At 40.0% G+C, this 144,179-nt stretch overlaps 1 protein-coding gene across 2 annotated transcripts; it reads left to right on the top strand.

Moving 5' to 3' along the window:
- Positions 1-48,406: 48,406 nt before the first annotated feature.
- PLA2G3 (phospholipase A2 group III) lies at positions 48,407-110,898 on the top strand. Of its 2 annotated transcripts, none has more exons than XM_044068469.1 (7): positions 48,407-49,413; positions 69,945-70,077; positions 72,913-73,038; positions 86,824-87,929; positions 91,053-91,182; positions 92,733-92,852; positions 109,017-110,898. In XM_044068469.1, the coding sequence occupies exons 1-7, from the start codon at positions 48,798-48,800 to the stop codon at positions 109,219-109,221; spliced, it is 2,436 nt and encodes an 811-aa protein (XP_043924404.1). In that variant the 5' UTR covers positions 48,407-48,797; the 3' UTR covers positions 109,222-110,898. The 2 variants fall into 2 exon arrangements, with proteins under 2 accessions (XP_043924404.1, XP_043924405.1); XM_044068470.1 differs by lacking the exon at positions 48,407-49,413 and adding an exon at positions 50,080-50,202.
- The last annotated feature ends 33,281 nt before the right edge of the window (positions 110,899-144,179 follow it).

Here is a 144,179-nt window from a genome sequence, read left to right as displayed (position 1 = left end):
TTTTTTTTTTTTTTTGGGGGGGGCAATTTAAGGAATAAATACAGGTATATAATTTCTCTTTTATGGAATGGGAAATCTGAGAAATTATGTACTGTTACTTTATGTTCTAACAGAGCAAGTGACCATGCAAAAAAAAAGGAGCATTTTTGGATCATATTGTTTCATTGTTATTAGCTGTATATTTCCGTGTGTGTGTGTGTGTGTGTGTGTGTGTGTGTGTGTGTGTGTGTGTGTGTGTGTATTCACATATCATATGATTAGTCAGCTGATTACTGAGTCAGTCATGAATTTTAGCAAAGGGTTTTTTGCTAAGACACAGTCCAGGTTACTGAGTCAGTCATGAATTTTAGCAAAGGGTTTTTTGCTAAGACACAGTCCAACATGTTCTGTCTTCCATATGTGCTGTTTGTCCTGGCAGAAGATTTATTAATTGAGAAAGGCTGTGAAGTAATATATTAGGATGGCTATAATCATCATGTGCTTATTTCCAGTCTATATTTAAGCCCCTAAATTCATCTCAAATTTCTTGCTCAAGAATTCTCAACAAAACCTGAAACAACAGGAGGGAAAGGCCCCAAAAGGGTCCTTTTGTAAATATTACTCTAATTAGCTGTATTTATTTATGTATTTATTTATTTCACATGTATTAACTGGGAAAGTTCAACTGGATGCATGCCCATTTTCAGCAGAGGCCCAGCGACAAAAGCTCCACAGTTAATTTTTAAGCAAAATATAAGGTGTATACAGAAGCATTCAAATTTACATAGATAGTACCAAACTTAACATTGACTAGTAACATCACATTCAAGCTTAATGCAAACTTACATAGATAGCACCAAACTTAACATTGACTTGTAACATGGCATCGAAGCTTAAGATTTAATATGTTTACATAAAGTGAGAATCTTTTACAGTTTTAGGTTGAGGCATTACATAATGGTGAACATTGTTAGTAGGGGTTGCATTTTTTGCTTTATACAATTGAGTTGTGAGCAAGTTTAGCAACAAAGAGAGCAAAGATTAGACATAGTAGGGAGTATAGTAGCAGAAGAGATAGAGATGGGAAATTGGATAACAGGTTAAGTAACCAAAGCAGGAGGCGTAAGCTTAAGTATAAAGTAAGAGTAGAGGTGTAAAGAGAAAAGTAAAGTTTTAAAAGTTAACAGAATAGTTATTTTATCAAAATGCATTTACTGAATAATAGGAAGTAGGAAATTCTAATGTATGACATCATTAACTGATTAATCCTCAGTGATTTACTGGGAAAATCAAAAATGTTACAAGAGACAAGGCAAAAGTATGACTGTGGAAGTAGAGCAGGCTTTATTTAAAACAATGCAGTAGACAAGAGTGTGGAAGTTAAAAATAACAAGTGGGAAATATTAGAGCAAATAGACCATACTGAAAATAGATTCTTATTTCAAAGTAAAAATGTTGACAATTACATAACTAGAATGTTTAGGAGAAAGTAGAGATTAGTTGGAGGCATATTTAATGCAAAAGAGGGCTAATACTCTCAGTGGCCTTGTAGGGAAACAAATAAGCTGGGAGATATATTGAGCAGAAAGAGACTTAAATGTAAGGAAAAGTGCTGGAAACTAACAACGGGATAACCAACACTTTAAATGCAGGCCAAAAAGTAGATTATGACATTGTGGTAATTAGTAGAGTTGTATTACAGAAAATGCATCTGGTACCATGCAGCAGTAATATAACTAGGGTTGTCAAAGCATGACACTGATATCATTTGCAATGTGATTCTTTAGTGATTTTCTAGTCTTTAAGTGACTGATAGATCTGATATCTTGAGGTATCTTATTCTAGTATCTGGTCCTATTTTAGAATACGATCTTTCTGCAGTTGCTACAGTGAATGATGGCCTACTGAGGGGGGTCATTGTCAGCATTTCTGAGGGAGTGGGATGTGTTTCTAATGTGGAATCAAAGCTTAAGGGTGGATAGTAATAGTCAATTTAAAGGTCACCATATTGAATTGTAAGTGCACTCTACCATCCACTGAGAGCCAATTGCATTTTCTCAGAGTTATATAGTGGTGTTCCTGATAGATTCTATGATGAATGAATTGTAATAGTTTATTTTCTGTCCTCTGGACAAACTGTATGTTTTGAATGGATTGTAAGGTCATGAGTGGTAGGAAATATTCTAACCTACTGAACAGAACATTGATGGTTATGGCCTATCTTGATTCCTTTGTTAACAAGTGGGAAACAACATTTGTGGGCTACTCTGATCTATGCAAATACATTTTGTATCGAGGTATATATATATATATATATATATATATATATATATATATATATATATATATATATATATATATATATATATATATATATATATATATATATATATCAAATAGAATAAAAAGAATTTGGTCCAGCAGAAGGCCGAGACATTTTTAGTCAGTGACAAAATATAGTGAGATATGGGAAATGGACAAAGATGTAAAGGAGTTGTGGTAAATTAGCCTTCTGTTTGTCCCAGAAACAAACATTTATATTTATTTGTATGTGGAGTTAGCTTATTGGAGCAGATCCATTTTCATAGCTTATTGGAGCTCATCTGTTTTCAAAGTAGCATGAAGTTATTTTGTAATAAGTTGGTGATTCATTTTGTAGTGCTGATGCCTTAGTGATGACAATGTCATCAGTATATAAAATAATATTTAAGTTTTAATAAATAATAAAAATGGCAGAGATCTCACCACTGACCCCTGGGACACAGAGCTATCATCAGTAGTGTCAGTACACATTTTAGATGTTGTGTCTAGTAGATGTTTTTTAAACCAGGTGCAGACTTCATCAGAAAAATGGCACTTTTCAAGCTTTTTTTCAGTATGTTATATTCAACATACCCAACAGTTCTTTTGATGTCTATGAACATAGCTCTTGTAAGATTCTGATCTTTAAAATTGCTGATGATGGTATTGATTAGCAGGAATATGGCAGTCGAAGTGCTGTACTTTGATAGGAAGCCATGTTATTTATCAGGGAGGATGTCATACGGAGAGATATAGTTCAAGATTTGTTTCTATATTATTTTCTCAAACAGCTTAGCTAAAGGCTTCATGTTCATGTGTATTAGACTGCATATTTCTTAAGCATTTTTACAGATGTTGAACAACAAATCATGATAACTATAATAAAATGAAATGTTATCTAACAAACAATCAGCACTCTAAAGCATGAGATATTTGCAACAAATAAAAATTAAAAGATTTGACTGTAAAGTCAAAACTACACAAAATGAAGTCAAAATAAATGAAAATCCAGTGACAAAACAGTAAAAAAATTCCAAGTAATTAGCCATCAGTTTCCACAAGCTACAGTCCCCACCGAACACTTCAGCTGCAAAAATGAGTAGTCATTGACGAAGTCTATACAGACAATGGCAGAAAAAAATGGAGCCATCAACTCATAGACTTCCATTCAGCCAACTTCAGCATGTTAAGACCCCACCAAAATCCCAAGCAACAGGTGTTGTTAGCAAGAACAAAGCTATTGACTGCTAACAGTCTAACAAAAAGACAAGATTGCTGGTTTCCTAACAATCCCATCTTATTCCTTCCATTCAGCTTTGGAACAAATTGATATGTAGTGCCTCCTCACAACTATGGATGCTTCATCTATGGCAAGCATGACAAAATGTTGGCTGCTGGCAATTCCTCATAGTTCTAGGTTTTAGTTTGGCAAAGGGCCTATAGGCTTTGGTTGTTTTTTGAGCCATACTTTTTTGGAAATGTACTAATGAAGGCTCCCTGAAAGAGTTTAGAAACCAACTTCCAACATAGTGAGAGATTCAAAATTCAAGTTAATGATCCTGCTATTTGATTTATTCCTAATGTAAGTAGAAGAGGGTGTTATGCATAAAACTGCATTGCTAAGTTACAGAAAATTTTGCCAAGATCATTCTTAACTTCTTTTCTTGTAATAGCTCTGAAGTAAAAGTAGGGATAGTCAAGGTATCTATGCAGTGGTTCCATAGGAGTATGAATGGTGACCTGGTTGAATGGTAATTGGTTATGCTGTGTTGTGCCACTTATATTGTGCTTTAATTCTTGGATGATCTGAAGTGTAATGTTGTGTATGTTCTTAATGTGAAAGATGTTGGGCCTAGATAAAGATTAACAAGAACACTGATGGAGCTACTCCCAGTTTAATTCACAAATCCTGAGCTATTGACTCCTCAAATAAATAGGCCCAGTATAATTTTCGGTTCCAGGCCCACAAGGCTCATAATCCAACACAAGGAGGAATCACTTGAATCTATGCAATGTGGCTGTTTAAATGACAAGGAAATTCAGTGTGAGAGTTTTAAGAACTGTAGTAAGAAGCTTTGTGGTACAGTTTAGCAGTCTTCCTTGCTGCAGGTTTGAAATACAGTTTTGCTAAGGTGGTGAAAACAGTTCCTTGCAGTAGTTCATACAATTAATGTTTTGGTCCTCAACTTGATTTGAGGACTTTTTTATTTGTTAAGCCTGGGGGAGGGGGCAGCAAATAGGGGGTTTCCGAGGATGCCAGACAACCTAACTACAACAGTAGAAATAAAACAAGTATTAATAAGTTATGATATCCAAATGTTTTATTTTGTAATATACTCTTCTTGAGATGAAAAATGATTTTCTGTGTTTTTATGTAATTAAACTGTCCCAGTAAGACATTTTCTTTTTTTTTTTTTTTTTTTTTTTTTTTGGGGGGGGGGGGGCGGCTATTTAAGGAATAAATACAGGTATATAATTTCTCTTTTATGGAATGGGAAATCTGAGAAATTATGTACTGTTACTTTATGTTCCAACAGAGCAAGTGACTATGCAAAAGAGAAGGAGCATTTTTGGATCATATTGTTTCATTGTTATTAGCTGTGTATTTCCTAGTGTGTGTGTGTGTGTATTCCCATATCATATGATTAGTCAGCTGATTACTGAGTCAGTCATGAATTTTAGCAAAGGGTTTTTTGCTAAGACACAGTCCAGGTTACTGAGTCAGTCATGAATTTTAGCAAAGGGTTTTTTGCTAAGACACAGTCCAACATGTTCTGTCTTCCATATGTGCTGTTTGTCCTGGCAGAAGATTTATTAATTTGAAAGACTGTGAAGTAATATATTAGGATGGCTATAATCATCATGTGCTTATTTCCAGTCTATATTTAAGCCCCTAAATTCATCTCAAATTTCTTGCTCAAGAATTCTCAACAAAACCTGAAACAACAGGAGGGAAAGGCCCCAAAAGGGTCCTTTTGTAAATATTACTCTAATTAGCTGTATTTATTTATGTATTTATTTATTTCACATGTATTAACTGGGAAAGTTCAACTGGATGCATGCCCATTTTCAGCAGAGGCCCAGCAACAAAAGCTCCACAGTTAATTTTTAAGCAAAATATAAGGTGTATACAGAAGCATTCAAATTTACATAGATAGTACCAAACTTAACATTGACTAGTAACATCACATTCAAGCTTAATGCAAACTTGCATAGATAGTACCAAACTTAACATTGACTTGTAACATGGCATTGAAGCTTAAGATTTAATATGTTTACATAAAGTGAGAATCTTTTACAGTTTTAGGTTGAGGCATTACATAATGGTGAACATTGTTAGTAGGGGTTGCATTTTTTGCTTTATACAGTTGAGTTGTGAGCAAGTTTAGCAACAAAGAGAGTAAAGATTAGACATAGTAGGGAGTATAGTAGCAGAAGAGATAGAGATGGGAAATTGGATAACAGGTTAAGTAACAAAAGCAGGAGGCGTAAGCTTAAGTATAAAGTAAGAGTAGAGGTGTAAAGAGAAAAGTAAAGTTTTAAAAGTTAACAGAATAGTTATTTTATCAAAATGCATTTACTGAATAATAGGAAGTAGGAAATTCTAATGTATGACATCATTAACTGATTAATCCTCGGTGATTTACTGGGAAAATCAAAAATGTTACAAGAGACAAGGCAAAAGTATGACTGTGGAAGTAGAGCAGGCTTTATTTAAAACAGTGCAGTAGACAAGAGTGTGGAAGTTAAAAATAACAAGTGGGAAATATTAGAGCAAATAGACCATACTGAAAATAGATTCTTATTTCAAAGTAAAAATGTTGACAATTACATAACTAGAATGTTTAGGAGAAAGTAGAGATTAGTTGGAGGCATATTTAATGCAAAAGAGGGCTAATACTCTCAGTGGCCTTGTAGGGAAACAAATAAGCTGGGAGATATATTGAGCAGAAAGAGAGACTTAAATGCAAGGAAAAGTGCTGGAAACTAACAACGGGATAACCAACACTTTAAATGCAGGCCAAAAAGTAGATTATGACATTGTGGTAATTAGTAGAGTTGTATTACAGAAAATGCATCTGGTACCATGCAGCAGTAATATAACTAGGGTTGTCAAAGCATGACACTGATATCATTTGCAATGTGATTCTTTAGTGATTTTCTAGTCTTTAAGTGACTGATAGATCTGATATCTTGAGGTATCTTATTCTAGTATCTGGCCCTATTTTAGAATACGATCTTTCTGCAGTTGCTACAGTGAATGATGGCCTACTGAGGGGGGTCATTGTCAGAATTTCTGAGGGAGTGGGATGTGTTTCTAATGTGGAATCAAAGCTTAAGGGTGGATAGTAATAGTCAATTTAAAGGTCACCGTATTGAATTGTAAGTGCACTCTACCATCCACTGAGAGCCAATTGCATTTTCTCAGAGTTATATAGTGGTGTTCCTGATAGATTCTATGATGAATGAATTGTAATAGTTTATTTTCTGTCCTCTGGACAAACTATGTTTTGAATGGATTCTAAGGTCATGAGTGGTAGGAAATATTCTAACCTACTGAACAGAACATTGATGGTTATGGCCTATCTTGATTCCTTTGTTAACAAGTGGGAAACAACATTTGTGGGCTACTCTGATCTATGCATATACATTTTGTATCGAGGTATATATATATATATATATATATATATATATATATATATATATATATATATATATATATCAAATAGAATAAAAGAATTTGGTCCAGCAGAAGGCGAGACATTTTAGTCAGTGACAAAATATAGTGAGATATGGGAAATGGACAAAGATGTAAAGGAGTTGTGGTAAATTAGCCTTCTGTTTGTCCCAGAAACAAACATTTATATTTCTTTGTATGTGGAGTTAGCTTATTGGAGCAGATCCATTTTCATAGCTTATTGGAGCTCATCTGTTTTCAAAGTAGCATGAAGTTATTTTGTAATAAGTTGGTGATTCATTTTGTAGTGCTGATGCCTTAGTGATGACAATGTCATCAGTATATAAAATAATATTTAAGTTTTAATAAATAATATGGCAGAGATCTCACCACTGACCCCTGGGACACAGAGCTATCATCAGTAGTGTCAGTACACATTTTAGATGTTGTGTCTAGTAGATGTTTTTTAAACCAGGTGCAGACTTCATCAGAAAAATGGCACTTTTCAAGCTTTTTTTCAGTATGTTATATTCAACATACCCAACAGTTCTTTTGATGTCTATGAACATAGCTCTTGTAAGATTCTGATCTTTAAAATTGCTGATGATGGTATTGATTAGCAGGAATATGGCAATCGAAGTGCTGTACTTTGATAGGAAGCCATGTTATTGATCAGGGAGGATGTCATACGGAGAGATATAGTTCAAGATTTGTTTCTATAATATTTTCTCAAACAGCTTAGCTAAAGGCTTCATGTTCATGTGTATTAGACTGCATATTTCTTAAGCATTTTTACAGATGTTGAACAACAAATCATGATAACTATAATAAAATGAAATGTTATCTAACAAACAATCAGCACTCTAAAGCATGAGATATTTGCAACAAATAAAAATTAAAAGATTTGACTGTAAAGTCAAAACTACACAAAATGAAGTCAAAATAAATGAAAATCCAGTGACAAAACAGTAAAAAAAATTCCAAGTAATTAGCCATCACTTTCCACAAGCTACAGTCCCCACCGAACACTTCAGCTGCAAAAATGAGTAGTCATTGTGAAGTCTATACAGACAATGGCAGAAAAAAATGGAGCCATCAACTCATAGACTTCCATTCAGCCAACTTCAGCATGTTAAGACCCCACCAAAATCCCAAGCAACAGGTGTTGTTAGCAAGAACAAAGCTATTGACTGCTAACAGTCTAACAAAAAGGCAAGATTGCTGGTTTCCTAACAATCCCATCTTATTCCTCCCATTCAGCTTTGGAACAAATTGATATGTAGTGCCTCCTCACAACTATGGATGCTTCATCTATGGCAAGCATGACAAAATGTTGGCTGCTGGCAATTCCTCATAGTTCTAGGTTTTAGTTTGGCAAAGGGCCTATAGGCTTTGGTTGTTTTTCGAGCCATACTTTTTTGGAAATGTACTAATGAAGGCTCCCTGAAAGAGTTTATAAACCAACTTCCAACATAGTGAGAGATTCAAAATTCAAGTTAATGATCCTGCTATTTGATTTATTCCTAATGTAAGTAGAAGAGGGTGTTATGCATAAAACTGCATTGCTAAGTTACAGAAAATTTTGCCAAGATCATTCTTAACCTCTTTTCTTGTAATAGCTCTGAAGTAAAAGTAGGGATAGTCAAGGTATCTATGCAGTGGTTCCATAGGAGTATGAATGGTGACCTGGTTGAATGGTAATTGGTTATGCTGTGTTGTGCCACTTATATTGTGCTTTAATTCTTGGATGATCTGAAGTGTAATGTTGTGAATGTTCTTAATGTGAAAGATGTTGGGCCTAGATAAAGATTAACAAGAACACTGATGGAGCTACTCCCAGTTTAATTCACAAATCCTGAGCTATTGACTCCTCAAATAAATAGGCCCAGTATAATTTTCGGTTCCAGGCCCACAAGGCTCATAATCCAACACAAGGAGGAATCACTTGAATCTATGCAATGTGGCTGTTTAAATGACAAGGAAATTCAGTGTGAGAGTTTTAAGAACTGTAGTAAGAAGCTTTGTGGTACAGTTTAGTAGTCTTTCTTGCTGCAGGTTTGAAATACAGTTTTGCTAAGGTGGTGAAAACAGTTCCTTGCAGTAGTTCATACAATTAATGTTTTGGTCCTCAACTTGATTTAAGGGCTTTTTTATTTGTTAAGCCTGGGGGAGGGGGCAGCAAATAGGGGGTTTCTGAGGATGCCAGACAACCTAACTACAACAGTGGAAATAAAACAAGTATTAAGTTATGATATCCAAATGCTTTATTTTGTAATATACTCTTCTTGAGATGAAAAATGATTTTCTGTGTTTTTGTGTAATTAAACTGTCCCAGTACGACATTTTCTTTTTTTTTTTTTTTTTGGGGGGGGGTGCTATTTAAGGAATAAATACAGGTATATAATTTCTCTTTTATGAAATGGGAAATCTGAGAAATTATGTACTGTTACTTTATGTTCCAAAAGAGAAGGAGCATTTTTGGATCATATTGTTTCATTGTTATTAGCTGTGTATTTCCTAGTGTGTGTGTGTGTGTGTGTGTGTGTGTGTGTGTGTGTGTGTGTGTGTGTGTGTGTGTGTATTTGGACAAATCAGTGACAAGTGTGGCCTATAAAGATATATAAAGCAACCTAGATTAGTAGCATACCTCTCAACTGTTCAGATTTTCATAGAATGTCTACATTTTTGCTTCATATTTTCAGTCGGTTCTTCATCACATTTGTGGTTTTCTGGCAAATTACTGAGAATTGAAGTTACTAAATAATGACACACATTTGAGTTTCAGACTTTATATCCTTCATAAAACACATGCGAATATAACATCTGTTATTCTATTAACTTAAATTTAATTAACTTATTAATTTATAATAGCGATATTTAAAACCTGTCCCTATTTTTGAGCCTTTGTTCCTTGTTTATTTTAAGCTTTGTCCAAATTTCTTGCGCTAAGAGGTTGGGAGGTATGGTTAGGAAGTAGGGTGGCTGTTTGGGAGAAATTCCAGACAACCTTGGATTCCCCATTTTTTTTCTAAGCTCTTAGAGATCACGTTTTTAATCACAAAAGCTGACTAATGAAATGTAGTTAAATATGGGGTGTTAAACAGCAAGTAGTAACAGAAGTGTCCTGTTAGCTACAAGGGTCCAGAGATTACAGTGAGCCAGATAGATTATACGCAAGTTCATAAGTCTATACTAGACTAATGACCACTAGGCCTTTGTAAGCCTAGATGAGAACTCAAATGTGTCCCACAAATTATATGTTTTAGATGTATATATATAGGCAGACATTGTTGGTCACGACATGATTGACTGACTACCTCTGTCCATCAGATACATGGACGCCAGACCAGGGGTGAATTTTTGATTTCCCATCCAATGGTCCATGTTACAATTAAATAGATTTAGGGAGGGACTTTGTTTCACGTGGATGGGGAGCCTGTTCCAGGGAAAGGGAATACTCTGAGATACATATCTGTCTCTCCAACATGTCTTATTTATGTTGCAAGCAAAAATTAGGTCTTTAGACCCAGTAGTTCTGATTATGTTTGTTATGCATATGTGCAAAAGGTTTATCAGAGTGGAGTCCAGGGAAGCCTTGTATGCCAGGTATAAATCACCTTTCAGTAGTCTGTAGGAGACAGAGTAAAGGGATACGCCCTTGAGGCAACCCACATAGGTCATTGTGGTTATGACCTGTATTCTTTTTATATGTAATCTTTGCAGACATTCCAATTGCTGCATGTGTCTGGTCAGGTACATACCCAAGAGGGTATTATACTCAATGATGGGTCTGATGAGGGACAAGTATAGGGTTACAATGACTTGCCTGGACCTAGATGCCATGCACTTACTTATACGTTGAGCAACATAGAAAGATTTCTTTATCATCTTGGGTACATGTTTGTCGATGGTCAAGTTACGGTCAACATGTGTTCCCAGATCCCTGACTAGTGGGTCAGTTCTTAGGACTGTTGTTGATGACATAGTTTACTGAGATGGCTGACTTCCCAAAGGGTACTATAATACATTTCTTTGTATTAAGTTTTAAGCCATGGATTTGGCACCGGTCATTTGCCTATAGCAGAAGTGAAACAGGTCTGTAAAAAACTGACTTTTGAAATAGTTGAATTTCATATGATTGAACTCATATGAGCAACTATTTAAAATGTCAAACGCATCCCTATTCGTTTAAACAGCAAATTGCCCTGAGATTGCGGTACAGTGTGGATCTGGAAATATGCCCATTCCCCCACTGTAGTGCAGTTTTGAAATTGGTATATACAAGGGGAAGATCCCCTGCTGATAATGCTGTTTTTGAGTTTTTACATATGTTCAGGTTTTAAATAGTCTATTATGAGTTTGATCATATGAAATTCAGCTATTTAAAAAGTTGATCATATGACATATATCTGAGGTGAAACATCCTGTAGATTGAAGGATGTTAATCAGATACTGTAATGGTCTAGTGATGGGGCACAGATAACCCGTGTAACAGACTTTAGTGAATTTCTGGGGAATTACATTTTTTTCAGGAAGTTATGTCCTACCCTGTAGTTACCTTCAGGGATACTGTATTATATAGCTCACTTCTACTAAAGAAAACAGACAGTTAACAAATAATGCAAGTAGTGCTCATGATCTATAAAATTAAGACACATAAGACTGCATTTATTCTATGCTTTTCATCACTATATGTCAGCAAGTACCTCTGTGGTTAGCTGAAGTATATTGAAAAATAAGGAATATAAAATTAGATACTAAAGATATGTGCTTTTCTGTTAAAGGTGCAAATACACTGATAAGTTTCAGAAAAAAATATCAACACAATTCAGACATATAAATCAACAGTTTACAGTAATATTTCTTTTTAGTTTTTATTTACGTATTTGCTAAATGTATACGTGGACTGATTGACTGACCCTTTTCAGTGATGACTTGGTCTCTGATGTAACAAAATGAAAACATATAGTCAATTATGATAGTGGTTTAAATCAAATAATACATTAGAAAATTATAGCATTGTTAAAGTAAGTTATAAAGTAGCAACACAAAAGAACTATACAAAACATTTAATGTAAAAAAGCATGCACTTATGTATTTCATATAACTGCAGCTTGTATTGAAATATTTAGATATTGCTTGCTCAAGATCAGAATGCAAGCATCCTATAATCAAATAATAACCACTGTGTCTATAAAACAAAGAATGCAGATTAGTTTTCCCACATGGACAAATAATTTAAGTAGATATCCATGGTATGTCCATGTACAGGTGCAAGACAGAGAGATGTATGCCATCATTGTGGTGATGCAGAAATCACCACAAGGGTAGGGTTAGGGTTATACCAGAAATGCCACATAACTTGCACCACAAATGCTTGGTACGTGATTCATGTAGTTCCTAGCACAAGTACGTACAGAAATGATGCCATAAAGCTCCATTTTGGGGAGGGGGAGATAAAGTTGGCTGGACTGGAGATGATATCTCTTAGAGCTAATGACTTGGTTTTGGACAGAAAAACAAGAAACCTTTTTCACTGTCTGGATGATATCTACACTGGATGGTTCACCTCTGTACTATAGTAGGTGCAGACCTAGTAAAGTGGGACATGGACTGTGTCTGATATGGGGAAAATGTAATAGTTAGGAGGCACATGGGTAAAAAGCACCTTTTGGTAAAAGACATTAGTCCTGGATTCATGAATGCCTACATTTTGCTCTAAACCCATTTGTCCAATGAGCAGAAATGAGAAAAGCTGATCATGATTCAGCAAACAACAGTACACATAATGTCTGACTGCAAAACAAAGGTTAGCAGCTGAATATACTAATGAGTGAATTGAGAACTGAATTACATGCTAATGAAGCAAATAATAATTATGGAACAATTCAGGAATGTATAAAGCAAGCTCCTACATGCCATGCCCTTTTAGCGGTGTATTCCAAGACATGTTGGAATACAGTGACAGAGACACTAAAATTTTTAGGGGATGATCCAGCTATCATAAATCTGTATAAGCAACAGGCTCCAGTACAAGTGGCTGCAACTGCCAGACCTTGGCTCAGAAGGCATAGGGTGTTTAGACCACATATGATCTACCATGTACTTCATGAGATAAAAATAATAGACCTTACAGGTTGGACAGGGATATCATACAGCAAACAGTGAACATTTATTGCCCTCACATGACGGCCTGTAAGAACCATGAAGAACTCATCCTAGTGGAAAACATGGTATGTGCTGCATTACATATATGAACTACAAAAGGACATATCAAAGAAACACAGGGGGCACAGTGGGGGTGACACAGGCCTCTGCCTCAAGAGTACTACACCAGTTTCTCAATGCAATACTGCAACACGTGGGATTATTATTATGTGGGATGCAGGATATGCACTGGAACCTTGGCTCATGACTCCCATTTGAAACCCACACAACCCTGTTGAGCAAGGTTACAATAATGCACATGTTCAAACTAGAAATGCCATAGGGCATGATTTGGCCTGCTCAAGTCACATTTCTAATGTTTAGATACATCTGGAGGTGACCAGCAGTATGACCCCACCACAACTTCCAAAATATTGACAGTCTGTACCATATTACATGACATCATTCTCAGGAAACATTTTCAGCAGGGAAAGCCAGGACAAGGACCTCAGTTTCCAGTACCATAGGCAGTGCTAACAGACACAGATGAGGAGCCAGATGAAGAACCACCAGATAAGGGTGTGTACAATATGCTATAGTCCTGGCTAAGAGGAAGCGAAAAGCTCACACATTCACCACTTAAGTAAACAAGAAAATTAGATAAGCACATGCAAACAGTAACAGTGATGCATGCAAACTTACCAGCCTTTACTCACACATGTACTGGCTGACTACTGTGAGCATCAGACATAGGTAACTCCAGACTACAAAATATTACCAGCAGCATTAACAAAGGCAAGTGATTAAGCTGATATGAAAAGATAGATGCCTGCCCTATTATGTACATTCTGTACTTCAGTAAAACAAACTGCTGATCAACTATATAAGAATATCAGTATTAACCTACAAGTGACATAGGCATCATATACAAAACAAAGCAAAAAAACTATGAAGCTATTAAAGGTATAAAATGACTTGTACTGCATATGTATACATCCTATGTGTCAAGCCAAAGCATACCCATGTCAATCAAACCCACAGGGGGTGGGATAATTTCAGTATCATGTATATAGGTAGATAATCAAGCATAGTTATGGAACCTTATAACTAAAAAAAGAAAAGCAGTTAAAACACAAGTGACAAGTCATAATCCAAAAGAGGAAAGAAAAAAGCTAACACCCCAAAAACATGCTCAGCATGTGTGCATCAGGCATTAACCAAGTCAGACACCCCAAAAGTGACCAGGGCAATCTCAGCATCATCTGCACAAGGGGCAGAGCAAGCAGTAATTCATAAATGATAGTACTGCACTACTACTACAAGTATAAGCACTACAAATACTAACACTGTTGCACTTAAGCAGAATAAAACCAAAAATGAAATTCAGTACATATCTTGATGAAAACAGCCACCTAACTATGCAACCATTAGGTATCTACTCTGTGCATCATTTGTAGGCAACCTTAGATCACAAAGAAATATGTAAAGGCAAGGTCACAGTCATCATCACCTGCACAGGGTGGGAGGTTTATAGGAGGGCAAGCTTACACAAAAGAAGTATGTGTATGAAATGAGGTTAAGAGTATGCACTATTATGGCCAGTAGCTTCAGATGTAAAGAAGTCAATATTGAACAATAAGTATGTGTGTATGACAGGCGGCATGAGCAGTGTGAGGTGTACTGTGTGTGGGTCTACAGAAACATAGCCAAAGCATTTATGCTAGCATTACACCCTAGCATGCTGGACAGGTGTAAGCCATGCATGATAGAGGAATCAGTGAACCATTACCACCTCAGACCATATGAAATACCTCTGCCAGGAGTTGCAATGGTAGTTCCATTACCATAACTAGAAGATGAGGTGCTACCTGAATGTGAATGATGTTTGCTGGACGAGTTCTCATCATGACTCTGTCCATGAATGTGGTCTACCACATTTGAGTGCGGACACCTCAACCACTGATAGAGCAGTGGAAGTAGTTATTACTATGAGTGGGATCTGCCAAGGCCGCAACCACATCAGCTAACATCTGATGGTGTAATGGCTCTTTAGTCATGTGGATGCTAACCCTCCCACAGCAGACATTCTATAACAGACACTGCATGATCCAGTGTGCCATTCATCCAGTTCAAGGAGTCACACAAATGGTTCATGCAATCTCATACATCTGAATGCATGAACTGTGGCATGGAGGAACTTGCATGTGCCTCCATGATGGCCCTGCACCTACACTGGGTGACATCATTTGGAGGTCAGTAAGCATACCTTTCTCTGTGCACCTCTACTAACAGCCCTGTGTGGTATTTCACTCTCACAATTTCTGAGGTGAGTCTACCAGCTCTGCAACTGAAATTACCACACTATCCTGATTAATGGTGTCTCCTTCAACTTGTCCAATCTCAGATGGTTCTATGTCATCAGTATACATAGACATACTGACTGCATCTAGACTTTGGGGAACAAGATGTGTGTGGCACATCCTCCATGTCAGGCATGCCCTTTACAACCTCATACTGTGCCTGTTCATCAAGACCATCATCATCAAAGGCTGCACATTCTCCAACATCAGGTGGTAGAAGCACCACAGTGCTGGTGTCAGCCTCACTTGCTACACAATAAAGCAAAAAAAAAAGAAGTGCAAAAAGAAATTACCAGAATATGCCACCTAAACCAGAATAAAGAAGCAATAGATGCAAATGGAAATAAACTTTCTAGTAAGCTATATTTACAGATCCATATATAAATGAAGACAATTAAATTATGCCCATACCATGTGCAGGTGGTCAGAGAACCTCAATGCCAGGTGTCCCTAGGCACACACAGAACTGAAACTGATACAGATATAAGCACTGAATAGAGGGCGGTCACAAACAAAAGTATTATATCTATCCATTACTTTTATATCTATATATGCATATAAATGGCATACCTGGAGCATCACTAGTTGACATCCTGTGGTTGTCTTCAACCTTTGCCCCAATGTCCATTACAGTACTGGGTAACTCTTCTTAGCCACCTGCTTCCCTTGCAGTCAGGGGACTCTTTTCCATCTTAAAGAATGGTGGCTCAGTAGTAGACCATTTCCAATGCCACAGCCCTGGCTCTTCTCAAAGCATTCTTTATAATATCACTGGCCCTATGTCTGATAGCCTTGTAGTCATGGCCATGGTCACCCACAGAATTTACTTTATTGACCAACTGCTGTCATACATGATCACATAAAGGCTTGTTAGTTTAGTGTTTTTTCTAACATCTGTGCCCCATGGAGGCTGACGGCCTGCACAATTATCTCATTCTCAGCATCTGCAAATTCGGGTTTTTGTGGGATGACTGCTTTAGGTGCCATACCCTTGTAGTAAAGTTTAAAACAAATATATCAGAAACAGCACAACAGTGGCTGTCTGGTTACAAGCTGATCTGACATTGGGCAAATAGAAAAATGCATTTTGCAAGCATCACCATTTACAATTGTTAGCAATGATATATCTAAATAAAAAGATCTAAGCAATACCTGTAACCTTCCCCATAACCCCACCCCAATGACAATAACAATGTCAGAATGTAAAACAACAATTTTAGGGATATAGAACAGCAATAGCACATTTCTTAAATGTCACTTTAACCTACATAAGCTTCTCAAGTCAGACATATGCCTACATGCTCAGAAAATATTGCTATAAACCCAAGAAACAGAAGTAAAAGATCACTGCAACAGCAGCTGTTATACCTTCATTGCAAACACAACTTTGCAGAAGTTTAGATGACACTCATTTTGCTAAGAAAAACAACATAGTAAAATAATTCTGTAAGCAGTGGTTATATAAATGATAACATACCTTAACAGAAATTGTAAGACAGATCTCCCAAAAGAACATAAATGTATCAGTTCTAAAAGTCAGCAACAGTAGTTTTGTTTGGCAGCACTTGGAGAATCCAGGCAGTCTTCCCTAGTACATTGGAAGTTCCATAGCCCCAGGTTCTGCTTATGTGATGAATATTAAACCCTCTGGCCATATCAAATATATAAATGAGGTGCCAGATCATTATCATTCCTGAATCATGCAATCTGCTGCTAGAGGTGCTGGGCAGGTAAATATGGTTTTAGCACCTATACATGCCATGCACATACCTGAGCAGTACAAGGGTGAGTATTCAGAAGTGTGGCTGGGTAAGGCCTTGCCACTGTGACTCATTAGCAATAGTGCACATCTAATTAAGTCTTTATCACTCCTGATAATGGGAAGTACACTTATACAGGTTGTCAGTGAGAAAAGGATTACTAACAAAGGTTTCATGTACATTGACTGAGTTAGGAGATGACCTTTAAACTTACTTTAGAAAATCTTGTTAGAAGATAATGTGTCCCTGAATACAAAATGTCTGCAAGTCATATCAATTACATACATTGCACACACATACACACACACACACACACACACACACACACACACACACACACACACACACACAAAACGTCAAATTTGTTGCAAAATGGAATGCAATCATGTTACAAAAAGATTGAAATTGAGTAATGCACAGGAAACAAAGGGAAGAACACACTCATGTCTTGTAGAAATTTGTATGTACTTTCACATACTTCACTTTCATAACTTCTGCAAGGATCACATTCAGAAGACTTCTACTGTGAAACTACAAATGACAGGTGTGATAACATGGATATATTGCTCTCTAAATGTAAAACGTTAAAAGTACAAAGCGAGTATAGGTGCTCTACTTTACCACAGTACATAAGTGTTGATGTGGCAACCACCATCAATCTCGTCAATGTTTTCATGGTAATGCCATGCTTTCATGGTTAAAATATAGAGAGGGTGAGGTCTGTGTGAAAGCAGGAATCTTTAATGGCAATGTTTTAATGGTATAAGACCACAATGTTGAAAAAGCATCACACTGATTCATATTTTCTTTTGGTTTCATCCTGTGCACATCACTTGGCAAAACTCATTATTGACTACCAAAGGTAACTATCAGTGACTGACAGTTCTTTTTCCAAGGCAAAAACTCAAAATTGCATTTTGTATGCGCAAACACTTGGCTGTAGATTGCACAGAGTGAGTGCAGAAAAAATATCTGTTGTGTAATCTTTTCATTGGTTCAACATGTTACTGAAGTATGCTTTGAAGAACAGCACAAGCAGAGCAGGGTTTGAATCCACATTTCTCATATTTTGATTTTAGAGGGCCAGAAGAAAATACTTTTGATGTACTTCAGCTTGAAGTATGCTTGCAATTTTTAATGTGAGTGTTACAACACAAGTGTGTATAATGGATGACAAGATAACTGTGATTTGTATCACCTACAGTTATCACAGGAGTGATTATAGTAAAAGCATACTTTTATGTGCATGATGTTACAAATAGATCTTAGATAAAATTATGAGGCAGTAAATTAACAACGTAATGATTTGGAAAATATGGATAGTTCATCAACACAGCTGTAAAAAGATATCTGCACATTTTTTTCTGAGAAGTAGTATGTTTCATTACCACAGGTGTACATTGTACTAATATACGTTGTGTACAACATACCTCGTGTAAACTTCTGTATGGCCCCTTCCTCAGTAAGTCTTATAATGTGAAAGTATGATAAGGTCCATGAAAAATACAAGTTTTCATGTGGCAAATGATGATAAAAATGTCACTGTTTCAGGTTAATACCATAGGTGTTGGGCTCAAACCTGGATATGTTTATATGCCTGTGAAAGTGGAGATCCTTATTGTCAGCATTTTACTTTTATACTGCCACCAAATTTATAAATCACACATTGCTTTAGGATACATTTTTTCTAGGGTGTCATCCTCTGTGCAAAGCTTGGCATTGTGTGTCAGTGACTGTCCACAGTGACAATCAATGAAAGAGAGTTCACATCCCTGTGTAAAAATTCAGAACTTTATTTTGCATGCACAAATACTTAGCTAGCAGTCATGCAAATAAGACTGGTGGTGGTGCACTTTATTCAGCATTCTGGACAGCACTGAGCGCAGAAAGTATGCCTGTTATGTAACTTTCTCAGTGGTTCATTGTATTAATGCAGTTGTTGTGTCCTTCGGCTTTTCCCGGTTAGGGGTCGCCACAGCGGAACTCCGGTCGCTAATGATTGGCAGTAGATTTTTACGTGCTGAGTTGCCAGCCCTGACGCACAACCTTCAACAAAGGTATGCCCATTCATGCATGTCTTCACACAGAAGACGCTCTAGCTGAGAATCGAACAGGACAATGTCTTACTGTGAGGCGACAATGCTACCGCAGAACCACCACCGCAGTAATGCAGTACATTCTGTAAAACAGCACAAGCAGTCTAGGGGTTTGAATCCACATTAATGATATTTTAATACAGGAAAGTGTTGTTTATATATACCTGAACTTGAAGAACTCTTGGCAAGCTAAATGATGACAGTTATATGTATGATGTTACCAGTACTTGTTGGTCAAAGGTATGAGGAATTACTGAAATATTAAGAGATCAGCAACACAGATTTCAACATATATCTGAACAGCGCTTAAGTAATAGAAGATACATAATTAGTCCGAGTGTATATTGTATTGCTATATGTTGTGCAAAAAAATATGTATTCTAAAGTCTTTTTGGCACCTTCCTCAATATGTGTTATAACAGAAATGCATCAGGTGTTGAATGAACCCAAAATGTCATCTCACAAGGTCAGCATTATAAAAGATTTTTATATCTTCTCTGTGCTAGAGCTGGCATAGAGCACTGGTTAGTAAAGAAGACAGACTGTAAAGCAATCTCACTTTACCTACCATTACACATGTGATAAGACATTACCATCTGACATGGAAATGCTTAGCTTCATCAACCATCACACAGTGTTGCATACATTACGCATATCATTGTAATGCAAAACTTTCCACAGGAATACATATGTGCCTCAAAATATTAATCCAACAGAGGAACATCTCAAATTGTAACAATTACAGGGTTGTCAGAATTAGGTCTATCTCCAGTCATGTTCAGAATTCTACACCTCAGTAAGCATGCTAAGGATTAGTTCTCCTTTGAAATTAACAGTTAATACACAGATGAAAAATGGCATGTTCCTTTTTGTTATGGGTTTGAATCACAGTTGCTATTACTTACAGTTTGTAGAATATATGTGGCCACTGAGGCAATATGCAATGCATATTCATGTTCAGAATTCTATTCTACACCTCAGTAAACACTCTGAAGATTAGTTCTCCTTTAGAATTAGCAACTAATACACAGCATAAAAAATGTATGTTCCTTTTTGCTATGGGTTCGACTCACAGGTGCTATTATTTTCAGTTTGCAAAATATATGTGGCCATGAAGACAATATGCAATACAATGTTGTCGCCTCACAGCAAGAGGTTCTCTGGTTCGATTCTTGGCTGGCGTGCCTTCTGTGTGGAGTTTGCATGTTCTCCCTGTGTTCGCATGGGTTTCTTCCAGGTACTCCAGTTTCCTCCCACAATCCAAAGACATGCGTCTGGAGCATTTCTCCCCAGACCACCACTGAAAATAGGCCCTGTCCTAGTCAGAATTTCTCGGTCAGCAAAATGATAAATAAAAATAAAAATAAACTAAGGACAACGCCAAATGACAAAAAAAATCATTCAGAATGTAATGTCATATGTGTTTTTACCAATGCTCAGCTTATGATTGCCATCTAACATCCCAGACAACATGTCCACAGGTGCCAATATATCATCTGAAGTGCATAAATGTTAACCAGCAGTTGATGGACTCACAGCTGAACATTTGGAAATACACAGATGAGTACATATGGCCAATTCTTATTGCCATGTATCACACCTAAAGTGTACTCTGAAGAAGGTGTACCCACATTTCATTCCCTTCCATTTATGTGCTTTGTATCACACAAATGCAGCTGACTAGTTTGTCTGTCATTGAGCACAAGCTACTCAACATGAAATCTCAACTGGGTACCAATTCCCTGCCATGTTTCCTGATATACTTGATAAGATATGGCAGGAGATGTGATGGTAGTGCTCCATTTAGAGACAAGAGGTGCCATCAGGAGGAGTACAAAAATCTTTGGTGGACTCCTTGTAAAGTATTGCAGCCAAAGGGTTGTTGCAAGGAGACTATACCAGATCCCAGTAGAAGGCTAATGCTTTGAAGAGCATGGCCAAGTCTGTCACTGGTGTCACTGGCATTCCACACACTGGCGAACAATGTCATCAACATTATAGTGACATGAAAAGATGCAAGCAGGGCTTACATCGCCAACAGGAGGAATTTTTTCAAAGTAATGAACTGTTATGCAAGTATAATGGCCATTGTCAGCCAATATAATACCATGGCTTGCCATCACATTAAAGCGTTCATATATTTTGTTATATTCTGTACAGCATCTGAAAAAAAAACAGAAGGGAGGCACATCAGGAGAGACTACAACACCTCAGAGAGGCACAGCTTAAGTAAATCTTGAGTATGAATGATAGCCACTTCATAACAGCTCAGACATCAGTGTCACTTTATCAATACTAAGAGCATCAGTCTGTAATCACCTGACACAGTCAAAAATAAGCAGGCATACTCTATATAGGACAAACATGCAAGCCTGTTTCAAGAGCTCTTGCAACATCGCATTAGCCAGTGTTTCATTCAGCCTAGGTGTATGAGGTTTGAACCTAAGCAGCAGCAATTACTGTACATTACTTAAAACTGTATTATTCTGCAATTATTAAGTTATTATAACACTATGCATACCAACTCATAAAAATGATTACAAAGTATATATACAGTAGTCATACAAATCTTGGTCAAATGTATATAATACAAATGTAAATAATAATGAAGAAATTACTGGGTATTTTAACAGACATGTATGACTTCACATTCATATGTGGATGTGACTATTTGGCAGAGGATTTGCTGGCTCAGCCAATGCCTTGTGTCGGCCCAATGAACCAGTGACCAACTCCTTCAGTTTTTGAAGTGAAGACTCAAACAAAAAAAGAAAAAAAGGTTTTCAATCAGGCAATCAGTTACCTGGCCAGGAACCAATTAGGTTGGATGTCTGTGCCCTGGTCCCAGCCCTCCTTCCTCTTGTTTGTTTTTTTTTTTGAAAAAAGAAAGAAAAATATATTTTTTTAACTGTAGCAAACTGCTTGCTACAAATAGTTGCTACAGTTTATACTCTGCATGAAGCACTACAGCACTCAGGTTTTAATTTAAAAAAGAAATGCTTCATACTGTAGCAAACTGCTTGCTACAGTTTAGACCACATAGCGAACAATACAGCACTCAGGTTTGAATGCAAATGCAAATACCAGCTCTTAAAAGCTCATACATTGAAGAGCAATCAGGATCGGCCTATCATGCCCCCCCTCAACATTTTCTATCCAGGGTAGTTACCTCTCTCGATCTACCCTAGCTATGCTACTCTTATTTGGCAATGTAAATGGAATGTGACGTATTAAAATTACATGATATTTATGATTTTTTTTTATGTTCCTCCACCCTATTTATCTCTCTGTTTTTCTCTTTATTTTTTTATTAAATTGGCATTTGCACCATAATTTCTGTTGCAACACAAATGACTGGCATCATGAGCAGTTAGACCATGAACAGGGGATCGGGCCACCATCCTTCCATGGGTGGCAGGGTGGGCCCACCACAGGCAGCACAGAGACCCAGCACTTGTGAGTTACAAACTGTCAGTGTTGCCTCCACAACCCCTGCAATACCTGTTCAACTATGTCAGGTAACTCTGCCTTGGGGGCTGGTACACGGGTACCCATTGGGAGAAGTGCCAGTCGAGGTAGCAATTATGTCACCCATCAAGAGCCAACAGAGCTAGTGGAGGACATAATAGACAGGGGCCTCAGTCCCTGCATTGGCAGAATAGAAAAAGTTATGTATTGAATAGCTAAATTGATGCCCTGTCCAGCACTGCTGCAGGTGTCTGACAGGAAACAGCGACGACAGTTCTGATGGTGAGGATTAGATATGCACTGTATTGATGGATGAGGAAACACTTCCCAAGTCCCCTACCTAACCCCCATTCCTGTATGTCTTGTATATCTGCCCCTACTACCCAACATTCTCTGCTTTCCTAGCAATCCCTTTTGTCCCTAATAATATTCCCAGAGTCTCTTCTCTTAAAAAAAAAAAAAAAAAAAATTAAAAAGGGCGCCTATCCCACAAAAAATGTACTCCATACATAGTAAATGTATGACACACCAGATCTGGTCTGGTTAGCCATACAACATTATTGAGTTGTCAACTACCCTGATGTGGTGACTATCCAAATTCCTCAAATCATTTCTATAAATACACAGTAACCTTGTGAATATATGCATAGATGTGGTGTCCTTCCACCTCTACTCTTGCACATTCCGCTACTCTTTCTTCTGTGTCCTACCCACTGCTTGCCCCCCATTTTCACCATTTTTATATCAACCCCTGTTCACACATTTAATGTGGTCAAAAACAGAGTTACACAACACACACATATGGCCAGAAATAGCCCATAAGCCATACTATCTGTTTTTGTCTTCAGCATTTGCATGACACTGGGCATTGAGCACCAATGCTAAGTGATGGGAAATGACAGGTCACATCCTGCGGTGAAAACTGAAGATTTTACTTTCATGTGCATTAACATTGTGGGGCTCACACAACTGTGCTTAGCTCTACTATGAGAGAAACCAAGAGTGATAGCAGTCTGAGGAGACAGTTATTCTCTGATGTTTCATAGGCTTCAGGGCTTAATGTGCCACATATGGACTGTTTCAATTTTCATTACTGTCATAGCATCTGAATACCAAATGCTCCCTTGTTCATAATGTTTTAATTGTCCCTTCAAATATGTGAGCTTGACTGCCTATACTGTGACTTGCTTTGTGGTGTGATCAGATAATTCTCCAGCCTAGAGAATGTTTAAGTTGGTTGTTTGGGGTTTGATTCCAGCACTATACCAGGCATTAGGTAAGGTCTTCTTTCTTATAACATTTCTCTTAGGAACTACTGCATAGGTATGTTATTCCACTACCAGTATCCCACTACTTCCTTTATGTGGTGTACCATTATCCCACACCTGCTCATACTTTTCCACCTGTAAGTGCAAAAGATCTGGACAAATATAAAAAGTAATGGCCGAACAAATGCTCAAAATTGGACATATTACAATTATTTCTCCTATATCCGTAGGAAATTGTCATAATACAAGATGTAGCATTAGCATTTATTTTCTAAAGGATATAAAAGTGAGACACATGCATTTATGTTAGTATATATCAACTTCAGTCTTCGATTTCTAGAACAACAAATATTGTATGAGGAACACATCCAGCGGCGGCTCGTGGCATCGGACTGCCGGACTGCAGCCCCCTCAGCTAAAAAAAAGAAAAAGTACCTTTTTGTGTGACAGACTACAGTAGCACAGTATTATTTTAAAATTATTTTGTTCTTGTCTCCGAGTCCGCGACTCGGCAAGTACGCGTATGCGCACTTTAACCGCCTCGGGTTGCGGCAGTTTTAAATAAAGATTTTTTTTTGTTTTTATTGCAACCCAGTGGGCTAATTAAGGCATCATTGTGATGCCCAGCAGTCTGTGTGGTTCCAAACCGCATAGAATTGGACGGGGCTTGGACTGCAACGTCCGCAGGCACGTACATGACGTGCTTGCTGAGCTAAATGCTGCTGATTGCTTGTCACTCTCTTCCCGGGCTTTATGTGCTGGGAAAAGAGCGAGAATCAAACAGTAAGTCAGTTGTGGATTCGTGACTGAGTCAGTCACACGGGAAGGACCGATACTTATTTATTAATAAATTTGCCATTGGATTTTGATTTTTTTTTTTTTGGGTGGCCTAAATATTTTGTCAGCTGTGCAGCCTGTGCTGAAGAACAGAAGAAGAAAGAACTGAAGAAAGAAGAAGAAGAAAGAAGTTAGAAGAAGAACAGAGTGAAGGTGCAGAAGTAATTGTTTGCATGCTGATGTTAGCATTTATCTGTAACCTTGAGACCATGCTTACTATAACAGAAGGTAGGAATGCCTAGAGTTGTTTAGACTGGAATGGAGGGTACTAAATCTCAGTATAAAGGTCATTAATTTTGTTATGAAATGGAAACTCGGGCTTTATCTAATGGCAGCATTGTTATAATCAGTTGGCAGCTGTAGAACTAATTTTATTTACGTGTCCATAAACCTTTTCTGGTTGATGGGGAGAGTCCATGCTTAAACTTGTCCTGGTTGAAGAAAGTCCAACCTTAGTTGCAGTTTAAATCAAGCTGCGTATTTCTCTACAGTGCAGCTTTCAATAGAGTTGCTAGTGCAACATGGTCATCAGGTGTTACCCTGTGTGCATTGTAATTCTTATTTTCTTGATTTGGATTTAAAGGAGAGGGAAGCTTGCATATCTTTTCTAAACCTAATCTATTGCATGCATCGGTAGAGAAATTTGTCTCCACCTGGATGAAATGAAGACTTAGTGTCTTGTGCTTATTTTTGGTATAAGGGATTAATGTTACAATTAGGGGTTATAGTTTAGTGTTTTACATTATCCCCAATTAAGGGGATGGCAGCACAAATGATGTAATCCTTAGTGTATGTAGTACATCTAAGTGGCCTTTTTGCAGATTTTTTTAGCCTTGCAGTATAGAGAATTAGTGATTTGTTGTGCTTGGGGGATTGTGCTTTAGATGAAGTGCTAGCATGATAGTGTAATACATCAAAGGGCAGATTGTAACTTCAGAAGTGGGGAATGTGGTATATGAAGACCTTTTCTGTAGAAAAAGCAAACACAGAGAAGAGTCAGTCAGACAGAGAAAAGAAAGAGCTCCAATCCTTCCTAACTTCAGTTCATGATGGAAACGGGCACAATCACTCTTTTTTTAACACTTCTTAAACTGAGGTAGATGTCCGACTCCTAATACCTGTGCAGTAATCTTTTAAGCAATTTATTTTGAGCTTGTTTCTTGCAGCAGATCTTTTTTGGATAAGAAACGTAGTCGTATATTGCTCTGACTGTTTTGCACAGGGATCTTGGCAGTAAACTGTATGGTAGTAACACAGCATTTTATTCTAGCAACTTTACAAGATTATACAAGCAATGTTTAATGTGTCCCTGTTTTTTGGCCTTTTGACCCCCTCAATAAATTTGGCTTTTTCCAGATTTCTTGTGCTGCGAAAGTTGAGATGCAGTTGAGTATTGAATTGATTTTACAAGGAGCTGAGAGCTGCAGGGGAAGAGAAGTTTAGTGCTGCTTATGCTAAGTCAACTTATATTGTTAATAGCACAACAGGTTGTGTACTTGCTCTTGATGCAGAAGGTTGTTGGTTCTACTCCCACATGGGGTGAATGCTGCTGTACTGAAAGTTAAGATACTAACTATGAGCCTGTTATCAGTTTGCCATCCATTTCCTATTGCAATATTACTAGCTTATCATTTTTAATGTAATATAGGCAATTTATTCCTCAGGGGCATCAGACGCTTTATTTTTCGATGAAACCATGAAATATAAAGGTGTTTGCTAGCAGCAACCTCTTCATTAGTTACAGATTTATTTAATGTGGAATTATTTAATGACTTTTTACTTCAGCGATTGTGAATATTTACTGATAATGGTGGACTGTAGAATTGTGCATATTTACTGATAATGGTGGACTGTAGAATTGTGCATATTTACTGATAATGGTGGACTGTAGAAGTTTGAGTAGACTTTTATGATGGAAATGTTCTGAATTGGGAAGTTTTGTCATTATTGGTACATGTGTTTTGTTTAATGAAACAAAACACAGTAAATTGTTTACTGGAAAATGTTCAAAGCAGTAGGAAGGTGTATCAAAGAGCACATGTATGTTTCATATGCAAGGGGCCTATGATTTGAAAACAGCCCAGAATTAATCTTTATCTGCCACTGGCAAAATGTATTTTCTTTGAATGTGGGTTTCAATGCTGTTTCAATGAATGTGAGTTTCAAGGGTAGAGAAGTTTTAAAAATTGTCCTTATTTTTGGGCCTTTGTCCCACTTCTATGTATGGCTTTGTCCAGATTTCTTGCTCTTAGATTGAGAGGTATGACAAATGTGTCAGGGCCATCACAGTCAGCCAGAGACATTTCAAATTGTGACATATTTGTTGGACCCCACTCCCCCATGTAGTGACTCTGGATGTGTCGAAGCAAGGCAAGGAGTAGTTATGCAGTGTAAATGTGCAGAGTACCCCCCCCCCATCCAAGGTAGACACAAGTAATAGAGTAGCTTTTCATCTGTCCTTGATTTTTTCAGAATGGTTTGGTTTCTGTCATATTTTATGTACTGTTGATTTATGTTTATTACTCAAAGTGCCTGTTGCTCTGTGTTTAAGTAGCAATACTTTAATGACCATCAGGTAAGCTTGGCTGAGATTGTAAGATGCAAGTAAACTTTAATAAGCATACTGTTAAAGAATTGCCAACATTGAAAGCCTTTCTGTTGTTGCCATGTAGAGAATACATAACTAGATAATGTATAAGCCTTGGGTATTGAAATGCATATGACAGTGTTTGTAATAAATGACAGGATTACATTATTTTAAGACATGTGTTTTGTTTTTTAATGAAACAAAACACAGTAAATTGTTTACTGGAAAATGTTCAAAGCAGTAGGAAGGTGTATCAAAGAGCACATGTATGTTTCATATGCAAGGGGCCTATGATTTGAAAACAGCCCAGAATTAATCTTTATCTGCCACTGGCAAAATGTATTTTCTTTGAATGTGGGTTTCAATGCTGTTTCAATGAATGTGAGTTTCAAGGATAGAGAAGTTTTAAAAATTGTCCTTATTTTTGGGCCTTTGTCCCACTTCTATGTATGGCTTTGTCCAGATTTCTTGCTCTGAGATTGAGAGGTATGACAAATGTGTCAGGGCCATCACAGTCAGCCAGAGACATTTCAAATTGTGACATATTTGTTGGACCCCCACTCCCCCATGTAGTGACTCTGGATGTGTCGAAGCAAGGCAAGGAGTAGTTATGCAGTGTAAATCTGCAGAGTACCCCCCCCCCCATCCAAGGTAGACACAAGTAATAGAGTGGCTTTTCATCTGTCCTTGATTTTTTCAGAATGGTTTGGTTTCTGTCATATTTTATGTACTGTTGATTTATGTTTATTACTCAAAGTGCCTGTTGCTCTGTGTTTAAGTAGCAATACTTTAATGACCATCAGGTAAGCTTGGCTGAGATCGTAAGATGCAAGTAAACTTTAATAAGCATACTGTTAAAGAATTGCCAACATTGAAAGCCTTTCTGTTGTTGCCATGTAGAGAATACATAACTAGATAATGTATAAGCCTTGGGTATTGAAATGCATATGACAGTGTTTGTAATAAATGACAGGATTACATTATTTTAAGAAGCTCATTACACTTGGAGACTTCAGTCATCTCTGCAGGCTTTACCCGTAAACTAAACAGAATGCCAATCATGTGGTCCATAACCTGTACAGTAATCCTTTTAAGCAATGTATCTTGAGCTTATTTCTTGTTTGTTTTTCATTTTTTACTTTGATCATGTTTTCCCCATGAAACAAGTAGATAGTTGTCAGGCAGCAGGTCTTTTTTTGGGTAAGAAACATTGTTACAAGTAGGGGCATCAGAGATTTCTACTTTCAGCATGTTACTTGGTACTTTAATAAAGCTGAATATAAATTATAATTAGAACTGCAGTGCAAGAAGTGGTTTGAGTTGAGTGCTGCTTGTTTTTCTTATACTTGATTTTGACTGGCATTCCATTAATGTATTTAAAAAGTAATTTATTTGTTCATGCCTCACAACCTTTTTGTTACCATCTAGATATTATGTAAGCTGTCATGCAGCCAATGCATTGAAATATTTTTATTCTTCTACATTTCATTTTGTCTTGATTGGACGCTCATAATGACGGTTTGGCACCCAGGGCAGTGTATTTGGTTAGTTTTTGTGGTTTTGAGCATAGCTCCTCCTCTTTCTAGTTGGCCACACCCCTTCCCATTGATCCCACCCATTCAGCTGTCTCCTGCAGCCCCCCTTTGATTTGAAGTCACCAGCCGCCACTGAACACATCATCATGAGTTAAACATCTGGGCAGCCTCCATCTATGTGGATAGTGGAGAGTTATGCTTGTGTGTTATCCACATTATGAAATCTTTACTGCAATGCTCAAGCCAGATGTTAAATGATGACACAAAACACATTACCTCATCACACACAAGTTATGAAATGGCTCAGAATCAATAATGTCTATATGCCTGTACCCTTTTTGGTGTTATGCTTGGCATGGAGCAAAATAAGCCACTGGCATTTTAAGTTCTAAATTGTGAACACTGATAAATCTAAAGGATTTTGATCCCTCAGCAGACAGCTAAAGTAATTATTTCAAGTGTGTGCTTTATGAGAAATCTGATACATTTCTGCTTGTGGCATTATTGGTTGATATACAGCTATATGAAGCATGAAATCAGGTAAGCAGGTGTTCAAATCTATCAAGATCTAGGATAGCATGCAGGATTGGCTTATCAAAAGAAATTGATAATTAAAACTTTATGCAATTTTAATACTTACAATTGAGGAAAGACTGGTGAACTTTTGTAATCCCTTTAATAGGAGCCATATGCATTCAAACACAAATTCAAATATTTCCTTCAAGTGCATGTTGTCTGACAAGAGTAATCCGAAGTCTTATGTGGTATGTTCATCCAGTCCACTGGTCCAGAGCAGCTTGACTTACATTGCAGATGCTCTTCTCCAGTGGTGTATGCCTTCTATTATTTTGTTTACATTACAGTGTTTACACACCAGAATGGCTTATTCAACAGATCTCAATGTATTTCATGCTATGTAGTGGTCACAAAGTACAACAGGACCTTTATTGTGATAGTTTGTGATGACTGTGGAATGGGTAGGTGGTGGCTCACCAATAATTGTTCTTTGTCCTTCTGACCATTCCCAGTATAATGATGTATTCCATTATGCTATGCTTAGCAAAAAACACATTAAGTAATCCATGGTGTGGAAGAGTTATTGTCAGTTGTTGTTTTGTGGCAAAAACATCTGAGAATTTGCCTCCAACAGTATGGCACAGAGGGCACAACAGTGTTATAGGTCACTGTATGATACAGGTCACAATCCACAGGTGTTTTTATAGCTCATTTACTAGCAGATGATAATATTTCACCTCTCTCTGAGGTATGTTATAAGTTGTGATCCCAATATTATGGATTTGTTGCACAATGCTCAGTTGGGGATATATTTTGATTTAGGACATGATAATGCACTGCTTTTAGAAGTGTACTTTATCAGACTGCATTAACTTGTGTATCTGTACCAGCAGTAAAAACTACACACTTAAGCCACAACTTCTTTACACTCCCATCACATATATAACAAAGTGAAACAGTGTGTCATTGGTCGATATACAGATCTATGAACTTTGAATCCAGGTAGGCAGGTGCATAAGTCTGTTAAGATGTAACTACTGAGTATGTAACAGACTAGTAACTTACAAGATTGACATCAAAAGAATTTGATAATTAAAACTTTATGTAATGTTAACATTTATAATTGGGGACAGACAAGCAAACTTTTGTAATTCCCTTTAATGGAGTCATAATCATTCAAACAAAATGCTCGGGTTATTCCTTCAAGGGTGTGTTGTCTGACAAATGTGATATGAAGTCTTATGTGGCGTGTTCAGTTGGTACATGGGTCAAGAGGAGCTTGACCTACATTGCAGAGGTTCTACTCAAGTGGTGTATGCCATGTATTATGTTGTTCACATTACAGTTATTACACAGTTGTGACATCACGCACATTTTTTTGGGATTAGTTCTTCTAGATGCCATCATGAATGATTTTCCTGTCACAAATATCAATTCATGTCCATAGGCATACACAGACACTGGGCAGCCACGGTGTTGCAGAGGTCAGCGTTGCTGCCTCACAGCAAGAGATTCTCTGGTTTGATCCTCGGTCGGGGTGCCTTCTGTGCGGAGTCTGCATGTCCTCCCTGTGGTCGCGTGGGTTTCCTCCGGGTGCTTCGGTTTCCTCCCACAACCCAAAGACATGCTGTAGATGGATTGGACATTCTAAGTTGGCCCTAGGTGTGAGTGTGTGCCTTCTGTAGAAGGGTGGGCGCTGAGCTGGCAACTTGACACTGTAATACTCCACTGCCAATCATGAGCGGACAGGTGATCTGCTGTGGTGACCCCTAACCTGGAAAAGACGAAAGAAGAAGGCATACACAGACACTCTTCCACACACAACTCTAATGTTACTTTACTGCCTCCAAATGGCTTGTGTCTTCCAGGACTTCCATCTTAGTATATTTTGTACTTCTTATGACATGCCCCATGTCTCATGTCTCCCATATAATTACATCTCATCTGTTGTAGCTGTGTATATATACCAATGCACTATGGCATAATCTTCAAGTCTTATGCTGTTCAAAGTGACAGCTCTATTTCTGTGACATGCCCTTGTAGAGGCATCACATAATGATTTAAGAAAGAGTAACTTTCACAATTCCTACTCTTCCCAACATGCATGTTGCTTCCACAACTGTTATTACTGTGTCCATTGTGTAATTTTATGGGAATTATGCCCAGTGGTGCTCCTTATTTTTCTCAGTTGTTCCACAGTTTTATTTATTGTTGTTCCCCATTACTTCTCCATTGTTACTTCAATACGTATAAAGGCATGGGAATGTGTGCACTTGAGTTACCTGCATGTCTGTTCACATAACCCAAGTGAATAATTTGGAACAGTTATACTACCTGTGTTTTATGTCCCACTTACTTTATCTGACAATGATAATGGACCTCCTATATGTCCACTAACTATACTAAATGCAATGTCCTAGTGTATCGGATTTCCTTGTCCAGTGCTATCATACCTCTCTGTCACTGAATTTCAGGGGCATCCCCAAGTTTGACTCCAATTTTATTTCTGTCTCTTAATCCCATGTAAGAATGGGAGACCTTTGGAGAAAGGTGGTGAATTTTACTTAAGTAAATCATGACACTGATTAGAGGTACACACTTCTCTCTCATCTGAGAATGTCTACCACTTCACAGTCTTATTCTGTCAACATCAAAAAGTGTCCCTGATTATTTCTAGATTTGTCCCTCATTCATATTAGGTTTGACCAAGATTCAGTTTAGAGCACTGACTGATAATCTATTTGCTAGACTTCCCTTACCTTTTATTTATTCTATGTTGCCCTTGCTAGTATTATGCATTTTGCCCATACCCTGCTACTGAGGTGAAGCTCATCTATCATACTGTGTTTACATTGTGTGCTTGAGCCCTTCTGTACCTCAATGTGACCATTAAAATGTGTTCTAGCCAGCAGCAAGTACTCCTTGTTGTGTAGCATTGCTTAGAGTCTTGCATATTTGATTAGCACTACTGCTCATTGCACACAGCCATCTGATCATGTTAGGTTCAGCGAGATGTGTATTTGCTTGTTAATAAATCTCCATGATAACAGTTAGACTTTTTATTCTTTAGAAAGTGAGAGTATGTTCAAATCCTGTTATTCTCTCATTTGTATAACAAACCTACACTGCAGCATTGATGGTTAAAATGTGCAATCAAAACAGACTGCAAAGAAGGAACATACAACACTTTCTTGATTTTAACAAACACTGTTAATATTAGGAAATCAATATGCAGATTTTTGTCAATGAATTAAGCAAGCATCACTTATCCATGCAATATTAATTGTAGTGAATACACAACATTTTGACATTGTTAAAAATACATTGCTTTTACAAGTGTTGCTAACTATGATGAAGTAATATAAAGAAAATAATTTCTAAGCTAATATATAAATGAATAAGTGCATGCTACAGCTGAAGAAGTAAAAAAATTAGACCTGACAATAAAGCCACATGAAATACCAATTTTAAAATAAAACATTCTACTGTATTTAACAGATGCAACATATAAAGATTTGTAATGATAAAGAACTATAGCTGAGATGTGGAAACAAATTCACTGTGAACATTGTGACAGGACGGATACTAAGGATTAAACTGGGGTTTTAATCATTAAAGATATGTTGCTTCTTCACAATCATTTTATAGGTTCGTAGGTGTTTACTAGGCTAATGACCACAAGAGTCTTTTTAAGCTTAGCCATGCATCCCAAATCTCTGACAAGTTCTGATACCCTTGATAAGTGCAAGCATGGGCCTGGGAGATTAACCATTTACCTCCATTTTGGTCACACAAGCACTGTAATGTAGATACAATTTACTTAGTCTTAGCAAATGCTGTTAAATGTGGATACGCAACAAACAGCATTTTGCTGTTAATGTAATAATACATTTTACTCCTTAGCATTATTAATAGGTGTGAAGCAATACACAGCATTTTATTGTTAATTAAAATTATATTCCTTACCAAAATCCTACTGCTCATGAGGAAGCAACTTACTGCATTTTACTATTGAGTAAAAATAATTATTTTGTTTTCAGAAGTGTTATTTTATGCAGGGGAAGCAATATACATGGAAGAATTGTCAAATAAATGAGCAATATTATGCTGAAGAAAATGAAGTTAAAAATGTGCCCGATAACACACTCACAGGGATCAGCAAATTTTAATAATTAAAAAGTTGATTATATTGTAAAGAGTCTCATAAGTGATAATGAATTGCTACTGAATTCCTGAAATATAACTCAACAAACAGATAAATGGAAAAGTCATTTTAGTTCTGTGTCATGTCATAGGTTCATAGGTTGGTACTAGGTTATCGGCCCTAGGCCTACACAAGTCTAGCCATAACAATTCCCTGTCTATTTTTTCCCATACTGTTTATAGGTTCATAGGTTTAGTTCATGTGACAAGTGTATTTCTCTGACCTAATGAAAACCAGTTATGACCTGTTAGATAATAATCATGCTAATTCTGCAAATACTTTTGGGCTGCAACTTGAAATGCTTATAACCAGCAGTAAATCAGTCTGGAAAAATGTCTAATTTCCATTTCAGCGGCTCTACTGAACCAGTGCACCAAATTTGGGCATAAGCAGACCAAGACGAAAGGTGTTCCTGAATTAGGGAATTTATATGAGGTTATTTAATGGCTTTGCACCTGATTTGTGAGGGACAAAGCTGAAGGCCTATACCTCCCCCACTGCTCCAGTGGAATATGATTAATAAAAGGCTCATACAGACTCAATAAATAATACTTAATGACAGACATATCCTGGTATTTTGATTTTAGATACGTGCAGCCTAATTTTAGTACACTTGCTCAGACTATAAATATATACACTTATCTGTAAATATATTTAATGTATTCCCATTAGATTGTTTCTACAACTACCATTTAATAGAAAATAAAATACAAGAGATTCCTTTTTAGTAAAAATAATGCAAATACCAAGAGATGCAGACCACTTATCATAGTAATTCCCAAAGTGTTTACACAGCCAGAAGCTTCAGTCTAGGTCTGCCATTTTGTTAAATTGCACTATGCAGGTGGAGGCAGAAGAAACCAAACATCAGATCATATGCTGATAGCTGCTCTTGACAACCTATATTGCCAATTAACAGCCAACTGTTTGTAGCTGCGCTCGACTGGTCCACTTTCCACTGATAAGAACACAGTGGCATAGTAGTAGTTGTTGCTGCTTCACAGCACTTGGTTTTCTAATTTCTTTCTTGGTTGGGTCCCTTTCATGTGAAGTCTACAACCCCCTCCCCCATTTGGGATTTTGCTGGGTGCTCTACTTTCCTTTTACATGTCAAAGATAAGCTGTGGATTAAATGGTGATCCTCCAAATTGCCAGGAAGTGTGTATACCACATGTAACAGAGCTTGTATGTGTGCCCACTTGATACTCTATGTGAAGACTGGTAGAGAAGGGTGAAGGCTGACAGCCTAGTCAAATAGAATTTGGTACATAATTCTATCATTTGTAAATACTGTGAAATGTTGAACTTAAAACAATGTGGCAACATTGCCATCTGCTGTAAAGAAAGCTGAGTCAAGCATTTCTTGTTGGTCCTTTGAAATTAAAATTATTTACAATTTGGCTCTGGCCGAACTAGATGAAGGCTTCCTGCCTATTGTTTTAAGGCTAAAGTTAATGACCAGAATTTACATGTGGAATGTCCTTTATTGCTCTAAGTGTAAAAGAATGCAAATGCAGTTTCTGTCAGTCTGGCAACACAAGGAAAGTGTAAAAAGATGATGTAATGTTTATCAGAACTGCAATAGCAATTTAAACAGTGAGAACCAGAGATTAGTAAGCATTTTTGTCTTGATATCCAACTTACAGCACTCTGCCTTGCTCTATAAGCAAGTTATTTTAGAAGTGTGCTTTCTTGTAGCAATAGCTAGGAATTAGAAAGTTTAGACTAAGTGTTTTTCTGCGATGTCAGAACTGTACTACTGATTTACTTTAAGTATTTCTGTGTGATCTCTGAACTCTCTTGACTAGCACTGACTGTGCAGTAGAAAGTATTGTCTTGTGGTTTTAATTATTTATTATTAAATATTTTAAAACATTTTAACTGTGGCTGGTTTGTGTAGAGATAAGTTAAGCTCTAGAGTACATTGCATATTTATAGAGTTTATTGTACAAAGTCACTCTAATAAGCCTTGACTGATTAATCACACTTACTAATTGGATAATAATATTTCACAGTAATAATTGGACACCCTTTTAAGGGCCGTTGGGCAGCTGATAATATTAGCTGGGTGGTGGCAGTAATTTCTACTGTATAGTCTGGGTAAAAAGGGCACAGCTAGAGAACCTGTGCCAGCCTACCCCGGAAGTATATGTGTGGTTATATAACCTCTTATCTTTAAAATGCGTGTGTATCAGCTACTTGGGCAGGGACACAAAGCATTGGTTGGACAGAGAGGGTGCTGGAGATTTTAGCTTGCCCAGCTGGCTGAGATCTGGATCCTATAGCTGTGCCAGTAGGGAATCTTATTGGGGACCTAGGGAGCGACCAGCCCCGGACTGACTGTGATCTCTGTGTGCTCTTAAGGGAAATTGCACTTTACTGTGTGTATTTATTATCCTTTCCTCATATATGAGACACCCTCTCTGGTATTAGTGGTGAGAATCGAGGCTCCTTATTTGCTGGGCCAAGGCACGGGTGTCACACCCTAAAAGGATTAAAATGTTTATCTAAACCCCACTATCCTAAAGCCCTAATTTGGGGGGGGGTGTGTGTGTGTGTGTGTGTGTGTGTGTGTGTGTGTGTGTGTGTGTGTGTGTGTGTACCCTGTAATGGGCTGATGTCTCCCCCTGGATGACTTTCTATGCCTTGCTGCCACTGATTGCAAGGAGACACACTGGCTTTTGCACAACCCAAAAATGGATAACGAATATTGATAGAATGTGTGACTGTTCTACTGTTGTTAAGTTAAATCTAATTGAGCCACATTTTGATATTGCAAACATCATTGTTTGAATTCCATAGAAGCAAGTGTACTTATTTACCAGTGCATATGGATATATCTGGGTATTTCTAGCTGCTGGATTATATATATTTCCTGTCTTAGGAATGGAAAGGCTACACTGTATTTCGATACTACAGTACATGTAGTCCTCAGCCATGAGTATGGAAAAGTGTCTCGATGCCAGGAAGGTAAGCATTGCAAACTGAAAAACAAATAAATTAGTTATAAACATAGGGCTTCAAAAGTTCTACTGTAACTATGCTTGCCAGAAAAATGTAACAAGCAGCTGAAGGAAACCATCACATCAAATTGTTCACACCCATCATAAGAAAACCTACACTACTCTATGAACAGCATAGTTTAAGTTCATAACAACCACATTGGCAAGGTGTATTTCCATTAAAGGAGCAGCAGGTCCCTCAAAAGTGGAATTAAATTCCACCACTATGAACTAACCTAATTGGGGTTTAGGGAGACACTAGCCCCTTATAAATTAACAAAAATATACATTCTACTGTCATTGATTGAGGACATATAACCCTATGCAGGAGCACTTCATTCTGATAGGAACACAACTGGGGTGACCATCCCCTTAAAGTATTTTACAGTGGAGGGTATGTATTGTAAAGTTATTCCTATTGGTTTCCACTCCAGGTTTCCACTCCAGGTACCATCAACCAAAAGAAGTTTATTTCAATTATTTCTTTAAATGAGGAAGGGGTTGTTCCTGAAATTTACACATACACACACATACGCACACATACACAGCTCTCAGCTTTCAGTTTCTGAAATATGGAACATTTAGCAACAGTTTTACCTAGGATACATACTGCAAACTTAAAATCATAAGTTGAAAATGTTTTGATAACAGAGCAATACAATTACTTGATACTAAACACAAAGACACGTCTGCTTAAAAATCTTTATAAATGAATCTGCAACAAAATATTTAATGTTGAAACATGAAATTTTTGTAACTCAAAATGAAGCAAATTTCAGGGGTACAGTGAGTGAAATGGCTCTCAACCTCATCCAGTGTCAGGTACAAGGGCCCAAAATCAGGGACAGTTTTTGAATGTTGCTTATATTAATTTGCCAAGTTAACAGAATAAGATATCTTTAAGTAAGGTGCTTTTACTAATGTAAAATAAGTCTGTAACTATGCTAATTGCTATTATCAGTTGGTTATAGACCATCAGCCTTGCACTTTCTCAAATAATTAACAATTTACAAGAGCCAGAGCAAAACTGAGCCAAAATCGGAGGGGGGGGGGGAGATGTGTGGTGGTGAGGTGACTGATGCCTTTAGTTGTTTTGACGAGTATAACAAATGGCTAGAAAGGTGGCAGCAAGCCGTCAATTTGTCCAAGCAGGTCTACTCAGACTCAGGTTTCAGTGGGGTGGAGGGGGGAGTTGGAGGAACAGGTAGGGCCATGATAGGGCATAGATGTGAGGACAGGTCAAGCTATCCAGGGTTGGGGTTGATAAGGCAAGGAACAAAGGAACCCTGTATTTTTGATCTCAGCCTTGGCAGCTTCAGCTTCAACTTCCAGCTTCTGATCAGTGAGGGTGTTCTTTGCGAAGACGTAGGCATGCCCCTTATCTTGGTATGCGGTGCAGGGAATTTGGAAGATCACAGCAAGTCTAATTGTGAAGTAAAGGTAAACCATTTAGGCAGTTTAATATAGTAATGCTCACAGCCACCTCAAACTTACTTGTTTAAAGTGTCCGTCTGGGTTAGCACTGTGACATACTTTAACATTAATGCAACAGTTTACAGGTATATTGCAGTAAATTTGATGGGCTGCATTCTTCGTAGTTTTAACAGTCAACTATTATGCACATAAAAGCAATATTTTACAGTAAAAGGGAAGGTAGAGAGTTTAAGCAGCAACTGCTCATAATCAGCAGGTGGATGCTTTTTTCATTGCAGTTTAGTAAGTATGGGTGCAGAGATATGGTTTAGTGGGCCAGCACACACACACAAAAAAAAAAAAAAAGAGAGAGAGAGCAGGAGTGCATTTTCGATGTAGGAAGGACTAGCAGTGTTTTCAATTGCAAAGTAGTCAAGCAAATTTGTCGAGATTTATTTATTTTACATTTGTTGACCAGGATTGTCCGACTGAACTGAAGAGCCCTTTTTTCAGCAGAGGCCCGGGGAGAAAAGCTCCAACATATTAAACAGTGTTCATTATAAATTAGCATTAAACAGCAATGTTACAGGATTATTACAAGGCATTAAGTAGCAATACAATGTTATACAGTGTCAATAATCAGGAGTATAGCAAAACTATTTCAAGATTTATAAAAAGACATACGTCATTAAGATGAATATAGTTTTTGGGGTAAGTGGTTACAAAAACCCAGTTTTATCATAATGTAGTTGCATGAAGGCAAGACAATTACAATAGAATGTTTCTCTGAGGCGATTCGCTTAATAGATTTTAGAAAACAGTAGAAAGAGTAGTCAAGGAAGATTACAGTGAGCTAGTGAGAAGAGTGAGTTAAGGGCAGAAAGTAGATTAAGGTATGGGAAGTAGGGGATGTTAAGGAGGGAGAGTGCAGTGGCAGCACCAGTGACTTTTAAAGTGCTCTTTGGTGGCTGTCTTAAATTGTTTAGGATGTGTAAGGGTCCTGATTTCTAGTGGGAGCCTATTTCAGGCAATAGTGGGGTTATAGCTGTACATGCTGCGTCCAAATTTAGAGTTGGGTTTGTAGATTTGTAGAAAGTCTTGGTTAGAGCTTTGGAGAGGTCTGGAGGGAGAATAATGGGAGATGAGTAGGGATAGTGCTGGGCAGTAGGAAGGCTGGTATAGGATGGAATGGATGATCTGGAGCTGAGAGAGAAGAAGCTGGTGGGGTAATTCAAGACAGTTTAGGTGTTTTAGAGAGAGACAGTGATGGGATTTGTAGGTTTGTTGGGCAGCAAATCTAGCAACCTTGTTGTAGATAGATTCGAGTTTGGTCAGAAGATTCGCGTGCTAGGGGTCTTAAGTTATTTCCTTCAGACATTTTGATCTCAGGCATGTTCGATGTGGGTATAATCCTTTAATTACATTTAGATGCTGATCTCTGGATAAGTATTTTGATAATTTACGTTGATGTTTGCAGACTAATAGTAGGCCTGCTAGTAAAATCTAGACTGCTGTATGCAATGTATGTGAGAGTTGGTTAAAGATGTTAATTATAAGGGCTTTAAGCTGTATGCCAATGATGTTTAGCTACCAGGCTTTGGTCGGATTAAGTGTAAAGGTTAATTTAGCATTGTGCACACATTGTTTCAAAGGGTACCAGAGTAATAACTGAGGCAGTTGTGAGAGTTAGGGCATTGTTAGCCCATTGACCAGCAAGCCTGAGTGGATGTGTGAAGCAGAATTGTTATTTGGCTGCTGAATATTTTGGTGAAGTAGGTTCATATGTCACTCACAAAGGTTTGGCCAAGAAATGAAATTATGGTTTAATTTCAGCTGATTGTTTACTTCACTGTATTGGTTTTCATGTTTGCTCAGAGGTAATTGTCCAGTTATGTGTAATGATAGCAGTACAGCCCAGCGAGTCTTAATCGGACTCAGAAGTTAAAAAAAACGAGTTAGGGCTGGGAGCTGTAGTCAGGTATGGTGATGGATTACCTTCATCCCTGGTTTGGCGATGGTACAACCTTTTAGGTTGGTGCTTTAGGGCCTGTGGAGCAGGGCCTTTGAGCAGGCACATAGTAAGCCTTATCAGGCTAGGGCTGGGATCATCTCTCCACTGTCCATATATTGCAGAATGTTCGGATTTTGCCTCATATTTGATTTCGTCTGCAAAGGATGTTTTACTTGCAGACAGGGGAAGTCATAGGAGGCTGAATTAACAATAGTCACTTATTATTAAGGCCGGTGAACAGTGGCCTATGAGCATACCCATAAGCAGTACAGATTTTCACAGAATGTCCAGATTTTTCCACATAGTTTTTTTTGACAGGGTGTTTTTAGGAATCATTGGCAAAGATTTCAGCATACCCTTTCAGACAATACAAGCCAAGGCAAACGTTATCAACAGATAAATTTAAGGCAGTAGAAAGAAATGTACTTATGTGTCTCCCTGGATAATACACCTGTTAATTTAACAATGTTGGTAGCTACTTAACCCTGTTAAATTTACAATGTGGGCAGTGAGCAGGCACGCGGCTGGGGCTGACAAGTCAAGGGTTGAGCCATTGCTATCAGTAGTATAGATTTCACAGAATGCCCAGGTTTAGCCATATAGTTGGCTTTGCACATGTCAATAGTAAACCGGTTAATTTACAATGTTGGGTGCTAAGGTAAACCTGTTATTTAACAGTGATGGGCTTCAAGCAGGCGCATGGTAGGGCCTGATGGTGTGGGGCTGTGGCATACTTATCAGCAGGACAGATTTCGCAGAATGTACAGATTGGCCACATGGCTTTGCTGTTCTCAAAAAAGGGAGGGGTTTAGATGGCAGAAATAATGTTAGGCAGTTGGGTTTCAGACATTGTACCCTTCCAGGTAACATGTCAACGTAAACCTGTTAATTTACCAGCTGTTTTGATAGTGTCCTGATTGGGCCTCTCTTGATAAGGCATGCTAACATAGACCAGTTATTTGACCAGTTTTAGTGGTAAAGGCAGTATCGGAAAGGTCCTTATTGAACCACTGCCTGTCCAACCTCAAAGTGGAATGGTAACGTGCCCTTTATGGGCCAACCCTCTCTGCCACCCCCACCCCACCGCCCCCCACACACACACACTCAGGATTTATGGCTTACTCCAGTTATGGGTTAATTCAGCAAATCCCAACATCAACTCAAGGAGTGCAGGAGTTATTAAAATAAATTGACAAAATATTTGAGTTATGGACATCATATCCTGCGGAAACACAGGCTAATGCAAACCAGTAGTTTTAGCAATTTCCTAACCTTTAGCAGTATTGAAACGTATCCTTGATGGGCCTTTGTTCAACCCCCCCCTCCCCTTTTTAGGAGAGATAAGGGTTACAGGGAAGTCACAGTGACCCTATCTGGAGAGGATGACTGTGGTTTCACTGTGAAACCTATGGGTGGAAGGAAGTCAAGCGTGGTTAACTCCACTCCCCCTCCCAAAAAAAATATGTAATAGAAGAACTGGCAAGATGGTAAAGGCAGTCAAGTTAATAACACATTTCTTTCCGTTTACTGACTAGATGGATCAGCAGATGCAAACCCAATTACAGTCTATGATAAGCCTGAAAGGAAAAGATTGGTGGGAGGAATTTTTCCAACAATCAGTTGGCTCAGGACAACTGCAGACTCTTCTGGCCAGGAATGTTCAACTGGTGAGTAATTTACTTCCTGCACCCCAAGCAGGAACCATTTCTGGGTATCAAGTGCTCAGTAGTAGCAAAGGAAAAGAGGATGGAAGTGACAGGAAAGAAAGGAAGCTACTGTAACACAAAGAGAAGAAGCATTGTGAGAAGCATAAGAGTGATGGCAGAGAAGAAGTTAAGCATGAGTTTCGTCTTCTTTTAGCTTTTTCCCAGTTAGGGGTTGGCACAGCGGATCACCTGTCTGCTCATGATTGGCAGTGGAGTTTTTATGCGGTCGAGTGCCACAGTGGATCACCTGTCTGCTCATGATTGGCAGTGGAGTTTTTATGGTGTCGAGTTGCCAGCTTCTACAGAAGGCACACACATGCACGCACTCATGCCTAGGGCCAATGTAGAGTGTCCAATCCACCTACAGCATATCTTTGGGATGTGGGAGGAAACTGGAGCACCCGGAGGAAACCCATGCAACCACAGGGAGGACATGCAGACTCCACACAGAAGGCACCCCATCCAAAGATCAAACTGGAGAACCTCTTGCTGTGAGGCAGCAATGCTAACCGCTACTGCTGCACCACAGTGGCCGCCCAAGGTAAGCATGAGTTTAATGATGATCAAATGTTTTTACAGTGGTTGCAAAGCCAGGGAATTTTTCAGGAGGATGAGGTGGAGGATTATGGATTCTAACCCAGTGTAAGTAATGAAGAAAGTCTAACGAATGCATGTGGTCAAGACTTGTTAGGTAAAAACAGAACCGGTTATGTTAAGCAGACAGTGCAGGACTCTCAGCTAGTGGGGGCTGTGGTGGATACATCAGTAGTGGATAACCAGTTACAAGACAAAGAGCATATATTGAAACAGATTGGGACATTAATAACACAGGGCAAAGGTAACCCAGAAGGGAACAGAGTAGAGGAGCAAGGGACAGTCAATGGGACATTGGGGGAAGGAGAAAAAGGGGATAAGGGACAAGAGATGTACCATGGGGCAGTGTTTTTAGACTTCCCCTGGGCTTTCATTTGGGTGGCAAAGTGAAGCAACAAACTGCAAGTGGGGAGTATGTGGATGTATTTTCCCTGGACAGAACATGTTTTCGTCTCTCAAGACCTCAAGGAAAAAAAAGCATTCATGCCATCCTCCTTTAAAGAGTACACAGGGCCTTCTCCCGATTCCAGTAAGAGAGGACATTGTAAAAGAATGTCTCAAAATGTATCCAGATAAACAGGCAGCAGCATTATTTGAGGAGGGTTTTACCACAGGTTTTAGGATACCAGCAAAGGACAGGAAACAAGGGAGGGTCATTAAGAATTTGAGGTCTGCAAGGGAGCATCCAGATATAGTTAGAAGGAAGCTAAACAAAGAGCTAGAGGCAGGTAGATTAGCAGGCCCATTCCCTCGCCCTCCCAGAAAGGCTTTCAAACTCTCCCCTATAAGTTTACTACCCCAAAAAAATACCAGGTGAGTTTCATCCCATTCATCATTTGTCTTATCCAGAAGGGGATTCAGTGAATGATTATATAAATGACAAGGGGACTGCAGTGTATCACACTTCATTTGATGAAACAGTGAGGAGGGTACAAAGAAAAGGAACTGGGGCCCTTAAGGCAAAAGCAAACATAGAATCTGCCTTTAGGCTCTTACCCATTGCAGCCAAGGATCAAGGGTGGTTGGGCTTAAATTTTCAAGGTCAGTACTACATGGACAGATGCATGCCAATGGGGTGCTCGATTGCATATGCCACGTTCAAAAAGTTTAGCACATTCTTGCATTGTATTGTCATACTTAGATTAGGTCAAGACAACATTGTTCATTATCTTGCTGATTTTCTATTTGTAGGGAGCAAAGACACTGGCAAGTGTCTACAAGCAGTAGATACGTTCAATCAAATTTGCAGAAAGTTAGGGGTGCCTTTAGCAACAGATAAATTGGAGGGCGCAACAAATAAATTAACATTTTTGGGCATAGAAATTAATAGCTTGAGAGGGCAGTGCAGGCTTCCTTTAGACAAAGTTCAGAAGTTACGTTCAGCTTTGTATCAGGTCTTGGGCCAAAGCAAGATGACCCTAAAACAGTTACAGGAATTAGTCAGTTTGATGAATTTTATATGCAGGGTAATTCCAGTGGGGCGGTCATTTATGAGGTGGCTAGCTGCCAAAGGGTCCAGTTGTACAAAACAGTACCACCAGATCAGGATTTCGCAAGACAAGAAGAAAGACTTAAAGATATGGCTCAAGTTTTTAACAGGATACAATGGAGTGGCAGTATGGCAGGAAAAGGTATGCCAACCCCCCCCCCCCCAAGTATTCACAGACGCAGCAGAGGGAAACGGTTTGGGTGGATATTTTCAAGGTCAGTGGTTCAGTGAGGCGTGGCTGGATCATATTAAAGGCAGGCTTAGCCTTTCAATTGTGGAGATATGGCCCTCGAAATCTGGGAGAAAAAGATGAAGGATAGGATGGTTTTGCTTTGTTCTGATAGCAGCAGTGTGGTGCACATTGTCAACAATTAGTTGGGGGGCAAAGGAGTACTGGGAAATATTATGAGGCATTTCACATTGAAGTGTTTGACACTGAATGTTACATTTACACGACACATACCAGGCATTGATAACTCATTAACAGATTCCCTTTCTATTCACAGTGTCCCAGATTCAATACTGGCTCCGAATGCAAAACCTACTGAACAAGTGCCAGATCAGTTATGGGAATTATGGGCAACCAAGAATGGAGGCCAATGTGTAATGCCCTCAGTGCAAGGACAAGAGTGTAAGGTACAACAAATGCATTCAGCAATTCATGCAGACAAGGATAGTTAGGGGTTGGAGGCCAAAATGGCCAATACCACCTCACCAAATCAGGGCATATATCGTGGTAATGAAGGAAAGAGGTTGAAGTCTAGGGATGGCAAGAAGCACAATGTCAGCAGTGAATTGGTTCCATCAGGCTATGGGTTTAGGGACTTGGTCAATTCTTTCAGGATCTGAACAATGTTTAAGGGTTGGGGGAGAAAGACACCCAAGATCCTAGATAAAAGGTATCCCATAGGTCCAGCAGTACTTCATTAGTTATAGACAGCTATGTTAGCATTTGTTAGTTCGCTTTTCTGCTTATGAAGTAGCATTATTTAGGGTGGCTTTTCTGTTGGCTTTATGTGGGGCTTTTAGGTGGTCAGAGATTGTTCAACCAAACAAGTAGGACTAATGAATGGTTTTACCATTGACACATGAACAGCTGCTAGAAGATGTGTGTTTATATAGCTAAATCCAAAACCGACCAAGAAGGGAAAGGCCAGTGGGTGAGAGTGGTTACCCCAAAGAGTGTGGAATGGAAGTTGTCAACAGTATTGTCAGAGTATCACAGCTATAGGGGTACATTAAACGGCCCTTTCTTTTGTCACCAGCAGGGTGACCCTCTTACGCAGTACCAAATGAGGGCAGTGTTAAAAAAGACAGTTAAACGATCGGATTTAGACCCAGATAGATATATGATGAATTCCTTTTGGATAGGCACAGCTTCTCACACACACATGCAATGGGGGCATCGCAGGCTGAAATAAAGAGACTGGGTTGATGGAAATTCAATGCATATACACCTATGTCAGATGCAAATGTCTTTAACTTGTTTTTTTTCTTCTTCAGCACAGGTGGCAATGGATCAAATGTACATTTGGTTGGTGGGTTATTCTTTTATTCAGAGGCTTCAGCATTGGTTTCAAGCCAGGATGGACCCTTCTTACAGAAATGTAATACAGATGGACATGAGGTGCTTTGGTTTGAAGTATCAGGCATGCAATGGCATCAACTGCGTCCAGCATTGTGCCAAGCAGCCACAATGGGGAAGGCACCGGCAGCCATTGTGCTACACTTAGGGGTGGCAATGTCCAATAAAAGATTTAGTGGAGGTTATAGTACAAGAGGTACAGTATTTACATGATTGTTGGCCTCAGGCTATAATCTTCTGGTCGGAAAGAGTGCAGAGAGTAAGGTGGAGGGGGGCCAGGTCAATTAAGGCAGTGAAAAGGATGAGGCGAAGAATTAATAACACCATGGATAAGTTAGTAGGGAGTAATGGTGGGACATACATTTCACACCTTGGCATCAAAGTCAGTTGGCCAGAGAGGTATGCTGGGGACAGGGTTCATCTGTCAGAGGTAGGAATGCAGGTTTTCTACAGGGATTTAAAAGCAGGTTTAGCTCTAAAGGCCATACACTTTGAGTGAATTGACATGTGCTTGGCAGACGGCTCCCTTCTGTGGTGGAAGGAAGGTAAGGTAAGGGAGGCCAAGGTAAGTAGGGGGAGGCCACAGGCCTCTTTAGCTGGACCTCCCACAGGCTAGAGAGCCCCAAGGGGTCGCTGCCAGGGGACTTAGCCCAGCAATGGCTCCTTGGTAGATTGTAAGGTGGTCCTGATGAACTGAGAATGTCATAAGAAATTCTGTCATGTGGGCATGATTATTAGAAAGGCCTGATATCACCAGTGCTGTCTGCAGTGTTTAGGGCACTGCTATGAAATAAATAAACAAATGGCCTCACTAACATTCCTGCCTTGCACATCTCTATCAACTGGATTTAGTAAAAGGACATTGGCAATAAACACTTGGATGTGGCCATTTAATCCACCTCACGCCTATGTGTTTTATTTAATGCATCAATGATGTTGCAAATATTTAACAAGAAAGTAAACATAATGGGGGCGTTGTAACGATTTCTGTAAGCTGTTATGTTGTGGGTCAACACAAGTAATGTGAAATTACCAGCAAATTGGAATGATGGGAAGCAAGTGCTGTAGCAAATAATTCCAGTAAAAGCAGGCCAATGAGGCAAAGTGAGTGACCTATGTTGGTATGGCTTGTAACAAAGGTAAGCTGGCAGTGGTAAACAACCGATGTTAATTATAGTAATGACAGACAGAGCTGTACCAGTCTGGGACACACAGTAATATATCCTCCCACTCCGTGGAGCACTATTCTGAATATTACTTAAAAACAAAACACTGTGTATTCGTTGACAGAACTGCCCCGTTTTCTTAAATTAACATGTTAATGTTTTAATTAAAAGTTGTTTGATAAAAAAAAAAATTCAGATTGTCTGAGGTTAAATTTAAAAAAAAAAGAAAACTGGTTGCGCATTGCGTTTGTAAACAGAGTCTTAAAACCTCACTACATTTGCGCCCATGCTTCCCCAACGACCCTGAGCTAGACAAAACGGATATCGGACAATAAATATGTAGGTGCACTAAGAAGCAGTTCAGTGCCGTTTCACTGTCTGTGCTGTACTAGGCTTTGTTTGAAGTTATGTATAAACGTGAGAAGGGAAATAAGCACAAAGATGGGTTTAGTTGCTTGGGTTAAAAAAAACTATCACGCAGAAAATGTGCAGTTTATACAGCGTACTACTTCATAATTGTTTTAAATCCGTAAGATTATGTTGATATTAATACCGATAATAAACGTAAGCAAGCCGGTATATAATTACTTTTAGTCAGTATGAAATCAGGTGGCAGCTTCATGATTGTGAGAATTAATATCACCTGCATACCTCTCAACCTCTTAGAGCAAAAAATCTGGACAAAGCCTAAAATGGTGGTGGGGGGACAAATAGGGACAGATTTTAAATATTGCTTTTACAGACTTAGAAAGCTGATAGAATAATAGGTTTTACATCCGCGTGAATTTTCTGAAGGATGTGGGTTTTTAAACTCTAATGTTTGTCATTATTTAATAACTTCAATCCTCAAATATTTGCCAGACAAGTACAGATTTTAGGAAGAACGCACCAAAAATCTGAGGTACAAATCTGAACATTCTGAGAAAATCTGTACAGTTGATGAGAGTTTTGTGTGCAGCGCAGAAAAAATGTGCAGTTTATATATAGGGTTACCACCTGTCCCACTTTGCAAAGGACATTCCCTCTTTGGGAAGTTGTGTCCTGCGAAAAAAATAGCAAATGTCCAGAGATTTTAGAACAAATATATTTTCTAAATTTTTGTTTAAGTCTTCTTCTTTCGGCCTTTTCCCGGTTAGGGGTCGCCACAGCAGATCATCTGTCCGCTCACTGCATAAAACTGGTATGTTTATCTGAAACACTTAAATGTTATACGAAATAGCATAAACAACTCAAATGCCACAAGAATAAGCTTTTATTTTGACAAAAAGGTGAAGTTATGTCCATTGTACTGGTCATGGTTATGTTTTGTCCTGCAAAATCTGACATTTCTACAAAAAATATCCCACTTTGGGCATTTGTGCAACCCTATTTATACATCGTACTACTTCAAAATTGTTTCACGTCCGCAAGATTACCTTAATGTTAATAAAGATAATAAGCGTAAACAAGCCGGTATACCATTTACTTTTAGTATGAAATCACGTCCTAGCTTCAGTAAATAATTGAGAATTAAAATCACCTGTGCTAAGTGCAGCGTCTTAAAGGACGATTATGAACAGCCCCGAGGGCGTGGAAGGCGTGTCACGTACACACCTCTCTGCCAAGATCCAATCTAAATGTTCCCGTTCGCTCAACTGTTGTGTCACACATCACCTCATACCCGGCAGGAAAGAAATCCACATTCAAATAATTGAAAGGGAGCTAGCCCCGCCTATCGCCTGACACTCCTCCTTTACGCCCTCCATTCATTCATTCATATATACATCAGGACTTCACGCAAAGTTCTCTGCAAAGGTGTTTGTTTTTGGGGTAACTGCGCACCAAATCTCTATAACAGGGAGAATCAGCAGTGAGTGGTCTGATTTACTACTTAACTTTAAGTCCATTTGCTGTCCAGGAAGGCAACAGCACTTACAGACACTGACCCAAAGCGCTAATTTACTCTCAGAATTTGACACTGTTCCGTCATCTTTAGAAACGGTATACATCACATATGTTTGTAGTTTAACAAAAAATAGCTTGTAGCACCCCAGCGTCAGTTTTGCTTTACTCAAAACCAAAAGGCTTGTGGTGATTTTACCCCCTTCTGCTCAGTATGCGAACTGTTCCTTTTTGTATCATACAATTATTCTATGTTCTGATACTGATGGACACGTGTTTTGGTGGATGGCACAATGCCCCTTGGTCCCCAGCTAGTGATAACGAGCACCGATTTTGCGCCATGTCACTATCCCAGTCGTCCAAATTAGCCAACAGATACCTCAGTTATCTGTCTCAGCAATATGGGGTCATTCGCCTCGTTCAGAGTATGTGGGATGCGCAAAATCGTTTGCTGAAATGCTCCATTACCAGTGATAAGACCCTCACTGACGCTTACCAAACATTTTGCCAGGAAGGCTCTCAGAACAGCACTAATAAAGGGTGGTTCAGCTGGAACCGGCGTCCAGACCTTCTCCAACTCGCCCGGAATCTGGAAGTGAACGCACAACTTTGTAGTGATGCAGCTGGAACCTGGTGGGCTCATAAACATGTCAGACGGGTCAAAAGAGCTGTCGGAGAGAAAAACAAACCTGTTAACATGCTGGAGGAAAGTTCTGTTGGCAGTGATGTAACGGAGGAGTCAGGCCAAAGAAGGACTAAAAGGGGACTGACATTTCCCGGGACCCTGTGGTGCGGAGCCGGTACTTCAGCAACAAACTTCACTGAGCTGGGTAAGAACTTACTGACAAGTATACTGTTATGCACTACCAGGGGAAACATGAGGCTTAAAACTTGTGCAACTGCTATAAATATGAACGCATTTGTAAAGTGTGTGTGTTGATCCCTATATTTCAGGAGTTCCTGTACTTAAGTTCTAAAATTAGACACTTTTTGTTGGGTCGAGATCCCTCACACAGTAACTTATTCCAGACTGTTGGTGGCTGCATACAGCAAGGGCCAATTCTTCGTTTTAGATTAAACCTGGTCTTGTCACCCTGAATGCAGTGTTTTTAGACTTGTGCTATAATAGAAAGCAGGATTCCTGGTAAAGGTTTTTAGGCAAGTGCAGCACTGTATAGGAAATCAATGGTCTGGTGAAAGCAATAGGAATTAATTAGTAAAACAAAATTTTGTTTTGACACATTAATAACTAGGTATATTTTCCGCGGTGGTGCAGCGATAGCTTTGTTGCCTCACAGATTCTCGGCTGGAGCCCCTTCTGTGTGGAGTCCGCATGTCTTCCGCGCGGCCAAGTGGCGGTCAAAAGACATGCGTAGAATGGGCGTGCCTTCGCTGAAGGTTGGGCGTCGAGCTGGCATCTCGGCACCCGTAAAAATCTACTGCCAGTCATTGGCGGACCAGAGTTCCGCTGTGGCGACCCCTTACCGGGAAAAGACGAACAATAACAAACTTTGTCCATTTTATCTCTCCGAAAGTTCATTTTATGGAATATGTGAGAGTGGGTTTTGCAGAGGGAGACTGTTCAACAGTCTTCTAAATACGCAGAAGGCACAGCACAGGTAGTAGGATTCTTAATGAAATGAGACATATTAGTTGTGGAGCAAGAAACCTGAAAAGGTGCATGAAATTACTTTGGGATTGATATTACAGAACAAATATTATTACAAAGATTGTGCGTGCTATGTTCCCTCTTCCAGACTTCACCACCTGTTGAGTATTGCGATCAGAAAGTGTCTTATTTGTACACCAGATTATTGTGCTGTTAATGAACTATCACATGGTAGCAATAACATTAAATGAAATGCAATGTAAAATTAATGAAGGAGTTATTACTGCTGTGATGACAGATTAGCTCAACTGAAGCAGACTTCAAATTAATATTTATGGAAGAAAGGCCTTTTCTAAGAAAGAGGCAATTACCATATTAGGACATAAAAATTAAACCCGTAAAAAAATCCATCAAGACACAAAGTACTAGCTTACCAAAGCAGTCTAAAAAAATGTGTTCTCGTGGTATAGACAGTTGTGAACATCTCAGTCAGCACTCATCACTAAGCAAAATAAAATTAGGAAATTAAATTTGAGATAGATAAGAAATCCTGGAGTAGCAAGACCTACCAGTTCCTATGGCAAGTACTATGGTGCATTAGATTTCATGCACTGTAATAAAGCAGATTATGTGCTTTACTGTAGCATAGTACATCATAGCTCTCAACCTTCCATCTCCAAAATGAGGAACACTAGCCCTCACAATGTGGAACAAATGGGCAAAACGTGGAACACATACTAATGGCTTGCTAACAACTTCAACTAGGAAGGTCATAGGATGGTTAAAATATGCTGGTTTTACTTATAAAGAAAATCTTTTAATGAATTAATATGATTCATTTCTACTTACCATGGATTTCACATAAAAAAATTCCTAACATTGAATGTGTGACAGGGTCTTTCAATGTGGAACATTGAGGAACTTTGAGGAACATGAACTTTTTAAGACCCCAAATGAGGTACGTTCTTCGTAATGAGGTACACTTGAGAGGTATGTAGGACATGCAACTGCGGTGGTGGTGCTGCGGTAGCATTGTCGCCTCACAGTTAAATGTTGCCCATTCTCAGAGCGTCTACTGTGTGACGGCATGCGTGAATGGGCCTTCCTTCGTTGAAGGTTGTGCGTTAGGCCCGGCAAGCCAGCACGTAAAACTCTACCGCCAATCATTAGCAGACCGGCAAGCCAGCACGTAAAACTCTACCGCCAATCATTAGCAGACCGGAGTTCTGCTGTGGCGACCCCTAACCGGGAAAAGCCGAAAGACACACACACACACTATAGCATAGGACATGACCATGTCAATGTAAATACCGGTCTGTGTTTGTAATTAACTTAAAGTGCAATAAAAGGCCTTGTTCACATTTTATGACTGATGGTATTTTTTTAGTGTATAAATTAGTGGGGGGTTTTTTGCCTAACTTCCTAAAATGTTCCAGTAGTGAAACACTGTTTGGCATGGTTTACATGCTAAAATAGTAGAAACTGAAGTTATCAGTATTATGCACTTCTTCAGACAACCCAAACCTTTACAGTTCCTGTGTCCTGATGCAGTTTGCTTACATGATGCAGAATGCTGCACCAGTGTGTGGAGCGACTACAATAGGGTACTCTGCTTGGCACCCTTGCAGGCAGCTGCATTGAGTAGCAGTGTGCTGATTGAACAAATGCATCTCTGCTGATAAAAAGAATGTGGTGTGTAAGGATACTATTTGCAGGTTATATCATCTGCATGACGGGTTATAGTTCATGATGTAACCATCCAGGTTATATCTGCAGGTAGGAGTCCTACCAATCTTCTTGCATTCTTTATTACTGTCTGTGTTTAGAGCTGATGGCACCTCCATTATTGAAAAGACAGTGACTGACACAGCCCTGTACTGGCCACTGATGACTGCAGACATCTGCATTACTCCATGTGTAAGAAGTGTCTGTATGTGGTACTGTTAGAATATTTATTAATTTTATATGATTCTTGGATGATTTCATTCAGCCATTGGCCATATGGGATAAAAGTATGGTAACTTAGAACCATAGTAACCCAAAGTGATACACTTGTAAGAAGTGTGTGAGCGTGGGTGGGTGTGTGTGTGTATAAAGAGTAGATAATACTTATAGGTTTATAGGTTCATAGGTAGGTACTAGGCTATTGGCCCTAGGGCCTATATAAGCCTAGACAAAAAGGTACCCTGGCTTTCGCCACCCAAGAAAATTATTTTCCATTGCCTCTGTCGAGCAGAGCCACAGAAGTGATCCCCAGGGTGAATTTCCTATTTCCCATCCAGTCATCAAGATTTTTCTTGAAGAGTGCTAATGAGGAGCTTTGTTTGATCTAGATAGGTGTTGTGTTCCAGAGTATCGGAAGTCTCTGGGACAGGAATGTATCCCTCCAGCATGTTCTGTGTATATATGGTGACAAGGTTTAGGTCCCTAGAGCGTGTAGCTCTGAGGGATTGGGATTTCATTAAGTGGAGCATGTCCAACAGCTCTGGGTTTGACATAGCTTTGTATGTTGGGCAGAGAACACCTCTGAGTAGGCAATATATGACTGAGTAAAGCTGAAGTTTTTTGAGACAGTCTGCATTGGGCATCTGTTTGAGGCCAGTAATCCTCTTTGTGAGGTATGTCTGCGGTCTTTCTAGTTGTTGTAGATGTCTTGTGAGGTACATACCAAAAGGGGCATTGTACTCTATAGTGGGTCTAATGTATAGAGGGAAACAATTACCTCTTTTTTTTTTTCTGGATGAGAAACCTTGTGTGATGAGGTGTACCACATAGAAGGATTTCCAGACTATTGTGACAATGTGATTATCAAAGGAGAGACTACTGTCCACCTGTGTCCTAAGGTCTCCTCATACTTTTGGTGTTAAATACACTAACGCCTATGTGATAGTTCATGGGTACAGAGTTTTTACCAAAAGGGATGACAATGTACATTGAGCTTGAGGCCATCGGTTTGACACCAGGCATCTGTATCAGTGAGGCCCTTTTGTAGGATGTCCACATTGTTAGGAGTTTCGATTATGGCTCCTAGTTTGCAGTCACCTGCGAACTTCATTGGCCAAAGACCTTCTGTGTTAGCCTGTACTTCAGAGAAGTAGATACCAAACAGGAGAGGACCCAGGACTGAACCCTGTGTACTCCACTTGTCACTGGTCTAAAGTCTGATTTGGAGCCTGTTACTTTCACAGTGTGGGTTCTGTCAGTGAGCCAGTTGGCAGCCCATCTTCTGACAGGGATTTATACCTAGTTTAGTGAGTTTATAATTCCAGAGTGGGGGATGGTGTTGAAAGCCTTGGCGAGATCTAGGTAGGCTGTGTGCACCACCTTACCCTCATCTACGACTTTGGTGACTACTTCAAAGAAGTCTATCAGGTTTAGGAGACATGATCTGCCTTTTGCAAACCCGAACTGGGTGGGGTCCAGAGTTTGGAGGTTACCAATGTCTTTGTTTACAAGTTCCATGATGATACATTCCATGGCCTCGCAGACCAGGCTCGTCAGGCTAATGGGGCAGTAGTTCCCGGGGTCCGTGGTGGATCCCCCTTTGGGGAGTTGAATAACCGTCACTGTGCACCATTCAGTGGGCAGAAAGCCTGAGGTGAGGCTATGACTGAACATGGTACTTAGGTGGGGTGCCAGTTCATTCTGTAGTTCATGTAGAACGCAGCCTGGGATGTTGTCAGGTCCCACGAATGCTGTGTTCTTGGCTTTTGAGAGTGTGGTTTTTACCTGTGCAGCCGTGATTACAGGAACTTTGAATTCTTCTGGTATAGAGATGAGCCCTTTTAGGAGGTGAGAGGGGGGGGTAAAGTTAGTACTGAACCTATCTGCAAGGATGTTGGCAATATCAGTTGGTTTTGTACATTTAGTGCCATTGTGCTGTAACTCAGGGCAGATCTGAGTGTTGCCATTGAGATTCTTGACATAGCTATAGAATGCTTTGTGGTTGTCTTTAGAAACTGTGGCTATTTTGTTTTCATAACTAGGGATCTCAGCTTCTTACTGAGGCTGACCAGAGAGTTCTTCCAATCATGGGATTTTACTTTTTTTTTTTTTTTTTTTAAGGATAGCACGATCCATGCACTCGTGTGTGCTTATAAAGTGCATTTGTGTAGGATTCAGCAGTCGTACCTCTATTGTTCATCTGCATGGATGTCATGAAGTTTTGCCACTTCTGTCTTAAGCGTGAAGTTGGCTTTGGAGAAATTTTTTACGGTGGTTTCCCTAATGGAGGGTGGGGGTGGGATGTGGATGTCTAGGGTGATAAGCTTGTGGTTGGATCTGACCAATGAGGAATTGACCTCTGGTGTGGAAACTGGTCGCCCATGTTGGTAATGACCAGGTCTAGGATATTGCTGCGCTGGTGGGGGTGCGGATAAGTTGAAACAATGCATTGGAATTTATGAATTCCAGAAAATGTTGAGCAAAAGAGTTGGTACATGAGTAGTTTTCCCAGTTAATGGTGGGGTAATTGAAATCGTCCATTATTAGGATGTTAGGTTGTACCCTAATATTTTCCAGTGTATCAAGAAATGAGGAATGGGAATCCTGGGGCATGGTGGGGGCTCAAGCTACAATTTGGATTGCGGTCTTGCCCAGAGTTAGTTGCACTTGGATAATCTCGGATGCATTATGCTGAGCAACTAGCCTGGAGGTGTGGATATCCTTAATGAATATGGACACACCTCCACCTTTAGTGTTTCAGTCCAGGTTAGGTGGCCGAAAGGTGTGGTATGAATTATAGCTTGGTAATGCAGGGGTGCTCTCTGGAGCCTTGAACCAGGTTTCTGTCACTGCACAGATGTCTATGTTCTCCATTTTAAGGAGTGCCTCGAGTGAGTGCATTTTGAGGTTTAGACTTCTGGCATTGAGTAGCATTACCCTCAGATTTTGCTTGCTTATACCTGTTATGGTGTTGAATTTGTCATTTGAACCTTGCCTAAAAAAGGCACTATAGGGGTGACTAGATTTAGCCAGTATCTAGAATCCCAAGGGTGACAAGTGCAGGCCATCTCTAGCAAAGCATCATGGTCTGTCGATCATGTCATCCCAGGCAGACAGATGCTGGATCCCCTTAGAATGACACCAGAAGCTTAGCCAATTGTTGAAGTCAATCATTGTGTCCTTGTACTGTGGTATCATTCTGGGTGATGGCAGGATGCTGCTCAGGCTAGGGTCATACCTGCCTGGGCTACAAGATTGGAGAGCTCCTTCATGTCTCTCTTCATGTAGTATAGGGAGGTACATCTCAGGTCATTCACACCAACATGGACAATGACAGAGTCATATTTGTACTTGTTGTGGAGTGACCTGAGTGCGTGTGTTATGTGGCGGATCCTGGCACCCGACAGGCAGCTGGACTTTCTCCTGGTTTAGCCTAGTGAGTGGAACATCAGTGTGCCTGACTATAGAGTCAACTATGACTAGAGTGCTGGGTACGTTGTTATGCCTTATGGGCTGTGGTTGGGTGGCACACTGAGTTTGTGGGCTATGTGTCATTTGGGTTGTGTTGGGAGATGGAGATTGCTTGCATTTCTGCTTTGGAGGTCTCTGTTGCTTGGGCAGATTTTTGTTGAGACCCTATGTGAATGTAGGTGTGTGTTTTCTATGTTTGTGTTTTGGTGGTGTAGGTTTTGAGGGACTATGTGATGAGTATGGTGTGGTCCAAATGTTTACCCTCTCCTCTTGACTGTTTAGTCCAGTCTTGGGTGAAGAGAGCTTTGCTTCTAGTTTCACTATGTAAGTTCATCTCTCACAGGTTGTAGTGTTAGGTGGTAGGAGGAGAGGAATGTCTGTGTACATGAAGCAATTGCTGCATTGCCCCAAGATGCCCAGGTTCATCAGGTAGACAGGAGAAAACACCAGGAGCTGACCCATAGACATGCCTGGACAGGTGCTTATTTATTAAGTACTAAAAACTCCAGACAAGTAGGAAAGTTGAGTGCTGTAGTAATTTGTAGTTTTAGTGATTACAATGAGTTCTGAACAAGTGCTGAGCTCAAAGAAACATATTTGAGTGCTAAAACTAAAAAAATGACTAATTCCATGGGAAAATTTGAAGAGCAGACTTTATGGCACCGGACATATTTTAACCCTAACTAAGGATGCATAAAAAAAGGATGCATTGAAAGGGAAGGTCTACAAGAGGGTAGTGACAAAAAGGCAGGAGTTCGAGCTGGATGTGGCAGAGTTAAAGATGTTAAGATTTGCACTGGGTGTGACGAGGGTGGACAGGATTAGGAACAAGTATATTAGAGGGTCAGCCCAGGTTGGAAGGTTTGGAGACAAAGCCAGAGAGGCAAGATTACATTGGTCTGGACATGTGCTGAGAAGGGATGCGGAGTATATTGGGAAAAAGCTGCTGAGGATGAAGCTACCATGTAACAGGAAAAGAGGAAGGCCTAAGATAAGGTTTATGGATGTGGTGAGAGCGGACATGCAGGTGGTTGGTGTGACAGAGCAAGATGCAGAGGACAGGAAGAAATGCAGAGGACAGGAAGAAATGGAAACAGGTGATCCGCTGTGGTGACCCCTGGTGGAACAGCCAAAAGAAGATGATGATGAATTAAGGATGCATAAAGTGTATTTTTTTTTTTTTTTTTTTAATATAACAGTAGCAAATGAGCAAACTGATTTAAACAAATTAACTGAGCCCCATTCCAGCAGTCTTCGATCAGACAAGTTCTAACTGCACACTCCTGCCACTAGGGTGCAGGGAACCTTCTCAAGAAAAAGATGGTCTAGATTAGTGCTCAAGTTATACAAACAAAGCTAGATTCAGCAGGTCTGAATCTAGTCTTGTGGTACAGCAAACAAAGCATACCAATTTCAGAAATAAACAGTTCAAGTAAGCAGGCACAAAGCAGAGTTCTTGGTTTAATTTCACTGAGTTGCAATAATGCCAGTTTAAAGCATCTTGACAGGAAAGAAAGATGAGACTAGATTTCAGTGAAATAGGACTGCAGTCTTAGACTTAAGACATGGCAAGGATGGACTTTTGCAATGTATTTATATACCACTGACCATTCAGAAGAGAGAGATGAGCTGGAAACAAGTAGACGTGGGGAGATAGTGATATCAGGAAAGGAGATGGATGTAGCATCTTCAAAGGGTTACCTGGATGAGCACATTGAAGAAAGAGATGATTAAGCAATATAATGGTTGGCTGCAGCAGTGGATGGTGGGATCCTGAGACTGATAGGAGAAAGAGGGGAAGGCCTGACAGAAACAGTAGCTTTTTGCCAGGGGACAAGCTCCATCTTAGCCAAAAATGATGCAGAAGTGCTTAGTAGTGGTTTGGAAAGTTGCATCTCAATGGTTATATGTTTAAACGTGATGGAAAGGGAATAGGCTGCCAGAGAAGGTAGAAGAGTGTGAGATTCTCAACCAAATGAAACTGGGATAAAGATACAGTACATAGCAGAACAGCATATGCAGATGACTCTGAGCTTAACTAAATAGTATTAATTTGCTATGCAAAGTCTACATAGAGCTGCAAGCAGTAGCTGAGAGTGCTTGTATCACAAGCACAGACAAAGTGACAACAGGAATGGGATAGAGATTTCAAACGGATAATTTAGTAGTAATAAAAGAGGAGAAATAGCAGTAGAGCAGTAATATTTAACGGAGGACATCAGATGTGAGTTGGAGAGGAGAAAGGGCATCACCTCATGAAGGCCACAGGGAGTGGGTAGGGACAGAACATAATTATACTGGGAGTTAGTGTTAGATATTGTGGAAATTAAAATGCTTTTCTCCAATATACTGTGTATACAGTGAAAGAAGATGTGCAAGGCCAAACAGCAGTTTTCAAAATAATATGCTTGCTTTGCAAGAACAGTTATGTTCAGCTTGGATATTAATAACGTATAGCTGTTGGCGTTACTGTAAATGCACCCTATTATAGAAAAAAAGGAAGTTGACTTTCTTGGCTTTCAGATGCAGAAATAAATAAATAATATGCAGACATGTCAAGTGACACAAAGATGATGTGGAGACAAAGATGATGTGGAGAGACTTTTGTGAAGTCTTCAGATACAGCGAAGACCAAAAAAAGGCATGAAATAACCATGGACTCTTTCAAGACACAGACAGAAACCAGAAGGACAAGTCACAATGACATTAAAAATAACATTGGTTGGAAAGAGTATATAAACTGGACAGTATGTTTCATTCAGGGGTGACGTCTTATGTGTGCCTTAGTCTATTCATCTGTCTAGCTGTGTTATAATAGAATTGAAGTAGCTCTGACAGAATTAACTGTTTGGTGAGAATTTGCTCTGAGACAAAGTATAACAGATACAGTAGTACAGAGTTTGTCTGGTCTACTTTTGGACATTTTCTTCAGTGACATTTCTTCAGAGGCAAAATAAAAATCTCTGCTTGACATTTCTTCAGAAAAGAAAGAGATACATATCGTCAGGTAGGGGTGCGGAAGAGCTGGTAGACTGATGTAGTGTATTGTGACCCAAACACATCAGTGGATGGGAATGGGAGGCTAAAGCAGAGGATCACAGCGTGATGTGATGAAAGGATAATACTCGTGGGGTGTCGGAGTCTGCAAATAGTAGACCTGGGAGATTCTGAGTACCAAAGCATAGGACAGCAGGAGCTGATTTAATCTTGGAGAGGTTCAGCCAGCTGGTGCAAGACAGTGTCAGAAAGAAATATTCTGGATGTAGTTATAACTAAGGCAGAGGGAGCATGAGAATCCAGGTGAAAGCACAACTAGCCAAAAGTTTTCATGCCACTGTATGGTTTAGAGTGGGGCAATTGTTTATTATTTCAGGGGAATGAATTATGCTGAGTTTGGGAAAGGAACTAAGGTAAGTTATGACACCATGATCAAACAGAGTAAACAAGTATGGAGAGAGCTGGGGATGGAGTATTTAGGGCTTATGGACAGCAGATTGTGGCCACACAGGAATTTGCGGCTAATGGTTAGGGCAAAAGAGAAGGGTTTACAAGAGGTAGAAGGGCTGGAGAGGTGGAAGAGGTACTGAATAAAAAGACTAGCAGAAGGGCAGCAGAGGTGGGAAAGGGAGCAAACACAACAAGCTAAACGAAAATTGGCAGAGGAGATCAGAAAGGGAAAAGTGAGCCTAAGTATATAGCAAAAAGGAGAGCTGTAACAGGCAAGGCTAAGCAATAATAGGAGGGAGATCGCAGAAGTCTATGGGGGGGGGGTAAAACATCTGTACTGAATACTGTCCCTCACTCCTCGCAAAGGAGAGAAATGGGAGTACGTCACGCTGGGATGCAGCCAGAGCAGATGGCAGCCATATCACACTACAAAGAGCAGTGGACAGATGGTAGGAAGGTCAGACAGGGTAGCACAGGAGACAGACAACATTCAGGTCAGGTCAGGCTGGCAGCCATATCACACTACAAAGAGCAGTGGACAGATGGTAGGAAGGTCAGACAGGGTAGCACAGGAGACAGACAACATTCAGGTCAGGTCAGGCTGGGTAGAACAATGTACAGATGGCAGGCTAGAGATTATATAGAATCAGCTGCTTTTAAGTAAGACAAAACACAAGGACCAGATGCACAGCCTCCCATTATCAGAAATCAGGCCACTCTTCAATGTTTCACTAGGAAGTGCAGACGTTCATGAGAACAAGTGCAGCATTCCTGTACATGTGGAATGGCAGGAAAAATCAATGACAGCAATAGCATGGAAAGTAGAACTGAATATTGGGAATGCTGGCACTTTTTTTTTTCTAGAGTTATCTCCTGGACAGCAACTAGCATTGTTCATGGGCAGAGGGAACTCCTAGTCAAACCTGATTTAATTTTATGGCCATCCTTTAGACAGAGGAGCACTGGTAGATGTGCTTTAATTGGACTTCCCTAAAGCCGTTGACTAGGCCTCCCTTAACTGGCAACTCTACACTTCAGTTTTCTTATGTCAAAACACACACTGGATAGCTGTTTGGGCTGAGTGGTAGGGCATAGAATATTATGATGAGATAAGCAAATGTCAGGTGTTAATAAAGTGCATAGTAAAGTACCACAGGGGTCCATTCCTTGGATCCATATTCTTAAAGTGGCAGTTTAGGTTCTTTACAAAAACTGGCCAGTATGCTAAAACAACACAGATGCATGGAGCTTCAGCTACAGGGAGTGAGGTTAAAAATCAGCACAGCAGGAAAAAGATGTAAGGGTGTCAGTCACACCTAGATTAGGCCACTAAGAGTGAAAGGTCAGTGGCAGTAAACAGAAAAATGAGGGTATGTACTCGGGGGGGGGGGGGGTGGTTAAACTCCACAAGCAAAGAGGTAATACGTCCATTGTACCAGGCCCTGGTCAGTTTACACTGCATGCAGCAATATTGACCATATAAGGAATAAACATGTATGCATCCTGGAAGCAGCTGACAGAGAAGCCACCCCAAAAGTGCTTTGGATGGAGGTGAAATTGTATGCCAAGAGTCTAGAGAAGGCCACCCCAAAAGTGCTTTGGATGGAGGTGAAATTGTATGCCAAGAGTCTAGAGAAGGTGCGGCTCTTCTCACTTGAGACCAGAAGAAAGTGGTAAGATCATCTACTTGTGAATAAAATCATGCCAAGGAGAAATGAAGGGATAAGTAACAAGAGTTTGTGAGAGGTAAGAGAGGGAGAAAATTGTGCCAATGAGAAATAAAGGGGGTATTGTTAACAAAAGGGGATTATAAGAGGTAGTTGAAAACCCATCAAATGAGCTGTTGGAGTAAGAGGTTAAGATGCAATCCACTGATGCATTCAGGAGAGAGGTGGACAGAATGAGCGAGGATGTGGGGGGAGGTAGAGATGGAGGACAGGCAGAATGTTAAATGCAAGTAAAGGAGAGTCTAGATGAGCTTATTGTCTTATTCTGCCATCTGTTAAATGTTGTGTGATCTACTTTTGACTACATTCAAATGCACAGGATATTGTCCCACCTGCTAAACACCTCCACCATCCTTCTGAAAAAGTACAGTATATATGATAGTTCTCCTACAGTCTAATGACCTCACCCAATTGAACTGATTAAACAGGTACAGTTTTGTAGGGCTGTACTTACCTGTGATGATGTAGTGTGCCAAATGTGACAATACCTGCCAGAATCTCAAGAAAAAGTGACCTTTTTTTCCACAAGGAGGTCCCCATACCCCCCCCCCACACACACACACACACACACACAGCTGCACCTATGAAGTTGCACAAATTCAGTAAACGGATACTATTTTTTATTGCAAAACAAGAGCCATTCTTTTTTTCATGAGGTTCAGAATAATAAAATTAGGGGAATTTAGGGCAGGATTTGTCCTGCAATCAGTACATTAAAAAAATGTATGCCAAGTTCTACTGCTGGGTAAAAGCTGTTTCTCAATAACGTGCTATTGTAATTAGTGATACAGCAGTCATAGCCAGCCTTAAGCATAGGCCAACTAGGCTGCTGCCTAGGGTGCCATTCTAGCAGGGGCACTTTTCCAGTAATCTGAATGGTGTAGATAGACCAGGATGGGGGCACCAGGTGGTGTTAGAGAGGGGGGTGCTGTGGAGACCTGTTGCCTAAGGCACCAGTTGACCAAAGGCCAGCCCTGACAACAGTGGTAATAAAGTAAAGTAGATCCAATTTGTTGTATAGCATTTTTCGCTACAGTTTTGTAGACATAGTCCTCATACATTCTTCACTGCAAAATTGGTCTTTACATTTCTATGTTTAAGCTTTTTTACTTTTAAAATTCAAATTTTTGCATTTGATACTTGTTTTGATTTAGCTGGGAAGGTGTTGCATATTTTTTTCAGAAGAGACCCTCAAACATAAAGTGCAGTGGTAGGGTTAAAGGTTCAGTCAGCAGATCAGTCTTACAGAGTTTGGGGAAGCCTGCAATGATCTATCTTTCTGCAAATTAAATGCTGGTTTGGAAATTAATGAAGATGAGTCTAAAGGATTTCATTGTATAAGAAAATTCATTTATTAGTTTAGCATGGTGCTTCTTTAGAGTTTTTTTCTTTTTTGAGGGGGTTTGATGTTTAATCCTTGAACAGAGGTGTCAAGTTTCTTGAAATGATTATACTGTGAAATTAGTTTTGATGACTTGTTGCAATAGGTGTTGCTGAAATATTTTGTGAAGGTTTAGATAGTTATGACTAAACTGTACGTATTGGTACAGGAGCTGGAGACAGATGTGTTGTCAGTTTTTTGTGGTACTAGGCTGAATCCTGTTAGAAGATTTTAGGAGATTTTTCCATGACCTTTCAGTTCCTCATTTTTGTTAAGTCCAGCAACTGCTTAAAGTTTGGGAGACTTATATTGTGGGCAGCTTGACCGTGAAATATAGGCAGTGAGAGGAGCTATGGAAAAGATTCAAGACTGATATCTTTTGGATTCTACAAAGCTTTGAGTTTATAAAAAGATAACTGCTTTTTTGTGCATTTTATATGTAAAACTATTAGATGGCAAGATTAAATGACTCTGGTGCAGACAGGATATTCATCTGATTGCTCAGAAAGGTGATATATTCAAGTTGGAGATGAAATACAAGGTCGGACAAGAGAGCATGCACACATTTCCGAGTTGGGACCAGGTTGAGGAAACCATATTGCATATTTCTCTGCACTGCAAAGAATCCCAGTATTTTTGGCTGATTTTAAATGTTGGAATTACAATGTCTACCTTCCATTATTATACGTACTGCGGTGGTGGTGCTGTGGTAGCGTTGTCGCCTCACAGTAAGACGTCCTGTTCGATTCTCAGCTAAAGCGTCTTTTGTGTGGAGACATGCGTGAATGGGCGTACTTTCGTTGAAGGTTGTTCGTCAGGGCTGGCAACTCGGTACATAAAAATCTACTGCCAGTCATTAGCGGACCGGAGTTCCGCTGTGGCGACCCCTAACCGGGAAAAGCCGAAATACAACAACCTTCCATTATTATACGTAAACTTATGTTTGGAGCTTATCTTGATTGTGTTTTTTTTTTTTTTTTTTTTTTTTTCCCCAGTTTGTTGACCACATTACATTGGTATTTCTCTCTGGTGTACAGCAAACCCATAATGTTGCATTGCATTCCAGTGTTGGAACATGAATCTAAAGACTTGAGTGTAAGGATGGAACCACCAGTCTCCTACTCTGCTTTTCTATAAAGCAAACCTACTTGTTTTCATAACATGCAAAACATTCTATCCACCTCCCTATCCTTTGTTGAAATACGCTTTTAGTATGAATTCTAAATGGGTTTCTGTCAGATGACCAAAGACGCATTTTGGTCGCACTTGAAATGTCAAAGGCAAAATGACGAAGTGGCATATAAGCAAATTTTTTCCCTGGGAAGTCGCTTGGCCGCTTCCATCACTTTGCCATTTTCGGCACTGTAGTGCGATCTCTGAGTTGGTATATTTAAGTAGAGGGTGTGTGGGGGGTGAAGCCCCCCACTTTATGCACTGTTTTAATGTCTTTTGAGAACAGCGTTTTCTTCTTTCTTGGGAAGAAATTGCTGTTCTGTTTGTTCAATGTCTTATGAATTCGAACTTTTGAGTTCGGTATAACAACATTCAATCATTTGATCATTCGTTATGATATAGACCCATTCTAAATAAGTGTTATATAAATTCTCTGCTGTCTTTATTGAGGTGGTTTTCCGTTGCTGAACACAAGTAATCTGACAATCCTGGGGGGAAATGTGCTGAGATCTTAAGACACTGATAATGTCAACATTTTATTGCTGCAGACTTTGATACAAGACACCTTTTCTCTCTAAAAAGCTTTTTAGTAAGTGCTTGGATGTGTAATCTCAAGACTTCGTTAATCATGCGGTTAACCCCCAAAAAAAGTACCATCGTTTTGAACAAGTTTAATACTTAAGAGTATATTTATTTTTTTTTAAATAACACCCTGCATTAATCATCTTCTTTCGGCTGTTCCCATTAGGGGTCGCCACAGCGGATCATCTGTTTCCATTTCTTCCTGTCCTCTGTATCATGCTCTGTCACACCAACCACCTGTATGTCCTCTCTCACCACGTCCATAAACCTTATCTTAGGCCTTCCTCTTTTCCTGTTACCTGGTAGCTTCATCTTTAGCATCTTTTCCCCAATATACTCAGCATCCCTCCTCAGCAGATGTCCAAACCAATGTAATTTTGCCTCTCTGGCTTGTCTCCAAACCTTCCAACCTTGGCTGACCCTCTAATATATTTATTTCTAATCCTGTCCACCCTCGTCACACCCAGTGCAAATCTTAACATCTTTAACTCTGCCACATCCAGCTCAAACTCCTGCCTTTTTGTCAATGCCACTGTCTCCAACCCATATAACATACCTGGTCTCACTACCTCTTGTAGACCTTCCCTTTCACTCTTACTGATACTCGTCTGTCACAAATCACTCCTGACCCTCTTCTCCACCCACTTCATCCTGCCTGTACTCTCGTCTTCACCTCTCTTCCACACTCACCATTACTCTGAACTATTGATCCCAAGTATTTAAGCTCATCCACCTCTACTCCCTGCATCCTCACCATTCTTCTATCCTCCCTCTCATTCACACACACATATTCTGTCTTAGTCCTGCTGATCTTCATTCCTCTTCTCTCTAGAGCATATTTCCACCTCTCCAGGATCTCCTCCACCTGTTTCCTACTCTCACTACAGATCACAATGTCATCTGCAAACATCATAGTCCATGGGGACTCATGTCTGATCTTGTCTGTAAACCTGTCCATCACCATTGCAAATAAGAAAGGGCCCAAGAGCTGATCCTTGATGTAATCCCACCTCCACCTTAAACACATCCAGTCACTCCCACCGCAGTGCACACCGCTGTCACACTACCCTTGTACATATCCTGTACCACTCTTACATACTTCTCTGACACTCCCGACTTCCTCACACAATACCACAACTCCTCTCTAGGCACCCTGTCATATGCTTTCTCTAAGTCTACAAAAACACAGTGCAACTCCTGACCTTCTCTGTACTTTCTCCATCAACAATCTGCGCAAACATTGCATCTGTAGTGCTCTTTCCTGGCATGAAACCATACTGCTGATCACTAATCATCACCTCCCTTCTTAACCTAGCTTCCACTACTCTTTCCCATAACTTCATGCTGTTACTGATCAATTTAATCCCTCTGTAGTTACTACAGCTCTGCACATCACCCTTATTCTTAAAAATCTGTACCAAAACACTTTTTTTTTCTCCGTTCCTCAGGCATCCTCTCACTTTCCAAAATTTCATTAAACAATCTGGTTAAAAACTCCACTGCCATTTCACCTAAACACCTCCATGCTTCAACAGGTATGTCATCTGGACCAACAGCCTTTCCATTCTTCATCCTCTTCATAGCTATCCTTACTTCCTTCTTGCTAATCCACTGCACTTCATGATTCACTATCCACACATCATCCAACCTTCTCTCCCTCTCATTCTCTTCATTCATCAACCCCTCAAAGTACTCTTTCCATCTGCTCAAAACACTCTCTCTCCTTGCTTGTGAGTATGTTTCCCTCATTATCCTTTATCACCTTTACCTGCTGCACATCTTTTCTAGCTCAGTCCTGCTGTCTAGCCAATCAGTACAGGTCCTTTTCTCCCTCCTTATTGTCCAATCTTTCATACAACTCTTCGTATGCCTTATCCTTAGCCTTCGCCACCTCTCTTTGCCATGCACCTCACCTCCTTACTCCTGTCTATCTCTCTGACAATCCCACTTCTTTGCCAACCTCTTTCTCTGTATGCTCTCCTGTACTTTCTCATTCCACCACCATGTCTCCGTGTCATCCTTCCTCTGTCCAGATGTCATGCCAAGCACCTTTCTAGCCATCTCCCTTACTAGCTCTGCAGTAGTTACCCAGCTATTTGGTTACTCTTCACTGCCACCCAGTGCCTGTCTTAACACTTCCCTGAATTCCACCCCACAATTACCCTTTTTCAATTTCCACCATTTCCTTGGTGCTGCCCTCGCACTCCTCCTCCTCTTGATCACCAACGTCATCCTGCAAACCACCATCTTATGCTGCCTAACTACACTTTCCCCGGTTACCACTTTACAAGTCTCCAATCTCCTTCAAACTGGCCCTCCTACATAAGATATAATCTACCTGTGTACATCTTCCTTCACTCTTGTATATCACCCTATGCTCCTCCCCCTTGTTAAAATACATATTCACCACAGCCATGTCCATCCTTTTCACAAAATCCACATTAATAAGTCGTATAAAGACAAGTCAGTCTTATGGTGGGCAATATTTATTTCATTTTTGGACACTTAGTAAAAAATACCATCATAAAGTAACTGTGACATTTTCCTAGTGTAATGTTTATAATAACTGTCCACCTCCCCTTGTCTGGCTTCATGACTCTCACCAATTTGAATGAAAAAGTATACATGTCCTTTTCAACAGCATCTAAATTACTTGTATAACAATGCCCTCCATCCATATTTTTTGAACATATATATGCGTGGTTGTATTTACAGTATTGTGTTCTTTATTGTATTATACATTTTTATTAAATATTTTTATTTGTGTTTCAATGAATTTGTGTTTACTAGTGAAGGAGTATATTGTGTGATTCTTGAGGCTTGTGAAGATATGTTAAAAACTGAAGTGGATTTAAAGTAGATTTTGTTTTACTTCTTGAACTCTTGTTTTAAGGGATGAACGTACTAAACTAAAGTGTCTTAAAATTTGTTCAACAAATGCTGGTACTCTCTCTCTTTTTTTTTTTTTTTTTAGTTAGCGTGTGGTTAGCAAAGCAGAATATTGTTGGGTTATTAGGTATATTTTTCATCATGTACTGTCTGCTGATTTGGTTATAATCTCAAGACTTTGCCAGATTTCCTTGTGGCAACAGCTTTAATCCCAAGACAGCCAGATTTCCTTGTGGATACCACACATCCATTCCCACAACCTCTGCACAATTTTGCAAGGTAATTGGCTTTCATCTGAATTTGCACATAGTCTGATATGTAGACTTATTTGCTTTTCTTCTATAGTGATTGTTAAATGTGGTTCACTAGGCATAGCTTTCTACTTCAGGTTAAGGCATGGTGCCTCCTTCTGAATAAGTTCCACAATATGAACATGGAAATCATGATTAGTTAACACAGGTCTGCAGGATGCACAACTCATTTGCAGTTCCTTCTTTACGTGACAGTCAGTGAGGCAATGTTTCCTTTAGACTTGTTGGGATGAGATTTTCTTTTATTTAAAAACTGATTTTGCTGTGTGTGTGTGTGTGTGTGTCTGTGTCTGTGTGTCTGTGTCTGTGTGTCTGTGTCTGTGTGTCTGTGTGTCTGTGTGTGTGTGTCTGTGTGTGTGTGTCTGTGTGTGTGTGTCTGTGTGTGTGTGTCTGTGTGTGTGTCTGTGTGTGTGTGTCTGTTTGTGAACAGGTGCAAGCATTTGAGTGCGTGTGTCTCTGTCTGCATGGTCACACTGTGAGATGTCTGTATAGGGAAGCTAGCTTTGTGTGTTTGTGAACAGGTGAAAGCATTTTTAATATCACACAAACAATCTTGTAACATAACATAGAGGCCAAAGAAGGATTAAATAAGATGTGCCCAATTTACTAAAAGAACAGTTTTAGTCGTCACTGCATCATGTCAGAAAGCTAGCAAGAATTAGCTGAAGATCATAGAATCTTATCTTTCAGACCAGATTAAGGTTCCACTATATGACATACGGCAGGGCCAATGGCTGAAAACCACATAATTCAGCTGATGCATAATTCATTAACTACAGTTATTCTGTTTCGTGATTCACAGCTTGGCCACTGGCCATCTCACACATGTGCATACTGACATCTTCTGGGGGAAAAGTTCATAATAATCTTCCCCAGTGACTTACAGTTGCTTTTGTGTGCTAGACTATCAGATCTTCATCTGGGAAAGTCTTGGAAGTGAGTTTATTTTATTTGTATTTGTTTACCAGAGTAGAGCCCTGATCTCCATGGACCATTTTCCACTCTCGGCCCAGCTGTGTCTAGTTAAGTGACTTGCTTAGTCACACAGTTGGGCAATGGAGGCTGAGGGAATCAAACCTTGCATGACTGGACCTCAGGAAACTCCTTAATTGCTCCTTAGTCCTGTAAGCCAGCGGCCAGACGAGTTAAGGCGTCAATGCCAGATCCTTCATGAAAGGCTGTAAGCCACCTGCAGTAGTATAATACACCTAGTACTGATATTCTTCACCCTTAAACCTTTTTCTGCCATCAGTGAAGAGGACTGCTTAAGGTGCATCTTGAAGCTGATAGATACTATATATTTGCCTTTGTGGTTGACCATCTGTTCTGTTTCTTTAAACTGTCTTGAAAACCATGTAATTTTTCCCAAAGATATACATGACTTTTTTTCTGTGCGTTCCCCCCCCCCCCTTACTCTGGAGATCATAAAGCTTACCCCTGTTACGGAAGGTTTCCCAGATCCCCTTAGGGTAAAAGCCATTAGAGAGAGCTATCATCCAGGTGGATAATGATCTGTTTGGTGCTCTTGATTCCCACGGGTGGTAATATGGGAGCACATGCATTACCCTAGGGACTACCTCTACCTCTATGTTAGTCTGTGCTCCTTCATGTGGATGACAAGGTACCATCACCAGCTTTACCAATATTATCCCCACAACAGCCCCCTACCCTTATGGTACCATCACTATCCCCCCAGTAGTGATCATGCCAGAAGCAGTGACCTAGACATGCTGTGACTCATCCCCTGCATCCCAAGATGGGTGTGCCCATCCTCTCAGCTGTAGTGTCAAACACCCGGGATAGTAACTCTAGCCACGTAGGTCATAGTTAAGACCATTTCTTTATTAAAGAATGAATTAACAGAAATATGTTTTCTAACTCCCCAATTAACTGTGTAATTGTGCACATATTTAATGTTTTGTATTTATTACCTAGTTTAATCACATTTGATAAGTAGACACTGTTCAAAAATATTCCTGCTTCTCTCTCTTCCTATACTTCCACAGGGGGTGAGTTAGTACTGTTGACAGACTGAAAGTGCATAGTAATACAATCTGATCTGTTGTAGATTACCATTGCTGTTAATTGCTACCACTCTTGACATAAGATCATTACTGAAAGTGACTGAGATTTCTGCTGGTAGAAACAACTATGCATACTGCTCAGCTTTCTTAAAATGTGTGGCATATGTTCAGACTTAACTGGCAAAGCAATAAGTCACACTAATGTTGAAATTTAAAATTTCAGAAAGTAGTGTATAAACTTGCATTTTCTGTATATTATGGAGGATTCCGAAAGCTAAAATGGGTAACATACTTCAGAATGTCTGACCATTCAGAGGTATATATTCCAGTAAGAAGCTCCTGATGTGGAAAAATACTGTGGTATTCTAAGTAAATGCAACACGAAATATTTCTAAAATGAGCTAAAACTCTAAAGAGAGCAATGCTGTCTGTGACAATCTGGAGTGACTAATTTTATAGCCAGCTACTAGGGCAAAATGATCTCTTTGCTACAGGAGAGAGAATGTTGCTCACTACAAAAAATGCAACATTATGTTAATGATTCCGATTTAGAAGTCTTTAGCACTGAGTAATGCTTCAGAAATATTTAACGTGCATCTTTTACTGCAGTAAAATGCTGGGAGTGATCGTGAAGCAGTAAGTACTCAAGCGTTCTGAAGCAAGTGACCTTGCCATAGCATTGTCTTTCCTTACCTGCCTTTGAAGTTTGTTTGCTGACTCGCTGCATGTGACATCACTCTCTAACTCTGACAGACTGGTTTGTTTCAGCTACATCTCAAGGTTGTATTGTGTTCTCTTTTCAGGTATGTTCAGGGAGACAGACAAGTGCTGCCGGAAGCATGACCACTGCAAACACATGATTCATTCTTTTGACTATGGCTATGGAGTTTTTAACTACAGACTGCACACGATCTCCCTCTGCAGTTGTGATTTCAGGTGATGCATAACATATCGTTGTTTAATGTAAAGAATAAGCTCCTTGTAAAGAATGGTAGACGTTATAACGGAGAGAGTTAAGATTACAAACTACTAATCAGCTTCATCCTGTAGTCGTTAATTCACTTCTGTTAGCTTCTATTTATGCATGGTCTTATACTTGACCAGAGAGGTGTTCCTTGTTTGTGCCTGCAAAAATACTATTGGGTTTAGTGGGCTAACAAATAAAAACAAATCTGGAATGCCAACATGAAAATGTAGATTTTGAGCCTAGTCAGCCGTAAACTGCATATTGTATAAGCTTCAACAGGTCGTGGTATGTCTTATGGTCTAGTAGTAAATATAGGATCAGGCCATAACTTCATGCTTAAACCTTGATTCACTCTGGTTTGTGCTTCACTTCCTGCTACCTATAGAAGAAAGTAAATCAGACCAGCTTCCCATTTCTGCAGAAAAGTCATGTCGACACCTGTTGGCTTTTGCTTTGTAAACCTCCAGGCATGATACTGTGATAATCATACCAGTTTTCAGTGCCATTCTTCACAGGCTACCATTTTGCTGTTTTGTTGCAGAAAAACATACGTATTTGACTATAGAAGTAGTTATCTAGACTGCCAAAGCACCATTCAATAATGTTTAAATGTCATTATGGTTATATCAGTATCTGTTACTAGGAGAACAGTGTGGTTTGTGCTGTGATTCTGATTGTGTAACCCCCACTGATGTATAAAGGAATTGAAGGCAAAAGTAAAGTATCACTACAGAAAGACAGATGCAGAAATGGTGTTGCTGTCTGTGGGGAGTGGAGATTCCCCAATGTTTCATAGTGTGTAAAGTTCCTGAAAATTCTGCTAGATAAAACGCACAGTTTCAAAACACACACGCAAAATATCGGGCAGCTAGAGGGGATTCAATAGAACAGAAGAAAGCTACCCAAAATATCTATGGTATTAAGGGAAATGAATGTGTCCAGAGTTTAGTGGCACTGCAACTCTTCTCTGCTGTGTTCACAAGAGATGGAGAGGTCATATTGGTGCACAAAAATCATGTCAGGCAGATGTGAAGGGGCCATCTTTGTCGGAAGAGGTTTGCTGCAGTTGTCAAAAGTAATTTTTGACAGGGATGTGGACCTATGGGATGGGTTACCGGAGTGGGTAGTGGGAGTGGGTGGTCCAGAGAAGACTTTAGGACTTTTTGGAATAAGTGAGGCAAGGATAATGGGTATGATGGGGATGGAGAGGAGGTTGAATGTTAAATGCACTGAAGAGCAGACTAGATGGGCTGATTTGTTTTGTAATATAATATCAGGTGAATACAAGTTTGATCATAGACTAATTCTTTTTCATTGCACTGGTACAATTGCCTTGTATAACAAAAAAAAGCAGAAAACTTTAAAACTTGAAGTAAACATAAGCAATAGGGCTTTACTCTGTATGTGGGTTTTCCTCAGTGCCTCTGTGGTTTGGGATGATGACAACACAGCCAATATTTCTTTTCAGTGTTAATCTTCCTTGTGGAAACATCCCTCTGCAATAAAGGTAGCCCACTGCTTTAGGTGGTCCACATCATGATCCTGCATGGTTTGTTTTGGCACTCTGGTGGCTGCATCAGCTACTGGTTAGAAACCAGTATATCTGCTGAGGTGACTAGCTCAAGGTAAGGATACCACCTTAAGGATCCACCACTCCTTGTTTAGCTTTATGCTAGGTGAATGATGTCCACATTCAGATGTGGATTTGCTAAGTACTTTATCACCCCAGTCTTATGTTGGGCTTGCCCCTCCTACTTTCCATTTATTTTTCTTTTCTAGTAATTAACACTGGCTAACTTGATATAACCCTTTATATCAGGTGGGTCACTCTCCTGTTAATAGAGATTGTAGTCCATACTACAACTAATAACAGATTCCAAGATGGTAGCTTTACAGTCAGGCTTAGAGCTTACAGTATGTACTTACCAATAACCTTCTGCAGGCTGCTGGAGACACCTGTGTGCACGCACGTTCTACAGTAGTTATCTATTCATATAACTTGCTTAATCCAGTTCCTCTGGTCTGTGGAGGGTCAGATATACAAAAACTATACCCTCATCCCCTCCAATGGAGGCAACCTAGAAGTTGTTCTCTTCCATACCATACTTGGACACCTGGGCTAAAATTGATCCCAGATCAACATTTGCAAATATCCTTCCTTATATTTGAAGGCTGCATTGAGTGTGGTGTGTGTGTGTGTTCTTTTTGTGTTTTTGTTTCAGACTGTACATGATATGCCTTGAACTTCAAATCTCATGCCTCATTTTACATCACAGCATTGACCAACTATCTTGCCTTCAAAATTCATAGCAAATGGGAATGTGCTCTAATTTAGTTATGACTTTGTAGACCAATGTGTGTGTGTGCAGGAATGCACTGCCCTATATACTTGGCATCAAAAGTTGTCTTTGCATTGCGTTGCCAGCTCATTTCCCATACTAGACCAGGGAAATTGTAAAATTAAGTTGTTTCACCATGCAAAACTCCTAGCATTTCAGATGCATGCATGTATTACTTCAAAAGTGTTACTGTGCCCCACGTATAGAGCTGTCATTTCTACATTTTCAGTAATGGTATTTTGCCAGCATGGCTGTTCGGGTTTCATAAATGAACCAACACTTGCAACTTTTCTTTTTTGTATAATTTAGATGCATGCATGTATTACTTCAAAAGTGTTACTGTGCCCCACGTATAGAGCTGTCATTTCTACATTTTCAGTAATGGTATTTTGCCAGCATGGCTGTTCAGGTTTCATAAATGAACTAACACATGCAACTTTTCTTTTTTGTATAATTTTTTTACAGGTTTAAACAATGCCTCTTGAATCAGAATGACACAGTTTCTACTATTGTGGGTGTTACTTACTTTAACGTCTTACAGGTCCCCTGCTTTGTCCTCCAAAACAAGAGAAGATGTCCAAGGAACAGCAAGTAAGTAGTCTTTCTTTTGTCTTGCAATAAATGCAGGATCTAAATATTTGAGTACAGTGTGCGCCTGTCTGTTTTCAAATAAATACAGTTAGAAAGATGTCACTGGTATTGGAAGAGATAGCAGTCAAACCATGAACATTTGATTCCAAACTCTGTTCTGTAACCCTCATACCTGTATGATCAGTTATGAATATGGTTAAACCAAGTCTTGTCCATTACCCCCTAGACAACTCTATGTAGCTGCATTTCACTCGAGTAAGTGGCCAGCAGATGAAGTCAGGTGGCGTGCAGTTGAAATCCAATGGAATATGTGTTTTGGACATCTATAAATTGGTGCTGGCAATGCCATGTGACAGTTTTTCATGTGAAAACACAGATTTACCCCTTTCCTCTCATACAGGAGGCTGTGTACCCATCATATTCAATCCCTACTTGGCTGTAATTGTTCTTTTCAGACATACAGCAGGAATGATACATAATCTTTCATGTCGCCTGCTTGTTGCTTGTTGTTGGCTGAGAAGTATATAAGCCAGTAGTGTGTTATGCATTTTTATTGTCTGTGGCCATTTTTAGGGATTTATGCAGGAGACCCAGTCCTGAAAGTGTCATCATAATCAACCCCTTTCTCCCATTTTCTACACGAGGTCAGAGTGTCGTCAACTGCCGCCATCTCTCTTGGTTCAGTACTACTCTCCTACCTTTTTTTGACAGGCGTGCCTGGCTGTTGCAAATTTTCTGTCATGCAGTCCATCTATCTCTTTGCTGGATGCCCTTGTTTAATCTTGCCGCCTTCTTGTCTCTTCCCAAAGCTTCTTCACCAGATCATCTGCTTTCCTGCACATGCTTGAACCTCTGTAAGCTTTTTTCTTTGACCTTTTCTGCAATTTGAGCTACTTTGGCTTCTGCTCTGATGTGCTCATGCCATCCATCCCACAATGTGCATCCTATCACCAGTTTAAGGCACTTCATCTCCATTACTTCTCACTTCCTCAGTTGTTTTACCTTTGCCACCCAGTTTCTGTAATATATAGTATTACTGGTTGCATCACTGTTTTGTAAATATTACTGCTCAGCTTCTTTGGTATTTTTCTGTCTCGTACTACCATCTGATACTGCCAGATGGCTGCAGCTCCTGTGGTTCTAGCTTTGACCTCCCACATTCAGACATCCCTTCTCAACGACCCCTCCCAGATATTTAAAGCTGTTAACTTATTCCACCATAACTTATTCCACCATTTTCCCTTCTATTTTGATTTTCAGCATCTGGTTTCACCACTTGCTGTCATGTCAACTGCTTTGTCTGTACCCAGTTTTATCTCTTGTGCCTTCAGTTTTGCATTCCATTCCCCAAACATCTGCTGAAGTTCTTGTTCCAAGTCTGCTTGTAATGTCACATAATACTAGATATACCAGCTTTGTTGATCTGTCCCCTCCAACCTGTTTGCAATGTGCAGTAGTGAGCACAGAGATGAACACTGATGCACCCCAATGCCCCCATTTTGAACCCCTCTGTATGTCTGTAAACTGTACTAGTCATTAGGTCCTTGTATAAAGCCTGCACTTAATTCTTCTTTGAATCCTCACAGGACTGCCTAAATCTGATTCCTTGGCATCTTTTCATATGCTTTCTCCAAGTCTAGGAATGCCCATTTGGACACTCATCTCTAGCTTCTGTTCATCTCTCTCACTACAAACATTGGATCAGCTCTGCATGCTGATCTGAATCCCAAACTGCCCATCTCCCATCTTAATATCTTTGGGTACATTTGATAACATATATCAGTAGTGCAAATATGCCTGTTATCATTTTAAGTTGAGCAGCAATGCTCTCCGAATATTTCCCCTGACCTTACCAACAGCAGTGGTCAAGACTGTTTTTGTAGTTTCTGCGACTGTTATCTTTGGCCTGTGGTGCATCTATGCTCATGGTACATCAGCCCTGATGACGACAAGATCTGTGAAGGACTATATACAACCTGTCCTGTCTCTGAGGTTACTTCAACATCCTGCAGATAAGAAATCTGTTGGTGTAAGGAACAAGCATAGAGCACTCCTAACAGTGCAGGAGTGTGGATCAAAACGAATCATGTAAAACTAACATTAAATTACAAAGGTTGAAGGGTGTTTACTTTGGAGAACCCGTTTAAAATCCTTTAAAATCCAAACAAAAAGGATCACTTGAAAGTCTGAAGTTGGTAGCTGGTTTACATTCAGATTCTGTGTTATAGTGCAGTTTATCACATCTACTAATTTTCTAACATTGGTACATTCCTGGAATTAAGTACAGTAATGCTTTCTGTTGTCATTCCTTTTTTATTTAGGAGATAAAGTTTTGTAAACTTAAAAACCCCATCCCAAATAAATTTAAGGGTTCCCTATGTGATGTCACCCAAGGAATAATGTTTGGGCACATCTATAGACCTTAACAAATGGACACTAAACATACACAGTGGAGCATGTATGCGGACGTTTCTGTTTGTCATTCCCTTCACCTGATATCCTACGAATAAACTTTAAGTGAATCCTTCATGAAGTTAGCATGTAAAAAATGTATCTTTATGGAAAGAACTGAAAAAAATGTATTTTTATGAAAAGAACTGAAAAACAGAAGGGGTACAGATAGTCAAAAGCAGGAAAACTGCATCACATAGCTTTAGCCACTGCTGGTTTGCTACTGGCTTTAGAACACTACAGTTTACTGAAATGTTTTACTGGGCAGTGCCACACAAACTGGGTGCTAACCTTGCTAAAGCTGCTTTATGTATTACCTGATCTCATCTTGCCACACTTGATAACACGTCTTTTGGGGCTAGTAAATTGTTGCACTCTGTATGGCATGACTCTGTTATGGTCAGGACGTAGATAATCCTGCAGTACAGAGTATGTCATGATGGAACAGTGGATAATGTATTCATTTTATACACTGAAGTGTACTAGAATTTGCATTTAAAAAGCAAAGTATATTTACAGTGCTTTTTATTTTGTTAAATTCTACATTTTGTTTAACATATCTTTATGCATCTTTTAGCATGTCTGTCTGGATATTTTTATTCCAGTATGCGGCCCAGAAACTAACTTCATCTAGGGTGGGGAAAGGAACATATTATAGACTTTGGTGTGCGATAACAAAACTCTTGGCTATACCCACTAAGGGGATTTCTGGTGCTTTCTAGAAATCAGTTATACTTGCAAAGTGATTGTAAAAACGGTTCCCCCATATTCAAGACATAATGTTATATACATAATTATAAGAGTCCATTTTTGATTTTCAAGAAAAAATTATATTTATTTCTTTGACTGTGTTAGTCCCACTGGGCTCCTGGCCTGTTTTCCAGGGAGACCCCCCCCCCCCCCCCCCGGTTGGCATTTATACCATTAAGAGAAATTTGGCTAGGGCATTGGAAAACTTTTCTCTTTTTTTTTTTTTTTTTTTGTGTAGGTGCCGAGGGATCTTTTACATCTACCTAACCTGACACCACCTCAAGCAGATGGGATCATGGTTTAACATCTCAGCCTAAGGATGACTATACCCTGTAGAAGGAAAAGGATTGGTAATCCATTATTTTTAGCTTCTAGCTTTCATACCCCAAGGTAAATCCGGTGATATGGTTTGGTTTGTATTAGTGAGTTTTTTTTTCTGTTTTGCTGAAAGTTCATCAGATAGCCGTGTATCTCATCCCTGAGCTGGCAGAAGCTCTCCTGCCGGTGTGAATAGCAGTCACCTACCTGTGCACACAAGTGCCCAACATCCTGAGCTTTCTGACCGGACATCATCAGTTTGTGCTAAGTGAGATTAGGAAATGGTATTTCAGCACACTAATTTGAAACTGTTGCCTTACTTTACAATCCATTAACAGCTTCATTGCCAATCCATAGTTCCTGGTGTAAGAAAACCAGAAAATCTCAATATCAAGAATGCTGACTTTCCAGGAATGACGCAACAGCTGTTGCTTCAGGCATTCATTTAGTACAAGAGACTTGCATCCCAACTACCTACCACAAAGAAACAGGGGAATCTTTAGTCCAACCTGCTAGAATAGAATGTATAACTAAGAGGAAGCAAGTTTGAGACCCATTTGATACAAATCCTAAATGTTATAACAAGATTACAACTGTGCTTTCTCAGAAACTATATTTAACTTCATTTTCCATTTACAGTTTTATCTAGTCTCCATGCAGCCCTTTTCACCATATCACTGAACACCCGGTAACATAGACAAATGTAAAACCCAAAAAGATAGATGAGAAGCAGTTTATATGGACATAGGTTGCATATAACCTGTGAAAACAAACCTTCCTACATCCATATCGGCTCATATTCAGAATATGAAATGTCACAATGTTGGCAAGTCTAATGGAGACCTTGGAGTTTGTAAAGCTTTTGTGACTTAATTTTAATATAAACCACTAACCTACTCAATATCAACCACTAACCTACTCGATAAAAGTAGAAACCAATAAAGAAAGAAACCAGTATTGTGTAGAAGTGCATGAATAAAATAAGAGTCTAGCAATGAGAGGACTTTCTCTTGCTGATGAATTGTCAGACAATCTACATGTTATAAAAAGCCCAGAGATGTGTACAGTCCTCAAACAGTGCCATCAACTGTTGTCCTATCTGGTGTTTGGCTGTATGGCTTAGGGGGTTAAGGCTGTATGTCTTAGAGGGTTAAGGCTGTAGGTTACTACTTTTTATTAGAGAATGAACAAACTGTATATCAGCACCCTGATTTGACAATGAAAATTCTCCAGCAGGGTATTAATGTACAGTTAATACCTGCTGAAAAACAAGTCTACCACTTCATGGCAGCATATCAAGCTGCTGTGGAGCTCGAACTGAAAAAAAACTGGCTGGAATTATTTTACGCTCGCTAAGCAGTGCTTTTGCTGTTTAGCAAGTGTGAATTCAGAGCCGGCCTTAGGCATAGGCCAACTAGGTGGCCGTCTAGGGCACCGCTGTAGAAGGAGTGCTTTTTCGATGTTTATCTGGTGTAGGTAGACCAGGATGGGGGCAGTGGATGGTGTGGTGGGGGGCACCGTGGAGCCCTTTTGCCTAAGGCACCAGTTGACCTAAGGCCGCTCCTGTGTGAAATAATATAGAAAAAAAGTTAAAATAAAAAAAATGTGTGTGTATATGTGAAAATGTGTGTGTATATGTGAAAATGTGTGTGTATATGTGTGCATTAAAGTGAGAGAGCAAGAGAGCAGTTATCTTGCACTCACTAAATGGAGCTTTTACTGTTTAGCGAGTGTAAAATAAATTAAACCAAAAAAAGTATGTGTGGTGTGTGTTTTGTCTGCATGTGTGAGTGAATGCATGCATGAAAGCAGAAGTGTGTGTGTGTGTGTGTGTGTGTGTGTGTGTGTGTGTGTGTGTGTGTGTGTGTGTGTGTGAGATCCCTGGCAGCAACAGCATCAGTCAAGAGGTTTGCGTACCTCTTGACCATACCGCTCAACCTTTTGGCACAAGAAATCTGGACAGACCCACAAATAATGAGGGACAAATGACCAAAAACAATGGCAGATTTTAAATATTGCTCTTATAAACTTAGAAAGTTGCTAGAACAGGGTTTCCATTAGCACGTATTATCTGAAGGATATGAAGTCTAAAGCTCATGTCTGTCATTATTTAATGACTGTAATCCCCAGTGATTTGCCAGAAAACTACACATTTTATGAGGATGGGAACATGCATACAAGCCAAAAATCTGGACAATTGAAAGGTGTGCTCTGACTCTTAGCTCAAATATCTGGATAAACCCAAAATAAGCAGGGGACAAAGGCTCAAAATAGGAACATAACTTGATATTAGGATTTTTGTTGACATACATTTTCTGAAATAGAGGTGTTCTTGAGAGCAACAGTAAAAACGTTTGCATATCTCTGGACCTTTCAGCTGAAGAAATCCAGATAAAGCCAAATATAGAGGGAAGAAAGGCTCAATAATAGGAACATATTCTAATTACTGCTCTTATAAAAATACAAACTTGATTAATTAAAAGGGTTTGTGTTGGTATGAATTTTCTGAAGAAAATAATAGTCTGAAACTCAGATGTGTGCCATTATTTACTAACTTCAATCTCCATCACTGGCAACAAACCAAACGCTTTAGAGTAATGGACCAAAAAATAAATGCCTGGATATTTTAAGTGTTGTATTATGGATGCACAATGCTTCCTCCAGCACCATTAACGTATACTACATCAAGTTTGAAACCTTAGGCGGAGGAACTGTTTTACATCAAAAGTATATATGTAAAAAATAATATAGTACTTTAAATAAAACACAACAGTTTTACAGGGAGCCCATTCTCTAAGTGGAATAATGCCCTCCAGGGTGTGTGTTAATTTTTAACTAATGCCCTTCCAGGGGTGTAGAGTCCCTCCGCCTGCATCGTTGAGCCTCATAACACCCCTTGGCAAGCATTAGTTACACATTAGCTGTCCCAGGTTGGATTCCCTTTGCTTACTATGTAACCCTGATCACGTTAGTGAGACACCACTTCTGCATCTCTCCTGAAAACACCCATATGTGACAGGTGAGTGTAAAATTAATGCCTTCAGATGTCAAGTGTCTGAAAGCAGTTCAGTATAATTGATAATCATAATGGAGTGGGTGAATGGATTTCTCACTAGAATTAACTGAGTACAGAACTTTAATAGCCACTCTAATCCAGTCACATTTTGTCCATATACCTATTTTTTATCTGTATGGTAGAACTAACTCATTTATTAGACATTTTCATTATTACAGAAAAGGGAAGTCATTTTGCACCCAGAACGTGTAGAAAGCTTAGAAATATTGATATGCTCTAGGAAGTATTAGTAGCTGCAGATTGTAAAATCTGGTACACTGAAGAAAAGAACAGTTCTTGTGCAAAAGAATGAAGCCTGTCCTGATGCGTCTGTTGGTGACACTGTTGATTGAATGCATTGTTCCACAACTCGGTTTACAGGTTAACAAAAAAAAAAAAAAAACGCTCTACATTTTCCAACCTCCTCACCTCACTTGCAAGAGCCAATCAGAGTCGTTCTGTATTTAGAAAGGCTGATTAACTACTTTACTATGACTATAAAGCAGTTGTGAACTCTAGTAACCTCATAACCTGTGAGAAAAATGCCAGCTCATCTTAGCAACAAACTATAGTGTTTTATTCTTTCATATGCCACGTAGTATCAGTTTTCATCTACCTACTACACTATTTTATTCTGCAGTCATTACTCACAGATTCTAAAGTTACTTTTTCAAAACTTTGTGAATTGCAACTGCTGTCTGCAGAAGTAGCTTTTAAAACATCTCAACAGCACAACTAAGAATAATTAGTTCCAGTGGGGTTCATGTCAGAGTGGGTGTACTTTTTGCCTCCTTGTAGTATTTACCTTCTGCGAATCTTGTTTCTGAAAAGCTCTGGAGTTTTTCTTGTTGCTAATTTCACTCCAGTTTGCAGATGCAACTTATTCTGTAATGAATATTTTCTGTGTGATGCAAGCGGTTTCCCACATTATCAAACAACTGCTATTATTCACACAATATTAAATGTATTGACGTGCATATTTTGCTAAGAGCCACGTTCCAATTGAGAGTTTACAGTTATCTGCTGACTCTGTGCTGTGTTCTGATTGGTTGCTTGTAGTGGGATGTTTGAGCTGTGCATGTCATTTAAACATTCTTTGCATACTAGCAGGAATGTGTGCCAGAATTGGATTACTCAATGTAACCACTCACCACAGCCCTGAGCTAATAAAGAGAAAACTAAAACAATGAGCTAGACCGGTATGTTTTACAGTTGTACTTGTGATCTGAAATGCGATTGACTAACCAGCATGTTAAGATACATGCATTTGCATATGAAAAGGGAAAAACGTTTTAAGTCTCAGAAAAGTGTAGAAACTACAAAATTTGGAATGGTCTTGGTCAAACTATAGTCCCGACTGTTTTTTGAATTTGTGTCACTTTAGGTGCAAACAAAAAAGGAGAATAGCACCGACAATAGATATGAGGAGCCCAGAAAAAACAGCTGATTTCACTCAGGATGCTTGTCCTGCTGCATTTGATTTACATTAAAAGGCAAAACTCATCAAATGCTGTCGCTGATTGATTGATATACAAAAGCAAAATACTGATTACTTTCTAGTATTGGGGAGAGAATAAATCTGTTTTCTTTCTTGAGTAAACTGCATTTAAACACTATCTCACTATTAATTCTCACAGATATGTTTTAACTATAAAATCCTAAAATGTATATTAACTTCAGAAGTATTGCAATTGTTGCTGGATTTTTGATCTCTGGGGATTTTGCAGTTCCAGTGAAAATAACTGAACTAAAAATTATATTCACACTGAGAGTCATGGTAGTTCATAGGTGTTTACTAGGACCACAAGGGCCTTTTTAAGCCTAGCCATGCATCCCAAATCTCTGACTAGTTCTGATACCCTTGATAAGTGTAAGCATGGGCCTATGAGATTCACCTGTGACCATTAGAGACATAGATGCCAAACCAGGGATGAATTTCGGTTTCTCATCCAATTGTCCAAGTTGCGCTTGGGTTAAGGAGGAACTCTGCTTCACATGGATGGGGAACTTGTTCCATTGACAGGGTAGTCACATACCTCTCTCTCCAGCAGGTCCTATTTATATCACAGGCGAAGTTCAAGTCTTTAGAACGAGTAATTCTGGTGCTATTTGTTTAGTGGATATGCAGGAGATCATCAGAGTGGGATCTGACAGTGCCCTATATGCCAGGCATAGATCTCCACTCAAAAGTCTATAGGAGACCAAATACAGGGATAGGGCCTTGAGGTGGTCTGCACAGGACGTATTACTTACTCCCTGTATTCTTTTAGTGAAGAACCTCTGTGGATGTTCCAATTATTGGATATGCCTAGTACATACCAAAGGGGGCACTGTAGTGAATACAGTTGTTGTCTGGATGTGATTTTTCTGCCTGGGCTGAACATACTGTAGTATATAATGTGTCTGTCTAAGCCAGTACATTCCTCCTTTCCCGAGGGCATATTTGGAGCAGGTAAGGGTTGATTACTTGTTTAATATTGTCTTATGGAAGCCAACAGAGTGGAACCTGGACAGCTGAGGGTGAAGGCTGAGATGCATCTAACAGTACAGTTATTTATGGATTAATGCAAGTGTGCAGAAGGTGTCAATACATGCACCTGAGCTCTGTTCTGCAAGATGGACCAAAACATTTGTTACCTATAGGATATGGCTGTCTGGCCTGGATATGTGGTGTTGCCAAAATTAATCTAGGAGGAGTGGAAATACTGTCTATGTTGCAGTAGCCACTTGTTAGTACCTGCAAAGGAAGGTGAGGTATGTGGAATGACAGCATTAGTTTTAATAAGTAACTGTTCATAGTTATGATCATGTCCAGATTTTTGTTTTATGGTAGTACTTCATAAAATAGTTTATAGGTGAGTTTTGCATAGTGAATAAAATTTTGTCGTGCCATCACATTTCTTCTAGGTATGATGCACATTCTTGATCTGCTGTACTGCAAGTTGTTGGTGAAAATATTTAAAAATTGCTGAATTCAGATTAAATGCTGTCTTTTTACTTTGGTAGTTTGCAGTCCTAAATATTTTTGATGGAACCTCAATGGTAGATGATGTGAAAGGTTCTAGTGTGTAAAGGTGATCTCATTTGTGCTGGAAAAAAGGATCCCCCAACACACACTGAGTGGAAACATTAATGTTTCTGATATATTCAAAATAAATGGTCATATATTTAATTTAATCTGAATATTAAAAAAAAATAAAATAAAACTCCTTTTATGAGGATGAATTTGGCAATTAAATGGAGTATTTTACTTTTATTTTCTAGAATTTTTCAGTCCAAAAGTTTAATTTTATAAAGTGGTATGGAATCTAAATACAAGCAGAAAATTTACACTATGGAAGATAATTTCGTCGATCAAACAAAATATCAGTTTCAGGTACAAAAGGTGTCTTTTGGCCTGGATCTCGTACAAAATAAATAACAGCTAAATTGAATGACAGCTATTCCACTAAAACAGAACTATACAATATTTTTGAGATTGCCAATTTCATGGCTTTTTTTTTTTTTTTTTTTTTTTTTTTGTATGCTGCTCTGAATACATGCATCAGGTTGTTAATTTGTGATGCTGAGGGTAATTTTGCAATGAAAGATTATCTTCGTTTGAAGGTGCAAAAAAAATTTAGCAATGATCTTTGATATTTGGTAGCTATTAAAATATTTTTGTGCACTGAAGAAGGTAAACATTTGGAAGAAAATATCCAGGGGGTCTGCTGCAAATAACATGTAACAGGTATTTTAAAATTTTGTAGTCTGTTTTCACTTCAAATCTTTAACACAGTTTTTTCTATGATGCTAACATAAATAAAGCAGCAAAAATTTGTGACACAAAAGGTGACTTTTTTAATTGTAAACATTGCATTTTTGATTGGAATCTCAAAAATGCTGATCCACATTTGTGATACTTGAATTACAGTTTTGTGCAAGTGCTGAAAAAAATGTTGAAAGCTAACTGAAACTGAATTTGCCATTTTAAATGCAGTACCACAATACTGACATTTTGAGGGAATATAAACATTCCTGAATCTTGTTTGTCTGAAATGACTAAACTGAGGGAAAATGGTCTTTCCCTTTGAGCTGCATAGACCTGTGATGGAATGGTATTCGATATGTGACTGCATTTTAAAACTCTCTGCATGGAGAGTAGTGAGGCTTTGCCCTTATGGAAAATGGACACTGTAGAGTTTAACAAGATTTAGACATGCTACTGTAGGTGGATTGGATACTCTAAATTGACCCTAGGCGTGAGTGTGTGCCTTCTGTGGAAGGTTGGGCACCAAGCTGGAAACTTGACACTGTAAAACTCCACTGCCATTCATGAGCGGACAGGTGATCCGCTGTGGCATGACCCCTAACCGGGAAAAGCCGAAAGAAGAAGAAAGCTAGATGTGAAACTGTGTACACATAGTGAAAACAATGTTGTGTCTTTCGGCTTATCCTGGTTAGAGGTCGCCACAACGGAACTCCGGTCCGCTGTTTGGTAGTGGATTTTTATGAGCCGAGTTACCAGCCCTGACGCACAACCTTCAACGAAGGCATGCCAATTCACGCATGCCTCCACACAGAAGACGCTCTCGCTGAGAATCGAACAGGACAGCGTCTTGCTGTGAGGCGACAATGCTACCGCAGCACCACTACCGCGTGAAAACAATACTATACCAAAATGTAATCCCCTTTTCATAATGTGTCAACTAGGGCAGTCATGAAGCAGAATTATTCACTGAAAGATTTTTGTACAAATATTATAAAATACAGCTTTGTACAGGGGTTATAAAATGCACAATCTAGGAAGAAAGGAATAGTGGTAATGTTCATTTTAAAAATGTGCATCCAACATATTGGGTAATGAATGTCTTACGGCTAGCAGTTGATGGACTCGTACTAATGTACTGAATTGGCTGATTTCATGTAAAGAATAGTGATGCAGTTTTGGATAACATCCGTTACCTGAAGTGCTCCGGCATTGGAAAAGGAATACACAATGAATACATTGTTTTTATAATCTGTTAATAATACTGCACTTTCAAGTCAGTGGAAGAATATAGTCTCTGACTGCATCAATGGTGTGATGCAGAGCAGAGTTGTAACCCTTGCTCCAAACTGAATTACGGGATGAAGAGGGAGCATCTAAGATGATCATCTTGTGACACGCACACAATTTGTGATCCGTATTATTTGTTACATCTCTACATGTCAGCTGTTGGACTGGTAAGACTGACTGGGAGGTGAATAGCCTGCCCAACGACCAGCTGGACAAAGTGCTATTGCTTGTGTATGCATGCTTGCATACACAGATCAAAACAATAGTTGCAATGGACAGAACAAATCCCCAGTTTCAATGTGTGATGAAGAAAACTGCCTTTTTTCATGCACTCATTTTATGTTCAGTTCTTTGTACAGTGTGTGCATGTTGTCATCCTGTTATAAACATGTCCTTTTGTCGGCTACACATCTAACTCCAAGATTGAAGGAGATGCTGCGTTTTACAATAGTTTAACTTGCATACATTTCTACACATTATTTGACTGTCATGGCTTGAGTCCTGACTATTTATTAATGTTTTGCTCTAACTTCACCACATGACCTAATATTTATGACTGTTCACCTTGGGAACATTTGTAGAAGTGATATGATACAGTTCTACCACCACGGCAGCCAAGGTTAAGTATGTTAATCTCTTTTGTTCATAAGAGAGGCAGTTTCTTAAGAATGCAATTCTTGCCATCTTTCAAATCAAGATCAGATTGTTTTTCATCAGGAAAATCCATCCATCCACAACCCCTTTTTCCTTTATTGCACATGGGGTCAGGGTGTCACTTCAACAGTAACAATCATCTAGAGCCAAGGTTCACACTGCCGGGTGGCTAGCCCTGCCCTGGTAGTTCTTCCACACTCTCACATGCATACTCACACCTTTGGCCAATTTAGTGTGTCCAATCAACCTACTATATGTCTTTAGAATGTGGAAAAAAACAGAGCACCCCCACGTGAGCACAGGGAGAACATGCAAGCTCTGCACAGAAGTCCCCTCAGCTGAGAATCAAACCAGGGAACCTCTTGTTGTGCAGCAACAACACTATCTGCTGTGCCACTGTTAAATTTCCACTTTCATGAATGTGACTAGACACATTCATTCATATTATCAAAAATCCATTGCAAACCAGCAAAAGAACATTAGAGACGTTTAATTTAATTTGGTAAATCCAACATTTTAACTGTGGTAACTATCACTGCATTTGTTTAGGAACCCAATGATCTCTCACCTTTATAGCTATTTATAGTTTCCCTGGTGTCCTTCAACAACACTACCTCTGTACTGCATGATTATGCATCTCAGATTTGTCCAGTCACTGGGTAAGTCCTAACTCTTGAAAATAATTACAGTACTTGTATGTGTTGTTTCAAGTTCTTTAGCAAAATATAGGGAGTCTGGATCCATGTTCCTATTGTCTGAAATCAGTGTTGCCTTTCAGTCTGTCAGTCCTGCAGTACAGCATGCAAAAGATATCCCTGCAATGCTTGCATTCTAGCTGGCAATCCTCAGAAATGCACGCCACAACCTGTGGCTGGGAATTGTGCATTAGTGGACTTCACAGTCAAACTTCACTGGAGGGTCCCGTGTTTCGTGAGATTCCTCAGATTTGGCACCCCTTCTGTCTTATCCCATCTCATGCTATTTTCTGAGTTTCCTTACTTGACATTTCATTACCCATCTGACTTTCTGAACTGAGTCACAGATGGCACAGATTAGGATAACCTGACTCTCCACCAATGGACTGTTCGAATAAGGTATTTTCTTCAATATCCTAAAACATTTTCAGCATTCTTAATAAAGGTGGAAAGTCCTTCAGATATGGGCATATTTATTTTTTAATCCGTTTTGCTTCCTAAACAGAAATTTCACATTCATTATGCATAAGTGTTTTAATCAAGGCAATGCTTTTTTTTTCTAGTGCTTGCTCTAAAATATTACATTTCAAGAAAAGGGAATAAATTCTAAGTGTTAATGCATTCTTTCTTTTTGTTTTATGTTCCTGAGAAAAGCAGAGGCATAAATGCATATGTTAAGGTTGCTAAGGATTAAAAACAGGTTGAATTATGCCTTAACAGATATTGCTTTTGAGTACTATTTGATGGAGAATGGATGAAAAAAAAATGAGATGAAAACATTAGTACTGTATTGTGCTGTTAATTTTGTTTTATTATTCTTTCAGCTGCAGGCAAAAAAAAGCCCAAGTAGCCACAATACGTTATCAGGGGAACTATAACTACACACATCCTTATCAAGATGAATGGGATGAGTATTATAGGGCCAGGCATCCTAACCGTCACAGACATCTGAATGCCACAAAATTGTCTCTGCCAGAGCTAACCAGCAAGACTGAAATACCTAAAAATGGAAGCAAAGCACATGAATCCAAGGAAATTACCACAGCTAGTCCATCTGCTGAAAGTAGTAAAGTGGTGACTTTTGTTGACATGCCCTCGGGTGACCAGGCAGATGAAGACAGCCAGACAAAAGCTGTGATTTTTCTTGACATACCCTCTGGTGACAAGGCAGATGAAGGCAGCCAGACAGATATAATTCATACAATAAATTGGACAGTACCACTTTCAAAGATCCATCGTACAACTGTGTACAATGAAGTTTTCTCAAAACAAATGCCAGAAAACATCTCTGTCTCCCCATTAAATACATCTGAGACTTTCTTATATTATGTACCAGAAAACACCGCACACTCCCCTTTAAATACATCTGAAAGTTTGTCTCATGTACCAGAAAACTACTCACTCTCACCACTAAATATGTCTGAGGTTCTTCTACACAGTTTACCAGAAACCATCTCACGCTCATCATTAAATGTAAATACATCTGAGACTTTCTTGCATCATATTCCTGAAAGCATCTCACTGTCCCCGTTAAATGCTTCTGAAACTTTTTTAAACCATCCAGCAAAAGACATGTCAATTTCATTAAATACATTGAAGGCCTTTCATCACAGTCTAACAACTCAAGAGTCAACAAGTTCTATGTTACTAATGTCCAAAAGTTCCCATCATAGCACTGGCCACAAATCTAAGAGCACACATTCCACATTATCACCAGTTTCTGAAAGGACAACTTTGAGACCAACCATGGAGCTGGAAAATACACTTTCAATGCCAACACTTTGGTTTGGAAAGGAAAATCAAAACCATGTAAATGAGGCTGACATTAACCTCCCTCATCAGAACCCAAGCAGGAACCATAGCCATTCCAAGGATACTGGAGGAAAAGATGCTGATTTCACTCGTATCAAAGAACAACTGAAAAACCAGTGTAAGTTTGTGTCCTCACTCTTGGTTCTTGTGTAAATTATGCATTCTGTAGCCTTTTCTGTGTCGCCTACATCTGTCTCTACCTAATGAGTGACCTGTGGCCAGTCCAGGAAACACAAATAAAATTCACAGTGCAAACTCGTGTTTGAATGTGTGTGTGTGTGTGTGTGTGTGTGTGTGTGTGTGTGTGTGTGTGTGTGTGTGTGAATTTGTCACTGCTATTTACATAATCTGGGTACCATAAAGAATGATGGGAAGGGCACTGTTTGAGAAGGCTCATGTCATAATCGGTTAAAACTTAAGCAAATTTGATTTTCAAAACTAACAACATCCAATCACCCTCTTGCTGTCATGGATATCTCCATCTCAATTCCAAGGTGGTGTACCAGCCACTGAGACGAGAGGGTTGGAAAGAGGGTACCTGTCCTGTAGCCTCACTACCTGCTTACAAAACAGCTTCCAGCATCATCTGAGGTGGTTGGGAGAACAAACAGTTATGAAGTGCATAAGGAGATGTAATAAAAATGCCAAGTGTATCTCTTATTCTTTCGTTCTAAACGCACACTAAGTGGTGAGTAAACGTTACAGACATGCAGTGCAGTTCAGGATTTTGACAGCACAACACAAGACATTGTTACAATGGATATTTCACAACTAGTACTTTGTTGATTGGCTAGCTTCAGTACTTTGTGTATTTTATTGTTTTCTTTGGAATTCCAAGGTTATTTGTCAGCTAGGTGAATCAGGACTCTACTAGATGCCTGACCTTTTTGTTAAATTTGATTTTCCATGACCTTGTTAAATGTGATATTGCCATTGGGACTAATGGAGGGGGTTTAACCATTCATCACAGTAGCATGACATGTAGCATATGGTTAACAAAATAATTTGACTAATTTTGTGTCTTTTTTCACTGTGCATCAGTACTGGTTTCTTTCATGTCTTTTATGTAGGGGTGCTTACCTTTGCTGGTTTCCACTGTCAATGAGCCCAGTTTATTTGGGCATACTTGGCTAACATGATAGATAAATGGTATTAGTTGGCAGCAAAGAAATGCATCATTTATGGCACTGCCTTGTGCTTCATCTCATTCAAATGCTGAGTTATCTGTAGCCATAGTATAATCTGACTGGTCCAAGCTCACTGCCTCCCTTCAGAAGTTACCACCACCCATGCTATCTCTGTTAACAATGGAATGTGGGCCTGGCACATAAAAAGAATATGGGAGGAGCAGTTCTTAAATTTATATAATCCTAACAACCATATTCATCAGACCATACATGTCACAATGTATCCACTAGAAAATAGTACCCTGCTGGTCAACATAGAATCATAATACCAGAGTCCATTTGGGACTGTCTGTATTCAAGAAACTCTATTAAAAATTAAGGTACCTGAATTATGAGACAGCAGAAATGTAGTGGTCTTACATGACCATACACATCAGAGAATGAAGATGCTGAGGTTTAGTAAGAGAGAAGCCCATACCTGTGGAGGGCACTACTGTTTTGAATGAGACGATTCTACCCACTGGAGATGTTGGACACCAGTGAACCGGTAAAGTTCTAATATTTGTTGCCCAAGTCAGTCGGGCACTGGTAATTTGAATTATGTCAGTGTTTTTGCAGAGGCTAAGCCTTGTATGATGGAGAAGGCAAAAAGTTTATGATCACTGACTGGTATAATTTAGTGTTCTGATGACCACTAGTCTCAGTAAGCTATTTGTTTAAAATGTATTTGTGACAATGAGCTAATGTATTACTTTTTTGTGGTTACAAGAAAATCAGACCTTGAAGAGTGAGGCAGTATATATTGTACAAAGTTATGTTATTGACAGTCGTCTTAAACAGCAACTCCTAGAAAACCGTTTATAAGGAAAAGACGTCCGTGCTCCAGCAGTCAGCTTTATAAGTGTTGTATCTTTAGTGAACTATGGCTAACTGCAGCTTAAAAATGATTAGAACAGTAGCAGACAGAAGGAGCTGTGACCAGTGAAGACAGAGAAGGAACAAGTGTGGATAAGCATACGACCATTACAGAGTGGCAAGTATCTGTATTACATGGGACTTTCACAGCTCAGGTTATGCAAAGGAAACTAAGTGAAGAGGAAAGGAAGGGGGTGGGGGGCATAGGACTGATGAAAAAAAATAGGGAAACTGAATTATGGGAACATTCCAGTGAACAAAAACTATTTTAAAGGGGGCTTCGAGTAGCGAATGATGTACATCTACTATATCAAACTATATAGCAAATAGATGTAATATTCTTGTCAATTCAGAGACCCAAATGTAAGAAAGAGTCGTCCAAGAAAAAAACACAGAAGGTTGTTGTGCCACTAGCCATGCTGTATAGGGTGTCATGTCCTGATGTGATAACGAGTTAGTTGTGACACATACAAGGTTAATTTTCTCTATAGGCTTGCACGTTAGCAGAGTGATAGCAGTAGAAGCCTTCCCACTCATTTCTATGTGAGACCTTTGTTGTTCCCCTGCTTTACACTCCTTGCAAGAATCTCCGCAGTTAACAGATGAAGCACACCATGAAGGAGGACAGAGAAATGACAAAATCAAAAATAAAATTTCAGACTGCATCTCTAAATTGTCAGAAGACAAGGCCCACTAAGCACAAGTGTCAGACACTAGTTTTATAGGTAGTTACAAAGCATGCAGTCCATGAGACATTTGAGGAGAATAGCTGAATTCCCCGTTTGTCCTAGAGCACTGTCTGGGTAAGTGACATGATCGGAGTAATACAGTAGGCAAATGGAAGATCACTGAAGCTGAGGGAATCAAACCGTGGATTACAGGAAGCAACTCCTGGCCTTAATCCTTTGTTTTAACTGCTAAACTATACCAAGTTTGGTAGTAATGCATAACCGGAACTCTCTGTGGTAAATTGATAAAGCTATATGTAGATGTTTGCAATATGCAGCTTCTGTCCCTTATTAGTGTCTTACCTTCCCATGGCAGAATGCTGATACTGGCCTCTCACCTTTACTTGAAGCTTATTTGTGGAATTTCCTTATGCACTGTGTACCTTTCAAATGGTGGACTTAAATGTTGCTGCACACATGTGCGTACCCTTAAGAGTATAATTAACAGAAATCTGTTTTCGTCTCCTGTAGATATCTCCAAAGGCTGTGGCTGTTACCGTCGTTTTGATGAATGCGAGTACAAAATTGCCCCAAATGACATCTTGTTTCACTTGCAGAACTTGGACAAGACTACTTTGTACCACTGTAACTGCACTAGAAGGTATGACTTTAGTACTGTAAAATGCTACATCTGTGTAACTAATAAATAAACAAGGTGCATCTGTATGACTGTAACAAAAGTTGGGACAGAAAACTGCAGGAGCTCTAGATATTATGAATTTAAAGGAAGCAAATGCACTGGAGGGGTGAGAGAGCTGTACTGCAGTATCTGTATGAGAGGGCATGGCTGCAACACTGGGAAAGGTTGCAGTCATACAGCCCAATATACAAGTAGGAGACTTGTATGATTGTAAAACACGATATGTAAGTTAACTGTAATGTAGAGGTGGAACAGCCAGACCTAAATAATAATCTCTGAATGTATGGCACCACCACTGTGAAAGGCAACTTCGGTATAACTGCAGCAAACGTTGAGGAGAGCAATTCTACTGTAGCCGCACGTGCATCCGTCTTTGCCTGTGGAAGAAGTGGTGTCCTACAAAAATGTTTAGACCAACATCCCTATAACCACATGGGGGGAGGGGTGCTGTCATAAATGTACCAGAGGAGATGTGAGCATCCTTGTGTCTGTATCAGAGATTGTATGCTATGATTTTGAGGGAACATACCACCACATATTATTTAATTTTGCCTTTCGGCTTTTGCTACAAAATTGTGCAAAATGTCTGATGCTCAAAGGCATACAGAGAAAGAAAGGAGTCTTGGAAAGAGTAGGGGAAATGGTTAAAATATTCAGTACTGAAGAACTTTAACACAAAATATGTGTGAAACAAAATCCTGGAAAAGGCATACATGGCTAGAGTTGACGTATTTGTAACAAATGATGAGGACAGGGGCCTGGAAGACCCCTATCAGATGATGTAAAGATAAGTAGGCAGTGTAAGAGAGTAGCATATGAAGTTCGGTCACCTGGGGGAATGCTACCCCACTATATAATCAGTTGGTTAGACCCCTTAGGTAGCATAGAAGTACTTAAAAAGCAAGACAAATGCAGAAAACTAAAAGAGCTGTATGTATGTATGTGTTTTTCTAGAATTCTTGCTGAGTATGGGTTTGGTCACAGGCACATGATTTCAAAATAGCCATTTAAAGTTTCTTTTCTTTCTTCTAGTTCTGTTTTTGTTTCTTGGCATCCCAAACACCATTTCTGATTACCTTTCCTGTAGCTTTTGGTGCAGTTACAGCCATACCCCACTTCAAGTTGAGGCTGTAGCTATTGTGTTCTGTTCACAATTGATGCCTGTGCCACTTCTTGGTCACTGTTTATGACCACAGATGACAGTACTGTCTCCATTGCTGGCAGAGCACACTTAACCTTCTTGCCATTGCTCACTGTCTTCAGATCTAAAGAAGCGGTTATGACTATTAATCAAGTATCGCTTTGCCTTATGGGAAGGGCAGTTTACAAACAAAAAAAAATTGCCACGTGCAGTAACACCAGTTTTCTAAATTTTATTAGTTGCCACACTGAGTTTTAGATTGCAGAAGTATACATTTTCTATTTTTCATGGGTTCCAGGAAATATTGTAGATACGCACCATCAGTTTCAAGCAACTCATGCTGTTAAAGTATTAATTTGTGTCTTTTCAGGCTCGCAAGACAACTGCGGAAGTTGAAGGGAGTTAACGAAGTGGAAGAGGTGTTGCCACAATACGTATCCCCGCTTTGCTTTAACTTGAGATACAGCACAACGTGTACAAGCACTGAAGGGTGAGTCCGCTGTTGCTAATTTCTGTACATTGTCTGAAGTGACAGGAGAGGTTATGACACTCAAGTGTTTCGTTTTGCATAGGGCTTTACCACCATACACTACTAACTCTTCTCTGTCTGAGGTTACTCTTGTCTCCTAATGAGGGTTCTCCCAATGTTGCAGACTTGGATTTATTGCACAATAAAACTCATGCACAATGAGTGCCATCTATGCCTTGTTCCGTGGTTAAATCCATGTATTTGCCGGAAGGTACGGTGGACTACTTCAGTGATGAGTAACTACTAAACTAAGGCAATATTAATATTCCTCTTTTTAGTCTATTAGACATATTTTGCGGAGTTCTTTTTACTTGGTGAATTGATGTGTTCCAGACCCTTTGTCAGCATGACATAGGCCTCAGGCAAGGGTAAATAAAAGTATAGCCAGTTAACCCACGTGAATTTGGGAAGTTGGTCAAAAATAGAGATCCTAGAGAAAATGACATTATACTTCTTCACAGAGAGTGCCCGGAGGTTAGTATTGAACTCCAAACCTTTGTGCACTGACGCAGAGATTTGCCACTGTGCTGTCCATTGGGGTGTGCTCACAAGACAGAAAAGCAAGGTACCCTTTTATGCATCTTATTACATGCATATGTTCTGTCTGACTCCAAAAATTCCTTTCAAAGGTGCTGGTAAATTACTTCACTGCTATTCCAATACAATGATTGGTTGTGTAAATAAAATGTGAATCATAGCTACTGAACTGAAAAAGTTAGAAATGTGCACTTGCATGTTACAGGGCAGACTATCAGCTGAAGTTATTTCCATGATAATCACAACAGACTCCTGTAACTGTGGAGGCAAGATTTAGTTTTGATAAAAAAATTTAAGTAAACCTCATTTTCACAGCTGAGTGCCCTTTCCATTATAAGTATCGTACAGCATATTTTGAAAATGTAGTAAAGTGCTACTGTTCAACATACATTTTAGTTTCTGCAGTTTACATTCAGAGTAAGCTGCCATCTGGCACTGACTAATGCTCGTTTGTTTTAGCTTACTTTCAGCTAGACTAGCTGTTGCCTCCCGTGTCTTTCCTGTCCACTGCCAGTGTGTGGCACCTGACTTGTAATACATCTTGGGAAGAAGGCTCAGCAAAAGTTAAGAAGTTGCTTCTAAAGTTTACTTAGAAAAAAATCTTTACCTCATTTGTAGCTGTGAAATATACATATTTTATGGCTTTTAGTGTCTTGTCATTTCAGTGCCAAAATTAACTAATGGTCCCTAATTAGCTTTATTCTATTAGACCAGAAAAGAACTGACAGCAAAAGTAATTACTGTGGATGCGTGTTGCACCAAAACCCAGATATCATCCACTTCATACAGTTATGGTAGCTGATGGCCTGGGGAAGTAGCAAGCAAGGCAAGTCTATCCTAAGTACTCTGTTAATAGCGGGTCACAAGTCCACAAATGTAAACAGCGTAGGAATTTCAAGCTATGTAGATCTGTGCCTGAGCCATCATGTGTGTGCCTTTGTATCATTCAGAAAAAGAATAACTCCTGTTCAGCTTCTGGAGGTCCATGCAGCACAAGACAGATTGCTGCTACAGTGGTTTGGTCCCTGATTGGGATCATTTTCCATAATTCTGAATGTAGAGCCTGTTTCCTAATCCATTTTTTACTTTTTTCCTGATTTTTGAGAGGTAAGACATTAAAGTAATAGTAGCCAGAATGTTCAAAATGCATTGGATGTATTAGAAACAGGAAAACAAAGGAAAGCTTAGAGATGCCACAGACAATGAGAACCTAAAGTTACCACTGCTACAGTTTAACATGTTTCTTATGAGTGCTTTTATTGGCTGAAAATAAAATTTCGCATGTGGTTGAAAATACTGGAAAAAACATGTATAAGATGGCACACTACCTTAATGCCATGAATTTCTTTGTGTGATATAGGAAACTCCTTAAAACTAGGTATAGGAAAAATGCAGCTACACTCCAAATAAGCTGTAAATGGAAGTTGTGTAGTTGTTTATGCATTAAATTAACTAACTAGTGCATAACGTAAACCCAAACCACTGTGCCTTAGATACATTTTTTATTACCTTGTATTCATAATGGTTTACCTGTGTTTGGTTGTCACCATCCAATAAGCCAAACTTTGTCAATTTTACATTGTGATGTTTACCTCGGAAATATAATTGTGTGTCTCTCTTAGATATATAAAATTTCTGTATATAAAAAAATCTAATATCTGTATTGACATAAAATATATGTAATTGTACAAAGAAAGTGTACATGTATGTGTAATATAGATGTATGTGTGTGTGTATATATGTGTGTGTGTGTGTGTGTGTGTGTGTGTGTGTGTGTGTGTATGTGTGTATGTGTGTGTGTGTGTGTGTGTGTATATATATATATATATATATATATATATATATATATATATATATATATATATATATAAAATATTTATGCATAAAACACTGCGATATATATGTATACACACACACTCAGAGATTGCACTACAGTGAGGAAAACTGTAAATTTCTCTATCCTTGCTGTACCAAAAACTCTATTGTATTGTCTCAACCATATGCAGTTAGTTTCTAAATCAACTGATAGGGACCCTTTTGTATTATATCCATTATATATGGTGTGTTTGTGTTTGTATGTGTGTGTGTATGTGCTTGTGTGTGTATGTGCTTGCATGTGTGTGTACCAAAAACTCTATTCTATTGTCTCAACCATATACAGTTATGTATGTTTATACATATACATAAAACACAGCAATATATATGTATGGGATCCATACAGATCCCCAACGGCACTTTCTGCTGAAGCAGAAATCACCGAACATACATAACCAAAAGTGCTGTTCATCGAAGCAGCACTTTTGGTTATGTATGCTGGTTGCGCCGGTCGCACTACAGTGTGGTTAAGGGAGAATTCCCTTTTCCCCACTGTAGTGTGACCTTGGAGTAAGAATCTAAAAGTAGGGGGGTGGGGATGCAGGGGGGCTTGCCTCCCTGCAGAAAAGAAGATGTATTGTTTTTTTTGGGGGGGTTTCAAACGGACTTTAACAAAAGCGCTTTTTCGGTGAAAGTGCTTTCGTTAAAGTGCATTCAGTTACTGTGGATTCGGACTATTGAACTTTTGTTCATTAGCCCTATATCCATATGTATACACACAAACTCTGAGATTGCGCTACAGTGAGGAAAACTGTAAATTTTCTCTATCCTTGCTGTACCAAAAACTCTATTGTATTGTCTCAACCATATGCAGTTAGTTTCTAAAAACTCTATCAACTGATAGGGACCCTTGTGTATTATATCCATTATATATTGTGTGTATGTATGTATATGTACATGCTATGACTTCCCTGCCCAGAATTTATTTTTCTACCTTGTGCCAACTGAATTCCAAGGGTAGGGTCTGTGCCCCCCCCCCCCCCCGTCATCAAAGAACATCTGAATTTCCAGTAATCCTTTCACTAGTTTACGGTTGTGCATCACCAAATGTAATTGTTCTGAAAATGAATGTACACTTCTCCGTAGCAGGTTATAATTGTATGACAGCCCATATTGGGTGTTTCAACATCTCTGCCCTTTTCCTTCCCATCACTTAAAATACCCAGAAACTAATCTCTGAAACTCTCTTTGCTATGATATGTTTATTTCACTGGAGTTAAGTATGCACTGTGTAATACAGCACCAAACCTTACAATAGAAATGTCTCTTGGAATCTGTGCTGGTGCTTTGATGGTGGACCACTCCAAATATATTTTCCCCCTTGGAGATAGTTTATTTTAATAATAAATCCACCTTGTGCAAATGTTTACTCACTGAGAAATCATTCAATAAAAGTTAAAGGTGAAGCAATATCTGTTTGCCAAGGGTGATACTGCTAAATTGCCTCAGTAGAAGATTATCTAATCTACGATTAGCAAGAAACTATCATTAAGCTTTGAGCAAGATAAGTACACCGGTCTTTCCTATGTCTTTATAAACCAGGGTAGTGTATTTCCTGCATCTTCCTGTTCAGTGTAGTGCAGAACCGGTTTCTTTATGTTGCTGCAGGTGTTGTGTACAGGTACATAGCATTCATTGCTGCAGGTGTTGTGTACAGGTACATAGCACTCATTGCTACCGGTGTTGTGTACAGGTACATAGCACTCCTAGTAATGATATCAAAACTATTAGTACCCAGTGCACACCCACTGTGATCTGCCACACTGGGTCTAAAATACCTGGGAAATATTCCCAGCCATTCCCATTGGTTGAATAATATACCATGAGTGTTATGTTACATTTCGTGGTTACTGTTGGATTTGATTTAAGAATTTCAGCAGTGAAATAGAGCTCTTCCTTCCTAATATTATAGGAGGAGAGTTGGTGTTGCCTAATAAAATTTAGCAGAGAAATGTCAGAACCTGGAAAAATTATTGGATGTTCTTCATCTCCCATTGCTGCAGTCATAACCTGTGGGTAGTCCGCTGTCCTCGGTCGGCCCGAATACCAAAGTATTAGGCTAGCGTCGGTCATGGGCGCTCAGATCTGACGTCAGTGCGTCCTGGTATTAAAGCGCATGACCGACATCATATCCTCAGTCTTTTTTGCCGCATGGTCCGAAGCAGAAGCAGCGTTTGCAAGTGCCGTTCGGCGTTCTGAAATTTTCAGATTTGAGTTTCAGACCGAAACCAAGTTGGGCTAAGTACCCCGTTGGGGAATATTTTTGTTTTTTCTTGCCTCAGTTAATTCCGGATGTCAGAAAAAGTGAATAATTGTATTTCTTGTGGGAAACAGATACCGCATAGGGATTACCACTCACTCTGTATTCCTTGTTTGGGGCCTGAGCATGACGTAGTCGGGTGTCGCTTTTGTGCTAGGTTTAATAAGCGCACCATTAAACGTAGGTTAGATTGCGCTAGGCTTGTATTTGGTAAGCGGTGTAATTACAATATGCCGTCGGATCCTCCGACGCCCGCTTCTGCTAAAAAGCGCAAGGAAAAATCGTTAAGGTCCAAGCAGGATGAGTCGTCCGTTCCGGACGCCGGTTCTTTAGAAACTACACTGGAATCTGTAGATCCGGCCGAGGTTTCAGCTGAGTCTCAGGGGGAGACGTTAATTTTGCAAGATGTGGCCTCTCAGGAGTCTGGTCAGGCTGAGGGGGCCTCTCAGGTTGCTGTACTTCCTTCTTTGCCTAAGGTGGTTAGGCCTTCTCCTTCAGTCTCTAAGGTACCTTCTAAGGGCAGGCCTGGTTTGCCTTCCTCAGGTGTCAGTCCTAGTTCTGCAGGCTCTGTGCCTAAAAAACACATGCTTAAAATGGCAGAAGATTTAATTTCCTTAATCAGGGGTTCTATGCCCCCTCCAGATAAGAGGCCTAGGGTGGAGCCAGAGGTTGAAAGTTTGGAACAGGCTTCAGATTACTCAGAGTCTTCGGCTGAAGACACTCAGGATTTTCCTCCTTATTCAGATTCGGATGCAGAGGATTCCAGTCCTTCTGCTTCTCCTCCAGAGGATTTTTCCTTCTCAGAAACCTTGCATTCTATGAGGGAGCATTTTAAATGGGAAGGTCAGGATTTCTCGGATTCCCGAAAGAGGCTTAGGGAATTTTTGTTTTTACCACAACATCGGCCCTTAGCTATACCTCCTGTTTTGGATGTTGTTCAGGATGTTTTCTCTGAGGCTTCCCTTAATCAAGACTCTTTGCCTCCTGCGCCAGTTAAACCAGATAGGTATTACAGAGTGCCTGAGGCTCATAAATATCTGTATAAGAGCCCAAGGGCTGACCCAGAAACTATTAGTCAGGGACCTAAGGGTGTCAGGGCTTCTGTTGTAAAAAAACCCAGTTCCTATGGATAAAGATTCTAGAGCTTTGGATAGGTGGGGTAAAAAAGTGTACACCTCTTGCACTCTAGCAATGAGGGCTTTGAATTGCCAGTTTCATATGTTAAAATACCAGAATTTTCTCCTTACTCAATTAAAATCTAAGGTAGATGCTTTGGCAGAGGGCATAGAGTGTAAGGAATTACAAGAGTTGGTTCATGCTTCTGATCAGGTGGGTAAGCATTCTTTGCAGTGTGGTTTCGATGCTTTACATGCTAATTCCAGGGTGGCTGCCACTGGGTCAGTTATTCGCAGGCACGCCTGGCTTAAGGATCAGAATTTGTCAGAGCATGTTAAAGCTAGAATTTTGGATGCTCCTTTACAGTCTGAAGTTTTGTTTGGTCCTCCTGTGGAGTCTGTCTTAAAGAAAATGGAAGACAAGGCTAAGTCTATGCAGACTGTTAAAGATTTTTTGCAGGTGCAGCCCCCTAAGTTTAGCAGAAATTGGCCTACTAATGGATGGGCGTACCCTTCTTCTGATTTACAGTCTAGGGGCAGATCTAGACGTGGTAGGGGCAGAGCTCAGGGTTCTTTCAGGCCTAGAACGTGGAGTTCCCCTGCACAATCTACAAGTGAGGGCAGGGGCCAGTCCTTTCGTAAACAGGCCCAATGACCTGCATCTTCAGCTGCCAGATCCCTCCTGTCTGGCAGCTCCTTTGGGAGGAAAGTTAGCACTTTTCAAGCAAAACTGGCTTTTAGTCACCCAGGACAAATGGGTATTGGACATTATAAACCGAGGCTACAAGTTTTATTTCCACACAGTGCCTCCTTTCAAAGGCATGCCAGACGTTCCTCCTCAGCAAAGAGTAGAGGCTCACAAACAGATTTCTTTACTTCTTCAAATGGGGGCTATACAGCAGGTCCGTATGTCAGAAGTGGGCCTAGGATTTTATTCTCGCCTGTTTCTTGTACCAAAGAAAGGCAACACTTGGAGACCAATTTTGGATTTATCTATCCTCAACACATACCTGGACATTCCAAAATTCAAAATGTTGACGTTGCAACAACTTCTGCCTTTGTTGGGCAAAGATCACTGGATGGTAACTCTGGATCTCAAAGAGGCTTATCTTCATGTTCCTATCAGACCCAGTTGCAGGAGATTCCTGCGTTTTCGGGCTGGGACTTTACATTATCAGTTCTCTGCATTGCCCTTTGGCTTATCTACTGCGCCCAGGGTGTTCACAAAGGTTCTGGCTCCGGTGATAGCCTTCTTAAGGTTAAGAGGAATACAAATTTATCCTTATTTGGACGATTGCCTGATTCTTGCTCAGGACAAAAACAAGCTTCTTCACCATCTACAGTATGTTATGGCAGTGTTAAGGTGCCTAGGGTATTCTGTGAACGAAACAAAGTCCAGTCTAGTACCCTCTCAGGAAATGTGCTTTCTGGGTGTGAGACTGAATACAGCTTCCCAGATGGCTTTTTTGACCCCGGACAAGCAAAGGAACCTTACACTTTACTTCCAGCAATTGTCTCTACGGTCCAGGCTGACTGCAAGGACAGTCCTTCAAGCCTTGGGGTTCATGGCATCTTGTATTCTGGTGCTTCCCAATGCCAAACTGCATATGAGGAAGCTACAATGGTATCTCAAAAATGTATGGACACAACACTGCCACGATCTGGGCACTGTCATTCAAATAATACCTTTCATTCAAAAGGAATTTTTGTGGTGGGCTCAGGAATGTCACCTAAACAAGGGACTCTCTGTGACCCGACCAGAGGCGAGTCCGATCTTAACGACAGATGCCTCGGACAAGGCTTGGGGAGCACACCTCAATGGAAAGTGGGTTCAAGACACGTGGCCTGCCAGACTTCAACATTTACATATCAACTTGAAGGAGATGTTAGCAGTCCAATTTGCATTGATGGCTTTCAAGGATTTTCACCCGGGACAAGTGTTAATTCAAACAGACAACACAACTGTCATGTGGTACATCAACAGACAAGGGGGAACCCATTTGTACCGTCTTTGCAGACAAGCTATGATTCTGTGGGAGACTGCTCTCAGTATGCACCTCACTCTTCAGGCAAGGTTTCTGCCAGGAGCACAGAACTCCTTAGCAGATGTTTTGAGCAGACAGATGGTGGAGCCCCACGAGTGGAAGTTGGATCCTCATGTATTTCGACAGTTGACAGTGATATGGGGGACTCCAGACATAGATCTGTTCGCTTCTCCACTAAATTTCCAGTTGCCAAAGTTTTGCACGAAGATGTTTCATCCCACAGCTTGGAAAGTGGATGCTCTATCATTCAGTTGGAGCAATCTTCACGTCTATGCCTTTCCTCCTCTGCCTCTCCTTCCCAAGGTGCTCTTGAAGGTCAGACAAGACAAGCCCTCCATGATTCTAATAGCTCCAGATTGGCCTCGACAGCACTGGTACCCTCTGCTGAGGAGTTTAGTACGGAGCCTCCTTGGCCTTTGCCTTCAATTCCACACCTTTTGTCTCAGGCGGGCAATCATTTCCTCAATGTCAGGATTCAGTCCCTGCATCTAACAGCCTGGCATATTCTGTTCTAGAACCTGGAGGGTCATAGCTTCCTCAACAAGTTTTGAATGTTATTTTGGAGGCCAGAAGGCCTAGTACAAGGAAAGTTTATGCTGATAAATGGAGGAGATTTTTTATTTGGAGCACAGCAAAGAGCTTTGATGTTTCCAGGCCTAATTTGAGTGTTTCTCTTCAATATCTTACAGAATTATTAGACAAAGGTTTGTCTTTCTCCTCTGTAAAAGTTCATGCTGCAGCCATTTCTGCTCACTATGACTGTGACCCACCATTATTCTCTCATCCTTTGTTTAAACAATTCCTTAGAGGGGCAAAGAACATAAGACCCCCCACGTTGAGCTCCTACTCCTTCCTGGGATCTCAATTTTGTGTTGGAAAAACTTACTTTACCTCCTTTTGAACCTGCAGCTAAGTCTGAGTTTAAGTTTTTGTCTTGGAAGACTGCTTTTTTGTTGGCCATTACGTCTGCTAGAAGGGTATCTGAATTACAGGCTCTCATGGCAGTTGAGCCCTTCCTGATTTTTCATAAGGATAGGGTATCCCTGCGTACTAACCCTACTTTTATGCCTAAAGTGGTTTCAAATGTGGCCTTGAACCAATCTATTCATTTGCCTACCTTTTATGCTGATCCCCAAAATAAAGGGGAGAAAATTTTGCACACTTTGGATATTCACAGGCAGTTGCGTTATTATTTGAGCAGGACTAAAAGTTTCAGACAGTCTCAACAGTTATTTGTTTCTTTTGCTTTGAGCTCTCAGGGGAAACCTGTTTCTAAACAAACTATTTCTAAGTGGATTGGTCATTGTATTGCTTTTTGTTCTCATCATGGTAAGGAGATTCCGGCTGGAATCGGACCTCATTCCACTAGGGCTACTGCCACTTCTACTGCTTTTTTGAGGGTAGCTACCAAAGATATTTTGGAAGCAGCTACTTGGAGTTCAGTGCACACTTTTTCTAAACATTACCATCTCCCTCTTTATTCCAAATCTAGGGCTGGATTTGCCACTGCAGTCTTGCAGGGCTTATTAGCAGCTCCCAATGCTTTATGATTTTGCCAGCCTCCCTTTCCTTTTGCTTTGGGATTCTACCCACAGGTTATGACTGCAGCAATGTGAGATGAAGAACATAGTACAGTTTTGTACCTACCATAAATGTAGATGTTCGAAGATCCACATTGCTGCAGTCCAATTTACCCTCCCTCCTTCCCCTCTGTAGTTTGGAGTGGTTGTTTGGTTTGGGTTGTAGATATTGTTTGTACATGGGTTTTGGAGGTTTTCTATTTTAGGCTGTGGCCTTTCTTTTTGGGCCTTCTGACATCTGGGGCAAGAAAAGACTGAGGATATGACGTCGGTCATGCGCTTTAATACCAGGACGCATTGACGTCAGATCTGAGCGCCCATGACCGACGCTAGCCTAATACTTTGGTATTCGGGCCGACCGAGGACAGCGGACTACCCACAGGTTATGACTGCAGCAATGTGGATCTTCGAACATCTACATTTATGGTAGGTACAAAACTGTACTTTTCCAGTCAGCTCCACTTAAAAATTTTAGTTCACACTAAGCAGTATAGAAACTAAGCTACCAAGCTTGTATTTTTATGCCAGCCTAGAAGTAGGGCTGTGCCCATGCGAAGTCCTTTTTTTGACTATAGGTCTGCTGAGTAAAATACCATACAGTAACTAGCTGCCGTATTGATTTTGCAGTCTAACATGTCTGACTTCCCAAAACCTGTTTTCAGGATTCAGTAATTTTTGCTGGTGGCATAACTTCAGCTGAGAGTGGGTTAATGGACAGGCAACACTTGACCAAATATATTGTCTTCTCCCTTACCACTGAAAAAAATGTAGCAGTCTGTAATCATTCTCCTAACTGCATTCTGTTTGATATGGTGGAGGCAGCAAAGAAATATTGCAAAGGCCAGTGTCTGTGTGAGTGATTACCTTGTAAAGAAAATGCACAAATCTCTGTCAAATCCTACATTTTTTGCAGTGTTTTTGTAAAATGTCACCAGAAGAGGTGCAATTAAATGGTCCACATTATATAAAAAGCAGTTCCTGTACTAAAGGTATTCCAGCCAAAAGTGAACCAGAAGACCAAGCACTGGGTCAACACTGCTGAAAGAATGAAGCCCATGCTGGCAAGTAAATTAATATAAGCAGCGGACAAAGAACAGCTTGGTGTCACTAACAACCTCCCCCAACCAAAAAAGGCTTTTCAAATGGTACTGAACATGCAGTAATGACCCTCTTGTCATACTGAAATATTTTGCAAGAATAAAAAGTGAAACCTTCAGTTACTGTTCGTTCAAGCACACATTACACGCAAGTATTTGATAGTAGTTCCTTGCTTTGTACGCGTCTCATCAGTCTACAGAACATTGACAGCAAACCGCTCTAGTGAGCAAGCTTCAGGATAGTTGGCCACTAGCTGAACCAACCATACGCCCAGGGTGAGATAAAATGTGAAGAAGAACACGTGTAATGCATGTATGTAGTCCTATAATCATGACAAAAGTCCCAAAATAAGCCTGCCCTTACTGTTATTGAATTTAGTGCATTTAAAACAAAGAACATTTGTTGTTACGATCCTAGGAAAAGATAGAATACTGCAGAGTATGCATCAACTCCACTGTTTTTATTTTATCAGGTGAACATTGATCTACAAGTTTATTTACAGTACTGCATTTCTTAGAGTAGTTTTAATTGTATGGAGTGTTGCTCATTAATAGTGTTATTTGTAAGCCGCGGTGGTACAGCGTTAGCGTTGTTGCCTCACAGCAAGAGGTTCTCCTGTTCGATTCTCGGCTGGAGCGCCTTATGTGTGGAGTCTGTATGTCCTCCCCTAGGTCGAGTGGCGTTCGAAAGACATGCGTGAATGGGCGTGCCTTCCCTGACTGTTGGGCATTGGGCTGGCAACTCTGCACCATAAAAATCGACTGGCAATCAGTGGACCGGAGTTCCGCTGTGGCGACCCCTAACCGGGAAAAGTCGAAAAGACAAACAACAACATTCTGAAAAAAATAAGAGTATATTTTGCTGATGCAGTAGTGCACCATACAAACATTTTAACCTAATTTTTTATTTTCTCAGTAGTCCCTGCCTTTTTCATAGCACAACCATTTCACTGTGAACATGGTTTTTCCCATGTTCTGTTAACCAAAACCACTATCTCTCAAAGATTGTTTAGACATACATCATCAGACATCCTTCCACATCACTGTTGTGCGATACTTCACTGAAATGATCTCCAGACAAAGATAGACCAGTGTCTAGCCAATATACCAAAGCCTTTAGATTTTATAGATACCATATGTCACACGCATGCTGCCCATATAAGGTGTAGGACATAAAGCTGATATATTGATGCAAATACTCAAAACTTTGCTGCCAGTCTGCCATTATAAAAACCCATCCGCTGTGCTGATTACCAAGCCATCTGTAGATAAATGCCCTGTTGTGGTTTCTTCTCTGCTTTTTCTCAGTTTTGTTGTTACTCCTGTTCATGCCATCCAGGAAGGGAAATGTCAGTGTGGGAGGCAAATTCCCCATAAAGACTGTCCCAGCCAGTGTCTTTTTATACCTAGGTGCTTCCCATGAACATACACAGTGCTCTGTTTGTCAGGCTTCTGTCCCTAAAACCCTTAGTAGTCATTTGTCTTCCCTCTCCATATACCTTGAGAACCAATGTCTTAAATTATTGGCTGAGGGTGCTATGGAGGAATCCTCCCATCCCAAAGGATAGCAGTCTTCCAAGAAGGCCAAAAAGTCTAGGACTGATCCACTTGAAATGTCTGGTGCTTGCTTTGAATTCCTCTGATGTGGCCTCTCAGAGGCCAGCATGGATCAGAGGTCTTGCATGTCCTCTGAGGCTTCTCAAATGTCTGCTGTGGGTGTTGAGGGGAACCATGTCTAATTATCTGTAAGGGCCTGAGGAGGGTTCTTCAAATCTTAGTCTGGGAAGAGCTTTCTACTATGTTCACTGAATCCCACCAAGGGACTGAGTTACCGAGGCTTGTTAGGACGAACGTCCCATTTAAGAATAAGAAAAAGCAAAAGACCAAGCATATTACCCCTATTTCTAAAGATCCCTGATTTGAATGGCAGGATTTTACTCAAGACTTGTTCAATGCCTTGATGACCTTTTAAAGCCTCCTCATAAGGGGTATCATTCTCTGTGCCCCCCTGGTCTTTCACACCTGTTGAGGACAAGGGATCTGGATTCCTCTGAGAACCTAGATTTTGGGGTTGACTCCCTTGCATACTACCCTCAAATTCCTTCTCTAGGCTATGGCTTAGAGGAAGAGTTTTTTTAAGCCTGGATTTCCCCCTGGAAGCAATATCCTTTGGATATACTGTTTGTATGATGGAGTACTTTAAGCGGGATTGCTTTCAGGTCTCTGAAACCCAAAAGGGATATTATGCGCCTCTATAAATGGAGTCTCCTAAGCTTCTGTAGTGTTTCTTGTGTTGGCAGCAATTTTGACCACCTTATTTGATGCCTCTGTAGCTCCTGACTCTCAGCTTGTCCCCTAAGAAACCTAACAGATTCTACAAGGTGCCTGCGGACTGCAATTTTTTTGTTTAAATGTCCTGCCGCTGCCCTTCTGTGGTTTCTATCTCAATTGATAAACCTTCTAAACTTTTGTCTACTAAGCTCCTTTCTTCTGATGATGATAGTAGATCTATGAAGATGTTGGGTAAAAAAAGTATATACTGCTACCTTGTCTTTTCTGGCTATTAATTACCAAACCTGCATGACTAGGTTCAGGTTGCTAAGGTTGTGCCTGATCTAACTGATTCAGAAGGGAAAGCTTCACCTCTTTTCCTGCTTGGGTCCACTTCTCAGGTCACTCGTCACTCCATGAAATGTAGTTATGAGGCTGCTGCATTTAGTCTGTTATGAGGCATTATTCTTGGTTTTGTCTTCTGCCTTGCCTGATATTAAAGCCAAATCTTTGGATGCTCCTCTGGGGTCCAGGCAATCTCCCTCCTCCTAAGACCACTCATTCACACCTTCTCAGAAGCCTTTCTTTCAGGACAAGCCTATTTCTATTTGACATTTTTGCCTCCTCTTCCCCTTAGACAGGTTTCATAGTGTCTCTGCGTATACCAAATTGGCAACAGATCACCTCACACTCTTGGGTGCTGTCTGTCATTTGTCTGAGGTATTTCCTGATATGGAAAATTCACTTTTTTTCCTCAGAGGTCTTGCAGTCCCTTTTGGATCAGGACACCATTCAACCTGTTCTTCCCACCTGGTGGGGAGGTTACTCCAGGATGTTTTTGTTTCCTCTTAAGGAGAGGACTTGAACAGTTCTCCTTCTTTAACACTCTTCTCAAGGTATCTTCTTTCGGGATGCTGTCTCTTCAGTCTTTGTTTTCTCTATTTCCCCAGGCCTTTTCCATCTCTCTAGACCTCAGGGATACCCATCTTCTCATCCCTATTTACCATGTGTTCAGAAATGTTTTGTGTTTCTCCCTCTCATTTTCAGTTCTCTGCTTTGCCCTTTGGCCTTTCTACTGCCCCAAGGTTATTCATCAAACGTCTACCTCCTGTAATTGGCTAGATGACTTGCTTATTCGGGCGGCGTCTCCCAGCAGTTTTCTACAAGATATTCACTTTGCCTTTGTGTTTTACAAAGTCTTAGGTTCATCAATCTCAGGATGTCTGGGCTTATGGCCCTCTTAGTATCATATTTTTCTCTGTTGCAAGATTCAGGCCATTCTCATGTTGACCGCTTTTCCTGCTCCCAAGGTTTTGTCTCTGACCTTCTTCAGTCTCTTTGCTGTGGCAGTGATAGAGGACAAAAGGAATTTCTTGGGATTCTGGAGTTTATGGGCTCCACCATTCCCATGCTTCCTCTTGCCAGACTCTGTGGTATCTTCAGTAGTACCTCAGACTGGTGTGGCTTCAGCATTGCCACTCCCTGGCATTCCCTGTTCCAGGGCCAGGAAACCCATTACCATAAAATCGTACATGTCTAAATAGAAAAGACTGTTTTAGGTGCTTCTCTTGCAATCAGGATCCCTTCCCAGTACGGGTTATTTTGGTTCCGTATCTGTGTGATCTGCTCTATACTGGCATGGCATATTCTTTAGTCAGAGCTCACCTGGCCGCTATATCTGCTTGTCTGTGTTCAAACCCTCGTTGGGCCTCTTAGTTTGAGGTCAAGCAATTTCTTAGACATCTTTCTTATCATGCCTCTGAAAAAGCCTCTTCCTCCTCCTTGGTATCAGTTTTATTCTTGAAAAATTGACTTTGGCTCCTTTTAAACTTGCTAGTTCAGCTTCCTTGCAATTTAGTACTTGTAACACTGTCCTGCTGTTGGCTCTTACTTCTGCCAAGAGAGTGTATGAACTTCAGGCTCTTATGGTCGTTCCCCCTTTTTTTTAAGGTTTTCAGAGACTGGATGTTTTTTCATACTAATCCTTCTTTTATGCCAAAGGTGATTAATAGGTGGTTAATGAGTTGCCCCTTTAATCAGTCTGTTCACCTTCTTTCCTTCTCCACAGTATGCTACTGAGAAGGTTTTCCACACCTTGGACTTGCATAGACAGCTCCGATATTATTTGGATAAAACAAAAGTTATTTACAAATCTGAGCTGCATTTTTTTGTTTTGTTTTCTTCGCAGGACTCTGGGTTTAGTTGTTTCCAAGCAGACCATCTACTCCTGGATCTGTAAGGTCATTTCTTTCTGTTATTCCTTTCATACCAAATGCCAATGTCTGTAGAGACACATTCTACAAAGGCAGTTGTTACTTCTGGTGCCTTTTTCAAGGGTATGGACTCCAATTCCATCCTTGAAACTGCTGCTTGGTCCTCTGTTCATTCTTAGAATTACAAAGTGGATGTTTCCAAGGGCAGGTTTTGCCACAGCTATTCTGCATGAGATTGTAGAGGACTCCTCTGTGCCTTTCTCTTCCTAGTCTTTTTAGCTCTTGTACTCTCCATTCAGCAAATAATACTGCGGTAGTGATATGGAAGGACATAGTACTGTTGTGCAAAATCTTACCATAATAGTGTATGCCCTTCTCTTCACTGTTGTGGTATTGGGTACTTCCCTTCATTGCACTCTGTTATGACTCTTATGCCTGTCTTTTGTTACCCTGCTGACCCGAGGGGCTTTAGTCTCATTCCTTCTGAGGCCATTCAGTTCTGAGTATTTGCGTCCATACGTAATCTTTTATGTTACGCCTTCAACGAGGAGAGTATGTGCGATGTATGGTGCCTATAAAATCTAAAGACTTTGGTATACTGGCTGAAAGTTGGACTGTCCTTAGTAAGAGATCCCTTCAGTGAAGAATACTACAACAGCGAAGAGAAGGCTGGCTAATGTTATGGTGGAACTCCTCTGCAAGCCTTGTAATTGTTGTAAAATGTTATGTTGGGATGGAGTGGTAATGTTAAGAGCTCAGACCTTTTTTTCTTTGTGCAAAAACTAATAGATTGTTGCCATTGTAAATAAAAAAAAAAAAAAAGAAATGTCACTTCCATTATAAAGGAGACATTACTCTCATCCCTTGCAGGAAAAGATGCAGAACGATTTTCCTATAGAAAGGGTAGAAGAGGATATATACCTAAATAAGCAAGACTGTTAAGGCAAAGATAAAATAGTGTTCTTTTAGGCAGGATGAAAATTAAAGGTTCACACATCACTAAAGCCTTTCTTTATTTAGTATAAAAGGGCTTGAAGGATTAATATTTTCATATCAAAAAGCATTTATTTTGAGTAAATGCATGCAGTAGCACACATTAAACTGTGTATATATTTTTTTTTTTTCCTTGCAGCTGCACTGAAAATACCACTGCTATTCTAGCTGAAGCCAGGCATCTACAGAGGGCAATCAAGTATCGGAAGCGAAGGAAACCTCTGGCAGTCCCACTTAAAGTAAAGAGGCATGGAGATGATGTTTTAGAAGAAAAAGCCCCTAAACCAGTCAGACTTTATGATAAATGCCTACAGTTTACACAAGCTTTGCAGCAAAAAGATTAAAATAATTCCTGTGGTTTTTAATCAGTATTAAAGCAGCCTGAGGGTATATGGTGCAAACACTGGCTCGGGAGATTGTTTACATTGCACAAAGTACACCTTGGGGGCTTGTTGTAGCACTGGGCAGGTAACTGCTCTTGTTCTATTGTAGGTCAGGAAACATTCTGAAGAGCAGGAGCATTGAGGGTGGTGAATGCACAAATGTATTTCTTTCCACTTACTGCAGTTCTGTTTGATTCTTACATTTATACAGTCATCCTGCAAGTTTCTTATACAAATGTCCTCTTTATCTGAACAGATAGTGTGATGCTGGCATCAAGGAAAGTACCAAATTGTCTAGCACATGGGAGAGTGAGTTTTCTTGTCAAAATTGGTCATAAAAAGAACCTACACACAGTTGGTAGGTGCCTTAGTTTAAACACACAATTGAAATGCTCCTAAACAGCTACAGACAAAACATTCTTTTTCTTTGTGTTTTGAGCTTTACTATCCAGATCAGTAATGTGGAGAGGTGAGGCACATAGTCTCCCCTTTCCCTTCATTGCCATAAGGGTAGGTTCAAAAATGCACTCTGGTTGTTTTTGGGACAGGACCTCACAAGCATGAAGAGGGAAGGAGGCCTGGAACACTAGCCTATGAATGCCCTCTGCTGGAGATTTGGGGAAGTACAGGTCAATGAGGCTGTAAATTAGAGTTTTTGTAGAGAACATCAAAAAGATTTGGCTGTGAGTGTGACTTCTGCTTCACAATTATTTGGAACAAAAAAAAAAAAAAACTGCAACACTGTGGGACATTGTAAAGTCTGTTTTCCTGACTGCACATCAGCACCACATTCTGGGATTCTTGCTGCCTGTCTTCTGCATAAGAGGCAGATATTTTGTGTACCTTTCTACCTTTAATAATAGGGAGAGAAAATAGCAAGCAGTCAGTACTGGACATTGAGCTTGAATGTGCCTACTGTACCTTAATCTTGTATTTCCATGTTTGGCAGACCTTATTTGAATCTTGTTTATTATCTAAAATATTATATAAAAAGATACAGCAGTGCTGAGAACATGATCTGTAAATAGTTTTGTATTTATGACCACTATTTATTACAAAATGGAAACTTCAGTTGTGTTGTGTTTCATTACTCTGCATGCAATTTAACTGTAAATGTGGTGCGTGTGTGCGTGCATGAATTGTGAATATTCGTATGTGTATGTGGGGATTATTTATTTGTCTCATTGCTTTCTGCAATAGCTAGTTAATCTCGCCACTTTTGTAAATTTCAGGACTTTTTTCACAGAACTGTGCCTTGACAATACATTACAGAAACAGACCATAATCTAGTGATAACATGGATATTTTCTAACATTGTTTATATTATCATTGTTACGCACAGTGTAGCAGAAAACAATGCTACACTGAGGTGGAAGCTGAAAAAAAACACTGATGCATCCCTTGTTTGTGATATCAGCTTAAAGTCGTTTGGGTGGGGGGATTGCAGCATTTTCTGTCTAAGCAGTAACATGGTTTATCAAAACTGGAGACCAATGTATTGTCCAACAGATCTGTTGAAAGACGTTAAAAAATAAATAAATAAAAAATAAAGGGATGTCATCTGCCTACTAGATGCCTACTAGATGTTTGTTTTACATTTTGCTTGTATAATAAACTGATTGTTCTTTCCACTAATTATATTCGTATATGTGTGGTGATTCTGTGAGCTGATATCCATTTTCACTAAAATATGGCATTATAGCATGCAATTGATTAGCCTGTCTATAATTCAGTGAAGTCTGTCAAGCTTGTTTTTTTTTTCTTGTAATGCTTTTTTACTGGCTATTAGTGCATAATAACATGAAAATTCACATACAAATTTGCAATAGAAATAGTGCACCCTTGATAAGAGTTGTCATAAATGCCAACTGCAATAACCATGTTCTTCAGTAGTCTAACATTTGACTTGCATGTACATATTGATAGTTCCTCCCTATACTGTGAGTCATTGGTGTGCCTATTTTCTTATCTCCTCTAAAGCCCTTAGTCTGAATTCCTTGGCCTACCTTGATTCAGTTCTTGCCCTGCCTGTACTGCTTTCCAAGCTGACCAGCTGTATTTGACCTACTCTCCCGTGCCCCTACATTTTCACATTTATGTACTACTGTCCCCCTCTTAATCCCTAACTTCTGCAGCTCTTTCTCCTCGAATTTCCACCATACTACCTATCCCTCTGTCTCCCCTCTTCTAATCCACCTGCCCTTCTCCCAGAAGATTTTCCTAGCTGTATTATATCCCTAGACTTCTTTTTTCCCCTAGCAAGTCAGGTTTGTCACATTTTTTAGTCATCCCCTCCATGTCCCCACCCTCACTATTCTTGGTCCCATAATATAGCTGTTCCTTCCACTGTTTGTACTTTCCTGAAATTCTCCTTCATTTTGTAACTCATTCTTTATTATTCACAAAAGTTATCTCAACTTTTTGATCACTTAAGCTTCTCCTTCTAGTTCAGTGCATGGGCTTCTCTTCCTTCTAGTTCATTGCCTTTGCCTCCAGTACCATTAGTAGCTTCCTTCTATGTTTCTGATGTTCATCGTGTTTCACTGTTGCAGTCATTACAATTAGGTTATCCTGCTGGCAGGCTACCCACAGTTGGCCTGAATTCCAAAGTCTAGGTCCAGCGTCGGTTGCTGTCGCCTCTTCCCTGATGTCAGTGCGCCAGGGGTATAAAACTCAAGGTATTGGACACTCGGGAACTATTCCCTCAGATGGGTCTGGAGCCGCTGAGCAGGCATCGGCTTCTGAGGGTGTTTTCAGGCCTACACAGTTATATGCGAAACCTACTTCAACTTCAAAGACTAAAGCAGCTCTAAAGACAAAGAAACAAGTGCAGCATTCTCCTGGACAGGCCTCCATGCCTAAAAAAACAGATGCTTAAAATGGCTGAATATTCCACCTAATACGCAACTTCTTAGCGCTTCTGTGGATCACTAGTGATATCTGCATTGCTTACTGTACTTATTTCCTTGTTTCACTTGAAAGAAAGTTACTGTTTGTCGTTTTTGCATTTAGTTACTTGTAACACATTGCACTCAAGTTACCTGGCACTTGCTCACTAAAGCAATTATATAAGTCAGCACTAAAAATTAAAAGCACTACACCCTCACTCCCCACTGGCCCTTGTTTTCAATTAAGGATTTCCCAATATTATTCTAGCATGTCCAAAGGTCAGTTGTCAATCTCCTCTTCGGTCCAGCTGGTGAATCTGGGAATCTTGAGGCAATGTTATAACTGCCTCATGTACACAGACAACCCTCTCCTCCTCCCACATAACACAAATACTTGCGAGAGATGCAGCTATTTAGCCAAACTGGAGGCTGAGCTCTCTCAACTCAGGACTGGCAAGACCAGACAGGAGGAGAAGGCAACTACACACACCACAAAACCAGCCTCACATAATGCTACCACTCCACTGAATCAAACACACAAAGACATACTCGGAGGCTCTGAGTAAAAATTTACCTAAACAGCAGAGGCCTCCAAAGCAGACACCCAAACAACTGCTACCTCAAGACACCCCACAAGCAACATAAACCACAAAAGCAGTGTGCAAAGCAGTCACAGCCCTTAAGGCCAAATACAACACCAAACATACTTGTCATAGGTGACTCCATAGTCAGACACACTGACGTCCCACTCACCAGGCTGAACAAGGAGAGGGTCACAGTAAGCTGCCTATCGGGCGCTAGAATCCGCCACATAACACAAGCACTCGGGTCACTCCACGGCAAGTACAAATATGACACAGTCATTGTCCATGCTGGTGTGAACGACCTGAGACGTACCTCCCTGGACTACATGAAAAGAGACATAGAGGAGCTCTCTGATTATGTAGCCCAGGCAGGTATGACCCTAACCCTGAGCAGTATCCTTCCTTCACCAAGAATGATGCCACAATATAGAGACAAGATGATCAGCTTTAACAATTGGCTTAATGTCTGGTGTCATTCAAAGGGGATCCAGTGTCTGTCTGCCTGGGATGACATGCTTGACAAGCCACGCTGCTTCGCAAGGGACGGCTTGCACCTGTCACCCTGGGATTCCGGATATTGGCTAAGGCTCTTGCCACCCCATAGTGCCTTTTTAGGCAAGGCTCAAATTCTAAACCTACCACCCTAGAAAACAAAAATGGGAAGAAATTGAGGGTAATGCTGCTCAATGCCAGAAGTCTAAATCTCAAAATGCACGCACTCGAGGCCCTTCTCAGTATGGAGAACATCGATGTCTGTGCTGTAACTGAAACCTGGTTCAAGGCTCCTGAGAGCACCCGGCACTATTAGGTTTTACCTCATATCATGCGTTCCGGCCCCAAAACCCGGACCACTCCACAAAAGGAGGGGGTGTATCCATATTCATAAGGGATACTCACACCTCCAGGTTGGTGGCAACGCATGAAGCTTCGAAAACCATCCAGGTGCAACTAACCATAGGCAAAACTGCTCTACAAATTGTAGCATGCTACAGGCCACCCTCTCAAACTCAGGAACCCCACACAGCCTTCCTGAAGACACTGGAGGGTATAAATGTATCTCCAAACACCATCATATTGGGTGACTTCAACTACCCGAATATAGACTGGGAACATTACTCAAGCCCTAACTTTCTAGCCCAACGGTTCCTGGAGTTCATAAATTCAAATGCCATGGAACAGCTAGTCACTGTTCCCACGAGAGGAGAAAATATACTAGATCTCATTGTCACAAACATGGGGACAAAATGCTCCACACCGGAAGTATATCCCTCATTGGTGAGATCTGATCATAAACTAATCTCACTGGAAATCCACATCCCGCCCCCACCCCAAACAAAAAGACCATAGTGAAGAACTTCTCTAAAGCAAACTTCACACTACTCAAGACTGGTGTGGTATCCTTCAAGGCCCCTGAGTCAGAGGAAACCACAACCCAAGCTGCGGAAGCCCTTACAAATGCCTTCTATGAACACCTTCAGGACTGCATGGATCAGGCAATCCCAAATAAAACCAAGACTCTTTCCACAAAGGGCAAACGTCCAATCTGGTGGACCCCAGCCATTAACAAACTTTACAATAAGAGGAGAAAGCTATTACATGATAGAACAAAATCCATAAAAGGGAAGTCACCCCTGATCATTATTAGTAAAAAATACGAGCACTCATAAAATCAACTAAGGCCAATTTTGAGAGAAAAATTGCCATGGATTCAAAGGACAATCATAAGGCCTTTTTCAGCTATGTTAGGAACCTGGGTGGAAACTCACAGATATGCTCAGAATTAGTCCAAAATGATACAAAATCACTGAACCCACAGACATTGCCAACATACTGGCAGACAGGTTCAGTGCAAACTTCACCCCTCTCCCCTAAAGGAGAGATAACTATCCCAGCCGAGTGTAGCCTCCCGGACATCTCAAATGCGCAGGTGAAAGCTGCTCTCTCTAAAGCTAAAAACACAGCATCAATGGGACGGATGGTGTCCCCGGCTGTGTGCTACACAAGCTAAATGAGGAATTAAACCCGCACATAAGGCAGCTGTTTAATCTCAGCCTTACCACAGGATACGTGCCCAAGGAGTGGCGTGACGGCAACTGTGGTCCCACTCCACAAAGGTGGCGCCTCACGGACCCTGGTAATTACCGCCCATAAGCTTAACAAGTCTAGTCTGCAAAGCTATGGAGAGGATCATAATGGAGCTCATAAACAAAGATATAGGGGACTTGCAGACATTGGACCCGACCCAGTTTGGCTTTGTCAAGGGAAGATCATGCCTTTTGAACTTGGTCGACTTCTTCGAAATAGTCACCAAGGCCATTGATGAGGAAAGGCAGTCCATACAGCCTACCTTGACCTTGCAAAGGCTTTCGACACAATACCCCACTCGGGTATTGTAGAAAAACTTACCAGCTTAAATGTAAACCCATATGTCACAAGATGGGTTGCAAACTGGCTTAAGGACAGAATCCACAGGGTTAGAGTTGCTGGCGCTGTGTCAGACTCCAAGCCGGTCACAAGTGGTGTCCCACAGGGCTCGGTCCTTGGCCCCCTATTGTTTGGCATCTACTTCTCAGAAGTACAGGCCAACATGGGAGGACTTTGGCTGACAAAGTTTGCAGATGACTGCAAACTGGGCGCCATAGTGGAAAGTGCATCGGACACGGATATCCTTCAGAAGGGACTCACGGAAACAGATAGCTGGTGCCAGAGCCATGGCCTGAAGTTAAACACCAAAAATGTATAGTCATACCCTTCGGGAAAAACAAGGTAACCCCAAGCTACCATATAGGTGGCAATCCACTAAGCACAGAAGAGGTTATCAGGGACCTGGGGACCCAGGTTGACAGTGGCCTTTCTTTTGACACTCACATTGCTAAAGTGGTTAGAAAGACCTTCTACATTGCCCACCTGATCATGAAGGGATTCACATCCAGATCTAGTGAGGTCATTGTTCCCCTGTACTCTTCACTTATCAGACCAATGATCGAGTACAATGCCCCATTCGGGATGTATCTCACCCGACATCTGCAGCAATTGGAGAGACCCCAAAAGTTCCTCACCAAAAGGATAAAGGGACTCCAAAATCTGTCATATGCTGCCAGATTGAAGAAACTCCAGCTCTATTCAGTCGCATACCGTCTGCTCAGAGGTGACATGTGCCTGACATACAAGGCCATGTCCAACCCGAATTAATGGACATGCTCCACCTCAAAAAATCCAAATCCACCAAAACCACTAGAGCAAGCGACTTAAACCTTAGCACGGATATAAATAGGACGTGCTGGAGGGATAGATTTATCACTCAGAGACTCCCTATGCTGTGGAATAAAATCCCGGTCCATGTGAGGCAGAGCACCTCGCTGACTCTGTTCAAGAGAAATCTAGACCTGTGGATGGGAGATCGTAGGTTTACCCCGGGAATCATCTCTGGGTCACTGCTGGACAGAGGCACAACAAACTAATGGGCACAGTATTTTTTCATATAAGGGGTGGCGTAAGCCACAATAATTTGGGCTAGGCTTATAAATGCCTTAGGGCAGATAGCCTAGTATAAACCTATGAACCTATGAACCTATATACTTTGATCAGGGGTTCCAATCCCCCTCCTGAGGCCTAGGCAAGAGATAGGATATGAATCCTCAGACCAGGTTTCCATTTCCTCTGATTCCTCTTCTAAACAGGAATATTCTCTTCCTCCCTATGAGGATTCTGATGCTGAAGAATCTATCCCTTCAGCCTCTCCTCCTGAGGATTATTCTTTTGGGGAGACTCTGCATACTATAAGGGAGCATTTCCACTGGGAGATCCAGGATTACTCAGAATCCAAAAGGCTCAGACTTCCTTTTATTGCTTCAGCACAGGCCCCTTGCTATCCCTCCTGTTTTAGACATTGTAGATGATGTATTCTCAGAGTCCGGTCTGTCTCCAGACTCCTTACCTCCAGCTCCTGTTAAGCCAGACCGATACTAAAGGGTTCCTGATTCACATAAATTTCTTTACAAAAACCCTGCTGGCTGACACATAAAAATCTCTCAGGGTCCCTAAGGGGTCAAGGCTTCTACTGCAAAAAACCCTATCCCCTCTGATAGTGATTCTAAGGCCCTGGACAGATGGGGGAAAAATATTTATACTTCTGCTACCTTGTCTGTAAGAGCTTTAAATTGCCAGTTTCATATGCTTAAATATCAGCAATATCTTATGTCACTGCTTAAACAGAAAATATTGACAAATTCAGAATGTGCAGAAAACAAGGAAATGCAGGATTTATTGCATGCAGCTGAACAAGTGGGAAAGCATACTTTGCAATGTGGTTTTGATTCTCTAGAGGCCTCCTGCAGGGCCGCTTTTGCAGGTTCTGTCAGTAGGAGGCATGCTTTGTTAAAAGAACAGAATCTCCCTGATCATGTTAAAGCAAAACTATTAGATGCTGCATTACAGCATGATACTTTGTTTGGTGTTAAAGCAGAAGAGGTGTTAAAGAAAGTGGAGGATAAAGCTAAATATATGCAAGCAGTCAAGGATTTCTTGCAGGTACAGCCTCCCAGATTTAGCGGGAACTGGCCTACAAAGAATTGGTCCTTTCCAGTGTCAGACAGGCCACAAAGAGGCAGATACAGATGCCCCAGAGCTCATACAGGCCTAAACAATGGGGTGCTTCTACCTCCAAAAACGGAGAGGAAAAATCACAGCCATACAGGAAACAGTCTCAATGACTTTCCTCTGCCAGCACCAAGCACTTAACTTCTGGCAGCCCCTTTGGGGGGGAAACTAGCACTTTTTTCACAAAATTGGCACGTGGTCACCCAGAACAAATGGGTCTTAAATATCATATCACAAGGCTACAGGTTCCACTTTCACACCCTGTCAAGGCCAAACGGTATGCCAGACCTGCCACGCAACAAATAGGCAGAGGCACAAAAACAAGTTTTATCCCTCGTGGACATGAGAGCCATTCAGCTAGTACCACAGCAAGAGCAGGGACTAGGATTCTACTTAAGGCTATTCTTGGTGCCCAGAAAGGATAAAGCCTGGAGACCAATACTGGACCTGTGTATCCTAAACACATTCCTGGATATTCCAAAATTCAAAATGTTAACTCTGCAGTAGCTTCTGCCCATGCTGGGCAAGAAGGCTTGGCTTGTGACTTTAGACCTAAAAGAGGCATACCTCCATTTCCCAATCAGACAATCATGCAGAAGATACCTCAGATTTATAGCTGGCTCAATGCACTACCAGTTCTCTGCACTGCCCTTTGGCTTATCTACTGCACCCAGGGTCTTCACAAAATGCCTGGCACCAGTGATTGCATTTTGCAGACAAAGAGGAATACAAATATATCCCTACTTGGACGACTGTCTTATTTAAGCAGAGAACAAGGACATCCTACTACAGCATCTGGCATTTGTAAAAAGATTACTAACAGGTCTAGGGTACACAGTAAATGAAAAGAAATCAAAACTCGTACCTTCTCAAGAGATAATATTCCTGGGTGCAAGCTTAAATTCAACTGCCCGGATGGCTTATCTCACGCCAGACAAACACAGACAACTGACAACTTATTTCAAAATGTTGGCAACAAAGACCCAGTTGTCTGCAAGAAAAATTCTGCAGGCTTTGGGCTTCATGGCAGCCTGCATTCTCCTAATTCCATATGCAAGACTGCATATGAGGAAATTTCAATGGTATCTAAAGTGTTTGGATTCAACATTGCCACAACCTGGAAACAATAATTACCCTCATTCCCTGCCTGCAACAGGAGTTTCGATGGTGGGCAAAAGCCTGTCACCACAACACGGGACAGCCATTCACCTTACCCACAGCCAGGCAGACATTGACAACAGATGCATCAGATTATGCCTGGGGGGCCCATATGGCAGGAAGATATGTATTCAGGGCACATGGTCCGCAAGTCAAATGCATCTACATATCAATCAAAAGGAGATGCTAGCTGTTCAGAATGCCCTGACAGCCTTCAAGGATCTACTTCATCCAGGACAACTACTAAGGATGGACAATACTACAGTCATGTGGTACATAAGCAGGGAGGCACACATTCCTATCCCCTCTGCAGACAAGCCATGAACTTGTGGGACACAGCATTGACTTACCAGGTACATCTGCAAGCACAATTCCTGCCAGAAAGGACAAATACCCTGGCAGACGAACTAAGCAGAAACCTAATGGATCCCCATGAGTGGAAATTGGATCCAAAAGTCTTCAGCATGATAACAAGGAACTGGGGATGCCCGGACATAGACCTATTTGCCTCCCCTCACAACTACCAAATACAGAGATTCTGCACAAGGATTTATCACAAGCAAGCATGGAAAGTGGATGCTCTATCTTTCAGCTGAAAAGACCTAACAGTATATGCTTTTCCTCCTCTGCCTCTCCTCCCCAAGGTACTCCTCAAGGTCAGACAAGAGAGACCAAAAAATGATACTGATTGCCCCAGACTGGCCCCGCCAGCACTGTTACCAAATCCTAAAGAGCTTGTCTCAATTCCCAGCTTGGACATTATCTCAAATTCCTCACTTATTGACCCAACAAGACAGATACTGCACAGCCAACTCAGGACCTTAAACCTGGCAGCATGGTGGATAATGTAGCCAGTCAAGAGACACCTCTCTCTAAAGCAGTGATGGCGGTTATTTTGGAAGCCAGGAGGCCTAGCACCAGAAAATCTTATGCAGAAAAATGGAAGAGATTCTGCGCTTGGAACCAGGCACAAGGTTTTAACATGATTGTTCCAAATATTCCTTAGATTTTGCAATACCTAACTGAGATGCTCTGCCATTTCAGCTCATTACAATACAGAACCACCTATTTTTTCTCATCCATTACTAAGGCAGTTCTTCAGAGGGGCCAAAAACATAAGACCTCCAAGGAGAGCACCAAGGAAAAACTCACACTGCCTCCGTTTGAGCCAGCCTCTACAGCTGATATAAAATTCTTATCCTGGAAAACCGCTTTGCTCCTAGGAATAACCTCCACTAGACAAGTCTGAGTTACAGGCACTCATGGATGTGGAACCTTTTATCATTTTCCATCCTGACAGGGTTTCTCTGCGGACAAACCCTACATTTATGCCTAAGGTAGTGCCCAGTGTGGCCCTTAACCAAACAATCCTTTTGCCTACCTTTTATCCAAACCGTCAGAATAAGGGTGAAAGAATTCTGCATTCTTTGGACATTCACAGGCAGCTATGCTTCAACTTGGATAGAATCAAAGCTTTCAGAAAGACTGAACAACTTTTAGTGGCATATGCTGCAGGATCATAAGGAAAGACTATTTCAAAGTGGATAGGCCACTGCATTCATTTCTGCTATTCACAGCATGGCAAATCAGTGCCTAAGGGCATTAGGCCACATTCAACCAGAGCAGCAGCCACTTAAGCAGCCTTCCTCAGAGGAGTACCAACCAAAGACATCTTAGAGGCTGCAACTTGGAGTTCAGTGCATACTTTTACAAAGTACTATCACTTACCTCTACTCTAAATCCAGGGCAGGTTTTGCCACTGCAGTTCTGCAGGGCCTGATAGCCTCTCCTAATCCTATTTAGCACCAGCCTCCCTACCTTAGCTTTGGGATTCAACCATAAATGTAGATGTTCGAGTGTATTCACTGTTGCAGTCCAGGTTACCCTCCCACCATCCCCCTTTTCCTTGCTGGGACTTATCTGTACTTTTCTATTCTATGCAACCTATGTGGTGTATTTGCTTGTAGATGAAGGAAAAGTTGTTGTTTGTGCATGCATGCTTATTGGCATAATTTAGCATACCATTTTTGGGGCACCTGACATCTGGGGCAAGAAAAACCGAAGAAAATTGCTTCGGCTGCATCTTTTATACCACTGGTACACTGACGTCAGGGAAGACGCAACAGCAACTGATGCCGGATGCCGGACCTAGACCTAGACTTTGGAATTCAGGCTGACTGCGGGTAGCTTGCCAGCAGGATAACCCAATTGTAATGATTGCAACAATGAATACACTCTAACATCTACATTTATGGTAGGTACACAACTGTACTTTATCCCCACCCTTCCTGTATTTCACCTATGCTCCATTGATTAAGCTTTCCAGCCTCTAAAGCTCTCCTCCCAAATTACTTCATTCCTTCTCTGCCTCGCTCCAAACATTCATTATTCATTGGCACCTCAAGATACCTACCAATTCTTTCTTCCTATGACTGGCAGCATGTACAGCATTTCTCATCCTCCCTTCTACTTCTTAAAAAAATCTGTCTGGCATTCTTGATCCTGAATTCCATGTCATTTCCTAAAACTCCCACACTTCCCATATTTCTTTCCTTTCCTGTTTCTAGTTTCACTTGCTCCTGATATTTTTACTTGTCTTTTTCTCTCCAATCATGCCTTCTTCCTTTTTTTTTTTTTGCATTGCAGTGGCATAAATCAGTCCCCCCTACATCTTACGGCTTATGAAGTCTCCTTTTTCACCTTTCCTTTGGGATCCAGCTCCATTCTTGCACTTTTATTCTGCCCACAATCTAATTTTATCATCAGTCTTCCTTGAGCTGACAAAAACTTTGCTTGATTTTGTTTATCTTTTTTATTTTAACATTAGATTACTGGGAAAGTCTGACTAGGACAGAGCCCATTTTCAGTGGAGGCCCAGGGAGAAATGCTCCAAATGCATGCCTTTGGAATTTGGGAAGAAACGAGAGCACCTGAAGGAAACCCACACAAACATTCTCTAGGGTTTGTGATAATGCTGAGAGACCTATTTTTGGACCATTGAGCAGCACTTGCTGACTGATACCGCTGTGATCCAGGTATTCATGGGACCTTTGTGCAGCACAAGCAGACTGAGATAATGCTGTGATCCATGCATTTGTGGGACCATTTGACAGAGTAGACTGTGATATTGTGGTGATCATGCATTCAGAAGGGATCATTATGGGACTAGTGTGTAGCACATATGGGCTGTGATAACTGCTGTGAGCCATATTTTTGTGGGACCACTATTCAGCACTCACAGGCCGTGATAGTGCTGCGATCCATGTATTTGTGGCACCATTGGACAGAACACATGGACTCTGATACTGCTGTGATTGTGCATTCTGGGTAACATCATGAGACTACAGAGCTGAACACTTGGACTGTGATAATGTTGTGGTACATGTAGTTTCTGAGACCATTGGGCAGCGTACACAGACTGATAATGCTGTGATCATGTATTTTTGGGTCTGTTGGGCAGCACACAAACTGTGATACTGCAGTAGGCATGCATTTAGAGGACAATCATGCAGCACTCAAGCTGTAATGCTGCATCTATGATCCATGTTTGCTGTATTGCTGACAGGGGTGTTACTGTTGTTCCTGCATGCTTCGTCATAGTTGGATTAATGGCTATGCATGATCATGTGTTGGTTCCCCCACTTCTGATGTGTGTTAGTAGTCTGCACTCATGTCCTGTATTTGAGTAATGCTAAACAACTGTATGTGTTCTGTACATATGGTGACAGTCTGTGTCTAGCAGATGTCATTAATGGAAGCTCTAATGTTCAGTCAACCCAGCTTATGCACTACACAGCATGTACGAATACGTCATCATGGCATTGGTGAAGTGCTGTACAGAATATGTACAGTATTCTTGAGTATATTGAGACACTGCAACACCACATATTGACACCTGCCACATGGTTCACTGTGAATATCTACTCCAGCCAGTTACTGAGCCTATTGCAGTATATGTCTGTGGCAATTCTTCCACTGCATTTTTTTCATTCAGCTTTGGGCTGCATTCAACATCCTGCTGTGCTAATATTAACATGGGCTAAAAAGCTGCCAACCTCTGTTGCAGCAGTATGTTCCATGTTGTTTGAGGTGGGGTGATATTCATGTTGGTTGATGTGACACCGCAGTCTTGACTACATTTTTTTAATCCATTTTCATTTGTTTACCAAGATTGTCCACTGGGCTAAAGTGAGCCCATTTTCAGTGGAGGCCTGGGGAGAAAAGCTCCAAATCAACACATACGTACAATAAAAAATACACAGTCACAGTTAAACAAAGTATCTGTTCAGTATGTTACTTGGAATACATAAAAGGTATGCAGAAACAGTTAAGCAAAAGTTGAAGCTAAATATTAGTGACTACATTCATCACAGTCCAATACAAAACAGAATTAAATGTACATACAAGATGTCACAGTTAGGTATACTAAGAGATATCACAGTTAGGTATACTAAGAAAACATGTTGATAGCTTAATATCTGATGTCTGTTCAGTCTTCCTCAAATCTGTGGGTCTCTATTCCGCCTCCTTGGAACAGACTCAGCCTTTAGCAAGCTAAAGCTTCTAAGCTAGAGCTCCTCCCACCCTACTCATACTGCCTCACTCCTTCCAGATACCTCGGATCTCATTTGCCATGCATCAGCAAAGCATCATGGTCTGGTCAGAGCTCCTCCATGGGTGTTTTTTCCAGCACTCTTCTTCAATAATTGACTGGCCTTTGGCCAGCCTTAACTTTCTGTTCTAAAGTAAAAAAAAAAAAAAAAAAAAAAAGTCAATATTGCAGTTGTTGCTACTGCATTTGTAGTCGCTCCTTTTTTTGTCTCCTTTCTTTCCTTTACCATATCGGAGAAATCTGACAAGCCTGTTGGGTTTAAAAAATGCACTTCCTCCGGGCACAAGATCCCTGTATCTGATGCCCACAGGAGTGCATTTATTGTTTGGGTCCTGCCCACCTCTGTTGCATCTGCAAGGCTTTCCTCCCCCAGGCTATTGCAGATAGAAGAAACAAGCTGGTCCTTAAAGGCCTTATTCCCCCTCCTTTTCCAGCTATTCCTTCCATCTCAGGGGCTCAACCCTCGCCAAAAAGTCAAGAGGCCAGGGATCCTAAGAAATGTTCCCTGGACTCCTCCATCTTAGCACTGTCAGAGCCTTCTAAAAAGGCCCCAAGAACCTCAGAACAGATTCCCTCACCTACGATCTCTGTAGCTATATCTCCCCCCAATGTCCCAGTTGCCTCTTTGGGACTGGAATTTGTGGTGCTAAGTACGTCTTCTCGTGATGCCTCTCCCAGACACTCCAGACCCTCCTCGGTTTCCTCTTCCATCTGGTCCTCGGAGCCTGACAGAGAATGAGGAGGACAGATTGATGAGGAAGTTTCTCCATATGCAGATTCAGATGAGGTCATTTCAGCTCCTTTCCCTATGGGATCTGTGAGTAGAGTTTCCCCTTACAAAATAGTATCCCCTTCTCCAATCCGGTCGGAGGTCCTGGATCCATCATTCCTGGGGGCCGGTTCATCAGGTCTGATAGTCTACTTCAAGCCCAACTGCTTCCTTGACTCACTGTGTTCCAACCATGTTGGGACCAGGCACACCTCTGAGCTGAAGCCTTAACATTAAGTCCAGGGGGGATGACTTTGACTCCAAAGTTTTCAGAGCTGTCACTTCCCCTCAGTGCCTCCGCAGTTTACAGCTCTGTGCCTACTCCCCCCTCTTAGGGGAGGGCTGCTGGTGACTGGGGATAGTATGTTCCTGACCCTTCAGGGCAGGGGAGACTTCTTCAGGACTCTGGGAGTCCTTCAGCCTTTGAGGTGTTGGAGAGGGTCTTCTCTGCTCCTAGGAGACTCCCAGCTCCTATAGTATCAGATCCACCCCTTCCCCTCCTCAGATCTGCATTGGAGACTTCACTTCTGCCACCGGGGCAGCCAAGGAGCCTCCAGTCTCTTACACTTGTGGAAGCCCAAATGACTTCCAACACCTCCCTGGAGCACCCCACCGAGGAGGCTTCTCAGAAGAAAAGGTGCAGAATGGGGCACCTAGATTCCCCAGAGGCATCTCTCCGACATACATTGACTTTGATGAAGGGGAGGTCTGCTGAATCAGGGGTCTCACAATTCTCCTTAGGAAAAATCATTGCAGGATCCCTGAAGCATTGCCCAACTGTCTATCTCTGGAGGCAGTCTGGGTATGCTGTTCTTGCACCTGAACGCCTGGTTAGCCATTACAAATGACCAATGGGTGCAAGGAATTGTATTCAGAGGTTACTTCATTCCCTATTTAAACCTCCTCAAGCCAAAACACCTCCCCAATGTTCCACCCAGTCAGAGAGAGGTGGCAGCTTTGGAAATCACAACGTTCCAAAAAGAGTCATCCAGGAGGTCCCCCCCCAGACCAATGTAGATCAGGGATTTACTCCTGATTCTTTTTAGTTCCAAAGAAAACAGGGGACCTTAGCTCCATACTGGACCTAACCTACCTGCATGGTGAAACGCAGCAAATTCAGGATGGTCACACTTCAGTCCATCCTTCCCTTTTCTTCAGAAGGGTGACTGGATGTGTTTGATAGACCTGAAGGATGCATACTATCACATCAAAATGAACAGATGCTCCATAATCTGACTCCATTTCAGGCAGGGAGCCAGTCACTACCAATTCTGTGCACTTCCATTTTGTCTCATGACAGCCCCCAATAGTGTTAATGCATGACCGTAGTTGCAGCTCATGTCAGACTGCAGGAATTTCACCTGTTTCCTTATTTGGACTGCTAGCTCCCAGTAGCAGCAACCAGGCATCTAGTAGACTAATTCAGGCCATGGATTTTCTCTTACAATTGGCACCAACATTAGGGATTACTATAAATCTTCAGATGTCACAATTGCAACCAGTGCAAATGATAGATTTTACAGGAGCCCACTTGGATACAAACACAACCCTGGCCTGTCTTCCACCATACAGGATTCTTTCAGTAAGAATGCATATCAAACAAATGCTAGCGGTTCCAGTTCCTCTAGCAAATCTTGTTCTCAGGGCTTTAGGCTCTATGGCTGCAAAAATAACATTACTAGCGACAGCTTGCTTACACATGAGAGTTCTTCAGTGGATGTTAGTGCAATGATCCCTTCTGCACCAATCTCCGAATCATCCTACAAGTCTGTCTCGGGCATGCAGAAATTCTCTATTGTGGTGACTTCACTATCCAGAAATCACACAAGGTTGACAGTTCATTCTCTGCACTGACCACAGATGCCTCCCAACTGGGGTGGGGAGGGCATTACCTGGGATGGACAGTTCAAGGCACATAGACTCCCCAGGAGACCAATCTGCTTATCAACATCCTAGAGATGAGGGAAGTGCTTCTAGCATTGCAAGCACTTCAGTCCCTTCTCCCTCTAGGGACAACTGAGATTCAAACTGACCACATGTCTGTTGTGTGGTATACCAAGGTGGAACCAGATCTTTACCCCCTTTGTCGAGAAGCAATGAGAGTGTAGCAATGGGCTGTCTACCAACTGCTTTCTAGTTGCAATTCATATTCCGGGGAGCCTAACAGGACAGGCTCAGCAGAATTTTATTGATGCCCCACGAGAGGTCTCTGAATCAGTCAGTGGCAAACAGGATTTTTCTCAGATGGGGTCAGTCTTGCTGTAACCACTTTGTTTCTCCCCTCAACAGTAAATGCAGCAGGTACTTTGCCCTGATCCCTCCACAGGGATAGTCACTAAGATATGCTCTAGTCAGTGCTTGGCCTCCCAGCCTATGTTACACATTCCCTCCTGTTCCTCTGATTCCCAAGTTTCTTCAGAAAGCATGCAGGTTGAAGAACAAAGTTATTTGGCCCTGAAAAGTCTGGTTCACCTTTTTGTGGACTCATCTGATCTGCTCTCCATGGATGCTGGAACCCTTTCCAGATCATCTGTTTCACCCCTGAGGGCAACTCCATCCGGATCTTCACAACCTGAAATTAACTGCATGAAACTGAATTTGAAACAATTATTCAGTGAACAGTCAATGTTTGACAGATGAGTTTCCAGTTGTTACAATCCACCATTGCATAATATGTTACATTTATATGAAAGAATATGCGAAGTGGATTCGAGAAAATTGAGCAGCACAAAATTTGATTATAAATTTAATCTGACTAATGAAGAAAAAGAGGAATTCAAATTAATGTTGTCAGCTAATGTTAGAGTAATGAACCCTGACAAGGGAGGGGGGTTAGTTGTTATGGATACACCAGACTATATAGATAAACTTTGGAGATTTTGGCTAGTGATACATATGCATTATCTTCTATGAATGAATATAATAAGTCTATGTAGTTCATAAAAAGTTTTTTTAATGAGTTATTCATTGAGGCAAGAATTGATATACATATGTATAATTATTTGGTGATGGAAACTCCAAGGGTACCTTATATGTTTGGTGTTCCAAAAATGCATAAGTGTATTTTAAACCCCCTCCCCTCTCCGACCTATAGTCGATGGAAGGGGTTCAGCTACCTATGCATGTGCAAAATTGATAGATAGTATTTTGAAGAAATATGTAAATGAAGAGGAATGGATAATCAAGGACTCTTGTTTTTTTTGGATAGGATCAACAACCTCCCATACTGTCATGATAATAATTTTATGACAGTTGATATCAAGGAGTTATATACTAGTATTCCACATGATATAGGAATTGAATGGGCAACCAATAGAATGAGGCAAAAGGGAGTGCCAGCTGACGAAATCTCCTTGGTACAGGAATTAATTGATGTTGTCTTATCCTATAACTTCATATTGTTTGAACAACAGTTTTACATCCAAAAGAAAGGTGTTGCCATGGGCTCCCCATGTGGGGCCAGTTTTGCCAACATTGTCCTATCTTATTGGGAGAAGAATTTTTTATTTAGGGACAATACCTTTGTTGGTCGGGTTAGATTTTATGCCAGATTTATTGATGACATTTTTATTATAGTTGAAGGGGGTGGTGAGATTGGCAAGAATTTAGTTGAAGTGTTGAACAATTCTATGGAATTCTTGAATTTTACATATGTGTTTATTTCCACTTCAATTGCTTTTCTGGACATCAAATTAACCAAAAACGTGATTCTAAAACAATATGAAGCAAATGTTTATAGGAAACCAACCTATTCAAATAAGTTCCTGCATTATTCAAGTGCACATCCGTTGCCTCAAAAAAAGTCCATAGTTAAGGGCCAATTGGTCCGGGCTGCACGGATGATTACATCAGATGAGGATTTCACTGAGGAATGTGAGAATTTAAGACGTATGTTTATGAATAGGGCTTACCCAATGGCATGTATAGACAATTTAGTAGAGGAAGTTACATTTAAAAGGAGTGTGGGTATTTATCAGCCAATTTTGAAAAAACAAAAAGGGATAATAAACAGTGAGGATATGAGCAATATTATAAAAAAAGAACATAATAATGGGGTTGATTTCAATGTAGCTTGTATTTTAAGATTTTCCTTGGACTATGGTAATATAAGGAAAATTTTAGAAAAAAATTGGTCTTGGATATATGAGGACAATACCTTAGTAGGAAAATTAGGTTCTTCATTGAAAATAATATGGAGAAGAGGTACAAACTTCAAAGATTGGATGCAAAGAAGCGGTGTAAACATCAATGTAAGAACGAGTGTGGGTATGACACAATGTGGTAGTTCTTATTGCCAATTAATGGCATCAGGAGCCAATGTAGTAATCAGTGGTTCAAGAGTTTCTACCAGAGGTAAATTCAATTGTAACACAAAAGGGGTAGTTTATTTAGCAACCTGTCAATGTTGCCCATCATTTTACGTCGGGAAGACTGAGAGAAAGTTCAAAGAAAGAGTTTATGAACATCAAAGGGATATAAGGTTGCATAAAGAAGATAATGCATTAGCTAGGCACGTTATGAATTTCCCTGAGCATAGATTTCAGTACAGGGTTTTGGATCAAGTTAAGCAGGATAGTAGGGGAGGCCCATATGGTTTACTTCTTGAAAAGATGGAACTGTTATGGCAGATTAAGCTTAATGCTTACACGAACCCGGGTCTTAATGAAAAATGTTCACTTATGTGTTTGCTGAAGTTAAAAAGTTTAGATAGATGACATGTGGTTGTTTACTAAAGTTGGATAGTATTTGATTAATTATTAGGATGCTTCATTAATTCATTCAGCTTAAGATTTTGTTGTACATATTACACATTTTTTTATTTATTTTATTTAAAGTAAATATATTATAAGATATTTATGAAATATAGTATATAATATCTAAATAGGAAAAGTTTTGTTTATTATGTACATATATATATATATATTTTTTTTTTTTATGGTAGTTTTTATATATGCAATATTATATTTTAAGGTAATATACCCTTAAGATTTGCTGTTGTGACAATTAACTTTTGGCGGTCTTTTTAGAAATTAGTTTATAAATAGAGGATGTATCTTAATATAGCTGTAGTTCGAGTTCTGAAGAAGTCTGATTAATTTGTTCGGACAAAAAACATTTTTAATATTTTGGCGTTTAAATAAATTAGTGTGTTTCACGAGCGGTTGCCTTAGTGTTTTTCTGTACCTTCTCCCTCTAGGGACAACTGTGATTCAAACTGACAACATGTCTGTTGTGTGGTATACCAAGGTGAAACCAAATCTTTATCCCCTTTGTCGAGAAGCAATGAGAGTGTAACAATGGGCTCTCTACCAACTGCTTTCTATTTGCAATTCATATTCCGGGGATCCTAACAGGACAGGCTCAGCAGAATTTTATTGATGCCCCATGAGAGGTCTCTGAATCAGTCAGTGGCAAACAGGATTTTTCTCAAATGGGGTCAATCTTGCTGTAACCACTTTGTTTCTCCCCTCAACAGTAAATGCAGCAGGTACTTTGCCCTGATCCCCCTCCACAGGGATAGTCACTAAGATATGTTCTAGTCAGTGCTTGGCCTCCCAGCCTACGTTACACATTCCCTCCTGTTCCTCTGATTCCCAAGTTTCTTCAGAAAGCATGCAGGTTGAAGAACAAAGTGATTTGGCCCTGACAAGTCTGGTTCACCTTTTTGTGGTATCATCTGATTTGCTCTCCATGGATGCTGGAACCCTTTCCAGATCTTCTCTTTCATCCCTCAGGGCAACTCCATCCGGATCTTCACAACCTGAAATTAACTGCATGGTTTCTCCAATTCTGATGATGGTTAGACAATCCAGGCTTTCTCCCCCAGCTCATAGGGTCCTGATTTCCTCCCATAAGACTTGAAGATTTATAAAAGTAAGTGGAAAAAGTTTTCCATTTGGGCCCAGCAGCATCACATTAACCCACTCGCAGCACCCATTTTGGCAGTCTTGGACTTCCTACCTGATCTGTTTTATTTGGAGAGCAGTTTCAGTTGGCAGTCATTTCCAATTTCCATATTGGAGAAAATACTGCATCCTTAGCTTCTTCTAGGCTTTGCAAAGCTTTTCTCAGAGGCACATTTCTTCTTCATCCCCCTATCAGATCCTACCCTGCTGTGGCATCTCAAATTGATTCTCAAAGTTCTGACCTTATCTCCATTTGAACCCACTGCAAAGGTAGATTTAAAATTTTTGTTTTCGAAAACAGCTTTCTTATTAGCCATTACTTCTACCAAAAGGTTGTCAGAGCTTCAAGCCTTATCTTCCACATTTCCCTATCTTATTTTTCATAACTAATCCCTCTTTCTTACCGAAGGTTGCTTCAGTAAATACCATTAATCAATCCATTAACCTCCTTGTGTTCTTCTCAAATTTTCAGAATAAGGGAGAATATATGTTGTACCTTTTAGACATTCATGGACAGTTACACTTTTACCTGGATAGAACGAAAAGTTTCAGAAAATCTGACCAACTGTGTGTGACCTTCTCAGATTCCAAAAAAGGGAAAGCTGTTGTCAAAGCTACTATTGCTCGATGGTTGCGGGATTGTATTTATGTTTATTCCTTAAACAATGTTTCTTTACCTAGGCAAGTCAGAGCTCATTCCACGAGATCCATAACCACATCTCAGGCTTTTTCGTCTAGAGTTTCTTTGGAAGCCATTTGTGTGGCTGCTTCATGGGAAATTTCCCACACTTTCATTTTGCATTACAAACTTGATATAATTTCCAGAAATAGGGCTGCTTTTGGCTCTGCAGTACTCTGAAATATCATTCCATAGGCTGCCCAGATCTATGTAATTGGGGACTCTGTCCCACAAGTTTGATGAAGACTGAATGTACTGACCATAACAGTTCCATCTGTGTATACCTCTTAATCTAGAAACATCAAAAATGTGGACAAAGGCCCATGAAAAATAGGTATAAATCTGTATGCTGATTAACATAAAAATGTGCATACATAATTATGTAACCCTGCCCACTCTAGTGGAATTGTGGGATACTATCATTCAAACACAAATTAAACAGACAAAATATTAAACAAAAAAAAAAATAATAACCAGAATAGTGTTTTATTTAAACATCTGAATATGTATCAAACTTTGAACTTGTATAAAACTAAAATAAGAGTTGTCTTTTATAAAATTAACTGCACTGAATCAAGAGAGATGTTGAAAGCAGACAAGCAACAGCAGACCCCATGTAGAAAATCAGAAAAAAAGTGTGTGTGTGTGGAGGGGGGGTGTTGATGATTTAATACCAGTCAAGTTTGCACTACACTAGTTAGTCAACAGGTTCATAGTTACTAGGTATCTCCTTCAAAGGAGGACATTCTCAGGACTGTATCATCCAACGCCTTTAAAAGTACAACACAGTACGATATCAGCAATCCATCTACATACTGTGGGAGTGGAACCTACAGCCTTCTGCATCAAAAGCAAGTATACTACCTGTTGTGCTATTAACAATGCAAGCAGACTTGGCATAAGCAGCACTAAACTTCTCATCCCCTGAAGCATTCAGCCCCTTGTAAAATCCACTCAGCACTCAACTCTCTCTCTCTCAGCTTTACAGTACAAGAAATCTGGAAAAAGCCAAAATTTATTGTGGGGGACAAAAGCCAAATAACCAGGGACATGTTTTAAACATTGCTTGTATAATCTTGGAAAGTTACTAGAATAAAATGTTTTGTGTTACCAAATTACCATGGGTTTCCTGAAAGATAGGAAGACTGAAACTTAGATTACTATCATTATTTAGTGAATTCAGTTCTCACTAATTTTCTAGAAAACAACACATTTTAAGAGGAACAGACCAGAGCCAAACATTTCAAACACTGAGCACAAGTGGTGGTATGGGTAGGGAATTCAGGCTCTTGCTTCTTGTACCTAAGGTACAGGGTTTGAGCCTGAGTAACATTAACCACCAGGTATACTTAACTGGGGTATTTCACACACACCCACCCACCCATCTGGCCCAGCACGGTAGTTGAACAGACTTACCTGGAGGCTGAGACCTGCGGACATGTGGGTGGACTCTGCAAAATCTTAAATTCTGCATATCTGCCATCATTACTGTTATATTCCCTATTTCCCTCTAAATAGTTCAAAATAAATATCTGGCCGAGTCCAACAAGCAGTAGCTGATGTCGACACACATGCCCCTGTTGGCTGGTGATGCCAGCCATAAATTTAAAGTGGTAATACAAAAAAAATATAATAATAAAAAAAATCTGGAATTAAAGGAGCCACTTGGGAATTTGTGGCACCCCAGTATTTTGCCCTCAAAACTGGTAAATACTGAGGAATTCTATACGGTTAAGAGGTGTGCATCTGTGATGTCTGATTTAGTCTTCATCAACCTTCCTTCCTTTCCCCTCCCTTGTATCTGAAGGACTTAATGGGTAATGCCAACAACCTCCATTCTTGTTTTGAGCCCCTGAGCATCTCTTTAGTTTTATTATTATTAGAAATACATTTTTTTTCTATGCTGGGAAAATTAACAGCAAACTTAATCTGAGGTATCTGGGAGGAGCGAGGCAGTATGGGTAGGGTGGGAGGATCTGTAGCATGGAAGCTTTAGCTTGCTACCGGACGAGTTTGTTCCAAGGTTGGAACCAAGACCCACAGGTTTGATGAATACCGAAGCAAACAACACAGAGGGAATGTTATGGTAATTACATAACTTCTATATTCTTACTACATTACTAGAAGTTAACACTAATAAAGATTTGTTCTGCAGGAGGTATACAAAAAAAAAAGGCATAAGAGTACATGTCAGTCATATACGTCAGTAGTACAACTTAGAAGTGCATGTCAAGTACATAGAGTCAGTATCATTATCAGGCAAGTATATGATCATTCTTATGATATTCATATTAGTAAGCAGAAAGGAGGAAGTCAATAAAGGTGAAAATAGTTATGAGTCTGAGGAATCAGATTTTGGGAAGTCGAGAATTAGAGCATGTGCAGTGCCAAAGAGTGAAGAGGTTTTGCTGTAGAGATTTTTGAAAGAAGAAGCATTACCGGTGGTCCTAATTGTTAATGGGAGTGCATTCCACTGTTTAGCAATAGAGAAAGAGTAGAGCATTTGGCCAGCTGGAAGGTTTTTTTTCTACTTGCAGGAAAAGTTCTTCAGATCTGAGAGATCTGTATGGGTGATAGTAAGAATGGAAGTAAGAACTGGGCAGTTTCATGGTTTGTAGATAATTTTGTGTGCTGTAGTTAATTGTAAGTATGTGAGGTAATGTGAAATTTCAGCAAATGTTAGGAGGCACAGTGATGGGAGGAATATTTTGCATTAGTTGCGAACTTGGCAATTTTATTGTAGCAGGTCTCAAGCTTGGTTTTCAGAGAGGACTGGTCATTGGTAAGGAGAGGAGCACCATATAGGAGAGAAGGTAGAAGAAAGGTTAAGGCAAAGGTTTGTTTTATAAAGCGGTTAAAAAGTGTTTTTGTCTATAATGGATACCCAATTTTTTATGTGTTTTTTTTATACTGATTTGCACAATGCAGGTCGAATGTTAGGTTTTCATCTAAGATAATGCCTAGTAGTTTTGTATGGGAGCCAACCTCTATAATAGTTTTGTTTGAGAATATATAGTGAATTCAGTCTTGTTTAAATGGGGTGGTTTTCTTAAGAGTAAATAATAGGAGTTTGGTTTTATTGGGGTTTAGGTCAAGATGGTTATTGGTCACCCAATTTTTGGTATATGTAAGGGCATTTTGGGTAACTGGCAGAAGTTCAGATGTAGAGTTGGCAGAGCAGATGATGGTTGATTCATCTGCATATTGTATTACAGATCCATGATTAAGAGTGGAGTGAAAGTTTATGAAAATACTGAAAAGAAGGGACCCTAGTATGGAGCCTTAGGGAACACCTGTGGATGTGTCAAGGAATGGAGAGACTACACTGCCATTTGGTAGATTGTTGACTATTTTAGAGGTAGTTAGTGAACCAATTTAGATTTGGGGGAAATACCTAGTTTAGAGAGTTTAGTGAGAAGTAAAGGGTGGAAGACCATATCAAAGGCCTTAGAGAGGTCAAGAAAGAGTGAGGATAGAATTTTACCTGCATCTCAAGCTCAATTAACTGTATTCATGAAGGATATAAGAGCTGTTGTAGTGCTATGGCATGGCCTGGCCTGAAGCCATGTTGAGTAGGGGAAAGGAGTTGGTTTTGAAGTAAATAATTTAGAAAGTTGAATGTGAATGCATTTATCCAAGATTTTAGAGAGAGGGGAAAGAATAGCAATAGGGCGAAATTTAGAAATGTCCGTGCTGTTGCTGCCTTTGTGAAGGGGAGAATATATGCTTTTTTTTCAGATGGCAGGTACATAGGACTGTTGGATAAATCTGTTAAAAAGTATGCTGATAAGGTAAGCAATGGCTTTATCTGACATTTGAAGGTATTCCAGGGGTATGTTATCAGGAGCGTTAGTGCCAGGTTTGATACTTGAACAGTAGTTTTGTTATACTAGCAATAGGTATGGGGGAGAAAGAGAAGGTAGGTTGAGAGGGGGTAGTGATATTTTGTGAAGACTGCCTTCTTGGAGCAGAGTTAGCATTGCAATTGGTTTGAGGAAAGGTGGCAGTGAGATTAGATATAGTGTTGAGGAGGGTGGCTATTTCAATAGGTGTTTTGTCGGATTCACTTCAGAATCTCGAAATTCTGAAACATTGAATTTCATATGATCGAGACCATATGATCGATGTTTCAGAATATCGAAATTCCAAAACAAATTTAAAAAATTTAAATGTTTCTGCAGGCCCTGCACCCCCCACACCCCACTACTTAAATATTCCAACTCCGAGATTGCACTACAATGAGGAAAAGGGAAATCTCCCATTCCACGCTGTATGCAGATCTCTGTTTACAATGTCAGGATTCCGAAATTTCAATCATATGGTTTCGGCCATATGAAATTCGATCTTTCAGGATTTTGGCATTGTGAAGTGTTCCCATTCTGTCTGCATATGGGCAAGGGTTGTTCTTAGAGACAGAGTTTAGCAAAGATGAAATGGAGTTCCAGAATTTCTTTGGGTTTTGTTTATAGGTCCTTTGGAGACCAAGGTAGTGTTTTTTTTATCATTGATGACTAGGTACTTTACTTGATTACAAAGCTGTCTAAATTGTAAGAGATCAGAGGTATTTTTACTTTTTGCTATTTTTTCCATGAATTTTCCTTAGTACCATGACTTGCTTGGTGATTCTGGAGAGCCATATGGCATGGTTAGTTCTTACTCTTTTTTTGTTGGAGTGGGGGGGGGTAATTTGTTTAGAGTCTCGAGAAATTTTGAGTTGAAGAACTCAACAGCTTCATGGAGGGGAAGGACTTAGTATATTCCAGATTATGTTTCTTAAGGTTTCATTAAGGGTTGTTGGGTTAAAATTGGTTAGATTTCTTCATTGTTTATATTGGTGTTGACTTAGTATTGGAGTGGTCTTACGTAGAATGTAGGGAGGCAGGTGATCACTGATATTATAAGGTAGTGTGCCTGCTGATGAGATTCTATTTGGGTCAGAGATTAGAATCTAGTCAAGGATGGAACCACTGTCTTTATTTCTGTTAGTGTAGTTGCATTGGTAATTAGCTGTGTAAAGTTAGAGGTTGATATTAGATGAGGGATAGTGGTTAGAGAGATCTAGCCAGTTTATGTTTACATCACCCAGGATAACTCTTTCATTTTTTATGTTTGATGTCCAGGCAAGATGTCTTCTAGCAGAGGAATATTGTTATCTGGGGGGATGTATAGGGCTATAATGCAGAGAGTCTTACAGTTAATTTTTATAAATGATGGTATAATTTCAGCAGTAGAGAATTATGGAATGAAGGTAGAATAGGAGACAATGGTGAAGATATTTGGAAAGAGTAGTGCAACACCTCCTCTTTTTTATGAGGTCTATCCGCTCTTAAACAAACATAGCCTGCTTGGGGGGGGGGGTCAGATTATTTTATGTAGGGATTTAATCAGGTTTCAGTTGCAGCAATTATTCTGGTCTGTTGTGAGACATCCAGGCATGGAATTCTGGGATTTTGTTTCTAACACTTTGAAGATTGAAAGTTGTGATAGTCAGTGATTTGTATGAGTTGGGAAGGTTGAAAGTCTAACAAGTGGGTCCTGGGTTGGGATGGATATCTCCACAATGAGATAGGTTAGATAATAGGTAACTGCTTTCTTTTTGAGTTGTGACGGTAAGTCAACGGTGTGTGAATTTAAGTGGTGTTGTTTAGGGGAAGGATTTTTAGTTTAGTATATATAAGTATTTTAAGTACGTACAGACTGAGGGCTATCTCTGAATAACTAGTGAGAGCTAGAGTTTGTGTAGATGTTATAGATGTAACTTTGGGAGGTAACTATGTTGTGTGCAGTGATGTTAGGTTTAAGTGATATTAGGTGTAAGAGAGGAAAATAGGGAGAGAGAGAGAGGAGTAGTGTAGCAGGAGTAGTAATTAGAGACATTGTAGATAAAGGATGACGTTAAGTGAAGGGGGAAATAGATAGTGATATACAGAAGTAGAACATGCTATTTGGTGGTTTAGGGGTTACTGATAAAGTGTTGAGAGGAGTGATTAATAAGCTAATTAAAGATGTTACCTTAGGGTGAACTGTAGGAGGAGATGAGGTTAGGTATGATATTGATTATAAGTTAATTGTGAATGGATGATGGTTTAGTGGCGGAAGAGTTTTGGTGAGTAGCAATGTAATTGATATGGGGGTGGGACGGGAATGGGGTTAGGATAGTGGAACGGAGGGAGCCCGAGTGTAGTGGGCTGCCCCAAGTCAAGAACTAGCTAAATAAAAAAGACAGGTAAGTTTGTTAATGTGGAGTACTACAGGGATAGGGTTTGGGGAAACTAAAAGAAAGTCTGAATAGCAGTTTTTTTATGTAAGCTTGACAAAAAAAGTAGTAATTAGTGAGAGGAGAGTGGATTAGGGTGGGAGAGACAGTGCAACAAGAATTGCTTTAGAGAAAAACAGTAGAATGATATTAATGAAAACTAGATATTTTCTTGAACTGTGGATTTGGCTTTGATACTTGAGCGTGCTTTCTGAGCAGTTTCAAAGCATTTTCTCTGAGGACTCTTTGGTGCAGTTAAGCTGGCTTTTTAGTGCAGACTGATAGTCTGTTACCAATATGTCTTCCATTACCCCTGTATATATTCTATTTGCTCTAATTCTGATTCATCAGTTTTGTTTTTCAGCCATGATTCACAAATGCAATAATCTTTGGCTTTCTGCATGAAGCTGAATATAAGGCATAGGATGGGCATTGTTGATCTAGCCTCCCTCAACCAAAGAAGAATGGGATACAACACACTGGGACTTTGTGTATTGACTTTGCATGTATGCAACAAATGAAATGTGCATATACATTCTGCAACATTTCATGTACAGCCACAGGCAAATAACATGCATAGCAGCAGCCAAAATTTCCATTGCAAAAGGCAGTTGTATAGTTCTCCAGTGTATGAGACATGGGTAAAAATATAACCTTGTGCAGCATCCATTAGGCAAATGTGACTACAGCTACATATATACCTCTCAACTGTACAGATGTTTGCCTCATATTTGGTATGTTTGTCATAAAATCTATGTTTTTTCTGGCAAATCACAGAAGATTGAAGTCACTAAATAATGATCAAATGACATATTTTGAGTTTCAGACTTCATATCCTTCAGGAAAAAATGTATAGTAACACAAATCCTGTTATTCTAGCAGATTTAAAAGTTTGTAAGAGCAATATTTAAAATCTGTCCCTATTTTTGGGCCCTTATCCCCCATTATTTTAAGCTTTGTCCAGATTTCTTCTGTTAGGAAGTTGAGAGGTATGGCTACAGAGATTTTGAAACCAAGACTGCACAAGTTATCATGCAAGACTACTGTACACTGATAATGTACAGTATATTAACCTTGTGAGCAAAGTTCACATTTCCTCTCCCTTTGGAAACAAATCAAAGTATGCAGGATAAATGTGTACCTGACACAGGTGTCCAATGCACATAACATTCAAAGTCTGTGCTCATCCAGTTCATATCTTCCAACTGTGTCAAGGCAGCAATGACACACTTAATCTGTAGATAAACCACATTGTGCATCTGTCCAGGCAAAGAGTCAATGGGATGGCCACATGTGCCCTTCTTCAAAGAGCATGGAATCTACAGTATGACTGAACAGTGCACATTCGTATGGAGAAGGGATGAATGACACACCACTAAACATTAGTTCACAGTAGTAAGCTGTAAACAGGTGAAATGCAGGTGTGTTTAACTGGGTCAGGTGTTTAATGGCAGCACACTTTATATGGGGGAGGGGGGATCACAACAATGCATTCTGCCAATTCTTGTAAGATCTTGGACTGTAGTGGCCATGTCCCCTAGGCTGGAAGCCACCATTGTCACAAAGGATTCTGCAGTTCTTGCTGAATATCCTCTAAACCAAGGTTCCTTCACAATAAGCACATGGCTTTCATCAATGTTAAGGATGTGTCTCTTCTATCAACACTGATCTCTAAACTGTGCTCCCCCACCTTTGAGCTGGGTAGACAACCTGTCTGGTGATGGTTTTGTTACAAAGAATGCAGACATACTGTAGGATTAACTTAAATCACATGCTATAAAGTAAAAAAAAAGTGAGATTAGCATGCAACTTACTTCTCTGACATGCAAGACAATAGAGCTATTTCCTGCACTTTACTTGGTGGTCCATTCTCTCTTTTCTGATTGCAGCAAATAAATAGCAATAAATAACCATAGCTATGATTTTAATGAGATGTATCCTCTGTCAAAAGTAAGTATCAATAACAATATACAATATATGCAAGATCACCCATCATTTAAGTACCTTTCATGATGTAGCACACCACTATCATATGTTGCTTCACAATAATCACAGCCAGCATGTCTACAAAGCAATAAGGAAATCCCCTGTCACAGTAGCATGGAACATCTATACAGACTGTAAGATACAGCACATAGTGGGGAACTGTAGGTGCACCCCACAGACATACAGCAAGTGTTGTATTAGTGAACAACCATCCAGTTACTTTTCCAGCATTTTAGTGATATGCAATGTATCAGTGTCCTGTAATACCATATATACACACAATGCAGATATGACCAGACAGTAGTATTTCTGTCTGAGGAAGACTTTTATAATCAAGTTCGTCCTAGAGCTCACATCTTGCCAAATGTGTATACTGCAAGCAGTCAAGCACACTAAGCGAATTGTGTACAGCAACACTCAAAATGTATACTCAACCATATGTTTAAGAGCTAAACAGACCTGCTTGTTCACCTAGGGCACAGTAAAGGCCTAGATATAATTCAGATATTACAGCATAATAAGCCATATAGTAGAAAATGTGCATAAATGTTTTACAGACCCCCTCCCCAATAAGGCAAAGAAGTGTCCCTGTATAATGTTATGCATCTTTAATGATACATTATCATTTTGCAATCTGAGATCCTGTACCTAGTGATGCAAGGTGATCAAAGGTGGGTTCTCTGTGACTTGCTTCTACCAGCATTTTAGGCTATCTGGTCCCTCCCTATTTATGTTAATAAAATTGTGACAAGCCTACACAGTCTACTTCTGGAGGTCACTGGACAGAACTTTCCAAGCATCTGTATTATGAAATGGGCCACATCAGTGGTCCATATATGTCATCCTTCTAGTACCACAGCAAGGCGAGAATTATCATATCCTGTTCCATCCACATACAGCAGTGCACGTGAACCATCCACACACCAAAATGGATTACTATCAAAAATGTTGATTACTATACAGCTATCTCATCTGGAAGAGCAAAACTCCAGAAACATGCCAAAAAATGTATAGCTATCCCCTTTGGGAAAAAACATGTACCCGTGAATTACCACATAGGTGGCAGTACACTAAACACCGAAAGTGTGATAAGAGACTTAGGGACACAGGTGGTCTCACCTTCAATAACCACATCATCACAACAGTCAGGAAATCCTTCTATGTGGCACACCTCATCATTAAGGGCTTTTCATCCAGAAAAAAGGAGGTCATTGTCCCACTGTACTCATCCCTCATTAGACCCATTATAGAATACAACATCCTGTTTGGTATGTACCTCTCAAGATATCTGCAACAACTGGAAAGGCCACAGAAATACCTCACTAAAAGAATCACAGGCCTAAAGAAAATGACCTACATAGACCGCCTTAAAAAACTCCAGCTATATTCTGTCGCATATCGTCTACTCAGAGGCTATCTCTGCTTAACATGCAATGCCATGTCAAGCCCAGAGCTGTTGGACATGCTACACTTAAAGAAATCCCAATCCCGCAGAGCCACTTGCTCTAGGGATCTAAACCTTGTCATCACCATAAACAAAACATGCTGGAGGGATAGGTTCTTGACCCAGAGATTCCTCAAACTCTGGAATAGACTGCCCATACATGTCAAGCAGAGTGCCTCTTTGGCCCTCTTCAATAGGACCTTGACAATTGGATGGGAGAAAGGAAATTCACCCCGGGGATTACGTCAGTTGCCCTGCTAGACAGGGGTCCAGGGAAGTAAACAGTGTGGGAAGAAATAGCCAGGGAATTGTTATGGCTAGGCTTGTATAGGTCCTAGGGCTGATAGCCTAGTACCAACCTATGAACTCTTTAGCAGTGGTGGTTCACTTGAGCAGAATTAAATGGCAGAGTGCTGTAAATAGGCACACTGCCAAGCATAAGTTACACGTTTCATGTGAAGCTATGTCACAGGCCGCTTTCAATGCATCCTTGAAGCTGCTGCTATTCTCAGTAGTTTTGTAAACAGTGCATATGAGCTGTGTAGAAAACTTCACAGCTCATGCTGTCTGCCTCAAGCCTGGATAATGTCATACTACGAAATTCAAGGTAAACATGCCTACTTTAGTAATGTAAGGTGTGTTGGCACCTATAAATAACCATGTGAACACAGATCCTGTTCAAGTCAAAATCAGTGACCCATTTCACGAGTCATGCTTAACTGATCTTTGAATATGAAGAAGTGTAATTTGAAAAAAAAACAAAAAGAGAAAAATATGTTTTGGAAAGGGGCTTGTATTCCATTAACTTATATATACCAACTTCATGGTGACACTACAGTGAGAAATAGTGAACAAGCCCACTGCAGTACACCAACTGCTTGAATAATATAAGTACATGTGGTTTCAACAAACTGTCATTAAAAGAAATTGATGAAAAGCCACTTAAACCTACCACCATCCACCATCTGAGTTGTAGATATGTCACATAACACTTGTCTTATTCAGATAACTGTCACTAAAATACATGGCAACATAAGGCGTTCATAGCTACAGTTGATCGGTTTCTGTGTGCTTGGGATTACCTTGGTCATTTGTAATTTCACAGATTTGGTAGTAAGCAATAGCCTTCATAGACCTGTATACATGCATTAAGAATTCAAACAGAACTACAAACAGTTGCACATCTTGTTGCTGGGTGTGATACACTTACTGCAGTACACTGAAAGACCCAATAATGCGCCAGACTGTTGCATTGCAGATTGTGCAAAAACAATATAGAAGTAGCTGAGAAGCACTGGAAATATGAATCACAAAGCATTACAGAGATAATGATGGCGTTTATATCCTATTTGGTCACCCATTACCAACAGTTCAAAAACAGATACGATAAAATCAGATTTGTTTATTTGTCTTTCTGACTGGAAAGTCCAACTAGGCAGAGCCCATTTTCAGCAGAGGCCAAGGGAGAAAATCTCCACCACAGTGAATTTCAGACAGTTCTCAAAAAAAAAAAAGTCAGTTACATTCTCATGCACATCAAACATAAATACAAGACCAGTATATACAGTAAAGTATTTACAGCAACAGTTATAAGTCTATACAGTTGTTCCAGCTGTAAAATCTTGTAGGAAGTAAATGGACTGATACTGCAGAAGGGAACCATTATTGTAAGGAAGTCTAGTGTTCTTTCACAGATATAGTGGTCCATGGAAAAAAGGCAAAAGTATTGATCATTGAAATTGCTACGCCCATTGATTACAGTGTCTTATGTAGAGAGAGAGCTATAAAGTCATAAAATACCAGGATTTGCAGGCAGAAACAAAAGTAATGTGGAAGAAAGATACCCAGAAAGTGCCAATAGAAGTAAGACCAATGGGGCTAATAAAAAATAATTTATGATTGCAGAATAATTGCACAGAAGGAGACAATTATGGGCACTTTGTGGATACTGAGGAGTACTCTTAGCTAACATCAAAGACTAACTGGAGGATTCAATAAACTCAGTGTATGTTTCTTGCCGAGCCTACATGGAGTTGACATCTTAGCATTACAGTGTGTGGTGAGCATCAGTGTGCAATGCATATTAATGAGGAGTAGCATGCCCTACCTTGGTTTTGCTGCTTGCAACAATGCTGCTGGGTATGAAACATTGTAAATGAACACAGATAGCAATTCTGTGAAAAGGAGAGCAAATGGTCACTAGGGCTTTACAAAGAGCTGTCATTCTGTAAGTGCAACTCATCTGCACAGAGGCCAACTTGAGACGACAAATAACCAGTAATAGGAATATATATGACATAGATGTCACATAGGAATGTCTTAGAATGTAATACTCTCAACCTCTTAGAGACAAAGGGCCAGAAATAGGGACGGTTCTTTAATATTGCACTTCCAAATTTAGGAAGTTGATTGAATATATAGGTTGTACAACAGCATGAACTTTCTGCATAGCATGAAGTTTGAAACTCAAATGTCAGTCATCAGTTTTTGACTGCACTCTGCAATGACATGTCAATGATTTGCCAGGAAAGAATGTTATAAGGAAAAGATCACAAACATAAGACAAAAAACTGCACATTCTGCACAGATCAGGACAATTGAGATGTATGCACTCAAATGCATGTATTATTGAGTCACATCAATCCAGAGATCATCTCAGTGATATGGAAGAAAGTCACATATTTGTTAAGGAAAACATCTGGTCATCCTGGGAATATCTGGACAGATGAGAGGCATGAATGTGAAGTATATAGTCTAAATACAGTACAGGACAGTGTACCTACAGTGCAGAGTATTGTGATATCCCATTCCTGGCATTCTGTACTGAAGTTGTGTTAATGATCTGTAACAGGTCATGGGCTGCCATGTAAAATGATCACTCAGGGGAAGTGTGTGTATTGAATGGAGACATAGATGAATTGTAGGAATGAACACAGGGAAAGAGTACAGGTGTAACTCCTGCATGTACAGCAGAGGAGGGCATGTCAATGGAAGATGGTTGCAGCAGCAACACCAAGCACATATCTAAATAAGACTGTAAATTCTTTAAGAGACCCATTGCTCCTACTACTACTGGAACTGTATATATTTCTTCCACACTGTCCTCGTTTCTACCTGCAAATCCTGGTATTTTATGACTTTGTGCTTCTCTGTACATAAGACATTGTAGTCACTGGGTGTTGCAATTTCAATGATCAGTGCTACTTTTGTCTTCTTTTCATGGACTACTATATCTGGTTTTCTCGCATCTATTTTTTTTATACTGTTGATAATGGGTGATCCCTTGTGATATAAACTTCATCATTTTCTATAATGTTTTGTGGCTCATATTTCCAATGCTTCTCTATAATGTTTTGTGGCTCATGTTTCCAATGCTTCTCAGCTACTTCAAATTATTATGCCTTTCAGTATACAGGCCCTCTGTCATTAGTGCATCACAACCAGCAACAAGATGGGTGACTGTTACCAGTTCTGTTTTACAGAGCCTGCATTTGTCTGTTTCTCCCACATGTTCAATGGACTTTGTAAACCAACATGAATGTAGCCCACTATCCGGGTAGCTAATATTAACCTTTCATCTTTTGGTTTAAATTCACCTCTCCTTAACCATTCCTCTGTTAGATCCTGATCAATATGAGGTTATTCCAGTGGTTTTTCTGTACTTGCAACTTTATTTTCCACATTTTTTGCCTGATCCTTCTCCTTATATTCTTTCTTTTGTTTTTTGGCACATTCGGTTGATGCCTGATTTTTCTCTACTGATTTGGTTTCCATTTCCGCTTGACACTAATATGCTTCTTCTAAACTAGGCAGAAAAGTAATCTTAGATTTGTTCCCTTCATGTTTCAAAACTTTCACTATGTTTGGATCTTATGAGGTCAGCAGATTTGTATGCGATTGCAGATCCATACATGTAATCAATTTCGAGGCGGCCCATACCTCCTTCAGAACGAGGATATATAATCTTGGTATACACCTTTTTATATATCATTTGATAAGCGTGAAGCATTTTTCTAGTTTTCCAGTCCAATTGATCCA

Source organism: Protopterus annectens, chromosome 4.part0, assembly GCF_019279795.1.
Source record: "Protopterus annectens isolate FY-2018-M chromosome 4.part0, PAN1.0, whole genome shotgun sequence".
NCBI lineage: Eukaryota > Metazoa > Chordata > Ceratodontiformes > Protopteridae > Protopterus > Protopterus annectens.
This window is presented reverse-complemented; position numbering and strand designations above follow the sequence as displayed.

What these genes read in the sequence shown, in the direction of transcription:
- PLA2G3 (XM_044068469.1), top strand. Translation starts at nt 48,798, where the DNA reads ATGCGAACTGTTCCTTTTTGTATCATACAATTATTCTATGTTCTGATA. An exon ending in AACAAACTTCACTGAGCTGG is followed by an intron (nt 49,414 to 69,944) that starts GTAAGAACTTAC and finishes TTCTCTTTTCAG; the next exon opens with GTATGTTCAGGGAGACAGAC. An exon ending in CACTGTAACTGCACTAGAAG is followed by an intron (nt 91,183 to 92,732) that starts GTATGACTTTAG and finishes GTGTCTTTTCAG; the next exon opens with GCTCGCAAGACAACTGCGGA.